General features: G+C 43.2%; 1 protein-coding gene across 1 annotated transcript; it reads left to right on the forward strand.

The window, feature by feature from the left end:
- Positions 1-61453: 61453 nt before the first annotated feature.
- On the forward strand, positions 61454-121642 carry LOC125014944 (zinc finger protein 469). Its single transcript, XM_047596509.1, has 3 exons — positions 61454-61584; positions 82574-82779; positions 108556-121642. The coding sequence occupies exon 3, from the start codon at positions 108745-108747 to the stop codon at positions 120508-120510; it is 11766 nt and encodes a 3921-aa protein (XP_047452465.1). The 5' UTR covers positions 61454-61584; positions 82574-82779; positions 108556-108744; the 3' UTR covers positions 120511-121642.
- Positions 121643-122149: the final 507 nt, after the last annotated feature.

The raw sequence follows: 122149 nt of genomic DNA on the forward strand, positions 1-122149 counted from the left end.
CATTCTCATGGGTGTGAGTGTGTACAGTTTGTATGCTTTTTAATTACAGAATTATACAGGGGAAATAGAAACCTTTATCTAATTGCTCGCATAAGATCATAACAAATACTACACAATTTTTTATGCAGTTTTGTTTTTTTTTTTGTTTTTTTTTTGTGCTACAAATGCATTTACCATTTTTGCCATGCTAGCTTCATTACCGTGTGTGCTTTTATGTACATAGAGAAGGATGCATGTACATTCTCGCTGAAGTCATCTGTAATTTAGCACATTCACAACTTCTCTTACTGTTATCCTGAACATGTTTCCTCAGTGACATTGTGGATCAAACCAGCCAGCCCTGTCAGTGGGGACCGGCGCTGCATCTTGTTGGACCTCTGCCTTGCACGTCTCAGCCAAAGTCTCACTGAGTGATGCTGGCAGATATAACCCTCGTTTTGGCAAGTGGGGTGTTTGACAGATAGTAAAGTTATATTGTGTCATATAAAAGAATTTCTCATGCTAAAGAAATTGTTTGCGAGCTGACAAAAACCAAACTCTAAGTTGCACGTTTACCAATTAAATAAGCACATGGAGACATGTTTGTTTTCTGATTATTGCTCCCTTGGTCTTTGGTCTACCTGGCAAAAATAGACAGCAGGATGAAATATGTGGGTGACCTACAAAAAAAAAAAAAAAAGGAAAGAAACAGCAGTTGCATTCAGGCGTGTGAGTGAATCTAAATAAACAGTTCTTTGCTTATGCTGTGGCTTACTTTAGAAATGTAAACAGAGTGATTTTCCTCAATGAAAAACTGTTGCTCAGCTTTGGCCATGGTTATTAAATGTGGTTAAACACGCCAAAATGTATTTCATACCTCCCTATCAATATGGGCTCCTGCTCTTTGACATCACAGTCACCAAACTTTAAACACTGGAATAAAAGTGGATGGTTTTTCCCATATAGATTCATTCGGTCCAGAGGACGATTGGGTCCCACGCTTTGTCTCATCCACAGGACCTGTTGTGCAGCGCATGCAAAATCTGTTACACCTCTTGTTCAGAGCTGTAAGCAAAGTGTCCATCCTGTTTGTACAAAGGAAAATATTTCACAGAGCAGACCTAGAAATAATGCTTTTCTCTGAATTGGTTATTAGTTTTTTTCCCTGAGTGATGTGTGATTCTGCAGCTGGACGATACAAAAGAAAGACTCCTCCGAGCGAGAACAAAATCCAATCAATTCCCGAACATGAATGGACTTGGACAAACAATACAAACAAGGAAAGAGCTAAAACATTTTTTTTTTCTTTTCTTTTTTTTTTCAGCTGGATGCTTTTGTAGTGAGAAATTGAATTTGCTGCAGCCTCTACTGGAGGCGAGACTCACTCTTATGTGCATTGTTACTTGGAAAATTCATTTCCCCAAGTGTTGTCAATAATCTTAATAACACAATGCAATTGTAAAACCTCCATATGTGCATATGGTCACATTTTAAGGTGATCAGCGCTATCAAAAGCTAGGATTAAAAAAAACAAATAAAACTTCAATGTGGTTCTTGTATAGACTTACATATATTATTGTTGCAGTCCTACATCAGCTTTATATAATATTCTAAATCTATTTTATGCCCTTGGTAATTGATTCTATATGTGTGCTGTTTGTACTGCTAGATAAACAGATCGTTCTGAATATGCCCCAGCTACATTCATTACAATTAATGACTGGTCACAGCTCGGCTTATTTATTTTCTCTGGGTGGTGCGTTCTTGCAGTGATCTGTGTTTTTACGCAGCCTCCACGGGAGCACTAGAAAGCTGTAAAAACACTGCCACCACATCACAGCAGTGCATCTTATGAACAAAATTTGAAATGTATTTAGATCATGGCCCAAATGTCTTTTGGGAAGTGTTTTGGTTTTCTTTTAACTTCTTATGTAGTTAACTTATGTAAGGACTGAACTGAACTGAATTTCCACGTGCGCGCCATTTGGAAACAGTAATATTTCAGATGAATTTCGACTTCAGCGCCGGTTTGTCACTTTAAAATTGTGCAACATATTTTCTTGTTTTGTTCTTTTTTTTTTTCTCGGTTCTGGTTTGTTAGTCTAATGATTGCCAAGGCACAGCAAGGCCTCCCAAAAGGCCAGTAAAATGAAATAATTAGCTGACTCCTCTATGTGTGGGGCTGGATGCTGTGTGTGAGAAGTCCATGTCTACAGTAACATTTGGTTATAACAATTTGTACAAGAACAAATCATGTATTGCAACGTAGAAGGCAATGGGACCCAAACATCGTATCACTCCTTACAGTAAAGAGAAAGAAATACAGAGCAGCCCTAAAGGGATTCCAAGCCAGTGATCCGGTGTTTATATAGACATAAGCAATATGCATTTACTGCATTAACTTTCCTCTTGTTCTTAGGGCATTTTCCCAAGAAATTTCTTTGTACTCTTAAGACCAGGTCTGGCCCAGCCTTCCAGAGCCAAGTGTGCTTCACGTGTGCACACATGGCCGAACAGTAGCTTGTTTGTGTTTCTGAATAATCCTTAATCAACAATCCAAACCAAAGCATAGTCTCTCATTATCCCAGGGAGCGTGCCAGCTTGGCACACAGTGAATCCGTGCCTGTCTGTTTTAAACAGGAACCTTGTGAAACGACACCGAAGAGGCCCTGACGGCAGCACAGGCAATCTATACGCGACGCACGCGCAGACATGCGCACCCGTGACCAGCGTGGAGGTTGCGGTGGAAATCTGCATGAACGGGGATGCACACGCAGTGAAATACCCCTCCCCAAAAAAGCAAGTCGGAGCAGGCGTATGTGCTCTCACTGTCGAGGCAAAGTTGCAAAAAGAAAATAAACACAGGAGATTGACTCACTGGAATGCGCATGCGCGCGCACACACAGACGCGCACGAATTGCATGCATCATTTAAATATAATAGAGGGTTATTGTTGCAGAAGTGAAGAATGTACAGAAGGATTATTAGCTAAAGACTTCGAAACAGCGCTGGATGCTGCGTAGAGCCATCTTTCTTTCATTAGGCACTGTAAAAACTACAACACTGGCCCTTAGGGCATTAATTAAACTGAAAGCAAGGTCTGTGTGGGCCCTACAGTAGGCACCACACATGGCACTGAGTAACACGCAGTTGCATCTCCTCATTATTGGGGCTTTCCTCTTCGGATCTTTCATCACCACCGTGCAGCCCAGAAAGGGAATCCTGAGCTTCTCTAACCCACAGACAAACAAAAAAATGCATTTTCTCTTGTTTATTGTCACTTAAGGGCAGCTCTGTCATTTTCTCCCCATGTCTCCCCATCAATCATTCAGCATTTGCCTGGAAATTCACTTCTATTGCACACACATTCACCCACGTGCACACAGTTTAAATTACGTGAGTGACACGCTTCGCAGCCCCGACTTCCTTCCACCCAGTGGGAGGAGCTGTCCATTACAATGACAGACTTGGCTTTTTAAAAATATTATTTCATATCAGGCCAGAGAGGTTAGAGAGAGACAGACCCTGTCAGGGAGTGATGGATGGGCCTCTTCTAAAAGGCCATCAGGGAAATAATAGACAGCCCAGCGAGCCTTGAAAGCGGCAAGCTAAGCCAGGACAATCTTCGCTCCCCCTCTCATCTCCACAACTGTCAGGTTGAAAAATGACAGCAATTAGAAAGTATGGAAATGTAAAGGTGGTTTCGCGTTTGATCTGCTGTATCCTGAAGCAGCGGTGGCAGTTGAGGTGATCAGAGAGGGCAGCGGCAGGAGGGAAGGTTAGGCTCTGGACGGATGGCGTCAGAGCCAAATCGGAAAAGCAGCAGCAGGGTTACCCAAAGTGTGTGAGCCCTGACACAAGAGCAGTTCACTTTTGTTTACATCCTTAGTAAGTAATACGTCTTTTTTAATATATAGAGAAAGTGATTTTTTTTTATAATAATTTTGGAGGGAAAAAATGTTTCAATTGGGTAATCCAATGTTATGATTTGCATCCGTCACTTTATGATGTTTGTGCACTTTAATGGAAATATATTGTCCTTCATTCTCTCGTTAAAGGCACTAAACCAAATATGAGATAATTCTTTTTTGTCAGATTAAAACCACATATGCATGAGCATATAACAAGATTGCACAACTCGTGCTACCGAAGCCTCAGTAGAGGCAAACATGGTGAAAGTCCAATAGAACAGGAGACCGCGGAGACTTAAAGGCAGCATTTACTTGCTTTAAACGGCTTATTTGATTAAGGCATTTTGACTTAGTGTTTTTTGTCTGACGCCAGACCTGGGACTTGTAATGGAGAATGAGTCAGAGCTGGAGAGAGGGAAGGAGAGAACATGAAAAAGAGAAGGATGGAGAAAGACAGAGGCAGATTGGAGGCTTCTTAGTCAACACAAACACTGTCAGGCATGCAAACCGTGGACTAACCATATAGCTCTGCTTTTTATTTACTCGCTGCTCATAGTTTCAGGTCTTGGCTGCAATTCCCTCAAGTTCATTTTCTGAATAAATATGTGTGAGTGTCCAAGTGTGCGTTTGACTGGTTGGTCGGTCAACACAATGACAGCAAAACCGTAGCCCAACCATTCATCTCTGGTTTTCATTTGTCTGCGCAAAAAAAAAAAGAATAATAAATAAAAAAAATGTGCAGAAAACAGTAGGCCAGCGAGGAGTAACGAACACAGTCTGTCCTCGCTTTCGGGTTAATAAGACAATTCAGGCTCTGAAGGAAAGTTCAGAATTCAGCAGAACCAGCGCTATTAAACGGTGACATCAGTGTGGTGGAACCATAACTCTCTGGTTTTTGAAAACATCTCGCTGGATCTGCGGGAGCTTTTCTAGTGGTTATTAAAGGGAGACAAATAGCAGAGCTGCGCTGTCCACACACACACAACTCGCGGAGAGGTTCTGTAGCGCTCACTGTTTATTTTCACTTCTTAAAAGTGCTCCGTCGTGGAAACGGCTTGGCAGAAGCCCTCGCTTCAAGCTATAGAAAATATACTGAACAAGGGACGCTGGGGGAAGTGCCACAGCATGCAGATCCTTGTCTGCGAAGATAATCCTAAATGGATCTACATTATCTGTGTGCGACGGGAGGGTGGGGGTGGGCTGTGATTTAGCATGTGCTCTCTTGGCCGAGGATGTGCCTTGGACTGGTTGGGACTCTGTGGGTGCTAGCGCGTTTTTAACTGCTGTATGATCTTTGATCTAAATGCTGCTAGATTTGATTTAGTGTACCCATAAGTCAGATTTCTCTCACTTGCCTAACAGTGTTCAACACTCCAACATGAAATCCTCTGCATCTCTGGCTTACGGCGGTTTACCTGGCAGGAGTAACAGCCTCCTGAAGAACATAAATTAGCACAAAAATATTTCTCATCTTGGACATCCTATGGTACAAACAGCACGAGGGAGTAGCTGTGTTTATATCCACTCTGGTAGCAAAAAAAAAAGAAAAGAAAAATAAGTATTAAGATCTCTCCATTCTGGGGTAAGAAGGGGAAACAGAGAGAGAACGAGGTTTGGGATGGACGCTGTGGTGTCTTGTGCCTTGCCAATGGACTCGACCACTGGCATGTCAGTCTCTGTGTCTTTGCCCAGACCAGCCATGTTAGTTTGTTCATCTCTCCAAATGAACAATCGCCTCCACTGACTCGGGGAGAGGTATGAATGAAAAAAGGGGGGGGGGGGGGGGGGGGAGAACACAGGGGCGCCTCTCTGAGGGGATTCGAGTGGGTGTGGGTATTTTTCCTTCAGCTTTTCTCCAGCACCACAGCTGATTGCTACCACATTGATGTCGGTTAGTTAGTGGGAGAATATCCTCTAGAGCCGGACTGGCTTCCTTCCCCGTGGCACCGAGACTCTCATACCGAGCGCCGTCCTTCCATCACCACGCCATCACTGTCACAGCCTCGGTTGCAAATCCACATCTCGGCCAGGGGGGTTTGGAAGAATCGTCAGCAGTTTTTGTTTATCTACTTTTGTGTTTTCAACAAAACGCGACGCCAGCAGCTGACAGTCAAGGAATGCAACTAATATTCTTTTGGACGAATTCAAAAAGGCTCTTTTGTTACGTGTATGCGTATGAGGGATCCAAATCAATTGTTTTCTTTTTTCCCAACCCCAAATCCCTCCACTTTCTCTCAGCCTGTCTCTCCTCTCTCCCCTGTCTCATCTCATTGCATATGAGTTGCTCGCTATCAGCCTTCAGCAATATGTTGGACTCATGGACCTCTCAAGTCTCCCTGTCTGCATTTTATAAGGGCAATAACATTATACCCCTGTCTCCTGCAATTTAATCCAGAAATTAGAAGTTGTAAAATGCTTGGTGTGTGAGTCCAGCTTTCACGATGGAACTAATTTTTAAAAGTGTGTATTAAACCAAACCAGATTCGACATAGCCCCTTGCCCTCTTTGTGTTTCTCTCTGTCGTACCCATGTATGCTTGTTTGGTACGGTTTGTCTCACGGAAATCGTTATCCGTATATGTAAAACAGCGCAGCAGCCGCTTGACAGTTTCACACAACTTGAGCGGCCATGCGGATGTCTAAACATGGCAGCGGGTTCGAGAACACGACATCTGCGTTTGGTTTCACATCCTAACTTATTCACCTCTGAGCACACACATGGTGCCTGAACGTTTTCCCTACCCCAGACTCCTGCTTTTACATACTAACACAACTGCAATAGCCTTAATAAGTCATTGTTGCACCGCAGAAAGAAAAAGCAGGACTTCCTACAGAGAGCCTCCCAGGGATAGAAAAAGCTGCCACTTGGAGGTGTGGTACTTGTGTACAGATATATACCATTCTGCTGCGTGACATTTATGAGAAGGTTTACTGCAACAACAATCAAGGAACACTGTTAGCACCCAATTAGTCCTGTAAAAGCACTTGGACTTGCACTTTTCCCTCTCGGTACTTCTGAGCATTCCTCTCAGAAAAAAGGAAGGGGTTTCAGTCTTTCACATAAACTTTTATTGTCCACGAGGATGCTGAATAATTTCTCATTTGCATCTCAGCATTGCACATTGCACATAGCTGTTCATCTGATTCTAAAGGGAGGCGTGAGCGTATTTATGCGAGATGTGTGTTGACGTTTCTGTGAGCGAGGCCGCGTTTGCCGCGTACGTGTGGGGAGTCTGGTAAAAACTGCTTTTCCTCTCGAAAATGAAAACACAGGAAGATGTTTATGGGCCACAGTTGAAGAACAAGTTCATGGACTTTGGCTTGAGACCCTCGCGCTGCCAGCGGCTGCTCTCTCCCACCTCACTTTAGGCATAGTTCACTTAGTTTAAAAACAATGATGGCGATGAGAAGTGTAGAGAGAACAGTGGTGAGATCAGTGACTGTAATATATACAATATGTTTGCCAGGACTTGATGTAATACAGGCTTGCTTGTTTGAAGAGGAGAATTTCAACTTTAATCGGAAGACCTGCCATAAATCTCGCCAACGCTGGAGTGATATTTCTTTGATGCGACGACAAAAGCGCCTGTCCTACGATGAGTTCTTTTTTCTTTTCTTTTTTTTCTTTTTGTGTTGGTGATAAATGCAAAGTTTCTCTTATAATGCATCTGGGACGTCATCCAGTTCCCTCTGAGAAACTGTAGCACTAAAGAGGGCACCGTGGTGGATGTTCCACATTATAATGGAGGTGGCTGCTGCAGAGAGCAGAAGTAATGCACAAGATTGATCTTTGTTCTCGGACTAATACGCTGCATTATTATTAAAAATGAGGAACTCCGGTTACTGGTTCTTGCGGGACTTTGAAGGAAGGAAATTATGATGAAAGTGGTCCAGTGCAAGCCGCAGATTGGGCACTTTATTAAATGGACAAGTCCAGTGGATGTATTGAAATGGGTCGCTGTAAAGAGGTATTTCCTCCAGACCGTCAGACTGAGCTTAGATTGAGTGATGTGGAGGCTTTAAAGGGCCCGGCAGGCTTCTCCACTCGGCTGTATCTTAAGGTTGTTAAAGCCTGCAGTTATCTTGTTTTTTTCCATGTACTCAACAGGCTCGATGCGGGCTGCCAGTTCAAACCACACTGCACAGCCCTCATTAAAAAGCAGAGGTTTATTCCCACATTAATATTTCTGCATCCAACTTTAGTGCTTTCCTGTTTTCTCTCTAAGCCTTTTCAAGGAAGGTCTGAAAACACTGATTATTTTCATTGTAAACACAAAAGATGACACACCACAATGTCTCCAACCCAGAGTTGACATCTCCGTATTTCTTTTTTTTTTTCTTTTACAGTCACATGGTTAAACAAAGAAACTCCTGAAATAAATCAAATTCTGAGCTAATCGGTTAATCACCTCCTCCTTTCGACACTTGAAAGGAGGAGGCTGAAAGTTGTGTCATCACCTTTAACTTCCTTTGACTCCTTTATCGTTTCCTTGCACCATCCTACTTTTCTAATGTATCACTGTCTGTCTGTCTGCCCACCGCCCCCCCCCCCCACAATTCTTTTTCTTCTTCATGCTCTGGTAGAAAGTGATTAGGCTGCGTCAGGCATCATTGGTTATTTGGGTCTCTGGAGTTTCTCATCAGAGTGACTGCGCATGGCTCTCTTAAGCTCAGAATGAAGAAGCTTCTTCGCTGTTTTTGTTTAAACCCATTTGGCTTCACTGATTGAAGAATGTCGCTCCGCAGATGCGCGTGTGCGTCCATTAGTGTATGAGTGGTAGCGGTCGTGGACGACGGCGGGCAGTGGGACGGCTCGACGCGCAGCGGGCCCCCGCTGTGTATTAGCTCGTGTTTGTGCCTTTGAGTGTATACATATGGTTCGGCGGAGGCCGTATCCGCGTCTTGGCCCCCGGGGCGGCTTGAGTGAGGACATGATTGATGACTTGTGTATTGCGGAGAAAAGTCTTTTAAACGAAAGCAAAATGGAGTTCAGGATGTATGACTTCATCAGACCTGCTCCCCTCAAACTGAGGTTAATAAAATGTGGCAAACTCTTCAATTTCAGCTCAGGCCATGCATTTTATTCCACAATGAGTCCTTTGCTCAGCCGTGTCAGTGCACTTAGCTGCCATTATTGTGAGGGAACAGACGCGGGATGAGCTGCTGGAACCGAGCTCATTGTGGTGCCATTAGGACCGTGAATTATCGATGCATTTTAGAGGCATCAGGCTCGTGTCAGATCTGTCGGCGCTCACGTAATGCGCTGCTGCGGGGCAGATTTACAGTAGATGCAATAATGAAAGCGTATATTGTAATTTTACTACTACACGGGTCATAAAGTTTTGAAAAGCTTGTTGAAAAGAAAGCCAATGTTCTTATTACAGAAAGGTCAGAGTCATCTGGGGTTGAAACGCATCTGTTCCTGCTGGGACTTTAACTAAAGATTATTTTAAATATCTATAGATTGTCATTGTCAATGTAACTAAAGTCTTTGTTTATACGTGTGCATTGGCAAAGTGGCAAAGAGTCCAAAACACAAAGGAATGCGGTTTAATGGTTTTATACAAAGGTAGAAAGCAAATCAAAGAGCATGTTGTGATTCATTATTTCTGCTCATAACAGTTCCTTGTGAACTCTTCAGATTTGGCACTGATTGACTCAAGGATGAACTGATTCGATGTCATCAAATGTCATTGGGACTTCATACAATAACGTTTTCTGGTTACGGCACAAGAATTCTCACGCAAATATCTAAAGATACGAACACAAAGAGCACATGTTTAAGATCTAGCCGTGTCATGGTCAAAAGGTTGCCCTTACGCACAATGCAAGGTCTACAGGTCAGCAGTCCAAAAGGGGTATAAAAGGGAAGGACTCTTCATACCAACAGGATGCAGTGACCTGTATTTGCTCTGTGCTGCTGTTTCAGCGTGATGAGAGCTGCCAACAGGGGTCTGACTAGTGCCAACGCCGTGCAACTCTCACGGCAAAACTTGGGCCAGATACCAGATAACGACCAAGTGTTGGTTTGGTGTCAATCTACTGTCTGGACAGACGCAGATGTAAACTGCAACTGCAACCAAACTCTTGCATGAAGCTTGTTACACACTCCGGGAGAAGCGAAATTTGTGCTTCCTCTTAGGGCTCCAAGAACAAGAAAAAAAGTTTGTTTACCGAACTCCGGGGAAAATCTCACAGGGCCGTCCCACTGCAGCAAAGGCCACACGTGCTAAGCATTGTGGGAGATAGATGACAAGAGGCAGTTTTCTCTTGATGACCGTGTTCATCAGATCACGCCTTTCATTCAGCATGCACCCACACACACTACGTCGATCTCTAGCGGTCACACTGTGAATGTTATCGGGGGGGATATCGAGTGGCTGCTGGCATTTGCGCTTTTCAGCATTAACCACACCAACTTCAAATTTCTGACCAATCACAGAAAAGCTGCCAGACACGACACAAGAAAAAAGTTTCGCCTGGTTTATATGTGGCAACCTACACGTCTGAGCGATGAAGCCCATGTTGAAGTGCAAAAAAATGCAGTTCATCGAATGGCCACTTGAGGCTGGCTCCAAAAGTGAGCAAATCCCCATAGATCCTCGAGTTAAAAAGCCCAACTTTACGGCATTATTAAACATGTTTACAACCTGGCACAAAAAAACGATTTTGTTTTTGTTGTGTATGTTACAGGCAGAAATTCAGAGTGAGTATCTTCTGGTGTTTGACTTATGGACAGACCACACGCACTCTTTGCCAGAGTGATATAAGACAGACAACTCCAACCCCTTCCAATCAATACACAAACAAGAAAATGAGAAGGAATAAAAAAAAAAAAAAAAAAAATTGGGTTCAAGTCACGTCAAATTGAATTAAGAGTTGAAATTGCAAATAGTCTTCAGGACACGCTGCTGGCCTTCTGTCCCATCAGCTAGTTATTTCCAGCTGCAAACCAGTCCTGTATCTGTTTCACAGTGGAATAGCTGAAAGTATTTTAGGTCCGGATGAGTGGAGCTGAGAACCAAACCTTCACCGGCCACCGACACCTGCGCTTTCCCATCGTAGCTTCTGCGCGGATATAATTCCTGAACAGGTGACGGCCTTGACAGACACTGTACGATGATCTCAAGGTTATCTTTAAATTATCTCGCCTTCAACGGAATGCAGAGGCCTCCTTTCAGCATTATTCAGATCTCTCAGAAGTAGAAATTCTTTCCTTACATGAAGAGCCACATTATCTTTTGCATCTTCGCTTCAAGCATGCAAGCTGCTGACAACACTTCTCTGGATTACGCCTTGAAATGACATTTGTGTCTCCTCTTGTTTCCTAATGTTGATAGGAGCTCCTTTGCTTTTGGCATGTTTTTATATGACTCAGATTTTTTTTTCTTTTTATCACACATCAGCATACTTTCTTATTTCAGTTTATCTCAAGATGCTTAATAGCTGTACAGTTTTATAAAAGTCTTATAAAAAAAATTGCTGTGCCTTTGTCAGTGCAGTAATTGTTAATTGTGTGCGTTCATGTGAACCCAGGACTGTTAGCATGCATGAATGTATTCGCTGTGCAATCTCAGGTGTCGTATAATGTGCTAATGGTTGTCTAACCCTGTCAGGATTAGACTTATGAACTCAATCAGGTGTGTGTAACACCACCCTTCCACCTGCTCCGGACCTGCCGGGACAGAAGCTGGAGGAACGCACAGGAAGCCGCTTGAACCCCAGGGGTCTTCTTTGCATATTTAGATCTTCCTGAACGCTTGGCAGGTGAATGCAGGGCTCCGTTTGATCAGAAACTCACTGGCCCTATATCACACAGCTTCTGTATGCTAAAGTATCCGCTCTGCGGGCTTAGAGTGCGTGTTTATGAGCGTTCATTTGCATTTTTTCATGGAAGCGAGCGCACTAAATCAAATGCCGGATGAGTGGAGAAAGGCCGGTGTGATATTCCTGGACAGAGTCTGAGGGAAGGAGTTGGACGGCAGCGACTTCGCACCCCGCTGTTGAATGTACATCTGTGTATCGAGCATCTGTGGTTTTAAATGGTGTCTGTGTATTACGAAGCGCGCGTGTGTACGTGTGACATCAGAGCCTCGGCCTGAGAGGTAAGCCGACCGAGGTTAGCCCATGTTATTCCAAGGATTATCAATGGCTGCCGCTGTGTCGGGGACTCGTCGCTCCTCACGACTCCTACAGTGCGCCATACATCATGTGTGCGCCGGTCAGGCATAACATTATGACCACTGAGAGGAGAAGTGAATAACATCAACCATCCTGTGACAAATCACCATTCTTGGGGGAAACTTTTGGTTTGTGGATGTTACTCAAACGTGTATCAGCCACTTAGACCAGACCAGACACCCCCACCTCATAGCAATGACACTCAAAAAAATATTTTAAAAACAACTCAAAGAAATATGAGAAATAGCACAGGGTGTTGACCTGGCCTCCAAATTCACTCGATCCCACACTGGTCAGCTATCTGTGGTATGCACTAGAACAAGTCTAATCCACAGAGTCCCCTCCCCTCAGCCCATAGCACCCAGAGACCCCCACTAAGAACATCCTGTTTCCAGAAACCACAGGACACCCTCAGAAGACCCATGTCCATTCTCTGATGAGTCACAACTGCTATGGAGGCCTAAAGGAGACCTACACAGAATTAGGAAAGGTGGTCATAATATTATGCCTGGTTGGATAATATGTATCACATGTGCTTAGCGTTGCAGTATTAGGGTGCTTTTGTAACAAATTGTGTAACAGATCTATTTATGGACAGCCCCTTGGGATGAACCATCTCATTTTTAGACGGTCCAAAAGAGGATTTGCTCGTCCAGAGAACCATTAAACTCACAAACAGAAATCAAGAGTTGGCAGTGACTCAAATTATAGAACTGGGGGATTGCTGGCTGATCCAAAACAGAGCAAAGAAGAATTCAAGACGAGTCCCTCTGAGAGACTGGAAGGAAAGTCACAGTGAGACCAGCAGACGTATCCTCTGTCGCTGTCTCCTGCGGGCGAGGGGCTTTACGCTGAACTGTATGCGCGTTGGACTCGACACAGATTCTCTGTGTGAAGCCAGCTACAATGAGGAGATTGTATGTGTCCAAAGGGTGTGAAAACATTCCTGTTATCACTGTGGAAAACTCTCCCAGCTGTCATCAGATGGGGGGAAATATTATGAGTCAGTCTGCCGGCAAGTGTGTGTTACCCTGGGACAATCCTGCTATGTTTATTTTTTGAAACAGTAGACGGTTAGCTTCCACATCACACAGACCAGGATCCCTCAGCCGCAGCATCGACCTCACTACTGTTTCTGCATGTGGATGCGTTTGGGGAACGTGAGGTGTCTGCGCCTGTGTGTAGGAGTGCGAGAAAAAAGAAAAGAAAAAAGCATAGGTTATGTTTTCAAAGGGTGTGCACGAGGCATAGGAGAATGACTTTTAAGATCGACAGCGGGGGATCAGAAAATGATGAATTTAATTACAACAACATGGAAAACCTCATGTCAAAACCACAGACTTGACAAGATGGCCGTTGTTTGTTTAGTCTAAAGCAGCCAAGGAATCAGTCATTACGCAGACCTCACATTCTGGCCTTGTATGCAGCAGATTGCATTCACAAAGAAGCAATAAGTGAGCCAACTGTCAATATTATTACAGTGTACACCTCTCCTCGCAGATTTCACTACTTTCCATTGTGTTCTTCCAATGTTTGGCCCAGATTCCTTTCACAGATTTCTTTTTTTTTTTTTCCTTAAATAATACAGTCATCAATCATTCTTGAGGCCGTTCCCGTATTTCATCAGTATTTAGTTTGAACAGGAGGCTGTGAGTATTGATGAGATTAGATTTTTGATTGTTAAGCAATTTACTATTATCGCCTCTGGTGACATAAGATTTTCTATTGTTGGCCGCGGTTCGACGGATCAAAGGGACAGTAGTTTCCAGCTTTCCAAATTTAGCAGATTACTTGTTGACAAACGGGGCATTTGTTGTATAATTGTTTTATTGCAAAAGAGGCAAAAAAAGTCAAATGACGAAAAACTGCAGCTTTTGTTGGTGGCTGTTTCAGCTTTGTTGATGTTGGGCTTTGTGGTGACGGGTGGCGTCAGCATCAGGCCGTAGATGTGTGATCTATCTGGTCCCATCAAAACAGAACGACACAACCCGTTTCCCGCGCACACATGGAAAGCATTGGATCGCGCTCAGGAGCAACACTCGCGCACGCACACACGCACACACGCACACACGCACGCACACACAAATTCGCAGTGACAGGGGAGTAAAAAAAAAAAAAAAAGAAAAGGTAAACCGAGCTTCCAGATGACTATCTGCCCAGACTCTCAGGTTACAAGAACTAATTTTCCAAAGCAGCATTTTCATCTTAGTTTTTCCCCCTCTGTGGCTTATTTGCCATTTGGAGACCTGTCACATGTTTCCATTAGGCCTGAGTTACTGTTGGTCAATTTTCCTTTTTAAATTGTAGCACTTTAAAAGTTTCAACTCAAAGTTTTTATTTTACAACAGCCTGACCTTTAGAAAGTCTCCAGAGTCCTAAGCTCAAGTCCTTAACCCTTCATAGGGCACTCACTGAAATATGTGGAAATTGAGCATTTCACCCAGAGAGTTTTATTCAAGGGAATGAGAAGACTCTTACTTTTGTGACATGTTTCAAAATGTTTCATGTAGAAAATGAAGGTGGATGACGTTACCTTGGTTCATGGTTCCTCGTCCCTAAATGATAAAAATAATGTAAACATGTATTTTAGACCATTAGAACATAAGTGCTGATTCAGAGACAACATACATTAAACTATTAAATAAATATAGTGGAATTACTTCTCGTGTAAGTGATATATAACAGACAGTCTGGCCATTTATGAATTAGGATAACTGTGTTGGGTGTGGACTCCAGAGAGAATAGTGATAGCCTTGGCCAAAGCTAATCCAGATCCAGATAAATGAAATGAAAGTAAAAGGCCATCATGCTTCAGGCTTCATGGCCTCACTGAGAGTCACAGGAACGCAATTTTAAAATGTGCGCACAAGTTACCAAATGTGGTTACTTGACTGATAAAGGGTTAATCCATTTTTTTGATGTGCTAATTTATATGTTTAAATTATTACCTCTACCAAAAAAAGCATTACATGTTGACAGTTCTGTGCCACCATCTGGCATCCTGTTGTCATTTCTTATAATTATTACAAACCAAACTTTGTCATGAAACGTGAAAAGATTAGGAATATTTTAAAAAAGCAGTTAAAGTGAAAATATTTAAGGGTGAAGGGGTTAAGCTTTATTGCATGTGGAGGCCAGTGTCCTCTAACCAAACAGAGACTCAGTTACAGTGGTGTTGATGCCCTAGATCCTGAACTTTTATGAGTGTGCTGAAAGGCCTGCTGATGGGAGGGTACACAGATGGATGGTGGTCAGCGGGGACTACTGGGCAGATGACAGCAGGCCCTCCTGTGGGAAGCAAGGACTAATAATGAGCGAGAAGGCTTTTGAAAGGAAAGGGCATGACCTGGCTATGTAAGCTGTTGGCAATGGGTAGTAGATGCCTTTGGAAGCGCTATGGCCACTGGAAGTGAATAAAGAACCGCATTTGCCTGATCCCAGAGTCCGTGCGGATATGGAATCTCTCAGCGTATCTTATTTTCATCTCATTTCTCACTATGTTTGTGTTGAAGGTTGGCTTCTGTTCATCTGGGCTTTTCCTCCTTTTCCTGCTATGACTTGCTGTGTCACGCTTAGTTTGAAGCGCCCATAATTTCTCATGCGTGCACTTACCTTAACCCCGACGAGCACACATATCACTCCAAAGTTACCTGGAGCCATGGCTTCCTTACAGTCACGTTCACCTGGACCGCCCTTTGAAGTACAAGAAAAAAGGCTTTCGCTTTATCTGCTGCTTTTATGTGACACCCCAGGGACAGAAATTTAGGTCGCCGCCCAGACAACTTTCAGAGAGGCGCAGGCAGCAGAGTGAGTGCGTTCACTCTTATCAAGTCCGTTCGCCATTCGTCTTTTATATATATATGTGTGTGTGTGTGTCCTGCAAAAACACCTGATGGCATAGAAACTATAAACGTGTGTAGCCAAGAAATTTGGCAACGCATCTTGATATTCCTCCCCAGCTGCTTGTAATCGTTCCACTATCCAGAGTCGTTTCTCCAATCCAAGCGCCCATCCCTGTGATCACAGCCAGCGTCTTAACAGTAGCCATGTGTCCTGACGTGCACTCTGTGACTCTTGAGTTCACATTCGCTCAAACCGTATCTGCACGCGCTATATAAAGTTGGACTCATTAGAGGACGGAATCACCGCAGGTCTTTAAATACTTGGCTCGAAGAGAAAAGTTTTTCTTGACTGCATTTTTCATGCCTTTTCGTTTATCATCGTGAAAAACTGTGCTCCCGTAACTCCTACTGATTCTAAATATGATATTAATGTTTAAAATGTGCGAAACATTGATTTAAATAGGTATTAGATAGATATTTGATATTCTTAACTCCCTTTTGGTTATTAGTTTCAGGGGGGTTTTTACATTTATTTATTTTTTTCATTTCTCTCCTGACAGGACACTTAAAATTACCTTTTTTTGCTTTAAAATGCAGCTTTTCTTGCAGCCTTAAATACATGAATAGAATATGGTTTAAACATTAATTCAGTTTAGCACTATCTAAGTGTTTTCTTTGTGAAATTGCTCATGTTTGCTAAATAGTACATGGAAGTTGTTTGTTTTTTTAATCATATCCCTTATTTTCAGAAAGAGACAACGCCACAATTCATAGCTGAGGCATTAGAGTGTTGAGATGGTGTGCGTGTGTGTGCGTGTGTGTGTGTGTGTGTGTGTGTGTCTTCTTTCCTCTGTCCTTGGCTGTCACTGTGTCCATATGTTACAGATTAAACTCCTGGCGGAGGCAGTGGGGAATACTGTAAGAGGTTGACACCAGAGGAACACTTACCTGACTTTAACGGCCTCTTTTACTTGCCTGCCTTAAGAAATAGTTTGTTTAATCAATTGTAATTGCCTTTAACTTTTCCTGCCAACTGTGAGAAAAAGCTCAGTAAGTTGTAAACCTATAGCTCAGTCTCTGTGACTGTGGGACTTCTGCTTTAGAGCTTTCTGCGTGCGATGCCATGGATGAATCCAGCCCCGGTTCCCTTTCGAGGGGGAAACGATTAAAATAAATAAATAAATAAAACCTACACCCTCCAGCAAAACCTTTGTGATTACAAATACACTGACACCTCCTCTCTATTTATGTTCAGCAGCTCCCACATACAGTTGCTTTAGGGCTGCCACTGTACACACTGTCTTTTGTGTGTGAAGTATGTTTTTTCCCCTTTTCTTCTATGTTCGATGTATTATTTTAGCGACTCTGGTGTCTTATTGATTAATATCTGTAACAGAGACTTTAGAAAACAATATTTATGCTTTTACTTTCCTCCATGGCTATAATTTCCACAGTGTTGTTTTAGAGTTTAGAGAAATGGAATGAATTTAAATTTAGTTACAAGCTGCAAGTTATTTTGCTTGTTTAAAAATAAATAAATAAATACACTTAAAGTACACGGACAAAACTATTGGTATAGAACATTGAACAATGTACTTTGTTGTGTGGGTGAATATTACAGTAAAGAAATAACATTAATAAATAATAATAAGGATAAATAAAAGAAATGAGAGATAAATATAAAAGAAAACATAAGAAAACATAGCTAGTAAGCTAGTTTGTTATTTTGGGATGATATGGGATAACAGTAAAGTAATATTATCATAATTTATTATATATGGCATAATATGAAAACAGCCGATTAATACAGGATCAGTGTAATGACTATGATGGTAGAGAGAGATGACTCGTGTAAAAAAAAAAAAAGAAAAATCCCACTACCCCAGAGTGGTGCATTTTATTTTATGCCAATATTTTGACTGACTTCTTTTTTTAGAAGATTCATAGAGTAAGCGAGTAACTACAAAAGATCACCTAAAAAATGCCTTAATCAAGACATCCAGACAACACAGCAAAGTACTGAAGCCTGAGCTGGGCGCAACAACATGAACATCAATTTTGAATGAACAATTTACAGATTTACAGATGATAACAACAATATTGTTTTACCTTTATATATGAAAGAAACATCTGTTTTCTAAACGTTTCCTTATGGGGACGGAGAAGTCTGTTAATGCTATACGATCTGTACGTCCACTATTACACACACATGCACAAACGCAGGTCTATACACACACACTTCCTACTGTGTAAATATTCATGTTCATTCCAGTAAATTCTACCGTTATTTATCCTTTCTCTTTTCATTAATTTCACTTCATTTTCTGGCAATTAGCACCTTCTAATGTCAATGCCATTTTATCACCTAGGAGAAAATATCCAGGGCTCAAAACTTAGGACTGTGTGGGAGCGCAGCCGCTCGGAAAATGACACAGTGTGCCACAAAAAACACAGAATATCGAATGGAAATACAGACTGTCTTGTTTTCCTTTTTCGTGGGTCTCCTTTCTTTTATTTCTCTTTTACTCCATTGCTTTTATGCTATTTCGTTTTTGAACATGTTTCTGGCAGCGGCACGCTCTCTGACTGGAACAGATGTTGTGCTTGGATTTCAGTGGCATTGTTCTGGTGTAACTGCAACAGTACGTATGAATACGATCGGCGGTTTTGGCGAAAACGAGTCTTCATCTCTTCAGTTTCTCCTCCGTGTGATTAGGACGGAAAGGGCAACGGAGGTCTCCAGCCCACCATGTCTGTTTCTGTCTGTGCAAGGCCCCAGCTCCAGCTCCACATCAGGCTATGTGTGGGCGGGGACGTGCCTGCCTGTGTAAATACCACCTGGCCAAATCACAGTAGGGTCAGGAGGGGATGGTCAGGTGACTGTTTGATCACGAACTTATCTGGGATGCAGATGTTTCCCTTTACAAGAAATTCACCTCATATGTTCCCTTTAAAAAAAAAACAAAAAAAAAAAAACAAAACAAACATAGTCAGATACTAAAAATAAAAGGAGGGTGAGAAGATACAAATTAAAACAGAGCTTTTCCATTAACTGGATCTGTCGGACAGCGTTTGTTTCTTGCTGCACAGATGATGCACATTTTCTTTCTATAAAACGGTGCACCGCGCTTTGATATTCGGTTTCATGACGTGGTAGGATTTAGAGGAACAGTATGACAGTTTGCAAAAAAAAAAAAAAAGAAACATTGTGGTAACACAATACCAATTAATTAATCTTTGTTTGATGTGAAACAAACCAGTGCACAGTTCCGAAATGACAATTTTTTCGTTTTAAAAGGTGGATTACATGTTGGACAGTTCCTAGGCTGGAAGCAGATGCCAGGCTACCAGCCAAGAATCCGAGTCGCTGCACTCAGCCAAGAAATAATTTGTCACAGTCTGGCACATAACCCCTTGTAAACCCTAAATATGTCTTTTGTCATGCTCTGGTTTATTAATGCATTATGCAAATGAAGCTGGGCTCAGGTCACCTTGGATAGCTTTGCATGGCAGTTTACTTTCTTTATGTGGCATTCTTGTTTGTGCTCGCCGTCATTACGCTCCCTGCCGACAAGGGCCGAATCAGTCAGCCGGCTCGCTTAAAAACAGAGTAATTACATCAGACATGTAGTTTTATGCAAAGAGGGGCTGCCTGTGTTTACGGACTTTATGCTAAGCTAACCAGCTGCTGGATGTCGCTTCTTATTCTCTGTTTGTGAATGTGAGCTTTATCAATCTGTCATTTAAAGCCAAGTCAGCTACTAGAGAAACATTATACTAAAGGATGAGGAGCGGGCTGACAATGGCTGTGTGTTAAACAGTCTCTGTAACCTTAATGTTAAAACCATTGTATATAATCCATCATTCTGTATTTCTGTCTTTGTAATCATTGTATTCAGACTGTCCGTAGTTATGGCATTTTATATATCAAGCGCCATGCACCATACTTTGACTGCACTCATGCAGACCACAGACTATACAGTGTACTGTATGTGGTTTATAGAGCTCTGATTGTAACCCCTCTACTGTAAACTCTAAATCCAAACTTCTGTGGGCCGCCCTGACCAGATATGAGCACAAGCGAGCAAGCCAATCAGCTTTGATCGTATCGGGCAATGCCAAAACGGGCCGCTCCCGGGTGTTGGTGGTGGGAAGGCTGGTGTGCTGAAGAGCGGAGAGAAGTTTGGTCGCAGAGTTCAGTCATATCTTTTTGACTTCCTCTGTGAGATTTATTAGCCGCAGATAAGGCTGATAGCCATCTGCAGCCACGCTTGCATCACTCAGCCAGCCAGGGCTGACTCGCTGCCAAAAAACACAGAATGATACATTCCTTAATGTGTCTGGTAGGAGAGGGAAAGAGAGAATCAGAGAGAGATTTGTAGGGTTCATATTATGGATCTTTTTTAGAAATGGAGCGTGTTTGCAAATAAACGCATGGGCACACACACACACACACTGAACCTAATTATTCAACAAGCGTGGCATGTGTGTGTGAGAGAGGAAGAGAGGCATAATAGCATTTTAATGACAGGTAATAGTGTGGCTACTAATGAGACCGAGTCCATGAAAATAACCCTCTGTGATCACTGAAGATGAGACACATATATGCACACACACGCACGCTGCGTTCAAGTAATTGGCCGATGGTCCGACTGAAATGTGGCTCACTGTGAGCCTGCTCTCTGCTGGACAGATCAGCTACAGTGTGATGTGAAGTGTACGTAGCAGGTAGTGCCCTTCCTCTCTCAGCTCTTCCATATCTTTGAAACGAAGAGGATGAAACCAGCCAAATAAGACAACGTCGAGAACGTCCATTCTTTCTTTCTTCCTTTCTGTCTGCCTTTCGGTTGTGTATCATTGTGCCCAAAGCTCCCTTTAGATTAAAGGGAACAAAGGATTTGGAATCTTGTTGACGTAAGACTGCAGAGTGAACTTTGCGCCTCAGTGAACGTGCTCCAAAACACACACTATGCATTTACATTTTTTCCGACATCTGCAATGCATGTTGTGATTTCAGCTCCAAAGAAATGCCGTGCAGTTAATTTCATGTGATGGTTAGTGTCAGAATCCGTCGTGTTGTTAATCCCCTCTAGCCAGGATATCTCTCTTTTTTTTTTTTTGCAGACTGTAGAAGTGGTTTCTATAACACAACAATGGAGGTTCTTGGCAAACCGTTTTTGACAAATTGGTCTTTGTTATTGCAGCTTTAGAGTCACAATTGGTTTGCACTAGCAAACCTATTGATGCATAAGTTTATAAACTCCTGGAAGTGAGAGCTCACTTTCTATTGATTCTTTTATTGTTGTTGGACTTAAAATGCTACGCCCACCTCTGACTTTAACCCCTCACTGCCATTTGACCACACAATACCCTTGTCTATATATTGCCTTGTATGTGGTAGAGAGTGAAACAATAAGGGGAACAGTGGGAAAGTGGATTATCATTGATAGAAATAATCCCCCTCCCTTCCATCTGCCACACTTTTAGCCTAACAGAGTTTCCAGCCACATAAGTTTTTGATGCTATGTTTGTGGTGAAGTTGGAAACTGGGGCCATATAACGTGAACATTGGGTATTAGATTCACATAAAACAATACAAGTTGGAACCCCTGAGGGTTTTTTTTTTTTTTTTTTCTTTTTTTTTTTTTCTAATGGTTATGGTTGGCGGTGGGACAGAGCACAGCTGGGAGGGCTTTAAAAGTGGGCATTTAACAATGCAGCCATAGACACTTTCTCCTCTTTCACCAGAAAGGTTTTCATTAGTCTGCTTTGGAAAAATGTGGCAAAGCGTTTTCAACAAATTTGCAAGGTTAGGATGTTGGCGCTTATTTAAAGAAAAACTGGAAACAATTCAATTCAGTTCAATTCAGTGTTATTTATATGGGGTCTATAACAATACAAATTGTCTCACGAGGCTTAACAAAACCCAGTCAGAACCCCCCCAGAGCAAGCACGAAGGCGACGGTGGCAGGGAAAAACTACTTTAAAAACTAGATGAGGGACCCATCTGCTTGAGACCAGCTGAGTAGAGACAGAAATCCAAGAGAAGAGAGGGGATAGGGACGAGGGGGAAGAAGATGAACGTACGTCTGTCATAGATACATACAAGATACACAAGCTGATGATGTTACAGGAGAGTAGTATGAATAGTAGTTCTATTACAGGTATAGAGTTACCTTCTATAATGGCTAATATACGATGCATTCAGGTAGATGTGTATAAATGAAGACTTGGTAGGCATTCATAGTTTTCAAACAAATGCATACAGTAGGTTAATATCTATTATTATTATTATTAATAATACATATTTTCTTTAATATATCTTAGTCTCTTGGAGGTTTGAAAAGAAAATAAAGACACACTATAGGACTGTAGGGCTTCACAACCACCATTTTCTGCTTTATTTTAAGGTCTAAGGTCTTACGCTAAAAGAAATTGCCACTGTGAGCCGACTGCTCTAAACCCTCCATCTGTGAGTGTTTTCAGTGAATTTAACAGAATGGCTCCTCCATGATGAGTGACCATTAAACGCACAGCGCATTTACATTGCAGCCTTTTCTCAAGGAGTGTAAAGATAATGGCAAACTGTCTCAGACACACACCCACACACCGGGGGAGTAGATTTACAAGAGTTAATTGGCGTTGCTAATGGCCACACTACATGTTAAGCACATAATGTTGAGGATGTGGGATTCTCGGGCAGAGATAAGACCACCTCCCAGGATGACAGTAGAGCTTTCTGTGAGAGAATTTTCACTTCTGACTCAGTTAAGATACTCTAGACTTATCTTTCCCACATATTAGACTTCATTGTCATTCAGGTCTACCACAAGTATACTTAGAACAAAACTGAAGTGCACCAGCCTGTAAAATGTACTTTACAATGCTACCTATGTCTAAAATAAGAGTGATATGTAGTATTGACAGTAGTGCAAATAATCTGTAACTTGTGAAGTTGTTTTAACCAATGTGCAGAATGCAGCACACTATACATTCACTTGCCACTTTATTAGGTACACCCGTTCAACACAAATAGCTAATCACATGGCTGCAGTTCAATGCATTTAGGCATGTAGAGCTGATCAAGACAACTTGCTGAAATTCAAACCGAGCATCAGAATGGAGAAGAACGGGAATTTAAGTGACTTTGAACATGGTATGTTTGTTGATGTCAGATGGGCTGAGTATTCCACAAACTGCTGTTCGCCTGGGATTTTCACACACAACCATCTCTAGGATTCACAGAGAATCGTCCGAAAAAGAGAAAATATCCAGTGAGCGGCAGTTGTGTGGATGAAAATGCCTTGATGATGTGAGAGGTCAGGGGAGAACTCAAATAACCACTGGTTCCAACCAAGGAATGCAGAATACCATCTCTGAATGCACAAACCTGCCAACCTTGAAGAAGATGGGCTACAGCAGCAGAAGACCACACCGGGTGCCACTCCTGTCAGCTAAGAACAGGAAACTGAGACTACAGTTCACACAGGCTCAACAACATTGGACAATAGAAGATTGAACAAACATTCCCTGGTCTGACGAGTCTTGATTTCAGCTGCGACATTTGGATGGCAGAGTCAGAATTTGGTGTAAACAACATGAAAGCATGGGTCCATCCTGCCTTGTATCACCGGTTCAGGCTGGTGGTGGTGAAATGGTGAGAGGGATATTTTCTTGGCAAACTAGTACAAACTGAGCATGGTGTAAAGGCCACAGCATTGAGTATTGTTGCTGACCATGTCCATCCCTTTATGACCACAGTGGACCATCTTCTGACGGCTACCTCCAGCAGGATAATGCACCATGTCACAAAGCTCATACCATCTCAAACTGGTTTCTTGAACATGACCATGAGTTCACTGTACTCCAGTGACCTCCACAGTCACCAGATCTCAATCCAGTAGAGCATCACCTTTGGGATATGGTGGAACAGGAGATGCACATCACAGATGTGCAGCCAACCAATCTGCAGCAACTGCGTGATGCTATCATATCAATATGGACCAAAACCTCTGAGGAATGTTTCCAACACCTTGTTGAAAGTAGTCACAAAGAACTAAGGCAGTTCTGAAGGTGAAAGGGGTCCAACCTTTTGCTAGCAAGGTGTACCTAATAAAGTGGCCAGTGAGTGTATAGTGCAATAGTAAAATATATGCATCTTTCTCATCCTTCCTGTCCTCAATATTCCTCAACGTGGACATACCACAGGAATCTAGATCATGGAGTTCAGCATCAAACTTCATTGCTTAACTCATTGAGGCCTCTCTCTAGTGGTGGAAAGCACCACCAGTGGTACATCTTAGGTCTGGGTTCTCTTCCACAGAATGCTGTTCCTTGTCAGGATGATGATGTTCACTTGCCATGAGGTTCAGCCACTTAACCTGTTGGGTTAAGGGCAGAGTGAATGCTACATTGAGTCACTGTCGCCACTTGAGGTACATTCACATTAAATTTCTGTAATTCCACATTCTCTTGATGGTTTTAGTGCATTTTGAATGACCTAACTGAAAAATCTTGTGCTGCACCTTTAATTGAGAAGAAACGATGTTCCTTTTCCATTACTTGACAAGACTCATGCTGCCAAAGAACATTGGGTTTCACACCTATTAAAATAACCAGCAGTTCAACTACGGTGGAAATAAACAAACAAACAAGCTAACGGTGAGGAGAATAAATGAGCTTCAAATGAAATCGAGTAAGGCAGTAGCAGCAGAAATAAACATGCGCACAGATATCAAACGCTCCCGCGGCTGACTGCGCGCCACAAAAATGCCACCAGTTTGAGGAAGACTCCTCCGTATCAGACAAAGTGATCCCTCAAACCATTAATGTTACATTCACATCATTCATCATTGGTGTGTGTAATTCTGTGTACATTCTTCATGTAACGCAGGCCGTGATCCAGACATGTGGGGGAGAGAGGACTCAAGGATGGGGTAGGAACAGACAGAAGATAAGGGGGTTTGTATGGCAGTAGCAAACGAGGACGTTGTTGGTTTTGGCTGATAGACGGCTTAGTTACAGATCCCTCATGTTATTCCCATCTGTCTGTTAACTCTGACTTGTATCATTTTAGAGTTTATTTATTATTGTTATGATATCTCTAAGAAATGAACACCGGGGGTAACCAGGGAAAGGGTAAAGGCTCAAATTTAAAGTTTTCTTTTCACACATTCAGTAAATGTGACACCGCTTTAATAGGTTTTCCATATTACCCCGAGTTGTTCTCAAAAATACAAACAGAAAGGAAACTGCACGAGTTAACCTGGAGCCAAACAGATGTCCCATACATGAAATGGTGGATCTGGACACAGCGGGGGGCGGGAAGTGCTTCTGTTTAGCATAAAAAAACAGGCCCCACAGCTTTGAGGAGAGGAGAAGAAAGTGTGACTGAGAGTGAACAGAGAAGATGAACATTAAAGAGACGGTTAATCAAATGTTCAACAGATCCTGTAGAAATAAATGGAGGCAGAAGACGTCATTTTTCCGTCATTACTTCACTCCTTCAGCGATATAGGAGCTGTCTCAACAGCGCTCTTTCACACAGGGCACCACCTTAGCCGAGACCTGTCAATCTAAGTAGTAGCAGTAGACCCCGCCCCTGTCGCTGCTGCTGAGCCAATCATGAGGCTGCATATTACACGCTGACTGCCAGGTTCCCCTTTATTGGACAAGAGCCTATTTTCATATATATATGTTTACGGCAGATGCACTGCCACTCTACTGTTGCACATGTTTGAATCTGTGTGTTTTTCTGAATAGCTAAATACTGAATGCAAAATGATAATAATAATGTATATTTATAAGTAGCACTAGGCCAAGATTAATATAGAACACATATAGTAGGTAGGGGGTTCCTACCTAATCTCTGCATCAGTTTGGGGGTCCGTGGCCTCAGAAGACCGCTTGCTGGCTGCTTGAGTTTTTGGTGTTGGTGGAAAAGTTCACCTTCACTGTATCTAGGTGATCGAATCAGTCATATCTGAAGCACACATTTGCCCTCCTTGCATGGTTTGATAAAATCTTGCTCACCAATTTTAGCTCTTTCTCCACTAATGTGTGTGCATGTGTAAGAATGTGGACTTAATATCTAGGAGACCCTGAGGAGGACAGAAGGTTGGGAGGGGCAGAGAGGAATTCAGGGCTGCAGGATAGAGCAGAGGGGCTCCAATTTGTAGGCAGGTGGACAGGTAGGAACAGGGGCCTCATTGTCCACGGCTTAATCAGGCACACAGGTGTGCTGCCCTGCGCTCGTCTCACTGCAGCAGCACAGCACACTCCTTGACTTCTTGCCTCTTCTTGGCCATCATCCCCCACATCCAGTCTTAATTCTGTAGTTCAAAGTGCCTGCAGTCATGGTTAGTAATATTAAGCTCTCTTTAATATTGATGGATTAAAAAATAATAGTAGATGTTATTGGAAAATTTGCTGCAGCATGAGGTATCAATTCAGTACGAGTTGTACAGTGACTCCCACAGCCAAGGAAATTAATGGACTGGTGTTGAGTGCGTAATAATTTTTAATTATCCACAAATGAGTTTGGAGGGAAGAACTCGGTCCTGACATAAAACAGCCATGAAAGAAAAATGTGAGTAAACTTTGAAAACATAGAACGTCAGGCGAAATAAAGAAGCAAAGCCGAAGCAGTTACTGTAAAGAGAGGGGAGGGTGCAGTATATGAGCTAGATGTAGTTTTAGATATGTTTCAGTCCAAGCAGCCAATTCTGCCGAGCCGGCTCCAGGTTGATAAATCTGTCAGCAGTGTGGCCAGACTGCACAGATCCAGGTTACTGTAAGACTTGACTCTGCTGCTCCCCAGCTGTCTTGGACCTCGTCCAGAACCTCATACTATATCCTGGACCGGTTCCAAGCCTCTGGTCCGTTCTTATCCAGCCGCAGCCTACACCCCTGCCACGACCAGTCGGACGTCCTCTTGGCACGGTGCCTCTCAGCTATAGTCTCACTCTGCGGACCGTTCAACTGCGTCACTACGTGCAGCTTTTGTTGATGTTATAGGAAAGTTTGCAAGAATTATTTAGCAGTGACTAATCATCCAAACCCAATGCTCCAGGATTCTGTAGAAAGGCTCTGCAAGCCTGACCCTATGTTTGCTATGTTTTTTGTGTGATGTTTTTTTTTTTTTTTTTAGGAAGGATGACCACGGGAAGACCCGTGTCACCCAAATAGAAACTGTACTTGTCTAATATAATTCAACTTTTGTGGTTTTCTGAGGTGTGCCAGTATCTCAAAACTGTTTACCACTGTCTATTGCACGTCCTTGAGACCATTTTTAAAGCCAAAACGGGATCGTGTCGTGGGGAATCTGGCTCTAACTTTTGGAATCTGCTGGTTAGACTCTGGTCACACTCCTATTTAACCTGTGGTGAGGTTCTGGACCTATTACTATCCAAGTGGCCACGAGGCCTCTCTGTGGTCCAACTCATTGTGTTCTGGTGGTTTGCCGATCTCGGGTCCTCGGCATAAGAGATGTGACTGCAGTGCTGCTGTTTGTCTGGCCGCAGCTACATGCATGCTTTCACTCTTGCGCTCTGTGTTTCGGAGCGGTGATGCAATGGAGATGCAATGCTATCAAAGCCCATCGGTACAGAGCTGCGTGAAAGTGGATGTTACAGGCAAATTGCTCATTTGCTGTGAGGAAAGGGCTAATGTATAGGGAATCGTCTGAGAGAAAAGAGAGCTCTGTAATGGGGCGTGAAGCTGGAAGGAGGCAGGCAATTCTCAACATGTTCGCCTTACTTTTACACTTTAACACTCTGCAACGCCTCTGTCTCCGCTGCACCTCGCTCATTAAAGCTTTCACTGACTGCTAAACAATTTTCTCTGAAGTCTGTAGTCTTGTGGTTCAGTGCTCTCTGATGTTTTTGAATTTATTTCCTCCTCCGTGACTTTCATCTCGATTGCTTAAGGAGCCAGTGTTATTTGTTTTTTTTTCAAACTAGTATTTAAATATCGACTAGCACAACTGTGCAAATGTTGCGAGAAAAGATACGCCTTGATATGTTTATTGATGTCAAGCTGGGATTTCCACCACTGAAATGTCTTAAATTAAATGATTATGCTGCATCGATCAGCCACAACGTTAACACAACTGAGAAGTAAATGTCACTGAAGATATTATGACAATGTAATGTCTTCCTGAGACAGATTGTGACCTGCTACAGGAAGACATAAGTACAATACAAGGATCTGAGCATAAAGTGCAAGCTTATGCAGATACAGCACAAAATAGAGCAAACAGTGCAAACAGTGCAGATGGTGCAGACAGTGTAGACAAAGAGTGTCAACAGCGCGAGAACAAAACACATCGTAAAGACACACAATACAATACAGACAGTAAAAAAAATACAGGCGCACTCACACGAAAACGGTTTAGGATCAAAAACTAAAAAAACAATGAAATAAGATGAGAAATGACAAACAGACTGATCAAGTATCTGTAGGATGCACTGGAACAAGCCTGATCCACAGAGGCCCCTCCCCTCAACCCATTGAACACCAAAGGCCCCCCAATAACATCCTGTTTGCAGACACCGCAGGGCACCCTCAGAAGGCCCGTGCCCGTTCTCTGATGAGTCACAACTGTTTTGGGAGACACAAGGGAGACCTACATAATATTCGGAAGGTGGTCATTATGCCTGATCGGTGTTTATACAGGATGTCAACCACCCACAGCAACACACCCATGCACCTAATGACTTTCCTATTCTTAAACACCGAGTTAATTTTGTTTGTTGCGCCATGACCCACTCTTATCGCCTTGACACACAACACCAACAGTCGGCGTTTGCCAGCGTCAGGACAGTTGCTGACGGCGTCCGTGGGCCTAGTTTTGGCTGTAGGCCCCTCGTCGTTGGCACAAGCTGGACCCCTGTCAGCAGGTCCAGCGTGCTGAATTGGCGGCAGAACAAGTAGCGGCTCGTCAGCTCAGGCAACCAGTGTCCCAGAAGAGAAGCAGGAATAATAAAAGCGGACACACATCTCTTTTCTGAACTTTCTAGTACATAAATATTGACTGTACGTATCAACTGATCAGCATAAATCAGAAGAGGCCAGGCTACGTACGAGCATTTGTAACTCTTATTAGCTTCCCAGCTAATAATAAGCTCTCTTATTAGCTTCCCAGCTAATAATAGCTCTTCCCAGCTAATAATAGCTCTTTAATAATAGCTGTTTCCTCTTTTTTTAATGATGAATACGGACTACTGCCACCTGCTGGCGTGAAGAGCTATTTTCATTCACACATGAACAGTAGGTTAACTGTAGTCTTTGTCGTGCGTTCAGGTGCAACTTTTAGATCCAGACAGAGCCCTTAAATACAATTATATGCAATATTATACTGTTCAGGCAGTAGTTTTAATATAATATATCGAAAGATAGTGACGAGCCGTGCCTCAGCTATAGTGTTTTTTCTCCTGCTGTTTGTGGAAAATATGAGACGATCTCTTTCTGCTCTGTTGGCGTCACTCTTTTTATTTTAGCTCAGTATTTTTATTTTATTTTTTTTAGCTCTGTTTAGATATACTGCTATGAGTGGCGTTCTCAGGTTTCCTGCGGAACAGTGATGACTAGAGCCACATCATTACGAATGGCATTCTCAGCGTGTATTTTTGACCTCTTGGTCTCGCTCGCGGAGAATTTGACAGAAAAACCTACTATAAAAATCAGAAACCCTAGAGAGGAAGCGTCTTTTCATCGCACGGACCTGACGTTAGTGACATTATTGAGAGCGTGACAGTTTGGAGAGATTGCCGATCCTCAGGCGCTCCACTGGGCCAGAACAGTTGTTGTCGGAAACGGCTAATCCTCCTGACGACACCTGTCAAACGTAAGAAGCCAGGCATTGTCTTAGAGATGACAAGTGAATGCTGCAATTCCTAGTCATTTACTGGTCAGTAGTTTTCCTCGTCTTCTTGTGTTGACGGGTGCGTGAGAAGTATGTGAGCACTCTAGGAAATAAAATACACACATCCCTTGGCTTTCGAGAATAAGTTGTTGTAATGAGGACCAATAGCTTGTTGTTTTAGGGGTTTTCACAATCGCCTGTGTCAAACATAACATAGCGATCTGAATAATATAAATACACCCTGCCAACTTGAACCACAAATGAAGCATTAATACTCAAAGCTCTCTCACACATCACACCTTTTGAAGCGGCCTGTTGAGTCACACTTTGCTTTGACCATATAGGGTCCTGTGCAATAAATAACAAGTTTTTATTTTTTTTCCACTGATGTTTATCAAGGCGTCTGCGTCTATTTTACGATTAACTCGCTTGCTATTAACAATCCCCACAGTAAAGTATGTGCCTGAGGAGAAGACTGATGGGGCTGGTGAGAGGCAGTAATTGAATGGTTGACTGGAAATGGGTAGGATAGGGTCGGTGAGCGAGGGAAACAAAGAAACGGGTCAGGAAAAGTCGGCGAATGTCAGCACATCCAAATCAGATGCCGGGCCCTCACCATGACCTTGGCACAGTTGGATTTGCAGTTCTGAAAACAAGTAAGTTCATTGGTGGGGGAAAGAGAGATGATCTGCCCTCTAAAACCACTGTTGGCATGTCACTGTGATTTACCTCGTTGCTCCAGAAGTTGTTTGAACTCTGTCTCCCAGTTTAATTAGAACACACGCTCCAGAAATATACACATTACACTCAAGTTTACTTTGGATATATTTAAATGAGCTATGGTACATTTAGCTCATTTTAGCAACAGTTTTTTTTTCTTTTTTTCTTTCTGTAGTGTAACAGTACTTATTTTGGCGCTCTGTGTTGCATGTATGAATGTGCGCGAGCTTTGTTGTTCTCCATTTGTCTTCCCCGTGGTTTGGATTTGAAGTATTTATTGATGTGGGGTTTTGTTTGTAGTGTTTTTTTTAGAAGCAGACCTGTCAGAGAGTAATATGTTACTGTTGATATTTCTAAAAGGCTTTTAATATTGTTTGTAGTAGCTATCAATCTTTGGAAGGGTTTTTGTTCTGTCAATGGATTGGTATGATTTTTGGGAAAGCTTCTGTTAAATGACCACTTTGTGGCTGTCGACTTGCTATCATACTACACTGGACCACGTTTTTAAGAGTGTTACAGTCACAGTGAAGACACAAATCAAATTTTCAGTGTCATAATGTTTACTAATGCAGTCCCCATTTTTTTTATTTTTTTTTGGGGGGGGGGGGGGGGGGGGGAACTACACCACCCACTTGGACACGTCACACCTGTTTTTGTTGCTGGTTTCACTATATTACCAACACCGTCAGGCGGTCTGTCACTATGGTAGCAAGCAGACAAAATGATTTGAGGATGAGGTTGATTTAATAAACAAGGGTCTGTTTGGCCATTGTATTCTAATGCAGCACAATTCATGAAAAAAAAAAAAAAAAAAAAAAATGTTCTTGTTTACAGGTTCTTTTGTTTCAGTTGTCAGACCAGGGAAATAGTGATGAAATGGTGACGAAATGTATTATCCAGCCGTCATTTCATTTCATACAGCTGCTGTTCTGCCCTGCAAAGTCCCAGTTTATAGCGGCTAATGTCCTCTTAACATGTGTTTCTTTTTTTCTTGTCTTTTTCTTGTCACCACTAACGCACATTGTGCTGCTATGCATCGTCCAAACCAACAGTTTATAGGTTAGATCATTTAGTACAGTCTGAGCCGTGGCATCCAAGCATTAATCCATGACTGCATTCATTCGCTATTTTATGCCATTTAGCACATCTGATTGCATTTATTGTAAATATGTGATCTGCTGATATTAATGTACTATTATGTGCTATTCATGCTTACCCAAGAAAATACTAGAAGAACTGAGTAAAGCAGATAATTCTTTTCCAGATTGTTTTATTTTTTTTAATTCCAAACCCACATTACACATTTTCAAACATTTTGATGAGTAACTAGGAAAATGTTTAAAGAAACAATTTGAGGTTGAGGATCTATAATCAAAATGTGGTACCATTTATACTGATAAAATAACGCAGCCGCAAACACGACGTCATCTGAGGGACTGTGAAAAGGCCCCTTTTTTGTTTTGTTTGAACTCAAAATGAAATAAACTGTAAAATCAGGGCAACCAGGCAAACAATGGGTCATAAGATTTTTCTGAATTTTGGCTGTTTCTTAAAAGTGCCTTCAGATGTGTTGAGTCTGCGTGATTCAAGATTTATGTCCATGCTTGCCGCATTAAATTCCTCAGCGCCTTGGAAGCTGATAGCTCTCTATCACTTCTGGTCTCCCACACGTACAGAGCAGAACATATAGAACCTTATATTTCCCATGCTTATTGAAGCCCTTGAGGGGTATGTTCACGGCTGTGTGCAGAGGTCAGTTTCACCCTTTATTGCCAAGGTAAAGAAAACACACAGAAGAATGTTTTGGGCCTAAATGACTGTCAGCTCTTACAGCAGAGTAAAGACAAAACAGGAAGGCCCCTGGTGGGGTTTTTTTATTAGCAGGAATCACTAACAGTGCCAGAGTCTCTCTCTACTAAAACATACAGTATACCCCTACTGGATCTTCTTCAGTGACCGGCTGCCGCGTTGTCATCACCAATTTTATGCTCCTCACATGAATAAGGCTCTGCTCTACTGTTCATATCACATAACAGCAAGAGAGATCGTGATATCAGTTTTGTAGGAGCCTGAGGTATAGATATGTTTTCCTCCTGTGCGCTGACGGCTATTTTGTCATTTTGTTTCATGTCCCGCTGTGATATCACTAAATGCCGTGCGCTGGTGTTTGTGTTGGAGGTTTGGTAGTTGATTCCTCTGTGCAGGATGCCTGCCTGCGATTTATTTTGGCATTGGAACAATAGCTAAATGAGGCCAGTTAGGGCAGCCACAGCACAGCCTTGCAGCCATGACAAGGTAATAAGAGCATTACAGAGATGTTTAAACATGGGGTATTACTGTAAGTCATAAGATGAGATCAAGTTCCCACAGTATATATTTTTTTCGAGTGGTCAAGACAATTTACATTGAAACTGGGGTATTGAAAGGATAATAGTTACTGTATGTCTGTGCAGCCAAGATCTGAGACGACCTTAAGAACTCACATGGAAGCATAAAATGGCTGTTGAGTGCGACCATCAAAAATAATTCCTCTTAGAGACAATTCCTCTGTAATTTATCTGCTCACAAAGTGGTACTTGAAGCCAGTTGTTTCAAAAGTTTCAAAGTGCATAATCCCATATTTCCTGTGATGCATGCTGTGACATCTGTTGAGCACTGGCAAACTGTTCAAGATGTACGGCTTTCATTAAAAACCATCAATCACGGGATATCTTTGCGTTTTAATTGTTGTCAGTGATTTCAAATGGTTCTGTTTAGTCGTAATCAGTGAACCATGAAGCTCTGGCCGCTCCACGACGGGTTAGCTGGATAAAGACCATTATCTATGCAGAGAGATTGATTTAAATTACATTAGCCCTATTTAATCTAATTTGCAGTCATTTGTTGAAGTTAAACGGGGTATGTGGAAAGAAAATATTTGAAGTGATAACAGGTAGCCTGCTGTCTATGCTCATTTTTCATCTCCATTTCACTGGGGGTTGAGCCAAGACACACACATCAGCCTCTCTGCCTGATTGAATAAGAAGTACACCCAGATCTGAATGCGCTTCCAGGGTTCCCACACTCCTGGAAGATCAGGGAAATGTCATGTCTTTCTACAGTAGCATTTTCCACACATTGAAGGGTTGTCAAAGATGATCAACTATAGAAACGTTTAAGGAATACCATCAAATTTAAGTTGTATTCTCTGTCTGAATCCCGTAGTTCTTTTTTTTTTTTTTTTTAAATAGCTAGCATGCATTGAATGACAATACTGTGAACATTCATTTTTTGTTTTTAAACAGAGATAAAATAACATGTAAGACACACACAGAACAGATCAAGGCCTTTTTGCTAATGCAAACCCACCAGAACACCGTGAGTAGGTGATGACATGTCATGTTAGGACTGAGAAGGGCATGCTTGTTATTTTTTAGAGTAGCACTCCCAGTGTTACTGAGGCCTTACTGATGTCTTTTACATAGTACAAACAGATCCCTTTGGTTTTACAAACCTAAGCAACAAGACTGCAGTTGTGAGCCTCCAGAGCCGTGGGTCTCTGAACCTGGGCTGTGGAGGCCTCACGGGTCACAACTTAGAATGAAGGATTTTACAATTATTTCTTTCTCTGCGTGAGATTTTATAGTGTAATTGTGTGCAGATTGGCTATTAACAAAGAGCCTTTGTCAAAAACCCAATCTACTGCTTTTTTACTCGTCTACAGCCACAATAGTGGGAACAGAAATCGCATGACACGAACAAAGGCTCTGCTTCATTTACCTCGGATGTGGGAAGCTGGAGTTGGGAATGATGTCACAGTCAAGTTGACTGCTCTCCAGTACAAGTTAGAAAACCAAAATTTAGTTAATTTCCATTGTTAACATTACTATTTAGCAAAATGCTAACAACATGTCCAGAATGCCCCACGTTTGTGAGACACAAATAGAATGAAGTGCTAGTTAAACAGTATGTAACTACAACTTTCACGGTTGCTTAAAAATGAAGCCGCCATCTTGGATTTGGAACAAAGTTATCCAGTGTTTATTTTTTTATTTTTTCACCCTTGGAGAAGAATGTCAGGAGCAGAAGCGGCAAATGCTAACTTTCAACTAGGGTTTAGAGTATGTGCTTGTGGGTATGACATGGGAAGTCGTGTAGACAAAATGTTTGGCATTCAAGTGTCTACATCAACAGTAAGCTGTGAAAACAGCACTGCTAAGCAACTGTTGCCGTCTAGCAGCCATTGAGGCCAACAAGAAGCTAATGACAGGGTAACCTAATGTTGGGAATGCCAAGGCATAATGAAAGGATGACACTGCAACATTTTCCTCAAAGTTAAAGTAGCCTAAAGTACATTTTACCACAAAATTTCATATGTCCTCATATCATATTTTTTTGGTTCCAACAATTGATGAATTTTGAAATGAGAAAAGTCAGTGGCATGCAAGTTGTTCAATATTCCAGTCATACGTAGACAGGTTGACATTTTGACTTTCCACAGATGGAGCAACACAGATGTTACTAGCAATATTACTAACAATTACCATCATCTCTGTTACAATAAAGAGCTCCGGTAAGCCATCGTAGTGTGTCGGTGAGTCATCATGGGCGATAGCAGGCCCGTGAAACCATTACACAGCTGAATGGAATTCAGTCATCATTAGTTTTATTGTTTTTATATTTACACCAGTGCTTTTCCAATTGCGACATGTCCAAGTGCCTGCTTTGAAAAAAAAAATCCAAGACATAAAGTAGTAAATCTTTCACTCACCTATTTCTGTATCTTCATGTTCCTTCTCATGAGAGGAACACAACATGCACTAAACGTTGCATGCCAAAAATATTTTCCCTTTTATTGAGCAGCGACGTCATGGAGCAGAGGCTTAGATGAAGGTAGCAGATACCTTGATTTTATTGCTACTGGTGGTGAAGGAGATGAGCTACTGTTGATTTCAGTCAGTGAGGTCGAGATGGGGAGTAGGAGGGCGGCACGACAGATGATCTGCAAGGCGAAGTGACTTGCAGAATTGCGATGCATTTAAAACCGGGTGTTCAGAGGATGCATGCAATTGTGAATTAAATGACTTTGAATTAAATGAAAGTGGAAGCGATGAAGTGAACGGAAAATACCCCACGCTGACCGTAGAGGGATAGAGACAACATCTGTGGACAGATCTTGAACTTTTGCTTAAGCTTCATTAAATTGAATGAATCACCTGCTTTAATGAAACGGGACAGCTGGAGGCCAAGAAGGAGAAGAAATAATAAAGCTAAAACGCTCCCTCCTCACAGTTCCAGTTCCAAGAATAATCTGACAGTCTGCCATTATTATTTAGCCTCTCTGCATCTCCGCGAGCCTGCTGCCAGGGGTCTGTCTCAGGGTGCACACTGATGACACTGGCCGCATCACTGGTGACAACAGTTACGATGCCATGGTAAATTAATCCAGCCGGATTCACTATCAAGATGACTGGCTTGTTTTGCTGCCACCCATCACATGCTGCCTTTATACTCAGACAGACTGATTGCATTTACCAGCCCTTAAATCATCTTAATTATGGCCTTGCATAATGCACAGTGGCAAGGCACTACACACTGCTTAAAACTCTGTTCTCATTTGATTTAGAGACGCGGCAGTGGGGTGATGAGCTGGTAAATGGCCCTTGAGTATTTTCTAGCTGCCTTTCCCAGCTCAATTCCTCTCCCTTAATTTCTTACAGTGCGTGCCTCTCGCTGATTCATAACAAATTTGGCAGCACGTTACCAGTGAGATAAGATCGTGTAGCTCCTGCCACACCCAGTGAGTGTGTTTGATAGTGTAACCAGAGGCAGCGATGCTATCAGATGCTGTGGTGGGAAAGGCTCTGTGCTTTGGCAGAGGTTAAGAGGATTCGTGGTGCGCCGACAAGCCTCGTGTCCTGTCTCACTCTTTCACACTGACACACCTGCTCATCAGTTATTTGGATTCCCTCAATTTCTTGAATGAGCACACATGACTTCATATTCACTGTCGGTCTTTTCCTTATGTGAATACACACAGTGACTCACACACGCATGCAAACACACACACAATAATTGGGAGCTGGTTGATTACAGTGTGCTGAATGTGGCAGAGGTAGTAGTTGTCGGTCTTTGTCCTCCATTGAGGTAGTAGCTTCACTGGAGTTGTGGGTGGGCTCGCGAGATTGTCATGCTTGGCAGATGGTAATTTGGGGTTGAGTCTGTGGTTAGTATTGGGGTAAGGATATAAGTTATGGCTGATGTCGGTTTGACTAGGCGGAAGACAGTAGCTGCGACTGATAGCTTTGTGCCTTTCTCTCTGGCTGCAGTTGAGAAAGTTCTGTGGTTTCTTCATTTCTGTGCTTCCTTTATTCAGTCCCCCTGATTTAGTTTGTGCTCTGAGGAAAAGGGGAAAATGAGAAGGAAGTAGAACCAATAATAGAGAGACAGAGAGTAAGGCAGGGGGATAGAGAGGAGGGAACAGGACAGGGCAGGACCCAGGGAGAGGCAGTGTTTGAAGTTAAACAAAACTGGTCCATATCCTGAGGAAGTGACTGCTGCCAAAGACAGGGATAAAGAAGGGACTGTTCCTCACGGTCATGATTACACATGTATTGTGTGTGTGCGTGCGTGTGTGTGTTAGTGTTTGATAATGCCACCATCTCTAAAAACAAACCCCATATTTCAGCTTGCAGCCGTGGCTCATCTTCACTTCTTCTGCTTCCTGCCGTAGGCTCGTCATACCTTCTGCTTAGCCCTCCCCTAAACCCTCAGGGTAATAAATTAAGCTCTTTAAGTGTCTGGATTCACTGCGTGTCTGCTCAAAGCCCAAAGGGGTGTTTTTCTTTTCCCTGGGAGGACTTGATTGGGTGCAAACTGGGTTTCAGATAACATTGTTTTGCCTTAGTCATAGTGGTTCAAGGTCTCCAGGGTCAGATTAGTTTGAGATATTTGAGATCGGTTGTGAAATGTAGGTGTTAAAAACTAGGTTTTAGGTTAAAGTCAGACTAGGGTTAAGCTCAACACAAGAGACAGATTTTATGTTCTGCATGTAAACTAAGGTTAGGGTATAGGGCCAGAGAATGGTTTATGTGCAAGAATGTCCAAGTCAAATGTGTGTGTGTGTACGTGCATTGTAGAATGAGGTCATAGAGTCCAAATCATTCCTGTGCTGTGCATCCTGACAAGACGGGTGTAAATGCACGACTGTGGTTTGAGGTGTATTTGCATGTGTTTATGTGTACAAATACTTCTGGTGGGACACCGAGGTTATGCAGAGCGCTGGTATTAGCTCTGCTGTAATGACATACAATGATGGAATACCACAGCCACCCTGATAAAACTCATCCAGCGTAGCTGCTCGGGGCACAACACACTCGGAGAATACACATTATTGTGAATGTGGTTGCGGGGTGTGTATGTACTCCCACCTCAGTCTACAGTCGTCTAGACTCTCTAACAGCCCTGCTCTGGAACAGCTAATCAACGCAGCTGATGAAGTGGTAGGAATAAAAGAGGGCAGCGAGGATAAAGATCACACAGCAAATTCAAGATTAGGAGACAAGAACAGAGCTCCTGGCAGAGACTGAGCCGTGCAATGACCCGTGAGACTGATCTGTCTTGGAATGATTATCGACTTCCCTGTAGATATTTAAATAGGGGTCGGCGCGGTTTGATGCATGTGGTGAAACTAGAAACATGGCTGTCCAGCAGGACGTGACTTACAGACAACTGAAGCTGAAAAGTTTTTCGATCTGAATTATAGGGCTTTGGGGGAATCGGCACAATGAACATTGCCTGCAGCCCAAATGCCAGTCGACAGTGACTCTCCTCCTACGAGTTCTGAAAAGTCTTTTGTTTTCCGGGAGTTGTCAGACCAACTTCATGCAGGCACATAGAACTGCATGCCTGACGGGATGAATAAGAGCAAAATGATTTCTCAAAACCACATCTAATAGCTGAATGCACTGTCAATTGGTGAAAAGGGCTAAACTAATCTCTCAGTGGTTGAAAGTCACGCGGTTGTGTGTGTGGGGGGGTGACTCCAGGAACTCACTGCAACTCACTGTTAAGCCTCCTTGAGGTGTTGTGGGCCTAACTTAATGAAACATCTGTGAAGGGAGGCGCCCACTTGAAAACCCCAACAATGTGTCACATACCTACTGCTGCTGGCTAGGCTAGTTAGCTGGTTTTCAGTTGGACTGGGCTTCTGAATGTGTTTTGCCTGAGATCTTGCCAAAAAGGTTTGTAACATCTTATCCTGTGTATAAATGAATGGCAAGAACTTTGTATATGGATACTCAGAAATCTTACGTCTTTGGTCAAGCATGTTTTTCCATCACTGAAGAGCCCCTACTGCTGGTTGTGACTCATAGACTTGGAGTAGATGATAAATTATGTCCAGGGCATTTATAAATTATGCACTCGAGTCACACTGTTAGTCATTCATACAAATGTTGCTTGCGTGACCTACTTCTTTGTTGGCATGCTTGAACTTCTCGGGCACACATTTATGGGCACAAACATTTTCTTTGGCGCTGGACAGCCATAATGTTTTTAGTGTGTGTAGTTTTTGTTATTTTTTTTTTTTTGTACAGGAAGTAACTTTTTATCGTCATGTGCCTTCTGAGATACATTTGTTTTACTATTTGTCTGACAGACACAAGTTCTCCGTCTGATTCTCTGGCTCAGCTGCTCTAAAGTGTAAAGCAGTCAGACACATCTGTTTAGACACATGGGAAGTCTGCTTATGTCTTGAGGAATAGTTAACAGAGAGATAGATGGACAATGACATCGAGGGACTGACCAGTGACGAATGGACAGCATCAGTATTTTTGTTCTGGTCTGCGCCTGGCAAGAACTGTAGTACAGTCTGGTTTTTACTCTATGTTTATGATTTTGGCCATGTGGGTTGAGTGTTTGTGTCTGGATAACAGCAGGACCCAGAGGATTGAGTGTGATAGAGAGGTTAACCAAAGTATATCCAGAAAGATCATGTCTGGGTTTGTGGACTAGATTGTTATGATGGTTTTTGTTATCTGGACTGAGAACCCAAAAGCTCACGAGATTCAGCCGGGGTCTGAGAGATGCCTCTTTGTATGACAGCTGAACAATATCAGACAACCCTAGGAGTTACATACATAAAAAATACAGGAAACAGTAAATAGATGGATTTATTTGTTTGAAGTCCGAGGGCATCAATCTGTCTGAATTAAAAGTGCAGAAAAGTGAGCGCCTGAACTTTTCCAGAGAGAGTATTGAAATAAAACATAAACGGCACCAAATGGTCCGTGCATCTGATTCTGTTGCTTCCCGTGAGTTGCTAATGCAGCTTAAGGGTCATGGCTAGATCATGCTGATGGAAAACCTGTAGGGCATTAAAAGCCTGCGATTCTCCAGACAGTTGTGAGTCACTGGTGGTTGATTTGAAGGTTAACAGTAACCGTTTCCTCATGAGTCAAACGTGCTTTGCTTGGGTGAGATTTGTATTCATTTTGATAGTGCACATTTTTGTGAGTTTTGTGTGATTCAGCATCTCATTATAATGATAAGTGGATATTTGTTAATATTCCGCTAGTATAGCGGGAAAGCCTGACTATACAGCTTTCTGGACAGGAGAACAGAAGTGGAAGGGTAAATCCAAAGTTGGGACATCTGGTGTGGTTGTTTGTTTGCGCAGAGAGGAAGTGACAAAACTCTTCTTTCATCTGCTGGTTTTACTGGTTTATTTGCTCAATCAATACTTGAATCACCTCCCCTTTCTTTGTACCAGTGTTTTCTACTTTTTTTTTTTCCATTCTAGTTTATAGGCAGCTGGAACATGAACATGCAGTAGAACAGCTCATAGTGTCGGACAGACATTTGGAAGAATACAACGCCGGACACGCACCATTTTAATGAATCATTTCCAAGCAGACATGAGTCAATGGCCTAATCAGTCTTCCAAATGAATTACAAGAAATTAATATAGATAACGACTTTATTAAATCCAAGGTGACGGTGCATTATTGTGGTGAAGGCATAATGTTCAAAGGGTGCGTGGTGGGTGTGCCTTTATCTTTTATGACTTTGATTGACTTGCTACATCATGCCAGAAAGTGAGGAAATATTTTCCCGAGGTATTCGCCAAAGCGTTAATCACATTTTATATGCCTACCGTTAATGGAAAAATCTTTCTTAGAACACACCTGTATGAGCTTTCTTTACAAACGTTACATTTGTAGATTGATATCACTCTCAAGACTATGCATGGAGCTAGACCCGACATGCAGTAAACTATGAAGCCAGCTAGTGCAGTTCTAAATCGTAATATTTAGTGTATATAGTAGATATACACTGATCAGGCATAATATTATGACCGCCTAATATTGTGTAGGTCTCCTTGTGCCTCCAAAACAGTTGAGACTTATCAGAGAATTGTCATGGACCTTCATGGGCTGTTTTTTGCGTATATAACAAACTCTTGGGCCTGTCTTGTGTAGTTTTCCAGACAATCAGTTCCAATCATGGTATATTAGTGTCTATGTTGTACAGTCATGTACTCATAAATTCTTGGCTGCTCACTTGCATCTGCAGAGACCTCAGCAAACATGAGGTAATGATAAAAAAGTATAATTTTAGATTTACCCTTTACTTAAAGCCTGGGTTCTGACCTCTGATTTCGGGCTCCGCGTCTCAGATATATTCAGCTATTTGAATAACATACAATTAAATTTATTCATCAATTCTGTATGTTTACATATGCACTAGCAGTACACTACTTTTCCCGGATATGACTGTATTCCACGTAAACTTTTTGTTTCTTTTGTCAGGTTTTACTGTAGGAACACTCGTTAGACATTTTTATCATGCATTTGATATTAGAGTTTAAAACCGACCAGAAGTTTGCAAGACTCGGATGGAGATGCATGACCACTTTTCTGGTAGGAAGGAGAATGTAACCATTAGGAAAGACCTGGTTATCAAAAGGTTTTTGGATATAAGCATGCATGAATATGCTCACGTATTGCAATGTCAACCTTTCCCACAAAGTAGGTGAAAAAATACATCATGTATAAGTATATTAGTAGAATATTCCCTTTCATGAACCATGTTAAAGGTTTAGTAGGCATATGATCTTTTTCTGAAAGGAAACATGGACAAAACATGGACAATTTTTTCCTCTGGCCTTCGACTGTACTTCTGTACTTAGCATGTGGGATATGAAGAGCAACCTAACTTAATTCAGCCAGGAAAAACGTGACATTGGGATAATCTCTCCAACATGATGTATGAGCTTCATACATCATGACACTGACTGTGTTACTTCACAGAATCACGTGGAAAAATGGAGCAAAGAAGAGTAATTAGACTCTTCTGAATAGAGTGGTTATCCAAAGCGTGATATCAGGCGAGTGAATATGTGTACAGATGTTTTCTCTTTTTTTTTTTTCTTGCATGTGCTGAACCGTGACCCCTGACAGTCCCCCAGCTCTCACATTGACTGTTTAGATTGAGTATAGCACTATTTGGCCTTCATAATGCAGCCGCACTCCAGCAGGGCTTTCCCCCTGCCGAATTCATTGAGAAATGTTTACCTTCACACTCTTACATGCTGGGGTGGTCCCAGAGCACAGAGTTAATGGGCATAAATTGCCAGTCCCCAGCTGTGTGTATACGCTGATGTAAACACAAAAACACAGAAGTCCAGAGGTGTGATATCGAATTCGGGTGAAAAAAACGTATTTGCAAGACACACTTGCTTGCGCACACTCAAACAATAGAGCACAAATCCAAGGTTATATTTAACATAGCTGCGTGTGTTGTAACGTTCCACTATGAAGATGGTTATAATTCATACAGTAAGGAACCTTCGGTATGTGATACAATATGTGGCGCAGATGTTATAGCTCCTTTCAAAACGTACAAAACCATTTCTTATGTCTTACTGTGTGTGAGTGTTTGGATAGTGTTTCTGAGAATGTGTTTGGTTATACTTCAGAGAACAAATCTCGCAATTTTCTGTCATAATCGAGTGATTTACTCATCATACATGATGAACTCTTACGCAGTATGTGGGCGTTGTGTACCACGTTTGATCTGGGAAGCCATTACGCGTTACCGGTAACGCGCAATGCCTCATTACTTGCCTTGGACTAATCGTAGTCTTAAATCAAGGTTGTTTACCTTGAGATTTTGACGGAAAATAATTGTGCACTTCTACAAGGCCATTTTTTTTTAAACATCTGGTTATGTGTGCGCTTAACCGAAACAGTGTAATCGACTCTGAAGCTGACAAAGTGTAGTTTACATGTTAACCTTTCTTGTTGTGGTCTTGCTAAACATTTATTAAAAATTTGTTACAATTAGAACCAACATAAAAGTCTATGTCTAAAGTCTAAAGTTTATTTACATGTAATTACATCGTGTCTAGATTAGGTTCATTCAAAGGATGGGTAAGGCTGGAACCATGCTTTTGTTGAGGAGATGAATACCTTGTGGCTGCTTTGCGAGGAGTTGGTGGACTTCACGTCTCAGATTAAGCGCTTTTGTGCGTAAGTGCATTTGCATGCCTTGTCTCTGAAGTCTTCTAAATATGTGCCGCATCTTTAAAACTTTGGTCTTAGTAAGCACCCCGTGTTGATGCATGATCAACTCCTTGGTGGGTTTCACAGGGGGGAGTGATGTCGCTTTGTGAGTCATGGGAATGAACATGGCGGTTTCCCAGGCTTAGTCAGCAGTAAGAAAGAGAGTCAGATACTCTCCGCAGGGATGCTGAGCTCACCTACACCCACGGAGAATATGTGAGTTATATTATCCTCGTAAACACGCGGCTGCTACACAGAAGTCTCTGACCTAACTGCCTTCGTCCTGTGGGTCACTTCTTACCAGTCTCTTTAACTCTCTTCAGGTTGATGCCACATGTGCTCTGATGGCGCTTTGGACCTGTGTAGGATTAAGTGTGTCTGTCTGGTCGAACTCACATGATAACAGGGCATGACACTTCTTTCTCCCTGTCTTTCTCTCCCTCGAATGGATAAAAAAAGGTGCATCCAGAGCTGAAAGGAAAAGAAATTAACCAATGAATCCCGAGCCATATTGCCAAGGATCTCTGTTTAATTATTTCCAGCATGTGAAAGAAGGCCTGTAGTGGTAAACCCCTCATAGTTTTTGAAAGAATAAACAGTAAACAAAGTGAAGAAATAAATAAAACTGTAATAAAACCGCTATAGAGGAAGTTTTAATTATGTTGTTATTTTCTATTTTCAACTGAAAGTGGAAAACTGCTTGGATATCAAAGGCAATCCGCTGAGGAAAAAAAAAAAAAAAACTGACTTCACAGAAGAACCCCAGAAATACCCTGATTCCTTTTCCAAGACCGCAGATTGACATTTTACAAACCCTATTTACAGTCCACTCTCTCTTTTGTTTATAGGTGGCATTTCGTGTCTCACAAGGGCTGACGACATATGACGCCGTCCATGGTAAGATTAGTTCATACATTTATAATATATGTGCGTTTATAATAACCGGGAAAACTGTGCGACAGTAGGTGCAACATTTCTGCATATGTGTTTTAATTTGTTTAGTTGCGAGATTCTCCGGTATTTCTCCCACGAATAAAATTTTGTCCGCATCTGTCCATCTACCTCTCCCACACGTTAACGCCTATCCCTGACCACAGCCAATGGGGGATAATGCATGGTTGACGCTTTACCCCTCCCTGTGAGATGTAAATCTTGTTTTTCTCTGCTGACCACCACGCTCCCAGGAAAAGACAACAGTCTTCCAAATGACACGGTTGTAGACTTCCGATTACAGCCCTGTCACTTACTCTACCAATGTGTAAACACATGATGGAGAGACAGACATAGTGAGGGAGACAGAAAGACAGCGGGACAGGGAGAGAAGGAGAGAAGTGCTGGGGTGCGTGGGCTGCCTTTTTATTTGCCTCCAGACGTAAGACCTTTGGTCAGGCCAACAAAGTGCCTTCAGTCAAGCTGTCTCTCTGCAGAAGGCCTTTGGCTTTCAAGGGGCTGACTGATTATCAGAACAATAGCCATAACTCATTTCATTACAGCGAGATGTCATCAGGTTGCCTCCACATCTCCCTTCGCCTGTTTTTTCAACTGCGTCCATATATGGACAACATTTGTCACAGGACTTTTAAATGATACGTGTCTAAATCTTGGCCATGTCAGTGATTATTATTATTATTGTTACTGTAGTTTTTTTTTTCTTTGCCATTCACACCATCTTGGTGTTTCAGTGTTCTGTGAGAAGACAGTCCTAGCTCTGGCTTTGTCTTGGCCTCCTGACCAAAAGTGTGATAATTTTAGACTCAAGTCTCTCACATGGTCTGGAGCAAGGACGGCATTTGGAAATAAACTTGGAATTTAGCTTAATTGCAGTTTACAGATTTAGGAGGGGCAGCGTTCTCTTCTTTATTTTCTTGCATAAATAGAGAGTGACTGGAGGCCAAAGACATGAGGTTTCAAAGCCACAAAAAGAGGTTAAAGAACGTCAGAGGCAGTGAGGACACTTTGAGCCTGGCTTCGTAGCTCTCCCTAAGTCTTAGCCATGCTCTGCCCCCAGTGTGAAATCCTTCTCCTCACTCACCAAATCCATCAAATTTAATATTCCACCCAGGGTATTTGGTCCCGGCAGTAAAACTAAGAGCTTTTAACTGTTTTATGCACAGACCAGTGTACATAAAGCAGGCAGATGCTAATTTTTTGTTGTAGGAGGTTGTGGAAGGTACAGGAAGTTCTAGCTGGGAGTTTTCCCCATTTTTTCTCTTTTTCTTTCCTTTTTTTTTTTTTTTATTCAGCTGGATCGCTTAACAACAAATGAATCATCCTCTTAAGTCCTCAGAGTCTGGCAGCTTCTCTTAACGTACTGTTTGGGTCCGGATAATTCCCATTACCTCATTACTATTATGTGACATCCCTCCCTCCCTGTCATTTCATTTTCATCTAATTCTTTCCACTTTACCAAAAAAGAAAAAAAAAGAGAAAAAAAAGCTCACCTGATAAAGATATTTTTCCTGTTTTGTCATGTCTGTGGGATGAAATAGTGTTAAACATAAATAACACAGCGACCCTGTGTCGAATAGTGTGACAGTGGTGTGCGCTATGTGTAATGTTGGAAATTATATCATGGAATTCTTGCCAGGATTTAGGAGGAAACAGGCAGAGGGAGCAAAAGTAATGGATGTGTTTCAGGTGGGGCAGCAGGGGACGAGACATCAACTTCGTAGCCAGTTTGGCAAAGTCTCCTCGTGCTCTCTGTTGCTGGGTGTAATCATTCAGACTCCCTCACGGTCAAGTTTGCTCGTACGACAGATCAAGATAAATGTAATGTTGAAAAAAAAATAAAAAATTGTTACAGGGCACTTATGAGTACTTTTAATGCAATATTTTACAGATAAATACTCACATGTGCACGCTTACTTGTGCGTCGACATTCGCGCACACCGTGCACGCGGTGAGGAGCGGTTCTGGAGATGAGATAAAAGCCTTATTCTGAAGACAAATAATCCGAAGATTGGACATTAATAATGTGCTCTGCTGGGAAGTCGGAAATCCAAATGGCAGAATGTCCAAGGTAGCGAGAATACATCATTGCCCCATAGACTTGGAAAAATAGTCACTTCAAAGGAGGAGGTGCATCAAACTCAAGAACACGGACCTCGACACGAGCCATACATCAGCGGAGGATAGTGGTACGTAGACAGGTGGGGTGGCGGAGTGGGTGATGAAGAGGCTTGCTGGGAAGAATAAGTAAGATTCGAGGAAGGAGAAAACGTTTCCCGTGATAGGATGAGCGTGTAAACTCTTGAGTGGTCCCAAAGGATAAGCTGAAGACGGTGTGTGATCTGGGCCTGAGTGATTCAGGGAGGAAATGGTGAGTGACGGGGGCCTATGGAAAAATGTGTTTAGTAGAAAAACAGGAAGATGGGGAAGAAGGATGGAAAGAATGAGAAGTCAGTACAATTTATTAATTTCAAGTGGAGGCAATGTCGGGTCAGCCTAGGAGGATATCGTGGTGTAAAAGTTCATGGGAGGACTGCTGCTACATCTGAAGCGCCTGAGCATAAATCGATGCCGTTGAAATAATACTGTGTAAGTGCATGTGTGAATGAATTGTTTAATCATCCCAGTTCTTTAATGGTTGATTTATAATTCACTTTGCTTATCTGCGGCTCTTCCCTGCTCTAAGTCAATAAACAGTTCTCAAGTGGAAACGGGTTTGCTTTCTGTCTTATGTCTGAAGCTGGTGTTTACCCAACACCCTGATATACTCCTAACCGTAGTAAAATGTTATAAATCACATGTAATTATGGAGGACACCCCATATATAAAAGAGAAGTGGGAGAAATAGGTTAATATTGTGTTACTAAAGGATGAATGGGAGGAGATTATTGAGCTACACTGGAAAAGAAATTGCTCCCTAACATGGCCAGAATATGGATGGACAAAGATTTTCGTAGTCTGTCACAAAATATTAAAACGATTACATAAAATGTGGAGTAGATAAAGTCAACCCCATCCCTTTTATAGTTGTGCTAATACACCGATTTTTATTTTACCGATTTATTACACAGCCACAACATTAAAACCACTGACCGGAGAAATAGTAAATATCACCATGAAAATCTTGTGACAATGCATTGTTCTGCTGGGAAACTTTTGGACCTGGTATTTTTGTGGCTTTTCTGTAGACATATAGCACTCACTTAGACCAGACCAGGCACCCCCACATCACAGCAATGACACACACAAAAACAGTTTAAGAACAACTCAAAGAAATACATGAGAAAGAGCACAGGGTGTTGACCTGGCCTTCAAATTCACCAGATGCCAAACTGATCAAGTACCTGTGGGACGCACTGGAACAAGCCTGATCCACAGAGGCCCCTGCCCTTAATCAATAGGACCCAAGGCCCCCCCCCACTAACAACAGGACACCTTCAGAAGGCCCATGTCCATTCTCTGATGAGTCCCTACTGTTTTGGAGGCACAAGGTTGGCACAAGTTTTGGATTATATCACTAATACTTGGTTACGCTCACATAATATCACAAGTACAGAAGCCACTATTAGACAAAGTCTGAAAACAGAGGTCCCCAAGGTGGTGGATTGGGTTGAAAATCAAGAAATCTGGGTTTGGAATACATTTTTACAGAGGAAGTGTCAAATTTGTTTCCTTTATTAAAAGAATTGCTCCAATAAAAAATATTCTAGGTGGTGATGGTGATGGAATTAGACCAGTTAGTTGACAACACCAAGTGTTGAATATGTCTAAAGTAAACTGTGATGGTACCATTGTAGCAAAGCTTACAAATAAAAAAAACGTTCACTGTTCAAAGGGGTTAGACTTTTGATCGCCCACAGTGATAATCGGACCCCCTCTACCTGCATCCATCATTAGGTCTTTGTACCACTATTTGCTTGCACTTTACATTCTAATTCTTGCCTCTCCTTGTTTCTGACATGTCTGGCTACACCCTGCGCCTCCCAAGTTGTCAGTCCGCTGTAGTGAGGAGGCCCATTTTATTACAGTCTGTTTAAGTTGCTAATAGTTGGAGAAGTTTTGGTGTGAGTATTGACTTTTGATACTGTGTTTGATGTTTCTGTTCCCTAACCCCCCTCCTCCTGACGACATTGTCAGGAGCATGCTGGGTGATTGACAGATGGGAGTGATTTGAGGGTCGCGGGGCGGTGCAGACCTGAGGCGTAGGACCTAGTTTCATGATGGGACATGTAGCCTGATGCTCCAGTTTTTGTGTTTACTGGTGACAGACAAGTGCTTTGTCAGTTTAGAAAGGGCGTGGATCTCAAACTCAGATCACACTCCGGAGCACAGAGGAATTAATGACAAGTCAATCAGTTACACTTTCCCTTTTATGAACTTTGGCACAGAGAATGTGTTAAGCTGGTTTTGTCGTCAAGTGTGTCAGGGGATTCATTTAATGCATTTTGTAGTTGTCGAGAACTAACAGTTTTTTAAGAAATAGTTTTGAAGTATTTAAATAAAAAGATTTCATAGATTATTCTGCAACAGTAGCAATAGCCTTTGCTCACACAAGCATGTATTTAGTGTCACTATATGTGTACTGACATCCCTCTGCAACAGTGGCGTGCTGTATATTTTCCATCGAGGCCTCCAACCTTAATCCAAACACCTCTAAAAATGATATTTGTGACACTATGGAAACTATCGATATCGTACGGATATGCAATAAATGAGGACGTTGCATCATAAACGGGCATCTCATAGTGAGGTGAAGGCTGTTGCGAATGAAATAAACTTACTTAGAACATGAAGCATCAATGTGGACAATGTGTGGAATGGCAAAAATATCATAAAAGATGGAAATGTAATTCAGTTTACTCACCAGATTTTAAGAAACAATTTAGAGCTTTCCTCATAGCGCTCATAGTGGCGGACTCGCCCTTTCCCCAGCTGGGTCAGGCTAGCTCGCTCTGAAATGCCTTTGTAGTTTGAATATCTGCAACTAATTGCATTGCTTTCAAAACATTAACAGGAAAAATTTGCTTGTGCTTTCACACACAGACGCAGAGAAGGCCTGAGAATGCAAATTTGAAATGTGATTGGTTAAAGGAACATTACAATTTATTTCAAGCTTCAGCTGCCTGCAGTTTTAATTGTGGAGGCCCAGGCAGATTTTTTCTTTAACTACGGCAATGCACGATGGCTGAAATACGATTGGATGAAAGCTCTAATGCAAAGTTACACTGCCAGAAGCACCGCAGCTGAGAGACGGACAAGCCATAAAATGCAAAGAATAGAGTATTTGTAATGATTTGATAAGGTTAATGGGAAAATATTAAAAGGCTTCTCTGGCCCTGACGGTCCGCTACTGCTCTGCAATCACTGCTCTCCTTTTCTTTATCTTCTAACAGTTGGAGATTGAAGTAGGTCTTAATTAAGAGCAACTGTAATTAAAGCATCCTAAGTTTGTTGGCACACAAGTTCCACTTGCAGAAATCTTTTACCATGCATCTGTAAGATTTATCAATTTGCTAATAGCATCAGGTATCTGATCCATCCCAGCAGATCTTTCTCAAGTCCTGTTTAAGTGGAATCAGACTGAGAAGAGGTTTCAGTTCTGCTTTGTGGAGATCCTGCCAAAATTCAAGAAAAAAGGCTCAGTAGAAGTATGTGTATGAGATTTAAACTGAGATGTGTAACTGAGCTGCGCCTCTGCCCTGACCTTAGCCCTCACACCGCTCAAAAAACTTCCACCGAATGGCTCAGAGCAGAAAGTCAACTCAAGCATAGTTTTACACCAAGGGTTAACCGTTAGCCATAAACTTAAACAGGTAAATTATACGTCTCCAAAATTACAGTCTTTATGCAGCTTTGATTTTATGAACTGCAAGATGACCACAGTGAGTAATACAACAAGGAGATCGGCGTTCTTGTGAGCTGAATGTAGCTTTGAATTCAAAGTCTGGTACATTTGAAGAGGGCTATAATGACTACCTTGACGTATATTACTCACTCGGTGCCATTGTGTTTAGATATCTGAATGAATGTCATGTACCCTATTCTATATAAAGTTCTGAGGCTGAATCGCTGCCTGTTGACTCAAAGTCACCATGATTCACTCAAGACATTTAAAAGCCTACTATAGTATTTTAACTCAAATGTTTAGCCATTTAAAGTGTCATTGTAATAAACAAACAGAGCTTTGTCCTTTTAACAATCACATACTAGCAATCATTATTTTTATGTTATACTTTATACAGATTTGAGTGACTTTTGAGTGAGCACTTGGTGACATTGCGAGGTAAAGATGAGCACTGCGAAACAACAGACAATTAAACACTGTGCAGGTTGGTGGCGCCGGTAACAGGAGGTCATAAGCCCGCAGCTCAGGAGCCAGAGATAACTGGTATTAAAGGAGAGGATACATAAAGTTAATGACATGCAATGGTGGCATTTTCTGTGAATGCATCGGGAGTGAGAGAGTGTAGATGAGCTCTGTGTATCCTGGAAATATAACTAAGGTTCCTCCCATAGAATGAGATCTTTTAGATGAGAAGGAACTTGCTCATTAAAGGCCTTCTGTACAATGATCTCCCTTTCTCGTTCCTTTCTTGAAAGAAGCTCTTGCATTTGTCAGAGAGTTATTAGCATATCCTAAACACAGCAAGAAGGTTCCGGGTTTGAATCCACTGAATGACACAAGCTTGCTTGTGTGGCCTATAGCAAATTTAAAAGAAAAACATTTTTAAGAGTGTGAATTTTCTTTCTGTGTTTAGACTGGGGACATGTCCAGGGTGTACCCCATGTCTCACTCCTGCAACCCTCTCCAAGATAAGCAACTACAGATAATGAATGACTGAACTGCAGTCTAGATTCAACAAATGCATTGATTTTGGTCTGGTCTACAGTGAGTTTATTGCCCCATTTTTATTTATTTATTTATTTTTTTTAAAATATTCCACCACCGCTTATAATATCAGTTACTACTTTCTTCTGATGTACTTCGTCATACTTTCTTTTCTTTTCTTTTCTTTTTTTTCTGTCATCCATCTTGTCAGATGACAGCATATATCAACAGTACCATTGATCCCAAGCTAGGGCTTGTTGAGGTATCCCTCTTTAACACAGAGTTTCAACTCTCGTCATTCTATATTGCTTACAGGGACAAGTGAGTTAAAACCCTTTTTTGCACATACTTAGGGCCTAGTGTAACCACGGATATAATACACAACTACAGGTATTCACACAGGATTATGGTAGTTACAAATCAGTGAGTTTTAATAATGACACAGATTTTCTTTCACATTTAAGGATCACAAAATGTCAATTAAAGTATTCACAGGCCATGTCTCTGACATGAGGATTTTCAGCTATTTAAGCCAATTAATATATATAATATTAATACTAATATTACCTCACATACATCTTGCCTTTTGCTAAGTAAACAGTGCAAAACTTTAAAATGTGCAATGCACCTGTGAAAACAATCTGGCACAGATGTATTGCACCTAAACCTTTTGATGCAATCCTGTCAGTATGCTAATGTTATGTGCCAATTAGCACTAAACAAAAAAGTGTATTGTAAGCTGATGGAGTCAGATGTCCAACAAAATCATTTCATATTGTCCGCATCATCTGAGGTGTTGGTGATGACATTAAATGGGCTTTAATGTCCAGAACATTCTTAGGCCTAATGACTTCCAAATGGGGATCATGTCAGTAAATTAAAACCAGTGATTGTTTCTCGAATCATTTGCGGAAATTGTCATTCAGTGACAGATTTAATCATCAGCAGTCAATCCCCAGCTGTTAAACAATGAGTTCCATCAGAGACCAGAAGGGAGTGTTATACACAACTAAACCAGGTATCTGTATGTTGGGTTGTGGTCTTTATGTCCATGGTATTGTGCTTTGAACCCAGTACCATTATATAACCCCAGATGGTTCTCTGGCGCCTCTTCTCATCTGTAACATGTTCACAGATCCAGCCAGCACAAGTGCATGCCGGCGGCCCTTTGATCTCCCCTTCTGGGCCTCCTCAAAAGGGTGAGCCTTTCTCAAGCTGGTCCAGCCTGGATGCATCTAGCTGGATGTCCTCCAGTCCTGATGGAGAATGGAACGCTGCTGATCAAATTCACTGCATCTATCCAAACAGTCTGTCACTCCAGGGACAAACTATGGCGCTCATGTGGTGCGCTCTCAGGTAGAACCGAAAGCCTGCATGAGCACTTGTGCTCCACAGGTTCTGTCTGCTTCTGGGCCCCCGGTCCTAAGGAATGCCAGTGGCTGCCAACTCCAGACGGCCTTTCGCGTTTTAAAACCCAGTTATTCTCTATAAAGGCAGAAGAGCACTTATATCTATACCACATGGCACACCCTCGATGATATCAAGGCATTGTGTTACTAGGCCTGCTTTAATGATAAGACATTTGAGAGATATATTTAGCTTATGTTGATAGATGTTTTCATAAGGAAAAGTGGTTTATTTGGAGACAGTTTACAATGCACCATACAAACTCCAAAAATATGCAGTGGATTATCTTATGTGTACATAGATTTCTGTCTGTTTTATATCTTGACATGTTTGTATATTTGCTCTTATCTGTGAGTTATACAGGGGGTAAAGGACAGTAAAATATTGCGCTGGCTGTGCTCTGTTATGCTCTTGTCGTGAGTCTCAGTGAGAGGAGGTTGGCTTGACTTTCTTGTTTTGGATAATTGTACACTGCAGAGGTCTGTGGTCCCCTTTTCTGTCTCCCTGTGGCCTCGGCTGCAAGAGCCATATTTAGGTTGCACGTCCTCCTCATCCTATACTGTCTCATCCCCAGCCCGTCCGACACACCCCCAGAGCGCAGCAGGGGGCAGATAAAGAGGCTCATCCAAAGGCGAGGCTGTAGGTACCAGAGGAAACTTGGCAGGACCATTTCTACTCACTTCTCAGTCATTTTCAAATGTTTTCTTTTAGATGTGTTTGGTGGATGTAAAGTTTCATGGTTTGGTTGCATAAACGTTTTTTTAGGGAATTTATGTAACCATAAATCTTCTAGCTGTACTAGTTGTTATTTTACTTTTGCAGGTTTTGCTGGGCTTTTCTGTGGTATCACAGTGTGATTATGAAATAAGGGCAAGGCTTTCTTTAGATGGTGCAACATGAGTGAAACTTACAGCCTGTTGTTTTTATATTATGCGTGTTCAGCAATGACAGTGAGTCGAACAATTGGGATTGTTTGCTATTTAAAAAATTGAGATGCCTGGTAATAAAATTCCGTCTGACATGTAGATAGATGTAGAAGCTGGATGGTTCATCAGTGACATATTACCAATCCTGTCCTTGATTGGTTCCGCTCCTACATCTCAAACAGACACTGTTTCCATTAGTAGCTCCTCCCCCACACCTGCAAAATTACATGCGGGATTCCTCAGGGTTCTGTTTCAGGTCCACTTCTCTTCAGTATATACGTGCTCCCACAGGGGAAAAATTATCCAAAGACACAACATCTCATTCCATTGCTACACCGATGACATGCATATCTCCTTCCCCCTCAACTCTAAGAGTCAGACTGACATCACCCGAATGAAAAACTGTTTTGACAACATCAAAGACTGGTTGACTCAGAACTTTCTTCAGCTACTCTTTGGCCCCCCACGTCGTACTACTGCTACCGTCAAGAGCCTTGGCAACCTCACCCCCTTTATCAGACCATGTGTTAAGAACATGGATGTCTTATTTGACAGTACTTTAAATTTCAACAGGCCAGTTTCCTTCAGCTCAGAACCATCTAAAAAATCAGGGACTTCCTATCGTGCTCTGACCTACATCTGAATTAGTTGACTTTACTTGCAAATCGTGTGGAAACCCGTTGCGCTATAGCACTGTAGTTTTTACACAAGCTGAAACTTAACATGTTGAGTTGTATTAGCATGGAATGTTAACTTTTTACAGAAGCTGAAACTAAATATGTTCAGTAGTTAAATAAAACTAGCTATTATGACTTGTTATTGCTACTCATTATTTATTACAATTACTGTATTTTCCTCTATTTTTTTCTATTTTTTTGTATGTTTTTTAGATAATATATAAAACATTCAATTAAATTGGATGGAAAAAAGAACCAACTCTAAATGCTCCAATGCATTTTATTTTTAAGAAAAAAGTCAAAACACAACCAATCTTTTAACGAACTTATCATCAGGTCAACATCAACACATCCAAACTAAAATGATTAATCTTACAAAGGTCAATTCAAATCCCTGAAACAATTATGTGTATGGGTGTTCGACGTGTCTGTTGTTTGTTCAAAATCTGCAGCTTCGGCTTGAAGTCACTGTGGCCTAAAGAGAGCAGCACCTGTTGGATGAACTGAAATGAGAGTTTCATAGTCTTGGGATAGTTAAGATGTGTATATGTGAGTCCAAACAGAATGCATTTTGCTTTTGGCAGACCTGTGTTGTTTTCCATCACGACTTTTCCCCTCAGTGATGATTTTCAATGAGGCTGGACTGAGATGCTGGGAAGATGTGGGCACAGCACCTCCAAGAAGTATCCCAATGTCAAGGTCATGAAAAGAATCATCATCATCTACTGTAAGAGTGTCATGGTGAAAAATAAATAATTGTGAAAATTATAAGAAAGCAAGAAAAGCTTACTTATAAAACCTGCTTTGAAGAAGTCTGATGGGAAGGATGATGGGAAGGATGATGGGAAGCCCTCTGAGCACCTGTTCCCAGATCGCAGGTGGCTCTGTAGTCTTCTGGGAATTAAACAGAATTTAATTAATTCAAATCATTTGGGGGCTGTCATGTAAACAAGCAGTGTGTGTGAGAGTGAGCGGGAAAAAGACAGCGGCTAAAGAGCAGTCAAGTGCGTGGCGCGCAGCTCTCAGTGTCTACAACATAAACACCTCCACAGTGGCAGCACCTGCTTTACTCCTTTGCCCCAACAGCGGTTGAACTGCTTTTCTACCGTGTGAAATGACGGAAACAAAAAATAATAGTCTCACAAACTCGACAGTATGTGAGCCTTCCTCAGACTGTTAACACTAAGCTAAGCATGTACTACACCATGCACATGTTAAAACAGTAACATTTGACAGCAAAAAACTGCATTAACAAATTATCTCCAAGCTTTTGGGTATTTAAAGTTCTCACAAAGACAACTAGGCTACTTATTCTAGAAACTAACCGTTCCACTTGGAGTAAAACTGCTTCCTGGTGAGGGTACAAGTTCAACAAATCGCCTACTGCCGATGCCCGCGTTTGCTCTGTCGAGTGTGGAGCCCCATGGATGCACCGTTACACTGGCCTTGTCACGCGACCAAGCAGGTTTTTGAATTAGGTCCCTCCTTTTTCTTATCAAAGTGAACGTACAAAGTTATCTCTACTAAACTAAACCTGATTAGTTCAATGAATCTTTCAGCTAAATACTACAATCAACTAATGTTGTTCTAGTAATGATAGCAGGTTTTTACAAAACATAAAAGAATAAGTAATGATCACTCCAAAGTTTAATTAGAAACAAAATCTGGGTTTGCAGTGTAGAAACGGTTATTTACACATTCATAGCATCCAGGCTGGATACTGCAACTCCCTCTAGTCAGGTATTAGCCAGACCTCAATCTCCTGTCTCCAACTTGTCAGCTGCCGCCCGGTTATTAATAAGGTCAAAGAAGCAAGACAACATCACTCCCATTCTTGCATCATTACACTGGCACCCTGTTCATTTTAGGATACGCTTCAAAATTCTTCTGATTGTTTATAAATCCCTCCATGGTCTCACTCCTTCAAACATGTCTGAGCTTCTCACCCCTTACACCACCACCAGAAGCCTGAGATGCTCAGGCCATGGTATGTGGCTGTTGGCTTTGGAACATCCTGCCAGAAGCCATTAGAAGTTCTGACTCTGTTGAGGCTTTTAAGAAGCACCTTAAGACCCATCTTCATTCCTTGGCTTTCAATAGCATTTGACCTGAGTCACCCTGGGTGTTAATAGGTTTTCATTTCTTGGTACATTGATGTTGATCTGTATTTTACATGTTTTATATGACATGATATGATATGACATGATAATACGCGTGATGGGACAGTTTTGGAAAGATGTTTTTCATCCTCCACAGTTGCAGTTTCCAGGTGAAAAGTAGCTAAAGTTTGTTATTCACATTAGAAACAATGTGGATTATTCTGTTGGATAGATCTGTTTATAAGAGGCCACTGGATGAAGAGAAATACAGAGATAGAGAGATATCTGTCTTATCAATCAAGGCCAGACTATGTTTAAACAAAATGCTTCATGTTTACATACCCAAAATATTCCAGTTGTTGCCTTTATACTTAAAAAGGCTCTCCATTAATCTAAGTCTTCTGAACATGAGATTAAAAGTTAACATTCCACTAATGTTTTCCATTTACAACCTTCGGGAACTTTTCCACCTGTGGCAGACGTCTTTGACTGTGACAAAAACAAAACAGCCCCCATCTGCCGTTCCTTTAATCCCCTTCTGGAAAACGGTTGTTGTTGTGATATTTCCTGTAACTCTTTCATAATTTTTAAGAGTTGATGTGTTTCTTCTTCAAGCCCGACATGTGGACTTTTGCTTTTTAGGGCTTACATGAGATTAAGCCCCATCTTTAACTGGAGTGAAAACATATTCTCAGTGCAATTTGGATATGTCAAAAGAATGCTCCTAAAACCTAAAAAAAATATCCAGCTTGTCGCATTCAGGTGCTGCAGTCAATTTGAGTTTTGTGATTTTTGCATTTGGTGGGGGAACAGATACCTCTTATTTTCAACGGTGCCCATAACCAATATTTTGATTTCTCCACAGTTTGGAGGAAGATGGATCTCTCTATGTCTTTGATGTAAATTTATGAGACATTGAAGATGGAAGGTGTCCATAATTTGAAACAATGTTTTTGCTAGGTATTTCATGAGTCATGAAGATGAATGTTAACAGTTGGTTGATGATATCAATCAGGGGAAGTCATGGTTGAACTATTGATACCACGCTTGAAATCTAAATTTGTAGATGGTGCACGTCTAACCTTGCAGGGCCTTCAGTGTGTTTTCGTGTTGATCTCAAGTCGCTGCCTGCATCGACTAGCACGGGCATCTCCTACGGCAACCGTGAGCAGGAGCAGGTGTTACTGCAGGCAGAGTCGCATGGGAGGATTCTTGCTTTCGCTTGCTCGGTCAGTCAGTTAGCCGGTTCATCTTTTTCTTCCCTCCACCTTGATTGTTTTTCAGACATACAAATCTCTACAAATGCACTTCTTCACCCTCTCCTTGCCTTTCACTTAAATCACCCGGTGAAAAATTTATCACCGCTGGCTTGGATTCCAGTCATTATCTGCTGAAATTAACCATGTGATGCACATGCATGTTTTATAGCCAGAGGGCTACATTTCTACTTTACCTCTGCACTCTTTCTGAGACATTATTGGACCTATTGTTCTCTTATTTTGTCTAAGAACTTTACACTGGCTTCTGGTTATGCACAATTTGAGAACATCCTAATCTGACTGTAGTATACGTATATAAACTGACTTGTTTACATAGTGTGTTCTGAATACAGGGCACATGAAAAGGTCAAAATCATTACACAACCTGCATACATTTACACCTGCTCCTTGTTTAACATATCTAGACAGAGCAGGTGTTCAAAAGACAAGTAGGCACTCTAGACAGCATGAGATCTTGAGGATCTAGATACTATGTGGGTGTTATAGTGACTGAATATGTCTATCAGGCAAAAAGGGAAGGGGTGTCACGCAAACTGAGAGCTTGTTCCTTTTGTAAAGAATGCGTTTAATTCAGTTTTGCCATTAGAAACTTGGAAAGACTCATTTAAAGGCACGTTGGAGATATGTTTTCCAGTGTTTTCATCACCTTCACAGGAATATATTCCTGTCCTGTGCCATTATACTGCAACCTTACCGACAATGACTAAATGATTCTTGTTGTGCGGAATGTTTCCAAACCACAAGCCCATGTAATAAAACCCCACCATTTTCCTAATTCCCCAATCACTACCATCATCCTTTATATTCTTTTTCATGCCCCCTGTGAATGTTCTTTAACCGTACTCTTGACTGGAATTGCAATCCAGAATTTCCAGTCATTCCAGCAAAGTTTTCCCTCACTTCAAGTAGCCCTTTGGGATACCACTGAATAGAGTAAATCATGATGAACATAGAAATCATTCAGTGTCATGACAGCGCCCTCACTTCTGACCTAACTCCTTCCAGCCCGGAGGTCTCTGCACCAGGGTAATTGAAAAAAAATGTACCATGTACCATGTTTTTGAAGGTTACCAAGCAAGCCCAACCAAAATGGCTCTCGCATGTTTAGTGCTTCATGCAGTGTCAGTCTCACTGACTCATAAGGCTGATATTCATTTTCTAATTTACAGCTCTGAATAGACAGGAGTATAAATGTCACATTTTGCTGCAGTTTCTCGAATCTCGGTCTGGCCTGGTGATACGCACAGGCAGATTTATTGTATTTCATAATTCTCCCAAGTCTTTTATCCATGGATATTTAAAGATTTGCAGCTGTCAGTTTAAATTTGTGGATGTTTTTTGAAATGGAAATTTCACATAACAGCAATCAGCTTAACACTTAAGACATTAGACTAGTTCAGACGTATTTCTGTTGTGATTGTCGCTATGTCAGACGGGGTTTTCATGGTCACTCAAGTTTCCGATGTGACTTTGCCAAGAGACGCGTCATACTTCTGGTCGAGCAGCAGCCAACCCAGTATGTTCGCTTGACATTTTTGTCAATTCTATTACCGTGGCTGAATGGATGGCATTGTTGGTTTGTCACTTGGTCTACTACTTTGACTCAAGCTAAAATAACTTACAAGCTGTCAGATGGATTTCCATGACATTTTGTAGGCAATGTTGGACGCCAGTAATTCTCTGATTTTCCTCTTGCACCACCATGAAACTTTAGTTCGAAGTCAAACGTTTCAACAACTTTTACAAAGATTTTCATGTTGTTTTTTAAACTATCATTATGTTCACGGTGCTCAGAGGATGCATCTCTCCGGCAGGTCAAAGTTATCACTAAAATACAACGATAAGCCACGACATTATGTCCACTTTCGTAGCATTGTGTCGGTTTCTCTTGTGCCTCCAAAACAGTCGTGACTCATCACAGAATGGACATGGGTCTTCTGAGGGTCTCCTGTGCTGTCTGGTAACAGGATGTTGTTGGATCCCATGGGCTGAGGAGAGGGGTCTCTGTGATCAGTTTGGGTTCTAGTGAATTTGGAGACCAGGTCAACACCTTGTGCTGTTTTTTATGTTTTTTGAGTCGTTGCTAAACCATTTTTGTGTGTCTCTGTGTCAGGCTGCATCCTGCTGGGGATGGCTGCTGTCATCAAGGAGTATCATTGGGTGGGCGTGCCTTAATGTTAAACATTGAGGATCCTTATCGCTAATTAGCAAAGGAGCTAATACGCTGATTTACTGTGGTGGTAGTATTAATAAATGATGAAAACACTGATGATGATCAGAATGTACATAGATGACAGCCAGTACCATATGATTAATACCTCATGCCTAAATTATCTCATCGTTTCTCACAACACAGCATAAGATTTCATGAAATTATTAACCACATGTAACGAAAGGGATTCTGTACAGGATGTCCCGGACAATGTTTCCAGAATGTCAGTAATCGTGGAACTGGAAATGTCACCAAAAGCAAAGATTGATTGTTTTCGAACTGGCAACAAACACGCGGACATGCTCGTATTTCTGTTGGACAGTCGCACAAAACCATGAAGGATTTCAGACACGGCCACAGACTGTACATGCAGACATTTTGGACGCTGGCCTAAATATGTGAACAGTTGTTAGGTCTTAACACATTAGGATCCATGACAGAACTGAGCCCTTCTTTTGAAATTCTGCTGAATGAGGGAGAGAGAAGTGGGATTTTTTTAAAGGAGACATACGGGAATTGGGGGAGTAAGGGATGACCATCCACCAGAGAGAACAAACTGTGCCAGATTCTCAAAGAATATCAATGACTCATAGGTCAAGGCCCCCATCCCTGTAAACAGGATTTTTCTCATAATTCGAGCCCTGAATGAATCACATACATATACTCAGCTTTGATTAAAGGGGGGGGGGGGGGGGGGCAGTAAACCTTTATCTAAGAAGATAAAAGACGGAGTATACATGTGAACAGGGTTAAGCATGTTGACGATGTGACTGATGATCAGGCTCATAATTGAAATCATCATGATGACTCTGGACTATAATCTGATCAGTGCAAGCCTGTTGGCTCCTTCAGGGTTGGGATGTGAAACCTGTAATAAGTCAAGATCATGGTTAGCGTGTCAGCGCTGCTCTGGTTTATCTCTTGATCAACACGACTGAAGGGCTGGCCTGGATTTACTCTCATCCTCTTGACCCTGTCACTTTTTTCTGTACGAGTGTGCAAATTACATGCAGTAGGTAAACATAATTTTTCTTTTCTTATTTCTTCCTTCCCTACGGCGAAGTGATGCCCCTTCCCGAAGGTTTGCCTTTTAACATATGCACTTGCCTCCCAGTAAGCAAAGAGCATTCCTCACATTCTGGAAAGACAGTGTCGAGATCATTAAAACTGTAACGTGTAGATGTGTGTGTGTGTGTATGTGTGTGTGTGTAGTGTGTGTTCCAGCTGGGGAGGCCATATAAGACAACGTCACATGCAGCAGCCAGGCATCCGCAAGCCGACCTGTGCATTTCTCAGAATCATCTATTAAATACCTTCACCAGACCATAGATTTATAGCCTCGCTTTAACAGTTCCTGAAACTGGACGACAGTTGAAGCAACATGGACAGAAAACTCCAAAAGGATTCTTTCTTTTTGCTTTACAGTGAGCACCCTACTACACACACACACACACACACACACACACACACATGCGCATACACACACACACATACACAGTCTTCAGTATTAGCAGGTGTGTCTATTTCATCACACAGCTGCGCACCAGAGAAGAGTGAGGTAAAGCTACAGTATTTAGATGGAAAGCACATGCTGTGAGTACGCTGTGTGTGTGTTTGAGGCAGAGACAGACGCACGTTTAGATAAACAGTAAAAGACTGTCGAAGGGGAGAGAGTTTTTTTTTGTGTGTGCGCGCGTCAGAAAGAGAAAGAAATCCACTTTTATAGGAGAGAGTGGTTTACTGCGATACTGATTGGCACAAACTCAAGAGGCGGTTTTAGGAAACCTTTAAAAGCTGCTGGGGAAAATGAAACACAATAGAAACTAGCATGGCTAAAAAGGAAAGAAATCGGTGGAAGCAGCGCAGCGTTGAGAAAGTAAACATTTTTTTTTCTAGTGCAGTGTTCTAATCTTTTCTCTCCTGAGGGCGTTTTTGAAAGCCTCTCTCTCATCAGTCTGGGCAGGACTCATTTGTCCCTCTATCCCTCCCATCCCTCCTCCTCCTTTCTCCTTCTGCCTTAGTTCCTTCAGTAGAGTGTAACTAGCACCACGCGATGACTACAGGTTGAAGAAGTGGGTGAGTGAAGGGAGACAGAGATCAAGGAGAGGAGAGACTGTCACACGCCTCACACACTGGAGTTTGGAGTCACTGTTCAGCCCAGAAAGGTGAGCTGGGGGAGAATACCTCAACAGTTTCTGAGCCCTTCTGGCACATGCTTGTGCGCTTGTGCTCATGCATGTTTGTGTGTTCACATGTAAACATAGCCGTAGGTGAGAGCGTGGCCGTGGCTGTGGTTGAAGCGGTGCATTGGGAAAGCGGCTGCGTGCGTTGGATGTTTGTGTAGAATTACCTGTGCGTCCACCTTGGTGAGAGATGCTATTTGTATTCCAGTGTGCGGACCATCCTCGTGTCTGTGGTTAGATTTGAAGGTGTGTATGACAGGTTTCCCCTCTCAGGGTCACAGTTTGGTGCGTGTATGAATCACCCCGGGTTGCACGGTTAAAGGCACACACAGGTGCACACGCACGTATCGGCACGTGCCTTCGTTTTGACGCGATTTCTCTTTTATTCCGGTTTCCAAGAGACCGCTGACGACAGCAAAGAATTGTTTAGCTGGATCAGCAGTGGACACCTACTGAAGGACAGAGAGACCGCAGCAGTCGAGACCTCATCTGGCCACAATATGGGCTGCCTGCACATTGCTGTCACATTACTGGAAGTTGCTGGGTTCCTTTTATAAAAAGATTTGTATTTGCATCAGATGTTATGACACTGACAAGAAATAGAACACAGCTGTAGCAGGCTGATGTGAGACTGTCTGGTGGAGTGTGCATAAACCGTATTGTACTTTTTAAATACCAAGAAGTAGCTGCAGCGGTGGTCTTGCCCATACCTGCACCTACCTGCTACAACACTGTTTATAGTTTGCTTCTACACACTCTTCATTCACACGTCATAAATATTATTTTTCTGTCTCACCTTCAGGGTGATTAATCTGTGTATTCCGTCTTTGCTTTCAGCCCACTGGTGACAGCTCAGAATTGAGAGCTCCCAGGGTGTGGCAAGGGCTCAGGTAGAGCCGACAGAGAGGTCACTGTGGAATATTTGAGATTCCTTTGTAGCACATTTTCAGCAGTGAATCTGCCCAGCCCCCAACTTGCATGCCCCCAACAAACATGCGTTGCCTTGACTCCCACCAGGCACCTCCGTTCACTTCACCCCTCTCTCGACAAACCCACTTTATCCTCTGTCCTCTCCAAGTGGAACCTGCTCAGTCATGCCAGTCTGCCTCTTTGTGCCAGCCTAACTACCACACTCGTTTAAAAGGTGGAGAATCATCTGTCCCGGTGCCAGGTGTGGCATTCCCCCTGTAAGTGTAATGCAGCGTTTTGCCAGGTGTGCCATCAGCGTGTCTGAATGAAGGAGACAGCAGTATTGTGGTATGTGAGTGGTTCCTGGCCCGGGGAGGCTTCGTTTTAGCGGTGAACAGCACAATACTGATCGTATCACTTTCTTGTGATCTGTATTCGTAGCACGTTCTGTCAAACACTTCCACGGATTCAAGATAATCATCTTAGATTGCCATGTTCCTCATCCAAGGGAAATGGGAAGAGTGCGTGCGCATGTGTGTCTGTGTGTGTGTGTGTGTGGTAAGCAGCAGTTTGACTGTGTGTGTTCTGACTGCATAGCTCACAATCCGTCTGTTCTTCATTGTGCTGTCCCACAAAAAGCTGCTGTTTAAAACCGTACATCCACCACCCATGTATATAGGAACACATTCTAAAGAACCTCAGTTATAACAACCTGTCATACTTGTCCATCGGTCAACAATCACAATCATGGTCCCGCTACCAAATCACTAACCAGGACAAGGGATCAGGGGAGGACATGGAAGCAGGGTAGGGAGTGAGATCAAGTTGTAGCGGGATGTAGAATCTTCAGAAGACTACAAACTGGATGTGGGACGTGAAATGGCGTGAAATCAATGCGAAGTGAAAAAATTGGCTGAGTGAAACAAAAATCCAAAGGTGTCACTGATAGCCAAGGGAATAAAACCTCAGGCACTTTAGAAAATGACTGGGGCAGATGGAAACAGAAGGGCGTGTCCGCTGTATGACAGCATCGATGTGCAAAGCAGAGACCCGTTTAATGCTAAAGCAATAAAACCAAATCAACACTGCATCTCACACTCCTTCTTCTCCTCTTCCTGCTTTTCCACCTCTATCCCTTCCACACGGCCTTATGTCCTCAGCGGGTCCAGCCATGGTGTGGTTTTCATTAGACACTTACAAGCCCCGAAGCTGGCCACATTTCTCAAACACTCTGCTTTCCTATTTTTATTCTACTTCGTACTAAGGTCCTCTTTCAGTCCGTTTAGTGCAGCCTTCCTTTCCCTTTTTTTTTCCGTCTTCTCAGATTTCACTAAAGATCAAAGCTCAGCCAGTGACCCACTGCAGTATGTTATGAACTCAGTGTCCAATTATATGTTGTATCAGTCACTGTGACAGCCTTTTGTCAAGCTGCCAATTTAAGGCTGAAGTGTTTTTAATTTGACAGGCAAGTCAGTTTCAGAAAATATTCTTGGCACATACCGAGCTCTTGCATCTGTATGTGAATGTGTATGAACAGAGCGAGATATACAGCGCAGCCACATGCTGGAAGAGCCAGCGCACGCAGGCCCTCACTTGCTCCCTAGCGTTTATCGGCGCAGGAAAACGTCTGTGAATAAAATTATCAAAGATGAAATAAAACCTCTGCAAAAATAAACAAAAATAGTAAAAGAATATATATGTGAGACATTTACTAAGACAGTTTTGTAATGGGTCCAAAAAGACTAATAAGAATTTAATTTGTTTTGTTTCTGCCATGTTGCAGGAATACACTCACGGCGATGTTGTCATCTAAATATATCCATAATCAGACTGTGTAGGTGTCCTTCGTGCCTCCATAAACAGTTGGAGTGACTCATCAGAGAATGGACATGAGTCTTCCGAGGATGTCCTGTGGTCTGGGAACAGAATGTTGTTAGTGTGAGGGGGGTCTTTGAGAGGAGGGGCCTCTGTGAATCATGCTTTTTGAGATGAGTCGTTCCTACAGTGTTTTTGTGTGTGTGTGCCTGTGCCAGGCTGCACCCTGCTGGGGATGACTGCCACCATCAGGGAGTGTCATTGCTGCGATCGAGATGGTCACGCTAATATTTACGTCTCCCGTCTCCTGTGGTTTTAATGTTATGGCTGCTCGGTGTATACACTATATATATATATCACTGTGAAATATTAGCATAGAAAGTCATTTGAAGTATCATATTTGAACTGCAGACTAGTCCAGAAGCGCTGACCATTTGTTTACCCATATAACTGCGCCGGGCTGCGATGCCAGCCGCAGCTGCTGAAGGCACTTCACCTCTCACTTTGCGTTTGCTGCACCAGCTGAGATGTTAAAAGACACTGGCACTGGATGCTTGTTTCGATTTCCCTCGCTGGCAGACATCGGAGACATCGTCAAGCTCTGGTTGACCAAAAAAAGAGGAAATCTAGTAAACGTCAGGAAATAGGAAACAAATGGGATCAGGGCCCCATGGATGGACTGCTGCTGCATTATCAGTGAATACCACTAAATCTCACATAGGCCGTGGCTGAGCATCTCCTCCCAGAAGAGCAATGCATCACCTGGGGCCGTTTACTTTGGTCCATCCAGCATGCATTTATAGCAACCGTTTTATATGCCGCTAATGCCACCTTCACCTTTTATGTGTCCACACTCAGTCATCAGTCAGCTGCAGTTTAGAAATGTGTATAAAATATGTCGGATGTCTTCCTGCTTACGTTTGTAACAGGTTGGTAATGAGTTAAAAAAAATATATAGTGTCCACTAAAATGGAAAACGCCTTTCTAATTTCAGGGTTGGTTTTATGTGTTCAGCCGCTGTTCATGTGAGTTCAAAGCATAAATGCATTCACATATTGCATAATGATATAATTTCAGGGTCATTTATTTAGTTTTTTTAGCACATGCGGAAACATAATTTGCATGCAGAAAATGTGTTTGCAGGTATGCAGCATTTGAGATTTTGAGCCACCAAAGTGTCTGTCGTAGCCTGTGTCCCATTTCAGATAATTGTCCTTGAGTTGTGAGGAGAGAACCAGGGGGCGTTGGGATAATAACCTGGTGACAACTGCAGTGATTTTTATCTCTGTTTAAAGGCAATTATCTTAATGAGCCGAAACCGCCCCAAAGCCACTCCACCTGTTGTATACGTTTTTATATTATTTTCGGGGTTAATATTTACAATCCCTGTTCAGTTTAGTGTGAAGATACACACATGGACTTCAGATCGCATCCGCCAAGTCAGCAGATATGCAATCTTTCTGAGTTTCTAAGGCTTCCCATCAGGGAGGATAAGCAGAGATGCCAAGACGGGATAAGACCAGAGTTAACACACGCTGGGAAGTGACGGACTCACACAGAGCAGGCACACAGCTGTATACATCAAGGCACATGCGTGAAATTTTGGACCTTTATTCAGTGCCCACCGGATAGTGAGACTCACTCACTGTTTTGTGACAGGATACCTTATTATTGAGTGATATGCAAAGCAATAAATTAGAAATCCATGCGAGCGTTTGACCTATTTCTTTAACGCTTTGATAAGTAAGGCACTCTCCCTTTTTCCTCTTTATTTCCATCGTACCATTTGTATTCCATCTCGACAGTAAATGGGCAACTGCTTCAATATGTATCAGATGGGAGGACACATATTCTCAATAGCGTGGTCGCAAAGGGAGTATGCTTACTAAGCAGAGATACAGCATGAAGGATAAGGGAAAAACAACACATTTCATCATCAGGCCAACACTCAAGGGTCTTCCAATAATTTTCTGTGAAGAAATAAACCTGGATAATGATACACAGAGTTGTTTTGATCTAATCTTATGTTCAATTTAATTTAGTCTAGTGCTGTCAAATAAAAAAAATCCATCAGATTAATCAAAGCATTGCTGTTCAATAAATATCATTGATTTTTAAGCTATATTAATCACATTTCTTTTTGCATGAGCGAACAGACTCGAGGAAGATGAGAATATATATGCACTTCAACAAAACCACTTGAAAAAACTGAAGAACTTTTTGTCTATCTATCAAACAAACATTTATCCACATTAATATGGCCCTGTTACTCAACTTTCAGCCAGCTATTCAGACCAACTAACTTGTTGACATTGTTCAAGAGGAGAGCTGACCGCTTCTTATTTGCGATGTTGCCTGCAACTGAAACTGAACTGTCTCTCACAGGGAACAGTGGTTGCAGGAGTGAGGAGACATTTGTAAGCTGATATTGCCAGCTCGTCTGTGTCTCGTCTGTCGACGCACTGGCCGGAGTGCGTATACCTCGCGTTGATGTGGTATTTTAAGCTGGAAATGCTTCGGTGAAAAGAAAACTCCAACTTCAGGCAGAGTGTGCAAGATACTTAATGTTGGTCAGCTGTTCTGTCTGTTTTGGGGTTTTTTTTGTTTACAAATATTCCCATGGAGAGGGCGAATGTGCTTCCATCTTCCATCTTTATACTTTGGTTTTCCTGCCTGTCACTGCTGGATCAGCTGCCCATGTGCGCATGCTCGACAGTAACTCTACTTGGACAAACTGCCCAAAAAGCGTTGCCAGAGACGCTCTGAGTCATCCTGCGCTGCAGACGGGTTAACTGCGTCAACAACAAGAGAAGTGCATTCCATAATGCAATAATGCAATAACAATGAACTAAGATTCTGAGAAATGGAATAAGACTTTAATAGATATACAATACACTGGGGAACGTGTGTATGCCGAAGCCCTTAAAGTTAGAACCAGGACTTAATTCTAAATCCTACTGGCAACAGGTAACGAGGTGATGTACTAAAGAGCTCTGGGGTAGCATTTGGTGCAGTCTGTTTTGTTAAGACAAAAGTGTGTCACCGTACATACCTGCATTCTTAAATTTCTTATTCTGAAATATAGCTGAGATGGAAACAAAAGCTAAAAGACAATCACACCGTTTCTAAAAATATACGAGGCTCTACACTAGCACGCCATGGGAACCTATTATTGTCTTTTCGGTGACTAATATGACTTAAGTACCCTTCCGTGTGTGTTTGAGTGTGTAAATGTGTGTGTGTGGGGGGTGCGCTTGTGTGGATTTGCGGCCGCACTTGTGTGGCTGAATCTGTGTGTCTGTGTGCTTGTGTTTGTCACAACAGTAAAAGTCCTCAGCTCCTTGTGGCCGCAGCTCTGTGGTCTCAGAGACGAGAGGAACTCTAACTTCCCATACGCATGCACGCACACTGCGGATGAATCAGAGCACCTCGAGGTGATTCCCCGTGGCAGGGTACCGAGTGTGTCACACAACCACACAGCTGTGCATTCCCAGACTCTGAGAGTGGGTTTAGATTAGGCAAAGTGGAACACTTGCATCTGTAGGCGGACGCTATGTGTTTGTCTGATTGTATCTGTGTGTTTATCTGCGTCTGCACATAGCTATGGTCCACGTGGCTCGTGCCAGCTCAAGGTGTGTGGGAAGGAAAAGTCAGTGCATTTTTATAACATTATGTCAATATTTTCTCACAGGCTCTCAGCGATCAGCACTTAACGGCTGTGTAAACGACTCTGTGTACCATATGTCTATTTTAGCCGTGACACAATTGATGAGTTTACTCTGAATGGACTCTTTACTTGGCTTACTGTTACCTTGGTTACAACAGAACAGAAACATTTTAATTCCTACTTAAAGGAGTACTATATACAGTCGGCATTACACATAGATTGTAAACACATACTTTCTAAAAGCAGTTGTAGTAGTAAAAGTAGTGTTAATCATTTGTCTTAGTAACAGTTTCCGTCTCTGGTGCCTATGGCCCTGATTACACACACTTACAACTGATAGAACCACAAGAAATGTAATGTATATGTATGCCATTTGACAGATTAAAACATATTCACAGTTGGAGTTATAATTCTTTTAGAGCTGCGAAATATACGGTATGTCTGTCCTCTGCGGTTTTCTGTGTCCATCCCATGTGTCAGTCCATGTGCTGAAGGGATTCATAATTAAACCATCACAGATGTAGAAAGACTCCATCTGCTAAAAGAGGGAAATAAAATGCAGATAATAATGCCTAAAGTGCAGAGGGAGTCAAATAAAAAAAAAAAAAACATGAAGGTTGGCAGTAAGCCGGGGGAAAGGGCGTCACTGTCCCACTCTGATTGTTGAGTGTTTTGTCTCGTTTTGCTTGCATTGTGCAATAATACACAAACAGCACTTGTCTTGATCGTTCTTCTTTGTCGTCATGCCCTTTTGTTGCTGCGGTGCTACACACAGAAGTTACTTGTTGTGGCGGGTGGTGGGGTGCAAGGCCTGTGTACATGCAGCTACCGGTGCAGTTTAGAAGGGTAACCCAGGTTACTGTCTTTACCCACAATTCACGGACGTTTTCTAAACACCCTGTAGGATAGACTTCTGGACTGGCTAGGGAAGTGGCGTGCGCCAAACGTGACCGCATTTGGATGCATTTTAGCATTAAAAAAGCGCTGGCGAAGCAGAATACCCAATCCAAATAGAAAAATTTCACTCAACGCAGCGTCAACAATCGCCTCCCAAAAAGAACAATGAGCTCTTGTCAGTTTTGAATGGTTCTCAGAAGAGAATGGAAACACAAGCTCCAGCTCCCCTCAAAGATCTGTAATTTGTATAATTAGATGTCTTCTCTTGGCAGTGTCACAACTCCCCGTAGAGAACATCAAAACTTTTATTCCACTATCCAATTCCACTTTCAAATAAACCCCTTGTTAACTTATATGCCCTACAAATGTGTGCCACTGAGTCTCCATGAATGCAATGTAAAGCATTAAGTAAAATTGAATTGCTGTGCTTTTGTAATTCAGATCGAGTACAGGCCTGTGGCTCAGGAAAAAGGGGTCATCTGCCATCTGTTTTGTGCATAGACTTTATCACCAAGCAGGTGGTGTCCAGTAGTCCATAAATGCTTGTTAATGCTTTGATAACCTGGATTCACAAATGAATGAAAGAATGAATTAGCTCTAAAACTCTAGACCGGTGAAAACCCCTGAAGCTGTTCTGAAGTTCAGTTTAAGGACAAATCTGAGAACGTAGAAAAAAATACTAAAAGTAGAGTCGAAAGTGCAGTCAGCTGGCTCTCTCTTTTTTTTTCATAGGAACCGTACTGCTTAATCCATGGGATTTGACGGGAGAGCAAAACAGATGCAAAGTCTTTTTTTGTGTGTGTGTGTCACTGCTTGGTATCAAATTGTCTCATTAGGTGAATGTCAAACACGGACAGCAGTCGCTTCAAACAAGGCCAGGTTGTGGCTGCCTTTATTTTAATAGGCATTTAAGTTTGGCAAAGATTTCTGGCAACGACGAGACTCAATGTGCAACTTCAAAACAACATATTGATAATGACATGGAGTGAAAACATGACACGGAAACATGCTGGTCGCATATATTAGTAGGGTTTTTTTGCCCATACTTACCACAGCTGCCTTTCATGCATACAGGAGATACACAAATATGTTCGATGCACATATATCACTTCTGGGTGGAGTATCATTTAAACACATCTTGGGAAAAGGGTGTATTTATTTGCACGCCTGTGCGTGCATGTTAAGCATTTCCATCCCGTCAGTGGTTAAGGTGACATGACACAGATAATTTGGAGGATGTGTACAGAGCGATTGGGTCAAATGTGGTGAACTCAAGTGTGAGGCATTGAAGTGGAGAAAAGAACAACAGATAGGGTTGGGCTGGGGGATTGAGTAAGCAGTGATGTGCCTTGGGAGGAAAGAGGAGCAATGCCACCATCTGTTAGCCACATGCACACCCCACAGCAGTAACATAAATCTCAACCATGCTCAGCAACGCTAGGCTACATTCCGCAAGGCAAAACGTGCACTGGCTATCTGCGGCAACAGAAATGTGCAACGCATGCATCATATAGACCCAGGTTACATAGACCTTAGACTGAGATGAAACACTCAGACGTGAAAATATCAAGATTTGGTAGATTCATCCGAGAAGAGAAATTGTGACCTAATCAACAACTTGAAAATTAAGTAGGAACTGGTAGTAGAGTTGCACAATCTATTTAAAACCGGCTACCATCACAGTAGAGTCACGAAATGCAGCTCACAACCATTGGCCAGAAATCTGTAGGAAAAATACTGCGGCGAGGCAATGGTTGATTTAAAAGTTGTTTATAAAGGACAAGTTCTTCTGTTCTTCTGGTGTGGTCCCTTGGCCTTCCACTACACTAGGAACAGTAGATGTGCAAATACACAGGACACACTCACACAAACACACACAGTTACAGGTCACCAGGGTTAACGGCAAACTCGAGCAGGGGAATGTGTGGATGAGTCGGAGCTGACATTGCTGTTCAGATGAGCAGGGCAAAGCTGAATGTTCCCACCAGCCTATTTCTTCTGACAGATGCTTAAACCGTGTCCCCTTTAGTAGTGAGAGGCCAGATTTGGTGACTGCATGTACTGTATTTTGAAAGCACATTGAGTTCTCTTCTCTTCTCTTCTCTTCTCTTCTCTTCTCTTCTCTTCTCTTCTCTTCTCTTCTCTTCTCTTCTCTTCTCTTCTCTTCTCTTCTCTTCTCTTCTCTTCTCTTCTCTTCTCTTCTCTTCTCTTCTCTTCTCTTCTCTCTGATGTGACTACTTGTGAGTGACCTTTGAACTCCAGCTGCTCTCTCTCTGATGGTCCAACAAAGAAATTCCTCCCCATAAAACTAACAAAATGGTGTTGTAAAACTACAAGTTTTCCACATTATTTCGCAGTTTGCTTCGACAAGAAATGTCCTTGTCATGTCTAATGACTTATCACTACGGTCATTACGCAAATTACCGTGTTGTGGAAACAATGTGTCTGCGGGGCAAAGGGTTATTGACTTTTACCAAGCATTTTATCCTGTGGAATAGCCTCCGTGTGTGCGACAGTTGTCCGTGTTCAACTTTGAACACACTAAAACATCTATAGGATGTGGAGGAAACTCGGTCATAAAAGATCAGCTTTTCCATCGTTCGGATACATTTTTTTGGCTTTTTCAGTCTGATTTCATGGAACTTTAGATCAATTGAAATCATTGCTGGTGAAGAAATGATATACAGTAATAACATAGTGGCCAGAGATGAGTCACCACTAATTTCACGTTCCCTCTCAAACCCGCTGTTCAATTGTACCGTTCAAGCGCTGCGGGTGAACGCGGCCCAGCCAATGAGAAAGCCCAGTCCTGACATCACCGCCATGCAGTGTGGCAGATGGATGGAGCAGAGTGTTCCAGAAAAAACACCAGAAACACAGCAACGAAGGCAGGAGCTGAACTCTTGTTTAATTCTTTGCCCAGCAATGATCAGCAGAATTGGTTAGAGGTGGGCATCTGGCCAGGAGGTCCTGCTTGCGAGGCAGGAATGCTGTGACACTCTGAATGCTGTTACTTAAGGATAAGGAAACCATAAAATAATCACAGCCCTGGAAAGTGCCACTGCTGCACCTCACTCATCAGTCCTTCATCAGCGCGCTTCTTTCTAGTAGGCCCCGAGAACCGCGGCCAAAGTGGCAGCTTGCCTTATCCCGTGCATGTGCGGTAAATGAACGGGGGCCCTTCAGAATATAAATGAGGACTATAGGGAGCATTGCGACTATAGTTCAGCTATTGTTTCAGCAATTTCTGGAAAACCAATGATTAATCTCCAAATATTCCATATATATTAACAAAATGGCCAGCTGATGAAAGCATCGGCATGCAAGGCTGCTTATTGTCTAGCTGGCTGTGGTCCAGCATGGCCAGCCGGCTGCCCACTTGTCTATTTATGCATGGTTTGAACTTCTTGCAAAACTTTAACTTGCTTTACTCTTTTCAGAACCTATAATTAACTGCAATTAAACCAAACAGAAAGATTAATGATAAATAACACTGTGTATCATCGGGATGCGCTGATTATGTAGCCAGTCACATGCTCAGTCAGCTGCCGCGACAGCTGTGACTTCCTGAATCTCAACTACTGACTCTGTTGCCAAAGCCAGACTAATCGCAGCTGGAGCAATGTCCGTCCAAATGGATATGATGTCGCTTACAGTGAGTTCTTTAGAAACCTGGGCACATTTTGTGATCTTCAAAATTGATGAAGGCTTAAATTGCTTGAAGCCGCATGGAGCATCTTTAAACATGTACTGTACAGCTTCTTGAGTCTGTTCCCGGTGTTTAAGTATTCATTGTGTGCCTTGAAGCAACATAGCGCTCCTGAGATATTCCTTTAAATTATTCAATATCACATGGTGACATAAAATAATAAGTAGAGCTGGGAGAGGTGAGAGCGTGGCTCGAACCGTGGAAGCAGCAGAAGGATGAACACAATGCACAGAAGTAAGATGTTCATTAGGCCATTCTAGGGCCTGATATGAATAAAGCTCATGAAAGAAACACCATAGTGTTGTACTGTAACTGACTATCCTGTGTGTCTGCCTCACAAAGCATAAAACTTGTTCGTCTTCCTTTGCTTTATCTTTTTTTTTCCACTCTCCAACGTCTTCCTTTCATCCTCAGCCAGACGTTTTTGGACATGTAAGATGTAAAAAAATGCAGGAAGGAGAAGAAGAAAGAAAGGACAGTTCTAAAGGAATATGGCTCATATTAATGTGAAAATATTGCTTTACCTCATCTGAACTAAATTACTGGTCTGAACTCACTGTCCTCGGAGAGTAGGCAGAGCGCCACCGGCAGCCCAGATGGGCAAGGAGTGGTCGGCAGATCTGTCACCGTGACCACAGTGAGCACATGAACCCCTGGTCTGTGGAGCACTGTAGCTGGCCTTTTATACAGCAGATCAAAGGTGTGTCTTTGTTATTGTTGGGCTTGGATTTTATACTCAGGGGCAGTGTCTTTGGAAAAGAATCCAAAAGTTTTGAGACTCCTTCTCTCTGTTTCTCTGTCCTCTTTCCTGCTATCTTTGTGGCTTTGTGTAAGTGTATTGTTAAGAGACCAAAGGACCATCTAAACAAGGATGTGAAAGTCAAAAGAGACAAATCTGTAATTGTAAAATGTCCAGTGTATGTTTTTAGTATATGACATCATTTGAACAATTTTATGGTCGATTTAAGACACAGTCAAACTAATGTCCGGTTGTTGTGTGAGATCCCACAGCACACTGCTGGAGGCCAGAGGAGTGAAGTTGGCTTATAGTGTGGCTAAAGCTTGCCAAGGCTTGTGGTTTTCACTGGTAAGAAACAGAGGCAGCCTCACTGCTACTCTGAGGAATTTAAAGGTATGATCCCGCATGCTAAAGGGCCATCTGCTCTCTCGCGCCAGTAACTGAGAAGAGCCGACACATAAAAATTTCACTGCTCCGTGCAGTAAGATAGAGAGGATACTCAAGGAGTGTGACACTGAAGTGATATATGTATAACTGTTATGCTGCAACAATAGCCAGTGGCACAGAGTCAAGTAGTACTTGTCAGCCTGATTGCCGCTCCGCCTGTGAGGGGCAAGAGCCACTCTGTTTTTAACAGAATAAGGGGTGAAAAGGTGCTCAAATGATGTTCTCTCATCAGATGAAAGGCCTCGCTCCATTATCCCCACCTGTGTTGCAGAGCCTGCCTTCAGCGACGCAGAGACGCTTTCTGTTATTGTGTGACTGTCAGACGGAGGAGAAAAATCTGGCTGTTTTTGTTCCTAAATCAGCTCCAGTTTTCACTTAGAAAACGTTTTTATAAGACAGAAACAGGCTGTGATTTATCTCCGCCGATGATCTTTCGTGAAAGAAATCATAAATTACCTTGCAGATGCCCCTGACAACAGTCTCTAACAGAAACCAGCAGGAATGTAACGGTTGGTGTGAGTGACAACAAGCGAGTAGGCTCAAGTGCTTTAATGCTTTGGTTACAATAGCACAAAGACATATAGTGTAGTGCACAATGCTACTACTTACGTGTCAGTAAAATGGTTTACCAAATAAACAATGGAGGATGATGTAACGAAATAGTAAGAGAAACAGAAGGGTAAGGGCTCATTACCCCTGATCCCAGTGTGAGTTTCTTTATACTGAGACTAAATACGTTGATCTATTGTTCATATTTTTTCATTATAAAACCTGATGCATAGTGCACACAAAGCCAAAGGTAGACAGTTAGCAAAGCTACTTGACGGCTGAATACCTGTGACAGTATAACCTGCATACAGCTTCTGTATGATGGTTTCCTACACCCATTAAATATTAAATAATGCCCTTATGTTTTGTATAGTATTTATAGCGATAGGAGGGTCAGGCTACTTCTATTGAATCAGAATTTTGGACACTTGGATCAGAAAAACTCAGCTGAATTATGTGCAACTCATGTAAACATGCAAACACATATTAACCAATGCTCATAACACAGAGACAGAAGAAAGGCCACTAGACGGGCTGTGTTGATCTAGGAGACTGAATTTAATTTGAGCTGACCAGAACAACTCGAAATAATCTCAGCAACGCAACGGTGGGGTGTTTGGGAGCATGTACATGTACAGCACATAACTTCAATTAAATGACCTCAGTTTTTTGACTTCAGATGAATTCATACACTTTGTTGCTCTCTCTCTTGTGTAAGTCCTCCTACCTTTTCCGCCCGGTGGAAGTCAGTTGACCAAAGAGCGACACATACCGGCAGCTATAATCACATGTCATTGTGGTCTGACATGTCAACTTCTTTGGATATATCACATATCATGTTTCCCAATATGGCAGCAATTTTATTATACAAGCTTCCCAGAATGGAAAGTTCCAGCTACTGTACCGTGACTACTTCTTATATCTGCTGCTTTTTTCCTGCTGTGTGCTGCAGTGTCAGCTGACCCCGTGTGTCACGGCGGCTCTTCACTAACCTATACGTACCAAATATGCCACAACAGGGCTGAACGATGTTGACCTCCTTCAATGGAGATATATATTCCAATCAGTGAGTCTCGGTCCATATCTGTACATTCACCTGCTGTGTGTAGCCGACCTCTGACCTTAGGAAACACATCCCCATGGGAGAGGGAAATATGCCTGTGAGAGGCCCACTCGTGGGCGGCAGAGTGGTTTTATACACAGACTGGCATTATCTGCATCTCCTGCTCCACTCAAAGGACAGCGCCACTAAATATACCCTATGAGGCCTTCCCAGGCTCCTCTGGGCTGGGGAGATGCAGCCGCTGCTTGGGCCGAAGGCCAATGACATGGCTGCCGACCTCCACGGAAAGTATTTTTAAGGTCAATTACAGGGTACAGTGCCTTTAGATGGCCGACTGGTGCTGAGGAGGCCTCATATTAAAGGTTTATGTGGAGAAGGACCAGAGAACTCTGCCTTAGCTCACCCTAGCTCCCATTGTTACCACACACCCACTGACACAGTGCACCCTGATGGGTTCCTGGGGTGATATGTGGACCGTGTGTGTGACTGAAAGACGAAACTGAAATTCTTTTTCCCTACAGAGCCTTTGTTTCGGATGGGGACTTTCAATCGTTAAATAGTAATCATGAAGATTAGATGTTTGGTGGTTGGAGCTGCAGCTGTATTTGTTACAGTAACTCTGTGTGTGCAGCTTATCGAGAATTTCTCGTGAATCACAGAGTCATTGCACTTCACGTTGTGCTGTCATTCCAAAAGACACAGAGGAGTTGTTTTCTGAAGGAATTCCATCGAAAAATGTTCGAAGTTTTTTGCAAAAGTGTCCAGTAATCTTTACCCTGCATAAAGTGTACAGCGCTTATAATTAAAGGGTTTAGTTCACAAGTATAGGAATGCCTTATTGAGCCATTCTCCATGGTTAATAAAATAATTGAGGATTACAACAACCTGTAACTCCTCCCATCTGCATACAGGTAGGACTGTAACACTTTTGCTAATTGATCACTGGGGCTAAATGTGGCACTTAGTAAAGCACTTTTCGTCCAGCCGGCTACATAATGCTGCACAGAACCACAGTCTCAACAGAGAAAATGTAGCACAATCAACCATACTGACACAGACAGATAACAAACACCCAATAACAAACACACTTTGTTCCTCATTAGAGGGCTTATCTTAATCTCCCGCTCCCACACATGCTCACACACTCACACAAGCCCCATTCTCTCTGCACAGGGCCACACACGCAGACCCACACAGCTGACCAGCACTCAATATAAATGAACATCCAGCGAGATGATTTTGGTCCTTTTCATGATTCATTCCAGCACGACTCAGCTCGACCATAAATACAGGCCTGTCAAAATGTGTTCTACCCCACAGAGAGGGGAGTGGTGCAAGGTACAGTAGACACTATTCACTTCTCCGTGTGTTCGGAGGGGGCAAAGGGAAGGTTGGTGTTGGTGGCTTTGGTCTCCCTGAAGAGTAAGGTATTGATGGGACAAAAGTGAGGGGAAGGATTGAAAGGCCCATTTGTGCAGACGAGGGCCTGGCATCTTAGTGTTTGCTGTGCTGTGGCTCTGCTACAGTTCAATGGGAGCTCTATCCACCCTTCTCTATTTCAATCCAGGTGCTTTAATATGATAAAATAAAGACACGGTATAGCTCAAACGCATAATACTGAAATGCATTTTAGGGTTTAATTGAATGACTTTATCAAATTGTTGCAGATTTAAGTGACATTATGAACTGGTTACCCTTCACTTAACTACAGTTTAAAACCACTAGCTGTGCCTCTAGCTGAGTAGTTTTCATTTCTGGATTAAAAAAGAAGTTTTGAAAGTGGAAAAAAAAACAAAACAAATGAACGCATTCTCTATTGCAGAAAAATTACATTAAAGAATCCAAAGTTAAACATAGCGCTCCGGGAAGCTATAATTATTGTGCAACGATGCGAAAACGTTATTCATGGTACACCTTAGAAATGTTCAGAAATGCATTCATTCATTTCAACCAATGTTTGTCGCTCTTTGTGTAAACCTTAAAGCACTCTTGTGCTTTTATCTTAGCCCAGCTTTTTAGTGGTAATCTCTTAAACATACAAGGAAGTAGTGAAACTGTCACAGTGTGCTATTGTTTGACTTTGTATTACCGCAGCGGGACGTGTCCCCGTACAGTTCAGTGAATCAGGTGTACAGATTTTTGTTTTGGGGGGAAAGAAATTGTACTGTTATTTGAAAAAAAAAAAAAAACTTCTTAGAAAGCGCAACCACAATAAATTACTAATATTTGACATGATGCTGTTCTGCTTTTTTGGAAGAAATGATGAAGAAGAGCTCCTTTGAAAACAAGGCACCTATGCTGGACCTTTTCCCCTTCTCTTCAGCCCCTCTTCTTTCACGTACAACACCCCAATCCTACCCCACCCTGCTCTCAACCCAGACCCTCAGACGATGTCTCCCTGGGAACATCATCACTCCTGGTCCACATGGCAGGGCGAGTACACATCGCCAAGCTGCTAAGTCTACACTGGCTGGGGTGCACCGTGTTTGCCCTCGGGGAGAGCATGTGTTCATGGCCGCTGGGCTCCCTGGGTCAGAAATGGCACACCAGGGTGTGATGGGCTCTACCTGTCGCTGGTCATGGCAATTGTAGGTGTGAAATTCCCAGTGCTTGGACTGACCACCCAGACCAGCAACTCTAGAGCCCCACAGTTGCACAGGCAGAGGGAATGGACGTGTTAGAGGTTCTGGTCAGCTACCGCCACCTGCGTCCGAGTTAAAAACCAACAGCGTCATTTTTCTGGGGGCCCCCCTTCTGGTTTCTTGTACATGATACACCCACAGAAGTAGACCTTGTGTTTGTAAAATACTGTCTCCTCCTATGGAGGTTTAATGTAATTGCTCTTATTGGGCTTGTCATGTGTGTAACAGTCAGTGAGTCATGGACTTTTTCCTCCCCTCAGTGCTTTGACTGACAGTTAAGAAGCGTCGTTGTTGGTGGCGATCGGGAGGCCTTTCATTTGGGGATCTGGGTGTGTCACCAACGTGACCTAGAATAACCCCCGGCGCTGTAAAATACTAACTACATCCGAGGCAGCATCTGGTTGCAGATAAAATTTTTCAAGTTGGAAGCAAAGCAATGATCTTACTGTGTTTTACTGAGTAGCAACGTGCCATGTCAGACTTAAAAGCATTGATCGCTTCTTTACTTCATTGTCAAGTCTTGTCCAGAAAAAAAAAACAAAAAAAAAAACACATTAATTGCGTCTGTGTGTGTGTCAGAATTCATCAACGATAGTGAAACTTTCTTCTGTCATCTTGCCACCGTTGCAACGACATTCATCATTTATTACTTTCACCAAGAAACCGGTGCTACAGTATAGATTTTAGGGAAGGCGAAGAGACACACATTCCTCCAGACCTATATATAGTTTCAGGGAAATATTTTTAGTAACTGTCATGTCTGCATGAACGTGAATTTTAAAAGGTCACAGTTTAATTGGTTTTCTGACCCAGGTATTTCTGGTCCCTGAGGGGAGGTTAGAACATTCTAGGTCATTAAAACACTTTATAAGTTTAACAGTGGCGTTTTATATGATTTTTTTAAGGGACATAGAGAGAGAGGACCATTTAGACACCTCAGACTGTTGGCAGTGTGAAGATATGTGTTTAAGGGTCAAGCATAAAATTAATACCTTGTATTAACTTAGACTACTTGTTTAGACTGGTAACATACAAGCGGTCCGTGTTCTGAAACATACAGGCCCCAGGACCTGGTTTAAACAATCTCCATATTCATCTCGGAAACACTGACAGGTCAAACTTAGACTCCCTTACGCTGATCCATCTCATAAAGGTTTTCTGTGTTGAGAACACAGAAAGTTCCCTCTCTTGGCATCTGCGTCGACTCTGCTTTCAATTTAGGCTATTGAGGGTGAAATTCAAATTTCGGAACATCTAATACACTTCTGCTTCCCATCCAGGGGTAAATATCTTATGTATTGCATACACTTTGGCTCCCTTTATCTTGTTGTTGTTTTCATTTACAAGTATAGGTGATGTTACACCCAAATATTCTTTCATAGCTGATGTGTTTTAAGTTTTAAGTTTTGTTCTGAGCTACAATTCAATACTCCACTTGGCTCAACCCAGCCCGGTGTTTTGCCAGATTTGTGTAGTGCCTGGCACTTGGGTCTTTGGCTTTTGAAATCCAATCACAGACTGCCTGTTTCTTGAGTTCTTTGCTTTCTTACTTGCTTTTCTGTAACTTGATGTCCCTGTTACATTATGCTGTTGTTCGTCTTTCAACTTGTTTGAAGGTTTTCAGGTGTTTTTATAGGTGATAAATGTGTTTGTAGTTATTCACCTGTATATCCATTTAACCTGATATTTAGTGTTGCTCTTTTAGTGGGTATATCATTACATGAGCTTTCAAATGCATATTTCCCACAGTCGAGATGCGGTCTGTGTTCCCTTAGATTCTTTGGAATGAATTTTATACACTAACGGACTTCCCGACAAGTTATATCTGCGCTGCGCCATTTTAAACAAATGGTTTTTGCAAAACCGTGATGAGTCACAATTTACAGTAACTTCAATTATCAACGGATGTAACATATGTCCTCCCCAAAACGCTCGGATAAGCGTGTGAGAGATGTTGAGTGAAAGAGCTAGGGCCAAACGTTGCCTCATTACTGTGAGCAACTGGACTGTATTTACATTACGGCCCAGTTCAGCCCCTAGTGGCTAGACAGGATATTAAGTCCTTCCACCGCAGTCCTAAATCCCACATTTAGATCATGAAATGCAGTCACAGTTTTTTGCTGCAAAGTGTGACTGACAGCCTGTCATTACGCTTCGCATTTTCCTCATTATATGACCGCTTTGAGCTATTTTTATCTATTTAGTATTGTTGTGAAAATGACTACACTTGATTACATGCTAGACAGTAAACAAACAACAGCTTTCAGATGTTGGATTAGTTTTTCCTCTGTTGCTAAAGCCCCTGATTAAAGACATAAAACACCACAGAAGGGGGTATCTGTGTCTCTGGTTTTTGGAGGATTAGAGTTTCTTAGCAATAAAGTGCAGTGAAATGAGTTTGTCTCTACTTTCTCCGTTGTCCCTCTACCAGCCAGCTCCATTTGTCTCAAACCCCAGGCCCAGACCCGAGTTTTCACAGCCTACAATGAAGGCAGCCCATAACCTTAAGTACTGTTTTGTGGACCTGTGTAAATTTGACACCATTATGCCACAGAGAGGGTCTGTGTAGGTGTTAATGTTAGTGTTGGAGATATTGCCGGAGATCTGTACAATCTATGCTTACCCCATCCTGTGCTGACAAAAAAAGGAAAAAAAAAAAGCTCAGTTTTCATTACTTCATGCAGACATTTTCGTCATTTGTTGATCTGTGGACTTTTTTTTTTTCCTGCAGCCTTGCAGCTTTTCATGATATTTTTATCACCGCCGCTTGCATTTGTACCAGCTGTTCTTTTGCTTATTTCTGTGAGCAATTAAAAAAAAGGACTACTCCATCCTAGACATGTGTCAGCACTGTCTTTGTCTGTGAAAATTAAGAACTGCCAGTCCTGGTGGATGTAACTTATTTAGCTTAGTTTGTAGGTTCTGGAGGCCCCCAGGCAGGTACATTTGTTTTCTGTCCCCTAGCCTAAACGGACAAAATCTGGGTCTCGACGGACTGTTTATAGGGCTTTATTTTATTTATTTAGCTGAAGGTGGTCTGTGGTTGTCATTGCAAAAATATGACAAAATGTAGTGATATATTTCACAGGGCCTCAAACGGTTGCTTAGTTTTCCTGCCCTGGTGTTTTTTCCTCCTAATTTTCTGCAGGATAAGGCTTCAGCTGTCATGAACAGAACTGGAGCTTTAACTGCAGCATTTACCAGCAAAAATACCCCCCTCCCATTTGTGGTTAATCAATCCAATGAACTTAACCCTAACCCTAACCCTAATTTTTCTATTTCAACCCCTAACCCTAGTGCACCAATAACTGTAAGTTGTTAAGAAAACCATACTCTGCACATATATGTATAAACAGTTTATCTTTCCTACCAGACTTGAAACCTGAAACTTTTTGTCTTCTTTTATTTTACACACTCCCCTCACTGTGCCACAGCCCAGTTTAAACTGGCACACTTGGTACAGCTAGGTTTGTATGTGGTGGCACTGGGGGCAGGGTGCAGAGCTTGCCTTGGCTGACTGTACCCAGCCCCTCATAATTACAGACAGTAAACAGCTAGTGCTTTTTAGGCCGATTTTCCTTCGTCTGATGGGGAGAGAGTTCATGTTGGCATAAGAAGAAAAGGCGGAGAGGATGAGAGGGAGGGGACAGACACTCCGAAGGTGGACAAAAACTGTCATCCTTATTCTGGGTGTTGGGCGATGGAAGCAGCTCGCAAAGACCTGGTGAGCGTCAGGTTTATGAGGCGCTCAAACGCCCAGGGACAGGCGTCGTCCACACTCCCAGAACTCCACACACTCAATGCTCCTCCTTGATGTGATATAAGTCTTAATTAGAACCTCTAACAACCCCCGTTTAAATGTCTCTTTTCTTTTTACTTTTCTCCTTGAAACTGTCAAACTGATCACCCTCTGAGTGTGTCTGTGTTTTTTTTTCCGTCTGCCTGCCTGTCTGTGTCCGTCCCTCTGTCTCTCTCTTCCCCCTCCTCTGGAGTGAAGTGCTACTGCCTCACACTCGGTCCAAATTGAATTCTCCTTCTCCTGTTTTCCTTCTTCTTCCCTTTAACTTTGCGCTCATTTAACACTTTGGCCCGCCACCTCCATCTCACGCGGCTCAAGCAGCTTTCCTCATTGCGCCGTTTTCAGGTGCTTCATTGGCGGAGCTGCTAAGCCCGTGAAGCTTATGAAGCTTACTTACTGCAAAAACAAACAAATAACATTTTGTGGATTCGGCCCATGTACTATTTGTCCCTCCATCTCCTTCCTCATCTCTCTCTGTCCCTCTCTGTCTGTGCGCTGCATGGCACTGGCAGGCGGTGGGATGGGTGGTTTTCTTTGGCAGTCTGCTCCCCCCCTCTCTTGGCCGGGACAGGCCCTGGAGCGTGCTACTGGCTGCGAGTGTGGAAGGGAAGCGGGGTTTAGTGGAGGAGGAAGGGAGGGAGTGTGGTGGTGGGGGGGAGTTGTGAAGGCTCGGGAGGAGGGAGACTGGAGGCGTGGTCTGCCATTCGTAATGAAGTCTTCTCTTTTCATCCTCAGAAGGCAGAGTGTGAGCGGACGGGCCGGGGTCTGCGCAGCTCCCCAGCCTTCTCTGCCCGTAAAGTGTGCTGAGCGCTGCTAGACTCTGCGCTGCCTGTGACTCTCGGCTCCCGTCTCCCACAGCCAAAGATCCCCAGACTGAGAGAGAGACACCGCTACAGTCATGAGGCTTTCTCCTGTGTCGGCTCCACAGCGTAACTCTTGAGGTAAGGCTTTAAAGTGCCTCTCTCTCTCATGTCCTGCTCCTGACTGTCTTTCTCTCAGTGCTCTCCTTTACTCTCTGTCTGTCTGTGTGTGTGTGTGTCTGTCTGTCTGTCTGTCTCTGTTGATTGTTGTGGTGGTGGTGGTGGTGGAGGTGGAGGGGTGGGGGAGTCGGAGGTGGGGGGTGAAATGGGGGCTGTCCCGGTCAAGACACTCCCACTTTTTTAACATGTGTGCGCGCGCGCCCATGTGCGCTCGTGTGTGCGTGCGCACATGCAGTAACGTGCAAGTTTTGGCATGCGTGTTTGTGCCTTTGCACATATAAGACTTTGTTTATGTGTGACCACAGAGTGAGTCAGCAGTGCAAGGTTTACGTTGAGGTGATAAATGGCTTCTACTGGTCAAGCAAAGAGGGGGACTTAGACATTCTTGGAAAAGGATGACAGCTTCAGTAAGAATCCAGAGGAAGTGAATATTGCTTAATAATAGTGTCACTCGAATTCTGGAAAATGTGAAATTACTGTTTACTCTCGGTCTGGGCTGGTGCTAATGTAATTTACAGCCATGGAGTAATTCTACAGGAGCTGTTAAATAGGGTGCAGGGTGGTGTTACTGCACCTGAGTGTGTGAGCACACGTGGAGATTTATTTGTTTACTCGCACCGTTGATTGCCAGTAAAGGCAGATGGATGGAACAGGCGAGTGAGGCTCATCTCTGTAAATAAAGGAGGCAGTCTGTCCTCATCTGCAGCCCAGTGACACCAGGCTTTGAAGTGATTTCAGTGGATCTGTCCTCCTCCCCGCTGGGCAATTCAGATCCGGCCTGCGACTCACTCACTTTCATCCACATTCCCTTGGAAATCCATCCATCTGTATTCTGTCACTCACCTCCTTCCTGATCCCACTCATCCCAATGGGTTCTTGCACCGTGATACCCCTAGCTGAGGCCTTCTTCGGCTTCTATCAACACCTCCCGCATTCTGGTGGACAGTATTCGATTCTCCATCCATACTAGGCTGACATGCTTCTAGGTCTTTCCAATACCTCTCCCAGAAAAAAAAAAAAAAAAAAAAAAAAAAAACTAAGCGACTTTCCATTAGTTTCTGCTGGGCCATGAGAATTATGGTTTCCCAAATGAATAGTGTACAGGAGCCGGGCTTAATTGAAAAAACACAAGCATGGCCTGCCATGAAGGAGACGGTCCTTGTGTCACTGTTGAACTGTGTGAATGTACTTTCCAGAGCTGGCGAGGCAGAGAGAAAGAGAGCGAGAGAGAGAGGGAGAGAGAGAGAGAGAGAGAGAGAGAGAAATACAAAATCACAAGAAGGAGGAGAGACAGAAAGCTGAAGCAAATAAAAATATGGAATGGAAAATCTAGGACTGATTGAAAACATCGCCGGTGCTGTGCAATGTAGAGGAGTTATCGGGGGACACAGGCAAAATGTGTAAAAATTATTCTGAGGGAATACAGAAGGAAAAGAAAGCAATGTGTGTATGTGTGTATGTGCATGTATATGTGTGTGAACTTCCGTGTCATCTGGTCTCTCCGTCAGGGCAGTTTGTATAAAGTGGGATTTCAGAGGGATTGAATGACAGAAGGAGGCCGTCATGAGACTGTTTGCTGGTCAATAAGCCCCAAAGGGCAACAATAGAGCCCACAGTAAAAAACTGCTTGTTTGCAGTCTAGCTAACAGCAGCGTCTCTCCCATGATTTTCCCAACAGGGAGTCCTCATAACATCCAACGCTACTGAAGCAGTCTGCTCTGCAGGGTAATCAGAACACTAAGTTTGGGAAGTTTTGTTCGTTTTTTTTTTTTTTTTTTTTTATCCGTTACTTCATTTTCTGCAAAAACAATTCCTAACATACCTTATTAATATCAGCCTTGTTATATTTTATTGCATCTGCAAACCCACCCATCTCCTCCTCCTTTTATGCTTCTCTGCACCCCCTGCAGTTTCTCACCCAGCCTCTCTTGCTGTGTTTGTGTGGCAACCCCATATGGTGATGATTGAGACCCTGTCATTGGTTCAGATGGCACATTTGTCACGCACATGTTTGCCAGCCGCGACTGTTGCTAGGGCTCTCAGAGCTGCGGGGGGAATGCATCTCTTGTTGACTTCCTCGCTGGATGGTTCATTTGTTTGTCGGGAAGCCGCGACCCCTGACCCCGCCGCCACCTCCTCCCGATGCTCTCGCTGCCCGTTAGTGTAACTCTAAACTCGCGCAGACGTTCCGCGCCGCCATCCACTCTTCCATCACCGCACCCATATTCTCATCAACTATGAAAGAATCAGCGCTCTGTCATCCACGGGAATCCTGTAATGAAAACACATGCAGGCAGACGTCACTGTTTGCTCACAGGCTGTGAAGATTTAAGTGAGAAAAGGCAGATAACCTCAGGGAGGAGCGGCACAAACTTTTTTATTATTAAGGCATTATTAAGGATTATTAATCATCCTTCCCCAACCTAGATACTGAGACCATGAGGCTATTAAATCAGTGTCTAAAGGGCTTGATAAGGGCTTTAAGGTTGGTTTATTACCAGCTCAGCAGGTACTGCCCAGACCAGTCACTAAGGTTACATAACACTGGGGAGGATATTCATCCCTTAATTCCCATGTTGAGTGATAGGGTCACGACTTCTGACCTCTCTGGATCACAGTCGAAAGGCCAGAGCTGACTTTCATTAGGCTTTGATAGTGAAAGCTAAACAGTGACCGCCACCACAGGGAAAAAAAAGAAAAAAGAAAATTGTCATGACAGTTGTCCAATTTGTTTGTAACAAGATTATGCTGCGGAAGAACTGTTTTGAAAAATTATGAGCAAAATGATGAAAATGCATCTTATTGGATCAGGATGTTCTGCATCTGACAGACTTTAAAGCTTGACTCATGCCTCCATCATCCTGTCTGAATTCTAGCAACAAACTAACTAGCAACTAACAAACAAATACACAAAACAAATGTCTTCCCACTAATTGAATCAGAGTACTGTCCCCTTTTAAATGCTTCAGACAGTACCAGTAATTCATTGCAGCGAAAGCTGGCTTTGCCTACCTGTGTATATTTTTAATTGTAAAACGATACGTGTCATGGCCCCTGGGAACGGCGCTCTCTCCAACTTTTGAATTTAAAAAAGAGTTTGGGTTTACTTTAATGCGAGCGAGAATAAAATAAAATAAATAAAAATACGCAGCAAGGGAAAAGCATCAGAAGAGAAATTATGTTCTTACTTCATATCCAAAGGGCATGCATTTTGAAAGCTTAATGAATTATTGGACTTGGGTTTCATATAACAGGCTCCCCAGCTTTGCTCCCAGTCATTAAAACTCTGAGAACCTTGCAGTTGCATGTTTATTTTTTTTTCCAATGGACACATTAAAAGGCCAAACCTTAATTTCTAAGCCCGTATAATTTTCTGCTAAATTTAAATGTATAATTGAAGAGATGCCTTCGTGATTAAAAATCAACATTTTGAATGTTTGTCAACAGAGAGTAAGTGTAAATATAGGCCCGAGTTAATACTTGATTTATGACGTTAGGAATATGAACGGTATCCTGTCGGTGAGTCGAGGGATTATAACTAGTTGCTCATGTAGAAATTCACCTTTTTCTGTTTAAGATCCTCAGTTCAGTTGTTGTGTGTGCGACATCGGGATGCTTCAGGATTTAACTGTTCGTCCTCATCTAAACTCTCTACATCTCTTTCTCAGCTCAGTTTTCCTGTAACTCTCAAACCTTTCAGGCAGGAACTGAGAACTTTTCTCAGGTGGTCGGACCTTTAAGACTTAAAGAGGTATTCAGTCGGTGTTACTGGTGACACACTTACTGACTAAGGAGTAGCAGTAGCAGTAGTAGTAGTAGTAGTAGTAGTAGTAGTAGTAGTAGTAGTAGTAGTAGCATCCCTCACACCTATAGAATATGACTCTAAATAGTCTGAGGCTGGAGGCTGACTCAGACTCATTGAATATGTAAAATGCTCGTTATCTCTTAGGTTCCATCATTATCACCTCTTTTCCTCCCTATCGGTGTCCTCTTCTTCAAACACAACGCATATTTTCCGCCCTAACCCACGTCACACCTTTAATCTAAAGGGCGCCCCCCAAACTCCCACACAAATCCACCCTCGGACTAATACGCAAAGCTTGCTGTTGCGTGCATTGTGTTGTGCTGTGTTGTGGCGTGCGTTTTATGCAACCAGTCCAAATATCTGTGTCAGTGCTCAGGGCGGTGTACTACGTGTCTACTGACAAATAACCGTTGGATCAGCTGTCATGCGTTTATTAGACACTTTATCTAACAAGCAGAAAATTGGCCTGAATTTTTGCTGTGCACCCCTGCTCCTCCTGCTGCACGAAGGCAGGCCCGGTAGCTCTGATTGCTTCTGACACTGGCAACAAGAACAGGCTTCCTGAGAAGACTTTCTGAAGAACGTCTCCTGTATCTGAGCAGAAAAGTCAAAGGAGATCAAATCAAACACGAAATCGTTTTTTTTTTCCTTCTTCTTCTTCTCTCAACTGAATTTGTGTGGGGAGGCTTTAAGTCAAGTTCTGCCATACTTAGCGGAATGATTGGCAGGTTTTTGCAGGGATTTTTTTATGTCAGAACTGGTGTAATTTTGGTCAACCTTCCTGTGTGCTGATTTTATTATATTCAAATATCCCTGTAGTACGCAACAGAAACAGTAGCACGTCTGTGTGATGCTTGGATCGGCGGTGGTGACATCAGATCTTTAAGGGAAGAGGTGGGGGCGGCACGAGGAATCGCCAGTAAATTATAGCTCAGGCACTTCCCAGATGCCTTGGCCTGGGTCCTAGAGCTAAACAGCTTTAGGATTGCTTTCCCTTTTCAACCCCTTTTCCGCTACATTCCTGCTCTTCCCCTCTCGCTCCTGCGTTTTGCTCCAGATGTGGCATTGTTTGGACACATTTGTTTTGGGCTTGGGCTGGTAGACCTGCGTAGGGTCTGATGTCATGCTCTATTTAAAGGGAAAGCCATGAGAACTGGGTGGAAAGGAGCTGCGCTGTGGTTTCACTTCAAAGCCTCTGTCTAGGACTACTGATGACTGTCATCCGTGGCACAGCAATCTGTGTCATGGACAGATGACCACATTCATTTTAAGTGTTGACAGACATGTCATTTTGAAAAGGTTCAGAGAGGAGGCACAATTATTTTTTTTCACAAAAGCCAGGAAGGTGGAATTTTCTTAGTTTTATCTCGCGTCATCATCTTCGGGTTTTGCTGAAGTCAACTCAGTTTCACTATTATTTGGGAAACTCTGGCACTCCTGGAGAGAAATAACACTGGTTTTATTTAAAGCTCATACCAGGACTCTATATGGTGTAACTCAGAAAAAACGCGAGATTCTAGTCGGATAAAATGAAAAGACGATGCCCTCAATTGAACCAACAAACATGACAGCTTCGTAATAGGTCAGAGGAGTCACATGCTGCTTAAACTTCCATGCCTCTCTAATTAGCTCTGTCAGTCAGTGAACCTGGCACCTCGTGTCATTAAAGAATGGGATAATTATTCTGTCTGTCTCTCGGCATCGGGGGCGTGTGTCTGTTCACTGCAGTGCGTGTGTTAGGTATTCGGCACCACTAAAGAAGTCGCTGTGTTCAGGCTGCCATGGGAGATAGGAAGAGCAACTTCTCTTCATCACAGGGGGATCCTTTCCTCGATGACTGAGCTTATTGTGCCTTCTTATTTAAACTGTCGGCCTAGTGGAGAGTCAGCAGCAGCGGCAGCAGCTGACTATGAGGCTCTACTGTCAGATTCCCCATGGGAGCTCTGCCTTCAACACTGTTTGGCCTTCAAACACATATATTTGTCAGGTCCTCTCTAGTGTCCCTGGTTCAAACAGCAATAAGTTCTAACCCGGCCGAATATTTCCGGTTCAAACGGGCATGTTTGCTAGATCTCCATCCCTCACTGTTCTGTCTGCTTGCGCCGCGGTGTTTGCTTAAGGAGTTCACAGAGGCTTCTTGGCCCATCAGGAGTTGAAAGCTGGAATAAATGGCATGAAGTGCTAGCAGACGATGTGTGCATTTCTATTCAGCCTTGCACACATACACGTGTGCAGACAGACCGAGGGGGAAAAGTGCGTTCGGATGATCTAGTCATCAGGCAGTCTCTCTCTTTATATGTATTTGGACTCTAGGTGACCCACTTTGCTTTCCACCGGGTATAAGAGATACACATCCTGACAATGCTTAGCCTATCATGTATGTTTTCTTTTCAAATGCGCTGCTCGACACGAGCTGCGAGCGTCTGAAAGGTAAAGATTCATCAGGTTAGAAGGCGAGCCTGTCATCCAACGAAAACAGGGGCCCGAAATGATCACAAAAGCACAGCTTTCCTCACCTGTATGGTATGTGGGCTTTCAGACTCCAGGTGAGCGGCTCGTTTGTTTTCTCACGATTGGCCAGAAGTGTTCCCGCTTTATCCCAAAGTTATTTACAAAGCTCCTCTCCAAAGAAGTTGGCGGCGCAGAATGGCTTTTCCCACTTTCACAGTACACACATATAATTCCATTCTTGTATTTTGGGAGTAGTTATATATATATGCAGATGTTTTTTGACACACACACACTAAAATGTGTGTCTCTGCGGGTCTCTCTCCCTTTCAGCTTAAAGTTCACTACAGTGCAGTGCCACTGTGGTCAACATCAAAGACTTGGACGCAGACGTGTTTACACATTTTCATGCACAGACACGCAAAGAGGCCTTCGGATAATTTATATTTACTTCCGTATAAGAACATAAACAGTGAAGATGAAATCAGGAAAACTCTTAGGCATGTGCGTCCTTTTCTCAGATACACCCTCACACACGACTCCCTGGCCGCGGTCCAGCGTGGGACCCGGTGTTTCCTACAGCCTGCTGAACGCCAAATATTACGCGTAATGAAAGGATAACAGTTCAGTCCAGGGGGTCATAAGGTCAAGCACATCTAGGTGATCACTGCTTCCGCTCCAGATTCTGTTTATGGCGTGTGTATATACACCGCGAGGTCTGTCAGACAATTGTATACACCCCACACCCAACCTCAAGCTCACACAGCTGGCACAGCCAAACATTCACAGAATCTGCTCAAGGGAAGGGGGAGGATGTGTGCATGTGTGCCTTTGTGTGAGTGAGCTAGAGTGTATGTGCGCATGTGTACTTGTATTTCTCATGTTGTGGGGACATAAATCAGTTTACACACTCCCATTGTGGGGATTCGCATCCCTTTTGGGGACAAAAAAACAAGTCCCCGTGACATAAATCACTCGATTTTTAGGAGAAGGACTGGGTTTAAGATCAGGATAAGGTTGAGTTTAGGTCAGGGTAAGGGTTAGCAAGTAGTCATTATGGTGTGGGTACGTCTCCAAAAAATGAATGAATGTCATCCAACGTGATTAAATACATGTGCAAATGCACGCGCGTGCATGTGTGAGTCGAGTTTTAATCTCCCGCCGACACCCACGCACGAAAACTGCCTAAATGCCTGTGTCTCTCTTTAGAAAAAGCCCACGGCTGTCTACATTCCCCTCGCGTTCGGTGCGTTTCCTTTTCACGTGATAGCGGATCCTGATACATTTGTGATGCAGATTTGCAGGAAATCAAGTTGTGCTGCAGGTCTGAATGTCGCACAGCATGGAAACGTTGCAGCGTGTCCTCTCAAACTCCCCGAAAGCTTTACGGGCTCTTTTCAAGTGTAATATACTCTTTATAGGGCTAAAACAGGTGGCTGGGCTGAAGAAGTGGGAGGTACAGATGGATGAAGTGACAGGGTGGAGTAATGACAAACTTCAGTATACATTACAGTTAAACATTGTCATTTGATGGGAGTGTCAGACTGGCTCGAATCTTAATTTCCTTGCCTCTTTTTTGTGTGTGTTTTTTTAATCCAGTTGTGCTTTTATACTTAACAGAGTTGCACACCTGAAGAGATTAAAAAGAAAACATACTAAATCAGACTGTTCATGTAAATTTACTAGTTTTTCTGAGTGGACATGCACATTTGCAAAGTTGTAAATAAATATTCAACTGATCTGAAAAACAGGAAATCTGTCTATCCGGGAGAAAACTGTGTTTTAAGCTCAAAAACAGCAGCGGAGGCTGGAAGTGTTTGCTTCCTGCCGCAGTAGCTGCAGTTTTGTATCACGCTGCTTCCTACCTGTTTGACCTACTTGGATTAGTCTCAAGAATAGTTATCTGTTTTGTTTGTTTGACCGAGGGTTTGTGTGCGCACGCCCACATGTGTTTTTCTTCAAATGCCCCTTTGTGATTTCTTGTGGCTATCTGTTGCTTATATCTCTGTTGTAGAACGTCTGTGCCCACCCCTCAAGATTGAGCATCAGCACAGTAGTGTATATCTCATTTCCGTGTTTGCATGTATGCCTCGGACTGCCAAGGAGAAGAAAGCGGTTTCTTATGTGAACCATGTGTGACTGCCGACGCAGATGGGAAAGGTTAAAGCAGCAGGGAACTCAAAGAGTGTGGCTTCATCTGCCAATCTCTTTCGCTCCCCATCTGATGTCAGACATGAGACTGACAGTCTGTGAGATGCTATCAGCATCCAGACAGCCACTGAGGCTGAAAATGACAACTGATACTGAAGATAAGTGTGTCTGAATCTGCATTAGCCCTGTAGGTTCTCCTTGAGGCCAGGATAGCAAATGAACTTTTTTTAAAAAAAAAACAAATACAAGCCTGCGGTGTACATTATCTCATACTGCATAGCCTCATTTTTCTCTGTAGGTTGCAGGAAGCTTGACCTTTGCGAGGCACGATGTTCAAAAGCTTCCTTCTTTATCCAGATAAAGTGAGTGGGCTTTCACAGCTGGGATAAACTAGCAGAATTCTCCCCGTGAGCCGCAGTGGTATTGCAAGTAAATACAACAGATACAGATAGTGGACTGTGGAGGAGGATGTATTAACAGATTATGGGAGTGATCCACTCACAGTGAGCTAACAATGGCCTCACCAGTGCGAGCCGGAGTGGGTTGGTGCCGCTTTGAACTGTGTGATGTTTCTGTAACTATGGGGAGGCTGTCCTGCTATTATGCGTGTCATGTTGAGTGGTATTCAACGCCCGTGCGTCAAGCAGATCGAGACATTAACTTTTCAACTTTGCAAGTCATGCCGGGCCCACTCAAAGAATTCAACCTGTGATTCCCTGAGAGCTGCGTAAGATTGTTTTCAGCATTAAGCGCAGCAAACTACACAAACGCTCTGTATCCCGGGAGCAAGAAAGGCTTTTTCTGCTCCAGTTCTGAAAAGGGAAACTTTGGCCTTTCAGATTTCAATAGAAGGCTTAATAAGCAGATCCTCGTCTGCGCCACAAATTGTTCTTTCTGTCAGCTACTTTCATTTGGGAAGCTTAAATACATCTAAAGAGCTTAACTGTCTTGTAGACACAGGCATATACCGGGGAGAGGGGCTCGGGAATCCCCTACACTGTCTCTCAGCAGAGAGAGTTGATACTGATGCTATCTCCTTCTCCGTCCCCTTCTGTCTTCGTCTCGCTGCCTTTTCGCCGCCACTGTTTCCTCGACTGTCCCTGGACACGAACGCAGACGCGCCATCTCTGATGCCACGGATGCTGCAGGGAAACGGTGCGCCCCTTTCATATCCCCGCAGCTTTCCGAGATGCTAGACCGCCAGTGTGGTCTATGAACCTCCTACCACTAGAATGACAGACTCAGAGGAGAGCAGCAGAGGAGAGGTATTACTATCAGGTTTCCCTCAAATTACAGCAAAGACTGGGTCGGAGCCAGCCCTGCCATAAAGGTCTTCATATTTCCAGAGGCATTCATGTGCCTTCTGTTTATGAAATAGCATAGTTGGCCTCGGCTATTCTATTTCACAGAAGAAATTCACTGTTATTGCTGACATTTTGTTTTCCATGACTTTCCTAATGACTGAGATGAAGGGAAGGATAAGAGGGAGTGGGGGTGGCTGTGTTTTGGTAAAGCAGTTGGATACATAGATTTCTGCCGGAGAACCGATTCGTTCAGCTGCGCCATCTGTTTTGGATAAAGTAACATCTCCCACATATATACTTTTACGTGTGATCAACAATTAGCCCAAATGTGTTCCGTGTTTTCCGAGTTCAACTCCCAGTGCATCAATAAAGTCGACTTGAGAGGGAGCAATTTGAAGTGGTTTGATGTCCTATAACTCACCAGAGGGCTCTGTGATTAAATTTCATTTTCTCCTTGAGTTTGTCTTTATCATTTTCCTTCCCTATTTTCGGTCTTCTGTTTTTCAGCAGCTAGCTTAACACTCTCTATACCGCTCTTTATTCAGGCCCTCTGGTGAGAATATTATGGAAGTTCATTGGGGGAAAGTCTGTGATCTTCAACCACAGCTGTCAGTCAGAAGCTTCCAATTTTAGGGCTTAATCTTTGATTTATTGAGAATGTTTGTTTTCAGCTGAGTTCCCAGAGTTCACTGGTCACCGGCTCCTTTTGCGGGCCATTATAAACCCTTCAACAGAACTGCTCTCTGTCACTTATTATTCAATATCGGACACAGAGCTTTAAGTCTTGATGGAGTTTTAATGAAAGATTTCCTGCTTGGTCTCTGCCAGGCTGACTACCACGCAATATCACTCCTTCAAATTAAGGGCGAGGGAAAAGCAGCCATTCTAAAAACAGAATTATATTCAAAGGAATGGGCCAATTTTCAAGGAAAGTAACAGGAGCTGTATCCGACTTTAGACCCCAGTATGGGTCAGTGAGAGTAGGACTAGTAAAACCCAGAGGACCATGTCCCCCCCCCCTCTCTCTCTTTTTACTTCACCAGTTCAGGCCAGAGATGAGGTGATCCACATGCTAGAGGAAGTGTGTGTATGTGTGTGTTTGCAGAGACAGGAGGAAAAAGTCAGACTCTGGTTTTGGTCCAAGACAGGAAAACGCTGAAGTAAGCTCACCCATCACCTCCCAGACTCCTGGATAAAGCACTGGCCTAATTACACCTAATGCAGTTATGCGACTTATTCTTTTAACACCCTTTTAAACAGTGTGTGCGAGTGCATGTGCCGTACGTGTGTCTGTGTGTAAAAGCCAGCGCTAGTCTAAAGTTGTCGCTGAGAAAAAGGGTCATGCGAGGAGAACTGCGCTGAGGATGAAATGATGTTTTCCTGCAGCAGATGTGTGTTTTCTGACAGCTTGTTTTTTTCTCCCGTTGCTTGATTTGTGTCAGGAGCTGAGACTCACCCATTTCATGCTTTACAGACAGAAGAGATCAGCCCCCACAGGCAGAGGAAAGAGTTCAGTCTGTCGAATGATGTCAGTGTTTGGAGAGGATGAGTGTGATGGTGGCGGGGGTTAGATGAGTCTGGGAAGCGAGGAGTTTGTGCGGGGGAGGAAACGCATGAGATCCCCCACTGAGATGCTAAACTTCACCACGGCATAAAAGAGAGGAAAGACAACGCTTTACAAGGATGAAGAAAAAAAAAAAAAAAAAAAACGTTCCACTTTTAATCTGCGCGCAGTCTAAAAATAACCTCCCCTTTCTGTCTACTGCCCACTGGGGCAGGCTTGTTAAAGAGTCTGTCTCCAAAGTGCTGCACAGGACCAAACAAAAAGAAGGGAGGGATTAAAAGTGAGACGCGGGGAACGATTGGGAGAGTAATAGCAAAAAATGCAAGGACGGAAGCGTGCTTGGAAAGATGTGGAACAGATGAATCTTCAAGAGACTGAGAATGAGTTCATGAGGCCTTAGAGACTGCTGAGTGGATCAGACTCCTACGCTGTCAGTTGTTCCCCCTCACCAGGCCAGTCTGCGAGCCGGACTCATTGCAGAGCCATTGCACACCTACAGTGTGTTTGGGCCCATGGCTTTTGTGAGTGTTGCTGCGGCAATAAAATCACCTAGTGCTTGGAAATGTGGAATAACAGAATAACTTTTACAGGACTCGGTGGCATGGCCTGTCTCTGAGAGGTTCGCCACACAGGCGGTGAATCACACACATACCAAATAGTCTCCCATTCTTCAAATGCTTCCCTGCTTTCCAGCCTCGTCGTCTGACTCACAACATGCTACTGTACTGCGCTAATACAGCGTGCTACTCAGCCCGATGTGTCATCCCGAACTGTCACTGCGATTTTTTATTTTTTTTTTCCCCAGACTTCCAGGAAAATGAATGGAACAGGACAATGTTTGTTTTCAGATTTGTGCTAAAGACGTAAGAAGCATCTTAACAAGTTCTAAAAATACCAGACGCTGTCTCGTGGATGTTCCGATCTTCCCTCGGAAACTAAAACAATCTTTGACCTTAGTCTTTAACTTCCATCTGTCCAAGAGACCTGCATATGTACACGTGGCTGGTTTTGACATTTTGAAGAAATAAGAGATAATCTACCTAGCAGATAAATCATGGACATCAAATAGTGAAACTTCTATATGAAGTAGTTTTTTTTTTAATCTCACAGCATCAGTTTCCTTTCATTCAGTCCCACTGTATTTAGACATTTAATATCAGACATAAAATCAACAACACATGGAACCTTCAGAGCAAGATATAACAAATATACTAAAGTTAGATACCTTATGCAGCACGTTTCCTTTCTTTTTTTTTACCACCATGATGTCATTTCCCCACTTAAAACAGGGAAGTTAATCCCCTTACCACCATTACTTCTTTTTTTTTTTTTTTAACAACGGAACATCAGCTGGGCGTCTGTGGAGAGATTGCATCACTGGGGTTATTCAAGCATGTTGATGAAGTAGCAGCAGTCTGGGGGAAATAAAACAGCATGGACCTAGCTGACACACTCACCAATCCAAGCAAACGCCATTCATAAATTTCTACTAGATTACAGCCCAGAGCATCAGACCTGGCAGCGTGTCGACTGTTATAAAGAAATGGTGGCTGACTTCCTTGCCATAGAAAGAAAGGTATTCTAATGTGAGATAAGAGCATGTCCTTGGACAGAGAACATCTCCACTGCTGCTTTTCACTGACCTTTCAAAGCTCCACAGCAGAGATTTGTGCTGAAGCTTGAGGCATTTAACGTTTCAGATCCTCTCAAACTTTACGACCATATATTTCATTTTAATTGCCCTCCGCTCCTCTGCCTGCATGCTTGATAGCAAGGTGGATAAGGGAAGTTGAGAATCTACTCTCTAGAGAAAATAACCAATCAGATGAGAATATGTTCATTTGTTATTCTTTCCTGGAACTGCAACAAGTGCTACTCCTCCACATAGTTTTCGGTACATGAACTTTGAGTGTGTATTTTTGCAAAAAACAAAAAAAAGAAGAAAAAAAAGAAGTTTTTTAGCAAATGAAAGCACAACCTTGCATTTATGTTACGTCTGTGATGTGTGGCGCTCGCATGCAAAGGCTTAACCAATGCACATTTAATATGCATCACACATAGTCAGTCATGTGTAAGTGGAAACAGAGCAGGAAAACAGCATCAAAGTCACGTCCAGTAATCACACTTTACATTTGAGCAGCTCTTGTTTATTTAGCGTTTCTGGAGATTCAAATATTTATACGTATATATATCCTAAATGGTGGCACCTATTTCAGACTAAATCTTCGACCAAGATCGGGATGTGTCTTAGTGACCAGTGGTCCTCACATGGCCCTCACATGGCCCCTGAAGACCCACTAGTCCTAGATTAAGGGCTTTCCTGCTGCTCTAGAGATGCAAGCTGTGCCAACACAAATGGCTGGGCACGCAATACTGCCATGACAAATTGAAGTCAGGGCAAGAGGGCAAAAAGCAGACCACGTCCCAGACTGAGAGGTTTTATGTTGGGGCTACTTGAAGACAGTATTAGGGCCACAATGCTGAGCTGAGAGGTCAACGGCACACGGTTACAGGCCCTAGCTTTTCGCTCTGTCTCAACCTTTTAATGGACTGTGACAGGGCTTCCGATCCCAACAGTCTGGCCAAATGGTTTGCACATCAGAGCTGCTCATGGGTGCAACACTAACACATTTCGTGTGCACAGAGTTTGTCACATAAATTACAGTCTGCTATCCGTACCTCAGTTTGTGCAAATGGAAATATTTTCGTCTGATGTGCATAGTTGGCAAACTTTACTGCAACACCCACAACAGACATTGCATTTGAGTTATTGATTGCGAGTTTACGAAGATGCCAGAAATGTGGAACATTTAACAGTATACAGAGAACCATTATAAGTATGAATTAGGTCCATCATTCATATTTAGGAATCTTACTTCCTTATTTTTTCTCATTTCTGTTTTCAGAAAGCATTTTTAGTCTTGGGTGACGCATACACTGGCCAACAGTTTAGTTGACCTTTGAACTGCGTGTTTCCGATCTGGAGAGCTGCATGTTTCTCGTCCATGCTAGTGGTCCCATCTGCCTGCACAGGGAAGTGTTCATTGCTGTGTAATGTAATGTAGTGTAATGTAATGTATCTTCGAGGTGCATTGGATTCGCCCGCACACATATTTGTAGGTAGGAAAGCTTTGTTTGCATTTGAAGGACAAGAGGAGATCATTGGTAGATGAGTGACTATGAAGGCCTGGATCTTGAATTTGGGAAGATCTAGTCAGCGTCAGGAGCTGCAGAAATAGGAACAAGAGGAAAAGTATGATTCACACGAGATGGATGATACAATTTCTTCAACTTGCATACATTGTCTGTCTGTACCATGAGGCTCCAAGTGATGTCTCCAATCTGGCCTTAACGCGGAGCTCCGTCAATGACTCAGTGAAAGACTGATTGTAGGAAAGACGTGACATTTCCGACTGAAGGCATGGTGGTGAATCTACAAATATAATACCAGTTCTTTTTTTCATTATGGGCCTGTAGTGCTTGCAGAATTTTGGCAAGTTGCAGTGTGTTTAAGGTTACTAGAATGTATTTTCTGCCCTAAAGCTGGTGCACTAAGCTCCACTTGAATAAAAAGCACTTTTGCTCATTTAATGTTTTTGGCCTCTGGTGTAGCGTCGTCTACGGACTTGGAATAAATCACACTCATTCATCTTGCAGCATGACTTGAAAAGTTAGCTTATCACAGCAGGGAAAGAAGTTGTTGTCTTTGTCAATTTTACGTAAATAGTCTATTAAGGGCTCCTGAACCAGTATTTCTTTCCATAGGACACGGGATGTGAAAAATATTCTTAAGTACACAGCATTCTCCTTGGTTCACTCTTTGGCTTGGCCCAGAGGCCAGCCTCACACGCAGGTATGTGAAGCCAGAGAGGTAGGGCATGGTGGATGCACAGAAGCTACTTTCTGTATTCCAGTCTCCGGCACTGGTCTCCAGTGAGCCTGAGCAGGTCTGAGGGGAACAACATGAGCTCTGCCAGGGGCTTTGGTTTGTTCCACTGCCTCTAGTCAGCACTGACCTATAATAAGGCCTCCTGTTCAACATGGCAAAAGCAATGGGGAGAGTGCGAAAGAATTTAGGAGTCAGGGTTGACCGAGTTTGTTAATCAACCAGAGATTAATCCTGTAAACACAGGTTTACTTTTCTTTGACACCAGCCACAACTCAGACAGCTCTAACTTCTTTTTGACAGGTTGTAGTAATTGAGTCTCGAAGAGAGTTTAATATCTGGATGTGCCTTCTTATCTGCGCAGGTGTCGAAGGAATTTAACACAATCTTGCAGAAGTTCATCACTGTAGGTGAATCAGTGGCGGTGTTGTCTAAATTGGTGAGACCTAGCAGTCAACCTGGGTCTTAGAAGTGTTGTGCTGTTGTGCATGAGCTAGATCAATACTGATGTTGTGTTGGGACAACAGTGACTGGATCAGTACTGGTTCTGTTCTAGCAACCATGGGTCAGTGCTACACACTCTCTGTGGTCAAGTTGTGGCTGCATGAATGGCTTCTTGCAATGGCCGTACAGAGCGTCATTCTTCTCACCCTCATCTGAGGCTGACATCCGAGGGGGAAGCCCAGGGAGCCGGCAAGCTAAATGTTTTTCTATCCCCCTGGTAGGAATGAACGTATCGGGTGCTGTTTTAATGCGTTTAAAGTAGAAAAACAAGGCAGTGTCCAACGACCGAAGGTAGAAACGACAAGGACAGTAGTGAAAACAGACTGTAGTTCAGGCCGTTTGCCCTCCCGTTGCAATATGCAGGGGGAAAGCAAAAACATCCCGGCCCAGTGACAGACTCATCATTAATGCTCTGGGTTTGTTTGTCTTTAGAGTTACTTGCCCACTTTGCCATTTCCCCAAGAATCTTAAATACCCCTGCCCCCTTGGCCCTCATATGGTCCTTGTGTAAATAGTCCACTATCCCCAAGCTCCTACCCGCCGCACTGTTGCCAGGTCTAGATGGGACAAAGTGAGCATTCCAGGAATACCAGCACGACTCCAATACCTAAACCCACCTGCTCCCGTCCACCTCAGTCTGGGGTTTGATTTTTACCCTGCACCTTTTCCTGTGACTGTGGAGTTCCCATTCGATGACTCATTAACAGCACTATTTTTCCCTTTCAGCTAAAAGTGGGCCTTTTTTCTATGACACTTGCTCCTCTCTTCCACATATTATGTAACCAGACAGATGCCAGAGGTGTGGCTGAGCCGGACAGACAGACATCGTGCAAATACTTGACTCCGGCACATTTCACCTCCCCAGTCTGGGGGCAGCACTGACACAGCTTGTCTGTCGAGCACCACCGAAAAGAGGGAATGAGCAGTTAGTTTATCTCAGTTCAACCGAGAGGGGAATATTTGTGAATTTTAAAATAAAGCTAGGCTGAGGTTGGTTGTGGAGAAATGGGGAGGAGCTTTGGGGAGAGGATGAATAGGGTCCTGTGCTCAGCCCCTGGGTGGACTGAACCCCTCTGTTTGAGCTTTTTTCGGCCTTGGCACACAGGGCCGCCTGTGAGGAGCGGGTCGGAAGCAGGAAGTGGTCGTGTAAGGCGATCTGCAGATGCAGTACAGAGCTCCTTTTCAACAGCAGACCCCTTGGTCCTATCCTACACAGCGACACATCAGGTAGTCCTCCTACTGCACCCACAGCAAGACACAGGCCACACCCATACAGGACCAACTGGCAGAAAGAGGAGGTGAGATGAGATGAAAAGATAGAAAAGGGGACATAAAGCTGTGGAACCAACAAAATGATGTGGGAAGAAGATAGGGAAAAGGCACATTACACTTCGGGCTGTTGCTTGTCATTCATCAGAAAATCGGAAAAGATGTACAACAAAACTTGACAAGGCACGTCCTAAATGTTTAAAGTAACTTTGCCCACTGCAAAGCAAGAAATTGTAGTGCATGTGAGATATCAAGCTGCAGATGTAGGACATGCTCCTTTTAATAGCACATCATAGAGGAACCTGTTGAACTGCATCTGTCTGTTGCAGAAACGCTACTGTACTGTCCCATCCTGGATCAGAAGTAGATTGGCAGTCTGCACTCAGAGCCCTGGGAGCTGGAATCTGTCTCCTCTCTGCTTGACTTCCCTTCCTCTTCCTCATATCTCCCCTCGTTCCCTCCCGCCCCCCTGCCCATTGAGACTTTTGGATTTCCCAGGCAACATAATTGTTGTAGGTGAATTGCTGAACTGTGTTCTATCTGATTTCAGATCCTGTAACGGCCCAAGGTCATCATCCCCCCCTCTCCCTCCCCCCTCTCGGTATTTATGGATAGTTTTTGCAGCTGCAAATAAAAAGGGCCTCACTCACAAAGGTGGCCCATTGACAAAACACTTAGTTAAAATGCTTTGCAAGAATGTGAGGCACTCCAACTAGTCCATCATGTTCCCCTTCATTTTCTTTTAATTGTCAGGCCTTTTCCAAACCATTACTATAAAGTGGTTTTGCGCAGGATGCATACCACCTTGTCTCCCGCAGCACCAAACAAAACAAACACAGTAAAACGACAAAGTTAGAGTACAGCTGAAATTTCACAAAATGACACCTCAGCGGAGCTTCACTTGAATGTATGAATAAGGCTTTTGTTCTAGCGAGATTCATTGTTATTGTTTCCACTGAGCGCTGCTCTAAGTGCTGCTAAGCTGGTGAAGTGGACCAAAGTGCTACAACACCAAAATAGAAACAATCTTTTAATGGTGTTTTTTCGGGCAAGGCAGCTTTTGTGTTTGAGTGCCCATCAGTGGCACAGTTCTGCGGCAGTTTGACTGTGTTTTCTCTATTACTGAAACAGACAATGCGCTCTGTGCTATTGTGACACAGATTAAGGAGTGATGAAGTGGTCTGCTCAAATCTATGTCTCTGGCAGATCGTTTAGCTCCTCTGAGCCTTTGAAGGTCTGGCCCGTCCAAGAAAAGCCCCGAGAGCCGAGACACAACAGAAAGAAACATAGACACAAACAGAAACCAGCTCGCAGTCCCACCAGCTAATAAAACCCACAAAAAAAAAATACTGAAAAAATGAAAAGCATACTTCACCACCACTGAGATCCTGCTATTTTGTGACTGCATGTATTTTTGAATAGCATGTCATGCGTTGACACAGGCTACTTAGGAAAGCCTGAGTCGTAATTAGGTCATTTGGACATTTCCTTGGGATATTTAAAGAGAGGCAGGCAGAGTGAATTTGGAAAATGCTGGTACTGGCTCACGCACACTGTGACTGGAATTCCCTCTTTACCATTGGCCAGGGGACTACTGATTTTGGCATGGGTGCAAATTGGATAGAAGAATTAAAAAAAGGGAGAAAAAAGTATTACTCAGTGTTTGTTTATTTTTTTGTTTTGTTTTTTTTTCGGACCATTCATACAGAAATAGTCCTGGGGAAATAAAACTACTCGGGCTCACCCTGCAACCCTCGACACCGAATAACCTCCGCTCGCGATCTTATTCTTTGAGTTCACTGTGTTGCTTCTAGCATTAAGCTGTGACTGTCAATCATACCCGCTCCACTGACGTTCATCCTAAATCTTCTACAAATGTTTTTGTTTCCTCCCAGTACCAACCCCCACCTGCCTCTCAGTTCCTGTGGCCTTATGCCAAACTGAGGAGATGTGCTTTCATGTGGGTGTGGGCTGGAGACAAAAAGAAAGTGTAAAGAGAGACAGCAAGGGTGAATAAATAAAGTCAAGAGGCATGATGCTGCATCTGGCATTGTGGTTTGAAGTGGGGGAGCCTAGGAAGATGAAAGTTCTGCGATGATGGTTTTCAAGCCCTATTCTTTCATCTGTCCCACCCTGCTGGTTATTATTTTGAGCTCTCAGCATACATCACTTTTCACCTGCTTGTGAGCCTATAGGAAATGAATCACTTCCTTTTACAAGTCTGCTCTCGGCTTGATTTAAATATCTGTGTGCCAGTCTGTGACCACAGCGAGACACCATGAAATATGACTGAAGCACTTCTACTCTATAAAAACTCACTACTGAACTGTGAGCGTGTCATTTGTGCGATGTATACTGAAATTACACAAGAAAACACTTGCGTGCTTAAACGCAGCACAACCCCCCCGTTGCGGAGATGCACACATACAATTACACCCATCTGAATGTGCAAAGGTTCTCACGCATTCATGTAAGAAGCCTCCCCTACCAATTGCTCACAGCAGCTTAGACTAAAAGTTCAGTCACAAATAGTGCCTTTGTACATAAGGCGGTTCTCTAGACTCACAGGAAAAACTATATTTCGTGAAAATTAGCTTGTTTTATTTGGCAATGACGTGTGGCGCATTTACGTAGCACCACTTTCCCAAGCTTTAAGGGAAAACCCCTCTCACAGTCACGTGTTGGAACTCGACTGACTGTCGTCTTGTCTGTGGATGCATGCAAACAAACCTCCGCCTAAGTCTTACAAGCGAAAGTATTACCTGAAGGTGAAAGGTGATGAGTGTGGCCTGGAGGCACACTGGGGCCCAACATACTTTCTCCTGATGCTCTTTGGTGCATTTCTGCCACTCCCAATCTGCACATGTCACACTTCATCATAATTCGTCTCTAATGTCACTCCAGAGACAAAGAGAGCCTATCAACACATGCTCATGAGAAACACATCCAGAATATCACATGTAATTTAACAAAGCTAAACTTTGTATGAACTCATTCCACATTTGTTATTTGCTTATTTTTGCGGAGTTGCAGAATGAGTGCGTTCAAATGAACTCCGGTCAAAATATAGCAGCATGAGGATGCAGTTACCCGTGGCTGTGCCTGTCTGTGCACGCTTGGCTTAGGTGAGCTTGGTTATTGATTCATGGGAGGGAGGCTGACAGGTCAGTTAGAAAGGCTCAGTCCCTAGAGGCCATTGACACTTAAGTTGTAACTCTGTCTCTGCAGGCCCAGCCTCATCTCTGGACTTTCACCTATGTGGTGGCGGTAGCTTCAAACTCCTCTCACTGCTTTCGGCTTCCTCGAGTTAAGAGGATATGGGAAAACATGCAGTTCCTACATAAATAAAAGGCTTCCTCTGTGTGTGTAAAGAAGCATTGATTGGTGGGAGCCTGTTAAGTAATCCTCTGAGAAATTGAATGGTGAGAATGTGAAACAGATTAGTTTCCTTGTTATTGTTGTTGTTGTGTTTGCTGGTTCGGATCTTTTTAGCAATTTAAAGGACAGTTAAAACCGAAGATTTATGATTTCCTTGAGGCTGAAACAGTACGTGTTGATGTTGCCATGTTTCATCCTTCATTTTTTGTTTACCTGTGCGGGGGGATCCATCCACCACATCCAGTGACCTCCTCAAAAACTCTCCCTGTTTACCTTTTAACTGGAGTTTAGTTAGCTCAGGATGCCTCCTATTATATGGGACCTGTGCCCCTAACCTTATATGATATATTAGTTATTGGTAATCTTCTTAGTGTGCGTTACAACACTAAATGTTTTTCCATATCCTTTTATTAAAGAGCGCAACCTCAGACATCACTGCAATAATTATACTTGAGGTTACAGGAGAATGTTGTCAATGAATCCATTTCATCCCAAAGGTTCTTTTACATTTAATAAAACTTTAATGATTTTGAGAGGCAACCAAATACGTTTGCCCAGGCAGTAGAAAGGTCTAGCAAATATTGATTCACTAAAAAAGGAATGCACCAGGAATAACACCCAAAAAGAGGGATTTTGTCCATTAAGGATAAGGTTATCGCGGTTATGAGCAGGAGTCAGGAAATTCTGTCTAGCTTGCCTTTTAACTAATATCCTCTCCTACCCAGTCATGTTTTGCAGTTAATCACACTACACCTATTACTTTCACAGCCACACACAAGTAATATTCCGTAGACATGCAAAAATGCGGGTCAAAAAGAGGAAAAAATAACCGTTAAAAGCTCTAAAACAGAGAGAAAGAGCGATTCCATCATGTTTGTGGAATGTTGTGGTTTGCAATATGGAAACAGACCGAGTCCAGAATCCAGTGGTTAGAAAAAAAATAAATAGAAGAAAAAAAAAAAAACACTTGTCTGAGAAAGAGGAAAAACTTGGGAGGGGGTAAGGGGAGCCTCTGGAATTACACACCAAAAGCCCCCTAGACACGAACATACATGCATGCACACAGACACACACACACACACGCTCCTTCTATCTCCTCTGCTGAGCAGTTAACCACATTGGGTGAAGGGTGGGGTTAGGGGTGGCGGTGGTGGTCTCCTTTAGTACTGAGCTCACTGTTTCATTTGAAGTGCTCAGACGTTGGCATCACTCAAATGCTCCGAACACTTCTGGCAGAGAGTCATCAGCGTGGAAGAAGACAGATGACTCGTTAATTATCCTCTGTAAATCATAAATTGAGAAATTAAGCTTGTGAACTACTGACAAGCCACTGCTGTTCACACATCCAGGGCTTCTGTTTTAATAATAACTGTGTGGTGCGAGACTTGGCCGGGCTCCTCTTTGCATCACTGACATATCTCCCACCCCAGCCTGCCTTTAAACAGACATAAGCACAGAGATCTTAAAGGCAAATTGCTTGCATAATGGATGTTTCCAAAAATACAGAGGAGTAGGCAGGCACGCTGACCGAGGAATTGGCGGCGCGCCTCAGCACGGGCCCTGGGCCAGCCGTTCTCACTGTGCATTCCCTTCGCTGGACCAGTCCTGCTGGGAGAGGTGTGAGGAGAGCGGTCAGACAGCTTTTATTCTGCCACCTGATCCCCCACCCCCTGCATCCTCCTCATTACACAACCTACAGGGCTATGCAGCACATAGAGCAGTACCACCACCACCACCATCCACTTCTGACACTCAGCCCTATGCATGATTTTCCCACTCTCTAATAGCAATCCCTGCTACCGCACTAATGCCTCTCCTCTCCTTTCCGCCACCTCTGACCTCATCATCTCTCATCTTCATCTGTCTCCCCCTCCCCCCCCTCTCAGTGGTCCTCGGGTCTATTGTGTGATGATATTTCAGTGTGCAAGCATCTGGAAAAGATGAACAAGTTGGGAAATTCCTGGTAATGCCAGCTATTGATTTACCTTATTATAAAGAAATCTGTCGTTTGAAGAAGTGAATTGCTCGCTCTGCTGCTGCCCTTCACTTGGCTCTAATAATGTTCTGGGTCTCTGGGGAGTCTTTGTCTTTGGGATCCTACTGTTTTGTGTGGCACGTCGTGCAGATGTTAGATGGCTGCGCTGTTAAGATTAGCTAGTGATAGCTGCGGCCTGCTTTCGCCATTTCTTTCAACCAAGTTGGGGCGCTTCTCCTGTTACACACATCAACAGAACTGTTGAGTAGCTCCAAAGAAATAGATGCTGAGCCTGTAGTCTTTTAAGTTAACTACCTTTGAAAGATGCAGAGCCTAATGTGGGCTTTTGCTTCTTGGAAAATAGAAAATTGCAGAAGCAGGTACACAAGGCACAAATGTGATGAGTTGACAAAGCGTTTCTCTGTGCTACCAACATATGCTCCAGCCAACACTATATACATCCTTCACCAAAATGACAGGAAAAAGACTTTCAGGATATTGGGTTTTCATTCATGCACCTTTTAGTCATTATCCCTTCCCTCTTAAAAACCATTACAAACCCATGTGAAAGTAGTGAAAAAAAAATGTCCACTTTTGTTGTAGTTATGTACTCGCACACACAAAAACACACATGGGTCCTGCACCACAAATACACCAGTTCTTTAGCACTCAGCAGTCTCGTGCATCAGGGTGGTGTTGTGGTGGAGCCATATGGGGCGCCACTGCTTGAGAAACTTGGTGATTTGACAGGAAGCTTCGCAAACACACACACACACACACGGACACACACACAGCCTTAATTGACTTGTAAAACTCCTCTAAAACACACTTTTATGGAACAAATTTTAGACCAGTCACACAGGATTTGATATCAACTTGTGCCCAGCTTGCAATTCTGTCCCCACCGCGTTGACTTTATTCACAGTCCAACTGTAATTTATACTTTTCGAGATAAAACCGTATAAGCCATGCAAAAGAGACGCCACCAGATTGGCAGATTAATAGATGTAAAGTCTCTGAATGAAGTAATTCTGGTTTATGTGGACAAGAAGACTCATGGAATGGATGAAATACTGAGCTGCACAGGGGCCGAGGTGGAAGTGAACAAGGCATTTGTTAGAGTATAAATGATTCCCCGCTCTTTGTAAACTGACAGCTCAGCCGTTGGTGCTACTTCTGTAAGGTCCCTGTGATCCTCATACTGCTCTTTTTGTTGCTGGAGGCATTCATTCTCGGTCCCAAACCGCAACAGCCAGTCTGGGCAAATACATCTGGGGCTATGATGTATGATTGTGAGTGTTGACTCTACGGAGCTGGATCAAGCACTGCCTGGTGGAGAGGCTGGCAGGCCCATTCACTTCGGTTTCCCCCAACCGGTAGCAGAGACAGTTACAGACACTCTGGCTTTCAGATTCTGTGGAGCTGTAAAGGAGATGTGATTTTTCACAACCAGGCCTAAACCCAGCCAGGTCGCGGCTTCAAGCCTCATTCCCAACCTGTTAAATGCCACTGGGGGGTTTACCAGAGGCAGAATGTGTTGACCTACAGGTGAAAATGCAGGGTTTCATTCGTCAGATGGTATCATTCTGGACACCTTGGCTACTGATCAGTGGATGCAAACGGAACTGATGCAACGCTAGAGGCCATCCCATCTTATCTTCCATATTGCACTGAAGAAAAGTCTACCCTTTGAGACCTGTCAGAATGTGAGACCCCACCCACACTGTAGAGCAGCCTTTTTTACTATTAACAAGAAAGTGAAACATAAAAAGATGCCTTTGATACAGAAAATGTCTCGTTATGGTTGGATGGTATGGTTTGTTTATTTTGCCAGCATTCACAATGAATTCATTTGCCTGTCATCGTATTCCAGATTATCATCAGGTTATGCCAAACAGTCTTATCGGAGGCTCACTGCGTAGATGGTCGGATGAGATCTCTAACGAAAGGAATTTAAATGTGTTGCAGAAAAAAAAATAAGAGTTACTGCTCGTAAATATAAATCTAGGTGGCCAAACAGCCAAACATAATGAAGTGCTGATCACAAAATAACTGTGGGAGGTTTTAAAAACACAACTTTATGAGAGATTGATGGGGATGGACATATTTGGACATTTGGACATGTTTTTTTGTCTTTGTACATTTCACTAGTCTCCATCTGCTTCGAAAATTTAGTGCAGAGCTAACGCATCCCGCTGTAGGTGTGTTTGAGAGTCTTCTAATAGTTATAGCCTGAAGGAGAGGCCCCATGCAGAAGGGCTCACATGCCACACGTTTTATGCAGTAATACTGGGATTTCATAATGCAGTTTTTCCTCACAGGTTAGGAACCTGTCCTGTAAACCACAAGGGCGTCCCTAAAACTGTCAGGAGTGCATCCTGCTCAAGGACACTTCAGCATAGATGATGGAAGCCAAAACAGAAGCGTGCAGTTCCTCCTGCTGAAGTGGTGGCTTCTCCTGTCATAAGCCACTCCCGTCACTGGTGATAGCCAGGATATGCAGACGAGGAGGTGGGATAGGCGTTTGGTTACCAGGCTCAGAATTTACATTTTGGTGCTAACTCCAAGTTTCATCTGGTCTGACCTCAAAAGAAGCTTTAGCAGTGGAGGGCCAAAGTAAACTGGGACCTGAGAAGCAGTGTCTGGGATGCAAACGTCAGTGTGCCCACAGTTTTCACTGTCTAATGCCGGGCTGACTAATCCTCAATATTCCTCCATGATCTAAACCTGAAGCCCTCTGCAGCAATAGAACACTGTGGCATTGTGTCCCAGCTTTTCAAGGAGTCTGTGATTCATTTGCTGGCAATGCGTTTTGGATCCATGCACTATATTTTTCTCATCCTCCGAACTGTAGCGAGTTCCATCGTTTCAAGACTGAACTGGTTTCTTTGTGTGATTGTTTATTTTATGGATGTTGACTGTGATACACCAACCATTCACTGTTGTTAAGCAGGAATCTGACACACAGATGAAACTGTATTTACTTGTTTCTTTTTATTGTTGTCAGGAGTAAGGAATTTAAGGGATAGTGGTGTCTCCAGGACGAGTGTGAGCTGAACTGAGTTTGGCAGTATTTTGAATTTCTCCATTGATCGCACCGAGTGTTGTCTTTGTGTGTGTGTGTGTGTGTGCGTGTGTGTGTGCGAGTGTGCGTGTGTGTTGACAGCACTGCTATGTGGTGCTGCAATAGTGCTCTCTGCTGGCAGATGAAGGGAACATTGTAATTTAACTCAGCCTTTGACATGAAAGAGGGTGTTTGAATTGTTTATTTAAATTCTCTTCCACTTTTCTATTTTCTGTTCTATGCCTGGATTTAAAGAAAATATCAATAATTTCTTAGTTTCCGAGCCGCACAATTTATCCTTTCATAATTTCTTAATTAATCTTAAAAAAATAAAATAAAAATAGACAGTAAAAGCTCATCTAATCTCCCCTGTCCTCTTTTCCTTCCAGGTCTTCTTTGCTCCGGTGCCACATCTGCAGTTCACAATGAGGGTGAAGAGATGAGCCTACAGCGAGCAGCCCTGTCCCTGCAGTTCCTGCCACTGGACTTTTACTGATTCCTACAATCCAGATGACGATGTCCCTGTTTCCCAGATAGCACTTCTGCGGATCAGGCCTTCACAGCACGCATTGTGCACCATGGCAGGAGAGACTCAGCGAATGCATGCAGTCAAAGAGCTGGACGCTGAGTCCAAACTGCAGGATGAGGGGACGGCCCTGGAACAACAGAGTGACACATCCACAAAGGAGTCTTCGGAGCACTTTTCAAGCACAGGCACTGAGACCAGAGCCAGCAGCAGAGGGGCCAGAGTTGAAAAACTAGAGAAGAAAAGGGACTGTCCTCAGCAGCGTGAGGCTGTCATACGGCCGCAGCAGGCAGGGAAGATTGACTTCAGATCACTGCAGAACAGATCGAAATTTGCCACTGAAAGGACTTGGTCGAGTGGCAAAGGCAGTCCCCAGTCCCCGAGTGGAAAGGGCCGCAGCCGAGAGAAGGGGAAGCGGTCAGGAAAGACAGAGCGCAGCAACCCGCAGCAGCTGTACAGACTAAGCATTACAAATCCGCGCACCGTTGGTATTGCCTACCCACAGCAAAAGGTTTTGCCACCCAAGAAGTTGGAAACCAGTCGTGGCCCAGTCTCGGGCAGCTACAGATTCCACGTTCCTAGTATACCAGAGAGAGAGGCCGAACTCCAGCAAGAAGAGCTCAACTTCAGCCGCTGTTTCCAGGAGACCTCCTCTAACCTTACCTCCCCAAGCTATACCTCACAGGCACTGGGTTCCTCAAGTGGAACATCAACGCACCCACATCCACCCCTGTCACAGCAGCAGCCGACATCGATGGAGAACAACTGTGTACAGCCTGGGAGCCAGCTGATTCTGGCTGACTTTCAGCTGAGCGCATCTAATACATGGCCGTCTCCTGAAAGGACTTTTAACGGTGCTAACTTTGGGGTTTCGTCACAAAAATCCACTGCCCTCTCAGAAGGCAATAAGGCGAGCGCCTTTGCACCTGGTCCATTCCATTATGGATATCATTTAATGGAAGAATCAGCCTCGGACTCTTTTCCCTGTGAACAGAACCCTCAATCCCAAGACTTTACAAACTCCTCTTTAGGTTCTGCTCATGTAACTCATAGCTCTTTTTCCTTTACAACCGGAGAAGGACAAAACATTGCTCAGAACAGCACTCAGTTCGGTAATGAACAACAGCAAGAGGATCGAAACTCTTATCCTCACCCCCCACCGTCACAGTTTATTCAAGGGGTGGCATCATCCATCCAGTGTCCTAGGAATCTTAGCGAGGACTCAGCCAGCAGTGACAGCTCTGGCTCCAGCTCACAGCAGTCAGAACAAGGGAAGACTGCCGTGCCTGAGAGCACAGAGACTATTGGACAGGCAGACAGCAGGGATGTATCCATCACCTCGGGGAATAAGAGAAACTGTCACCTCAGAGACACAGCTGCCAACCAAAGAACTCTGATTCAAGGAAGTGTGCATGCAAGAAATATTTCACAAGGTCCGGGCTCCCCAATGCACTTTCCCAACAAAACATTTAACAACCCTCCAGTCAGTAACATTCGCACAGGTCCAATGCCCTTTGATAAAAATATCAACAATAAGATTCTGAACAGGTTACCGCCACACTCATGGGAGGGGACTAATAAAACATATTCACCAGCTGATCAAAATACAATTCAGTTTACTGACATGAATGATAAGTTTACGTTTCAAAACCAACCAGCACTTGACCAGAGGCCAAATTCATCTAAGAATAGCAGATTGTCCTGGCAGATACGCCCAACTACTGCCGTGCCAAACCACAACAGAACTGAGCTAACCAGGCAAATAAGTAATCAAAAGCTGGCTTACATAGTCTCCCCCTCTGACTGGCAGGATGATAGTAAATCACCTAAACATAGCTCCTTGAAAACCCCCGGCTCATTTTCTAACCAAAGACAGGAGACAGTAAAGCACAACAGTAATACAGTCTCAACATTTAAAGTAGAGATGAGCCATGCACAGGTGTGTGAGTCCAAAAACAAGACGGTATTCTTTGGACTTAACCAGTCTCTTCCAACAGCGCCATCAAGAAACTATAGCTATCCACCGTTACAGGTCCCACCTATGGGACTTATGATGGTGTCACCTTATGAATCCCCTTTGCCCTCCCCAGTTCACAACCCTGCATCTAGTAGCACCTGTTCTTCAGTCTCGCCTGCATCCACCAGCCCTGTTAATATCAGTTCGGAGGATAGTCAGATGTCAAAGTCGGCCCCGCCTCACTCGTTCTATCACCAGTCCCAGGGCAAGACGCCGTTACCCTCGGATCACCTGAACACTCACCCGCACCAGTTTCATTCTGATGCATCTCGAAACCTTCCCTACGCACCAGAGAGAGCCAAAGATGACATTATGGGCTACCTGCAAAACAGCTCACATCCAAAGACAACTATGGATGGAAACAAAGGCTTCGTGGACAGTTTATGGGTGGAGCACCACCAGCCTCCACCACCGTACGCTGCACATCAGCTGTTAGCCTCCTCGTTAGCCACCGCAAATCTGGACCAGTTAGATGTTCTCCTCACATGCAAACAGTGTGATCAGAATTTCATCAACGTGGCTTCGTTTTTATGCCACAAGCAATACTGTGCTCAACATGCATTTGCACAAACTGACCCCAAAGACATATCAAAGATGGAGGACAACAGGAAGTTCCATGCGGAACCGACCAAAGCAGTGTCAACTGTGTCAAATGTTTCCATGCCGAGGTGTCCATCTGACCTTCACCTGTCTTTGTTGGGCCTTAATAAAAATGGAGAACTGATGCCTGACAGTGAAACGAAAGACAATAAAGACGATCCAATGAAACTCAACTTGTTCTCCGGTCCTGGTAACCTCCCTGTCTCTCTGCCTGAGGAAATGGAAATGGAAGATGCCAAATTGGACAGCCTAATCACAGAAGCTTTGAATGGACTGGGATATCAGTCAGACAATGCAGAGATAGACAGCAGCTTTATTGATGCATTTGTCGACGATGACCTCACCACTGTCAAAACATCGTCCAACAAACAATGTCTGAAAACCAAAGAATCCCTGGTCTTTGAGAGCAAAAATAAACAAGCGGCTGATGACAGGACTTTCACACAGGGCAAGTATTTTTATGACTCTGATGTTGAGAGCCCTGAGAAAATGTCTCTGAATTTGGAACAAGATGAGAAAATTAAGATAAAAAAAGAAGTCTCTCATAAAAATTCAAGAATTGCCGCAAGGGAGAAGACATGGGAACAAGACAGCAAAGCGAAAGAGGCGAAGAAGCAGTGCAAGGGCGAGGAGGAAAACACAAGCCCACAAAGGCTTCTCTTATCCAGCAAGTTTTCTGAGCGTTGCGGTGTTAAAAGCTTTCAGGACAACTCTTCACTTCGGGGGTCAGCGCCCTCGCAGTCCTCCACATCTCCGACCTCGAGAACGGCAGTGAAAGAGAGCAAAAGGAAAAGTACTGGTGGCGGCACCTGGAGCAAAGAACTTATTCACAAAATAGTTCAACAGAAAAATAAGCTCCACAAGCTTCATGTTAAAGGTACCAAAAACCTCCAGTTCTCCTTGGTGATGGAGAGACTGACTCCCACCGTGCAGAACCCCGCCTTTGGAGAGTACGACTATGTCTCAGACTCAGATGATGATTGTGAGCCTGTAAAGATAGCAAGCCAGGGACGACTGAACCAGAGTAGTCGGTGTAAATACACCTACACCAAAGAGTGCAAATGGCGAGCGAGGAGCGAGAGGGACCAGGCAGCGTGGAGACACGAGTCAAAGGAGTGTTTTGAGATGAAAAAAAGTGAAGAAGTTTCTCTATCGCCCGAGAAACACAGCTCTCACCAGAGACTCAGGAGGAGGGGTAGCAGGTCATCCACAAGCAGTGAACTCAGCACATCTGTGAGTGTTTCAAGTGATAGCATCAACAGCCCCAAAAGCACTGACCGCACTGACTCAGACTGTGAGAAGAAGACAGAGAAAAAGAAAGAGTCTTCGGATCAGAAAACACGTGAAAGGTCCCCACCGCAGAAGTTGTTTAAGGAGTCCAGCACACTAGCACTGACATTCACTAAATCTGTCAAGAAGTACAATGCTGACAGAAGCGTTCATTCTGATAACAAAGAGAGCACCGAGGATCCAAAGAAATATTCAAATCCAGAGGATGCCGATCCAGCGCCATCTTCCCAAAAAACGAAAGACACAATGAAAAACTCTGAAAAAAGCAGGAGCTCTCATGCAAAATCACAAGAGAAACTCGCGTCTCACAGAAAGGAAACAAACACAACAGTCAGCTCAGACAGAAACACCCTACAGAGAGCAGACAATCTATCCCACAAAGAGGAGCCAACACAGTGTAGCAGTGCAGATAACAAAACACTACAGTTTGATTCACACTCCCCCACCATCGCCAAAGAAACTGACTTCAATATTGACAGAATCACAAAGGGCAAAAGAAGAGAGGGGCCTCAGGCCGCGCAGCCAGAGCTATCAGACAGCACCACATTTGGAAAACAGAGTGACAGCGTGTGCATGGCGAAAGAGGCTATTACTTTAGTCAGTGACCTAGACACACACAAGCCTGCGTCTCTGTGCACCTCTCTGATGGATGAGGTGTGCCTATCTGCAAGTGAAAGCCAAAGCCCGCTCATACAAAAAGACACGCTCCACCTCATGCCCTACCCTCTGGATCAGGAGCCAGGGCTCATGAAATCCCCTCTTACATTTGACACCTCATCAATGTTTGGGGACCTCACAGGATTTGACAGTGGCATTTATTCAGAGATGCCGATTCAGAAAGAGGGTTTCCATTCAATAGAGAACACGGCTGATAAAAAAGAGGAGTTTGTGTCATCTTTCTCCCCTTTTCTGGAACAAAGGGACTGGAATCTCATAGTTAGTCCTGTGCTACCCGATGAGATATCTCAGTACAAAGGCAACTCTGAGAAATCAGATGAAAAGAAGCCAGATTATAATCATGTTCCTTTGTCTCTGCCAGAAAAAATAATTGACTACAGTGCAAATCTCAACAGCTGTGCATCGGAGGATGAGCTAGAGATAAAGAGAATAGTGAATGAGCTTGAAAACCAGCTGCAGACAACTAAGCTGGAAAGCCCACCCTTACTAGTTCAGGATGTGACCAAGCAGCTGCAAATGAGCAAGTTTTCACCTTTACGGCTGGGTGATGAGTCAGAGAGTGCAAGCGCCGGTTTGAATATGAAATGTCCTGCGCAAACAATAGATGTAAGAGTTTCAAATGTGCCTTTCACAGAACCAGGACTCCCATGGCCAAGTGCGTTCCAGTTTGAGCTAATGGAAGAACACCACGGCCCCGACTCTCCAATTCACTGTGAACCAGGGGCACTTGGTTTTTGCGAGAAAGAGGGTCACGCAGCAAACCTTATCCCCACCGCTTCAGTGGTCGATCGCCCGCAGCTCCTCAGCGACCAAAAATCAGAGGAGAGAAGTGGTGAAAAAGAGACTCCTGCAGAGACAAAGGAGGACATTTTAGAACAGAAGAGATATACAGAAAATCTCATGAAAAGCCTGGAGGTGATTTCCGACTCTATATTCAAAAAAGAGCCCATTATATCAGTACGCACGCAGCCGAATGTCAACTCTCTCACAAATCAGCAACATCAAGAAACTGAATGTCAGGCAACTGATGCGTCTGAGAGAGAAGATCGCACTGAAAAGGAAGCAATTACCGGAAAGGAGAATATATTATCACCTGCAAATATCAATGAGCGGAAGGATGAAATTGAATTCATTCTGAATGAGTCACAGCCCTCTCTCTCCGACAAAGCTGACCCCACAATCAGTGAAAACCCGGCAAATTTGTCACAGCCAAGCGAGCCCACAGAAAACAAGGATTACATGACAGAGACGAAAGACACATCAGAGGAGAGCATCACAGCGAATAGTAATCCTCGCTGCTCTAGTGTGGTGACACGGGAGTCCTGCGGGAACAGTGGTGTGGAAGACATTGTGAAGCAGTTTAAAAACAATAGTGACAGCCAAGAATATTCAACTACAGACGGCTCCGAGGAAGCGGAGGCAGTGAAGGGAATCCCTGGTCAGTCTGATGGTCATCTGTCATCACCAGATCCTGCTGACAACAATCTGGACATTGGTGAGAAAGGAACAGATGTGGCGAAAGCACCTCTGGAACAACACACCGTTGATAATCACGAATCACATGTCAGTGAACTGAAAGTGGAATCCTCCGACGCTGCAGCTAAGGGGATAATTATTGATACATCAAAACCAGATCATTTGATTGGACTTTCTTCCTCTAAAAATGCCAGCCCTAGGGAAGCGTACACTGAAGTGGACATGTCAGTGGAGATAGTCACCACAGATAAACCCTGCAGTCCAATACTGGTGGAAACTAACGCAGAGAGTGCTGGCTGCTGTTCGCCCTTTCATGACACCCAGAGCAATCTGTTGATCCTCACACAGACTGATGGCATCATTAAGAGCGAATCCTGCAAGATTACTCCTTTTAATGAGTCATTAAAAACTGAAACCGCTCTTGTCTTTGAGCCAATTCAGAAACAGGAGGAGATTTTAAACGTTCAGGACATCAAAGAACACCTTCCTGTTGATTTCATGGCAAGTCAACAGAACTCACCATGCAGAGAAGAAGTGGAAGAAAGTCACTGCATCTTTTTAGATGCTGCTCCGCCAGTTAGTCCTCTTCTATCAGCCTGTCGTCCAAGACCCATTCAGGAATCAGACCCAGAGGACGATTCATGCAAGTCAAGCAATCAATACAATAATAACTCTACAGATCAAGGCTCAGTTCAAAATGAAAAATCCCCTATCGATGGACGTGGCAACCAAAATGTCAAAGAGGCTTTGAACAGTGATGAATTAAACACCACAGCAGAGGTGGAGTATACTTTGATAAGCCCTCCTCACCTGGACTTGGGAATTATAGAATGTAAAATCCCCAGCTCAGAAACCACCATCTCCTCTCCACTTCCAGTGACCAACACATCAGAGCCTCCAGAAGTGTCAGATGGCCTTGAAAAAAGACATCTGATGTACGATTTCAAGCTCAGCCCGCTCAACTACAACAGCATCTCAGATGATCCTCCACAACTTAATCAATATGACTACATACCAATATCACCTGCCAGCAAACCTGAGGAGAATCTAGACGTCAAGCAGAGAACCGGGGACGACTGTGAATCATGTGACCTGAGCGTTAACCCTGCACTGATTTTTAACAGAACTGAAACAAACACAGCAGTATCCCTGAGCTCGGATACTTCAGCTAAGCTGCAGTCATCAGATGAACCGCTGGTCCTCCAGCCAAGTATGAACTTCACATGTTTTTCCCTGGGTCTCCCAGCTGAAAGCAAAAGAACAGATTCCTCCCCTGCTAATGTAAAAACAAAGTTGGAAGCTTTCCGTGATCCGGTGCAACCTGTTGAGCACTTGCACATACGCGCTGACCTCTTGAGCAATGCAGTAACAGAGAATTTAGACTCTCACGGGGCTTCAATTGAGGACAGAACACTTCTTAAAAAAGACTTTTCAGATGGTCCGCCCACTCCTAAGCCACTCATCATCTGTGAAACTGAAAAAATGCCTCTTCCAACAGTCCCATCAGAGAAGCAACCAACAACAGAGACTGGCCAGTGTTCAACAATGCAGCAAGTACACAAAGAAACAACACAAAAGAAGACACAGAACAACGCTCAACAAGGCAAAGTGCTCTGTGAAATCTGCTTCATGTGTTTCAGGACCGTGCCAGGGTTAAAGAGGCATAAGGCCATGAAACATTTGGTCAGAGCAGAAAAATCCATCGCCCAGCAGAACACAACATCAAGCCATCAAGGGACTATGCTTATTTATGAGGCATCCCAAACTACAGAGAAAAAACGTAAAGATGATTCACAGGCCTGTTACTCAACAAAAATAGATGGGCTCCCTGAGATAACAAGCACTCTCCTATCTAAAGCAGCAGAGACTGAGTCAGTCCTGGAGGAAATTTCAACTGAGACAAGTGCAGTGGCAGCAGATGAAATGGGCCATCAAAACGCTTTGCAGCCAGCAAAAGCAAAGAAGAACAACAAAGCCAGAAAGAACAAGAACAGTGAAGTAAACATAAAGCCTGACCCTTTCTCTGATGAGCTTCTGAACATATTAAAAACAGACATACTTCAAGCTATAACCCCTGAATTCAAAAGCAGCGCAACACAAGAGCGCAGCAAATCTCCTGAGGACCAGGTGAAAATAAATGACAGAACTGTCCCTGGAACAGAGGAATTCCCTCACGATGTTATTTCAGATCCCTCCTTTGACAGTGCATCCCGACCTCCAGCAAAAGAGACAAATGTACTTCGTGAGACCGTGGAGCTAAATCAACTCGCTGACATGGAGGAGATTAAATGTACAAGTATGACAAAGATGGCAAATCTGGAAGTGTGTGCTGATGATAATAATGTGGAAGGTGCTATATCTGTAGACAAGGAGATTATCAGGGAGTGTGATGAGTCCAGAACAAGTCTGTGCGATTTGGAAGACGCGTGCGAACAGAAAGAATCAGAAGAGAGTCTTGCCGAGGAGATCCTTAGAAAAGTGGCAGTTGATATAAAGTGTGAGAATAACAGTGGCCCTTCAGATGAAGTAGATCCACTCTCCTGTTTGAATTCCTCCCCTCTCAGTCCTCACAGTATCAGTCCCGACCTGAAGGCCTTGCTCGACGATGACACCACATTCTCACAGCTGTTTCCCAGAGATGAGGAGGCGAAGAGGAAGAAGTGCCAGAGGGTGTACAGCAAAAGAAATAAAAGGCAGAAGCTATCACCCCACTCCAATGTGACTCTGGACTACCTTCCTCCTGAAACTTTCATGCCGACTAAAGACCAGTATATGGGAAGCCAATCAGATCAGCCATTCACCGACAATCAAGCTAACCACTGTGAATATGAGACAATCTCCCTCGATGATGCCATCATGCTGAACATGTGCCACAACAGCACATTGAAGGCTGACGCTAATCCCCCGTCAGATGTTAAACAAAGTTCAGTTCAGGAGGCTGGTCATGAGGACATTAAAGAGCTTGACAACAACCCCTTAAATCCACTTGAGAGCACTGTTGATAAATCATCAATTGAATGGAGTGGCTCCAGTGACTTCAGTGGCTTTAATGCCGGCTCAACAGTGACCTCTGACCCCAATAATTGTAAATCAAAAGTGCCGACCACACCTTGTCCTCTGCCTCTACCGGCTGCCCCTTACACTCTCGAGCCATGCGTCCAATCCTTCCACAGCATTGACATCCAAAACATCAACACCACATTTCAGCTCCCTGAGATTCAGTTCTTTGACTCAAATAAAGATATCTCAGTAGCTCCTCCCATCGCGACCGCCGACATGGAGAATAGAGACGATGAAAAGTCAAAGAAAGTAGCAGAGCGCCGTGGCAGGAAACGACAAGATGGAGGAATGAAGGTCAAAGATAAGCAGTACAAGTGCAAAGTGTGTTTCACTTGGTTCCTCACCCTAGGAGAGCTGAACTTTCACAAGCTCTCTCACAACCCCTCTCCACCTCCAACCTGCTACATGTGTGTGCAACGCAAATTCAGCTCCCGGGAACAACTAAGAGACCATCTGAGGGAGAAACACGCCAAGAACAAGACCGGTATCTGGACCTGTGGAATGTGTTTGAAGGAGATATCAGATGTGTGGATGTACAATGAACACTTGCGTGAGCATGCCACTCAGTTTGCTAGGAGAGGTCAAACGCAAGGCTCTATGTTAGGAATTCCTGGCTGCTTTATGCAAGAGACAGCAGTGAAGAACTTTATCTCTTCAATCATGCAGCATCGCCCCAGCAAAGCCAACAGGGACTCCAGCAGAGCCACTAAAGAACAGGGAAAAGCTGTTGCACTAGACAGCAATGTGGGAGATGTGAACACTGCGGAGGGAGCTGAGCCAAAACTTCTCAAAACAAAAAGCAGCAGTGGAGCAGGTGGGAAGCAGAGCACATTAACCCCACTTGAGGTCCTGCACAAAACAGAGGCGCCTAAAAGTGTGGAGATGCATCCCAACTGCAAAGATCCATCACGAGACTGCCACCACTGTGGGAAGCAATTCCCTAAGCCATTCAAACTCCAGAGACATTTAGTTGTTCACAACTTGGAACGGATCTTTCTGTGTCACAAATGCCCCGTCTCTTACCAGGAGGCCCAGGAGCTTAAAGACCATCTGAAGAGAGCTCACGAGGAGGTGGAGGAGCTGGATTCAAAACACACCACCCTTTACACATGCGAGCTCTGCGCTGACGTCATGCACGTGATTAAAAAGTCCTTCATCTGTAGCACCTGTAACTACACCTTCTCCAAGAAAGAGCAGTTTGACCGTCACATGGAAAAGCACCTGTCAGGGGGGAATAAAATCTTCAAATTCCGGGGCGTTCTTAGACCTGTCAGAGTATCGGCGTCCAAAGACGATGACTGTGATTTGCCTGCGAGCAAGAAGAGGAGAATACTCTCTGACAGTCTGCAAGAAAATAGCTCAGATAGCGGTATTGCTAGTGTAAGCTCGCTGCACTTAAATCAAAACTCCGACGTGCATCCTTCAAAGCCTTGCGTGTCCACGGCAGACGACGCCACGCAAACCATCACAAAAGATTATCACAGCGACACAAACAACACAAGTGTGAAGACTGAGGACATCGTCGAGGACTACTCTGAGCTACTTGTGGAGCTGGAAAAATGCATTCACATGGGCTCGGACTCTGCTGCACCCAAGGAAGAGGACGTTGACCTGACTTCCTCACCGAATCTTGACAAAGAGGGTAATGGAAAATCAATTACTGAGCCATGTGACGTGAAAGAGGAGAATGAGTCAGTCTGCATTAGAGCAGAGACAACTTCATGGTCAGCATCTAAAGAGAGTAGTAGTGCGGGGGAGGAGGTGGATAAAGTTAAGGAAAGCTGCGCTCAAGGTGACACTACTGAAATGCAAGGAAAAACAGATTTACTCCCACCTAGTGAGAACTGTTATGTCAGAGAAAATCTAATCATTTTAAAGACACCTGAGTCTGAAAAGCATGAATTAGGCATTGATGACCAACACAGGGACAGCGAGGAGTGGCATCACACGTCCAAAGCCTCTAGTAATGACAGCAAACAGCAGATGTTACCTCACGCTGAGGAGGAAAGTAGCAATCAGATGAAAGTTGCCCCAGCCAAAACGACTGACAACACTAAAAACGGCACTACAGCACCTGTCCTCAATTCCAAGCTTTCCCTCAACGCTGCAGTGTCAAACGAGGACAAGGAATCTCCGAGACCACAGAAGAAGAGGAAGGATGTGAAATCCCCTCACAACCTGCAAAGGGTTTCCTCTTCGGTCACGCAGGAGAACTTTGGCGTTGACTCCAGGGCCAAAAAGAAATTTCGCCCCAGCAAATGCGCAAATCCCTCGCTGCAAAGAAAGGCAGACGGACCCAACGAGTACCCCGTGCTGTCCTCGGTGCGGGACGACGTTGTGAGCAACAAAATCGTCTCCAGGTGCAAGACTTTAAACTCCAGTTTGCAGGCAAAAAGAAGTTTGCTGGATAGCTGTACGCAAAAGAAAGCTGAGATTGTTGCACCTCAGAACGGGGATTTTAAAGCCAAAAAGGGACCCCTGGGGAGATCGTTGCATTCTTCCATATCTAAAGTGTCCCCAGTTCCTATGAACAATACTTTAAACAAATCCAGGCCAAAGATGGGGGTTCGGTCTATGGAGAGCCATTCCTATCGGACAGCAGAGTCACAGAACAACCTCCTAAGCCAGCTGTTTGGCCAAAAACTCACTAGCTTTAAGATTCCTTTGAGGAAGGACACGTCAGAATCTATTAACTGAGGGGGGGATGAGAGGGATCTGTGAATAAGAGACTGTAAATTTTCACAGTTATAAATGTTTAAGACAATTCATTATGGTGAATGAGATTGCACAGCTCTTTTCTGTGAAATGCTATCTTTAAATACTTACATAGTCACTTTATGTCTTCTTTGTACATGTGTTTTTATTACACAAATGTGAGGACGAATGGCAGATATGAGTTTTGGGTCAAAAATGAATATGCTAGTTGGGAAATTCATTGATTTTTTTTTTTTTTTTTAACTTAGAGATTATATTTCATTTACCTAAACGGGGGAGAGAAAAAAAAGAATACTTGAAAATACAAAACAATAATTTTCTTCTAAGAAATGCATGTTAATTTTGCATTCATGACAGAATTCTTTTCAGTTTAAGTCTTACTACAAAAAGGACCAAATTATGTCGTAACTGACTCGGACTATTGTCTGTGCACCTTTCATACATGCTTCCAACATATTCATTTTTGTATTATTTTTTGATTTTTTTTTTTTAATTTTACTGTACTGCATTGACATTCATCATATTAGCCTTTTGTATAAACAATTACCTGGTGCTACATTGTGTTTAATGTAATGTGAATGCCAATGTCCTCGCAAGGGAACATGAGATCTGTAGCAATTACAGTACATACATCCAACTGTTTTTACTGGTTCTCTCTTGTTTATTAAAGATACTGTGTAACACATCCAAGCAATTCATATGTAGGCTGATAGAACACAAAATTAGGAAAGCTTCCATTGTATAAACTCAGGTGCATACAAGGACATGACAGTCCCAAGACCTGTATTTGGAGTTCTTCCCATGCACTGATAATACCACACACAAATTAAAAACTCAATCATCTGTGTTTGTAACTCCAAATGTTTAATTATGAATAGTATTTACTAGAACAACAAAGGTGCTTTATCTTGTTTATACTGTATGTATCGTATATTGTATAATATTGTAGGTAGACTAATGTTTGCTGTATTGCTTCATGTCAAAGTTTTATTTTAATAATGTGCAAAATGAATCAGATTAAGCAGAAAGGAACATACAGTTGCAAAGTTGCAAGTTGTAAAGTGGTTCACTAAGTGCCTCTTTTATAGTTGGTTATTAAAGATCGGTATTGGTCTCTCCTTGCTCTTTTCTTCCTTTGTTCATGACACGTTTTGCAAATGTTCCTGCTTCCATCCCCGCGGACTGCAGCTGTCACCACATGCATCAAAGCAGTGGAAGCTGCTTGTGCCTGGAGGCGAAAACAGGTGCACACACAACAAAAGTCTGACTTCATTTTTTTTTTTTTTTTTTTGTGTTTTCATATCAGCACTTGAATGAGCTCACTCATCATCTGAAAGATGAGCATCAAGGTGTCTTTACTACAGGGAGACATTCAACAGAAGACAGGTACATTTATCCAACCACATGTTCCACAAGCGCTGTCGGGCCCCGGCGGCGAAGAGCCCTCTCTCTCTCTTTTCATGCTTTCGTCATGTAGCTCTCACACCACATGTAAAATGGCTTCTGTTCCTACATGAACATTGTTCATCATCACATAGGAATAAAAAGCCATACTACACGGTGGCGTATATGTGGAAGCGAGGGAAATACAAAGAGGTTCTCACGTCGTCCACCGTGAAAC

Source organism: Mugil cephalus, chromosome 10 (genome assembly GCF_022458985.1).
Source record: "Mugil cephalus isolate CIBA_MC_2020 chromosome 10, CIBA_Mcephalus_1.1, whole genome shotgun sequence".
In the NCBI taxonomy this organism is placed as follows: domain Eukaryota; kingdom Metazoa; phylum Chordata; class Actinopteri; order Mugiliformes; family Mugilidae; genus Mugil; species Mugil cephalus.

What these genes read in the sequence shown, in the direction of transcription:
- LOC125014944 (XM_047596509.1), top strand. Translation starts at nt 108,745, where the DNA reads ATGGCAGGAGAGACTCAGCGAATGCATGCAGTCAAAGAGCTGGACGCT.